General features: G+C 53.1%; 5 protein-coding genes across 7 annotated transcripts; 3 read left to right on the plus strand and 2 right to left on the minus strand.

Moving 5' to 3' along the window:
• Window positions 1-4,861: 4,861 nt before the first annotated feature.
• LOC147096922 (uncharacterized) lies at window positions 4,862-10,914 on the plus strand. The gene is made up of 3 exons (XM_085972574.1): window positions 4,862-5,017; window positions 5,111-5,198; window positions 7,980-10,914. Exon 3 carries the CDS (start codon window positions 8,651-8,653, stop codon window positions 9,956-9,958), a length of 1,308 nt encoding a protein of 435 aa, XP_085828700.1. The 5' UTR covers window positions 4,862-5,017; window positions 5,111-5,198; window positions 7,980-8,650; the 3' UTR covers window positions 9,959-10,914.
• Window positions 10,915-42,844: 31,930 nt separating this feature from the next.
• On the plus strand, window positions 42,845-48,789 carry LOC147096923 (uncharacterized). The gene is made up of 3 exons (XM_085972572.1): window positions 42,845-42,999; window positions 43,093-43,180; window positions 45,962-48,789. Exon 3 carries the CDS (start codon window positions 46,633-46,635, stop codon window positions 47,938-47,940), a length of 1,308 nt encoding a protein of 435 aa, XP_085828698.1. The 5' UTR covers window positions 42,845-42,999; window positions 43,093-43,180; window positions 45,962-46,632; the 3' UTR covers window positions 47,941-48,789.
• Window positions 48,790-55,786: 6,997 nt separating this feature from the next.
• Window positions 55,787-66,513, minus strand: LOC147096924 (uncharacterized). Its single transcript, XM_085972578.1, has 2 exons — window positions 63,931-66,513; window positions 55,787-57,533 (listed from the first exon to the last, which is right to left on the minus strand). Exons 1-2 carry the CDS (start codon window positions 65,052-65,054, stop codon window positions 56,594-56,596), a joined length of 2,064 nt encoding a protein of 687 aa, XP_085828704.1. The 5' UTR covers window positions 65,055-66,513; the 3' UTR covers window positions 55,787-56,593.
• Window positions 66,514-71,032: 4,519 nt separating this feature from the next.
• Window positions 71,033-102,089, plus strand: LOC147096925 (uncharacterized). 3 transcript variants are annotated; one of them, XM_085972576.1, is made up of 3 exons: window positions 71,033-71,295; window positions 95,624-95,758; window positions 100,950-102,089. In XM_085972576.1, the coding sequence occupies exon 3, from the start codon at window positions 101,058-101,060 to the stop codon at window positions 101,784-101,786; it is 729 nt and encodes a 242-aa protein (XP_085828702.1). In that variant the 5' UTR covers window positions 71,033-71,295; window positions 95,624-95,758; window positions 100,950-101,057; the 3' UTR covers window positions 101,787-102,089. The 3 variants fall into 3 exon arrangements, with proteins under 3 accessions (XP_085828702.1, XP_085828701.1, XP_085828703.1); XM_085972575.1 differs by lacking the exon at window positions 71,033-71,295 and adding an exon at window positions 94,779-94,883; XM_085972577.1 differs by lacking the exon at window positions 71,033-71,295 and adding an exon at window positions 95,325-95,407.
• On the minus strand, window positions 71,286-100,828 carry LOC147096926 (uncharacterized). The gene is made up of 3 exons (XM_085972512.1): window positions 100,820-100,828; window positions 91,678-92,520; window positions 71,286-72,035 (listed from the first exon to the last, which is right to left on the minus strand). Exons 1-3 carry the CDS (start codon window positions 100,826-100,828, stop codon window positions 71,457-71,459), a joined length of 1,431 nt encoding a protein of 476 aa, XP_085828638.1. The 3' UTR covers window positions 71,286-71,456.
• Window positions 102,090-141,861: the final 39,772 nt, after the last annotated feature.

The raw sequence follows: 141,861 nt of genomic DNA on the forward strand, positions 1-141,861 counted from the left end.
TTGAGAGAAGCGCCTGCCCGCGCTGTGATTGGTGCAGAGGAAGGGAGGGTGATTGACAGGTGACGATTGAGAGAAGCGCCTGCCCGCCCTGTGATTGGTGCAGGGGGAAGGGAGGGTGATTGACAGGTGGCGATTGAGAGAAGCGCCTGCCCGCGCTGTGATTGGTGCAGGGGAAGGGAGGGTGATTGACAGGTGACGATTGAGAGAAGTGCCTGCCCGCCCTGTGATTGGTGCAGGGGAAGGGAGGGTGATTGACAGGTGGCGATTGAGAGAAGCGCCTGCCCGCGCTGTGATTGGTGCAGGGGAAGGGAGGGTGATTGACAGGTGGTGATTGAGAGAAGCGCCTGCCCGCGCTGTGATTGGTGCAGGGGAAGGGAGGGTGATTGACAGGTGGGGATTGAGAGAGGCGCCTGCCCGCGCTGTGATTGGTGCAGGGGAAGGGAGGGTGATTGACAGGTGGCGATTGAGAGAAGCGCCTGCCCGCGCTGTGATTGGTGCAGGGGAAGGGAGGGTGATTGACAGGTGGTGATTGAGAGAAGCGCCTGCCCCGCGCTGTGATTGGTGCAGGGGAAGGGAGGGTGATTGACAGCTGGCGATTGAGAGAAGCGCCTGCCCGCCCTGTGATTGGTGCAGGGGAAGGGAGGGTGATTGACAGGTGGCGATTGAGAGAAGCGCCTGCCCGCGCTGTGATTGGTGCAGAGGAAGGGAGGGTGATTGACAGGTGGTGATTGTTGAAGCGCCTGCCCGCGCTGTGATTGGTGCAGGGTGAAGGGAGGGTGATTGACAGGTGGCGATTGTTGAAGCGCCTGCCCGCGCTGTGATTGGTGCAGGGGAAGGGAGGGTGATTGACAGGTGGTGATTGAGAGAAGCGCCTGCCCGCGCTGTGATTGGTGCAGGGGAAGGGAGGGTGATTGACAGGTGGTGATTGAGAGAAGCGCCTGCCCGCGCTGTGATTGGTGCAGGGGAAGGGAGGGTGATTGACAGGTGGTGATTGAGAGAAGCGCCTGCCCGCGCTGTGATTGGTGCAGGGGAAGGGAGGGTGATTGACAGGTGGTGATTGAGAGAAGCGCCTGCCCGCGCTGTGATTGGTGCAGGGGAAGGGAGGGTGATTGACAGGTGGTGATTGAGAGAAGCGCCTGCCCGCGCTGTGATTGGTGCAGGGGAAGGGAGGGTGATTGACAGGTGGTGATTGTTGAAGCGCCTGCCTGCGCTGTGATTGGTGCAGGGGAAGGGAGGGTGATTGACAGGTGGTGATTGAGAGAAGCGCCTGCCCGCGCTGTGATTGGTGCAGGGGAAGGGAGGGTGATTGACAGGTGGTGATTGGGAGAAGCGCCTGCCCGCGCTGTGATTGGTGCAGGGGAAGGGAGGGTGATTGACAGGTGGCGATTGAGAGATGCGCCTGCCCGCGCTGTGATTGGTGCAGGGGAAGGGAGGGTGATTGACAGGTGGGGATTGAGAGAAGCGCCTGCCCGCGCTGTGATTGGTGCAGGGGAAGGGAGGGTGATTGACAGGTGGCGATTGAGAGAAGCGACTGCCCGCGCTGTGATTGGTGCAGGGGAAGGGAGGGTGATTGACAGGTGGCGATTGAGAGAAGTGCCTGCCCGCGCTCTGATTGGTGCAGGGGAAGGGAGGGTGATTGACAGGTGGCGATTGAGAGAAGTGCCTGCCCGCGCTGTGATTGGTGCAGGGGAAGGGAGGGTGATTGACAGGTGGTGATTGAGAGAAGCGCCTGCCCGCGCTGTGATTGGTGCAGGGGAAGGGAGGGTGATTGACAGGTGGCGATTGAGAGAAGCGCCTGCCCGCGCTGTGATTGGTGCAGGGGAAGGGAGGGTGATTGACAGGTGGCGATTGAGAGAAGCGCCTGCCCGCGCTGTGATTGGTGCAGGGGAAGGGAGGGTGATTGACAGGTGGCGATTGAGAGAAGCGCCTGCCCCGCGCTGTGATTGGTGCAGGGGAAGGGAGGGTGATTGACAGGTGGTGATTGAGAGAAGCGCCTGCCCCGCGCTGTGATTGGTGCAGGGGAAGGGAGGGTGATTGACAGGTGGCGATTGAGAGAAGCGCCTGCCCGCGCTGTGATTGGTGCAGAGGAAGGGAGGGTGATTGACAGGTGGTGATTGTTGAAGCGCCTGCCCGTGCTGTGATTGGTGCAGAGGAAGGGAGGGTGATTGACAGGTGGTGATTGTTGAAGCGCCTGCCCGCGCTGTGATTGGTGCAGGGGAAGGGAGGGTGATTGACAGGTGGTGATTGTTGAAGCGCCTGCCCGCGCTGTGATTGGTGCAGGGGAAGGGAGGGTGATTGACAGGTGGTGATTGAGAGAAGCGCCTGCCCGCGCTGTGATTGGTGCAGGGGAAGGGAGGGTGATTGACAGGTGGTGATTGAGAGAAGCGCCTGCCCGCGCTGTGATTGGTGCAGGGGAAGGGAGGGTGATTGACAGGTGGCGATTGAGAGAAGCGCCTGCCCGCGCTGTGATTGGTGCAGGGGAAGGGAGGGTGATTGACAGGTGACGATTGAGAGAAGCGCCTGCCCGCGCTGCGATTGGTGCAGGGGAAGGGAGGGTGATTGACAGGTGGTGATTGAGAGAAGCGCCTGCCCGCGCTGTGATTGGTGCAGGGGAAGGGAGCGTGATTGACAGGTGGTGATTGAGAGAAGCGCCTGCCCGCGCTGTGATTGGTGCAGGGGAAGGGAGGGTGATTGACAGGTGGGGATTGAGAGAAGCGCCTGCCCGCGCTGTGATTGGTGCAGAGGAAGGGAGGGTGATTGACAGGTGACGATTGAGAGAAGCGCCTGCCCGCCCTGTGATTGGTGCAGGGGGAAGGGAGGGTGATTGACAGGTGGCGATTGAGAGAAGCGCCTGCCCGCGCTGTGATTGGTGCAGGGGAAGGGAGGGTGATTGACAGGTGACGATTGAGAGAAGTGCCTGCCCGCCCTGTGATTGGTGCAGGGGAAGGGAGGGTGATTGACAGGTGGTGATTGTTGAAGCGCCTGCCCGCCCTGTGATTGGTGCAGGGGAAGGGAGGGTGATTGACAGGTGGCGATTGAGAGAAGCGCCTGCCCGCGCTGTGATTGGTGCAGGGGAAGGGAGGGTGATTGACAGGTGGTGATTGAGAGAAGCGCCTGCCCGCGCTGTGATTGGTGCAGGGGAAGGGAGGGTGATTGACAGGTGGGGATTGAGAGAAGCGCCTGCCCGCGCTGTGATTGGTGCAGGGGAAGGGAGGGTGATTGACAGGTGGCGATTGAGAGAAGCGCCTGCCCGCGCTGTGATTGGTGCAGGGGAAGGGAGGGTGATTGACAGGTGGTGATTGAGAGAAGCGCCTGCCCCGCGCTGTGATTGGTGCAGGGGAAGGGAGGGTGATTGACAGCTGGCGATTGAGAGAAGCGCCTGCCCGCCCTGTGATTGGTGCAGGGGAAGGGAGGGTGATTGACAGGTGGCGATTGAGAGAAGCGCCTGCCCGCGCTGTGATTGGTGCAGAGGAAGGGAGGGTGATTGACAGGTGGTGATTGTTGAAGCGCCTGCCCGCGCTGTGATTGGTGCAGGGTGAAGGGAGGGTGATTGACAGGTGGCGATTGTTGAAGCGCCTGCCCGCGCTGTGATTGGTGCAGGGGAAGGGAGGGTGATTGACAGGTGGTGATTGAGAGAAGCGCCTGCCCGCGCTGTGATTGGTGCAGGGGAAGGGAGGGTGATTGACAGGTGGTGATTGAGAGAAGCGCCTGCCCGCGCTGTGATTGGTGCAGGGGAAGGGAGGGTGATTGACAGGTGGTGATTGAGAGAAGCGCCTGCCCGCGCTGTGATTGGTGCAGGGGAAGGGAGGGTGATTGACAGGTGGTGATTGAGAGAAGCGCCTGCCCGCGCTGTGATTGGTGCAGGGGAAGGGAGGGTGATTGACAGGTGGTGATTGAGAGAAGCGCCTGCCCGCGCTGTGATTGGTGCAGGGGAAGGGAGGGTGATTGACAGGTGGTGATTGTTGAAGCGCCTGCCTGCGCTGTGATTGGTGCAGGGGAAGGGAGGGTGATTGACAGGTGGTGATTGAGAGAAGCGCCTGCCCGCGCTGTGATTGGAGCAGGGGAAGGGAGGGTGATTGACAGGTGGTGATTGGGAGAAGCGCCTGCCCGCGCTGTGATTGGTGCAGGGGAAGGGAGGGTGATTGACAGGTGGGGATTGAGAGAAGCGCCTGCCCGCGCTGTGATTGGTGCAGGGGAAGGGAGGGTGATTGACAGGTGGCGATTGAGAGAAGCGACTGCCCGCGCTGTGATTGGTGCAGGGGAAGGGAGGGTGATTGACAGGTGGCGATTGAGAGAAGTGCCTGCCCGCGCTCTGATTGGTGCAGGGGAAGGGAGGGTGATTGACAGGTGGCGATTGAGAGAAGTGCCTGCCCGCGCTGTGATTGGTGCAGGGGAAGGGAGGGTGATTGACAGGTGGTGATTGAGAGAAGCGCCTGCCCGCGCTGTGATTGGTGCAGGGGAAGGGAGGGTGATTGACAGGTGGTGATTGAGAGAAGCGCCTGCCCGCGCTGTGATTGGTGCAGGGGAAGGTAAGTGGGCGTGTCCGGCCCCCCGGCCCACGTGGGGGAGTCAAAGGTTGACTGCAGCGCATGCGCAGCCAGCCTCGCACCGTTGGGAAGCTTTTCAAAAAAAAATTATTTCCGAAACAAATTGAAAACACTCATTAATTCCCTCAACCTCCTCCCCTCTAAAGTGCGATTATTATTATTATTGTTTTTCCTCATTTGTGTGGGGTGTCTTTTTTTACCTTGCGGTGGCGCGCGCCGATCCAACCGACCCCTGGGCGTTGCGTGCTGGCGTCAGCGCGTAATCGGAGGGGTGTGATTGACGCGAGGCGCCCGCCAATCAGGAGCGCGGAAAACGCTGGGAGGACCGGGCGGGCTGACGGTCCTCCAACCAATGGCGGCGCGGGAGGGGGGCGGGACCTCGGTGGGCTGCGTGCGCCGCTTTCCTGATTTCATTGTCTGCAGGAGCTGTTAAAGGGAAGGGGAGGAGGGGGTGGAAAAAAACCCAGCTTGTGAGTGTTTATTCCTTTGCATTATCTTTATTGCAAGGCTATTCATCAACTGCATTCATATAAAAATAAGTGCACCTTTTCTCTTTTATCCAGAACGAAGAGCCCTGGTGCTGTGAACATTTTGGTGGGCAGCCACTTTTAAAGGGACAAAGACCAGCATTCTTCCTCCACTCTCTCTCTCGTGAGTATTTGTGGTGGGTGAGGGGGGGAGGGTGAGTCAAAGGGGACTGCGGCCCCTTTTGAACAAAAACAATTGCTTGGCCATTTAAAGGGGAATGGTGCCCCCCAGGTATTTAAAGGGGCAGTGCCTCTTTCTTTCTGTATCATGTAAGAGCAGGGAGGTTCTGCTTGAACTGTACAAAACACCAGTTAGGTCACCGCGTGCAGTTCTGGTCGTCCCCATTGCAGGAAAGATGTGACTGTGCTCCAGACGGGAGATTTTCGAGGATGTTGCCAGGACTAGAGAATTTCAGCTGCAAGGAAAGATTGAATACATAGAAACATAGAAGATAGGAGCAGGAGTAGGCCATTCGGCCCCTCGAGCCTGCTCCGCCATTCAATGAGATCATGGCTGATCATCCAAATTCAGTACTCTGTCCCTGCCTTCTCCCCATATCCCTTTAGCCTTAAGAAATATATAAGTACAGGAGTAAAGAAGTCTTACTCCAATTATATAAGGCCTTGGTGAGACCACACCTGGAGTACTGTGTACAATTTTGGTCTCCTTACCTAAGGAAGGATATACTTGCCATAGAGGGAGTGCAATGAAGGTTCACGAGATTGATTCCTGGGATGGCGGGACTGTCGTATGAGAAGAGATTGAGTAAACTAGGCCTGTATTCTCTTGAATTCAGAAGAGGGGATCTCATTGAAACTTATAAAATTCTAACAGGACTAGACAGACTAGATGCAGGAAGGATGTTCCCGATGGTGGGGGAGTCCAGAACCAGGGGTCACAGTCTAAGGATAAGGGGTAAGCCATTTAGGACAGAAATCAGGAGGAATTTCTTCACCCAGAGAGTGGTGAACCTGTGGAATTCTCTACCACAGAAGGCAGTGGAGGCCAATTCATTAAATATATTCAAGAAGGAGTTAGATATATTTCTTAAGGCTAAAGGGATCAAGGGATATGGGGAGAAGGCAGGGACAGGGTACTGAGTTTGGATGATCAGCCATGATCTCATTGAATGGCGGAGCAGGCTCGAGGGGCTGAATCTCCTGCTCCTATCTTCTATGTTTCTATGTCTTAAAGGAGGATAGCGAGGCAGAGAGGTTCAGGGAGGGAATTCCAGTGCTTATGGCCGAGGCAACAGAAGACACGGCCACTGATGGTGCAGAGATTATAATCAGGGATGCTCAAGAGGGCAGAATTGGAGGAGCGCAGATGTCTCGCGGGGGGGTGGGGGGTTTGTTTTCTTTGGAACCGAGGAGGCTGAGGGGAGACCTGATTGAGGTGTATAAAATTCTTAGGGGCCGAGATAGGAAGGACCTATTTCCCTTGACAAGAGGGGTCCACAACCAGGGGCATAGATTTAAAGTAATTGGTCGGAGCTTTAGAGGGGATTTGAGGAGAAATGTTTTCACCCAGTGGGTGGTGGGGGTCTGGAACTCACTGCCTGACAGGGTGGTAGAGGCAGAAACTCTCATCACATTTTAGAAGTACTTGGATGTGCACTTGAATTGCCGTAACCTACAAGGCCACGGACCAAGTGCTGGAAAGTGGGATTAGTGTGGATAGCACTTAATCGGCTGGCACGGACAAGATGGGCCGAATGGCCTCCTTCTGTGCCGTAATTTTTCTGTGATTCTATCGCGGGGGGCGGGTGGTTGTGAGGCTGAAGGGAATAACTAAGATAGGGAGGGGCGAGGCCATGGAGGGATTTGAAAACAAGGATGAGAATTTTGAAATCGAAGCATTGCTTAACCGGGAGCCAATGTAGGTCAGCGAGCACAGGGGTGATGGGTGAACGGGACTTGGCGTTGAATTACGACACAGGTAGTTTTGGATGACCTCAAGTTTACGTGGGGTAGAATGTGGGAGGCCAGCCAGGAGTGCGTTGGAATAGTCGAGTCTAGAGGTAACAAAGGCCCGGGTGAGGGTTTCAGCAGCGGATGAGCTGAGGCAAGGGCGGAGACGGGCCATGTTACGGAGGTGGAAGTAGGCGGTCTTTGTTATGCTGCGGATATGTGTTCGGAAGCTCATTTCAGGGTCAGATATGACACCGAGGTTGTGAACAGTCTGGTTCAGCCTCAGACAGTTGCCAGGGAGAGGGATGGAGTCAGTGGCTAGGGAACAGAGTTTGTGGCAGGGACTGAAAACAATTGCTTCAGTCTTCCCAATATTTAATTGGAGAAAATTTCTGCTCACCCAGAACCAGATTAGAGATCATGGAGGGGTCGTGAGAAGTGGTGGTGAGGTAGAGCTGGGTGTCGTCAGCGTACATGTGGAAACTGACGCTGTGTTTTCAGATGATGTTACCAAGGGGCAGCATTTAGATGAGAAATAGGAGGGGCTCAAGGATAGATCCTTGGGGGACACCAGAGGTAACGATGCGGGAGCGGGAAGAGAAGCTGTTGCAGGTGATTCTGTGGCTACGATTGGATAGATAAGAATGGAACCAGGCGAGTGCAGTCCCACCCAGCTGCATGATGGTGGAGAGGTGTTGGAGAAGGATGGAGTGGTCAACCGTGTCAAAGGCTGCAGACAAGTCAGGAAGGACGAGGAGAGATAGTTTACCTTTGTCACAGTCACAAAGGATGTCATTTGATGAGACTTTGATGAGACTTGATTTTACTTCAGGGCCAAGTTAGTGAGGTGGATTGGGCTGTTTCTGGCCCGCTGGTTATTGTGGGCACAGCTGGACACCAGTGGGACCGGCTCTGCCCTGTTTGTTCTTTGAGGCAAAATAAGCCAAAAAAAATTCCTGCTTCCCCCCTTACCCTTTCTACACTCCTTTTACAGGGTATTAGAAGTGGAGCATTTACAGACAGGAAGCTCAGACCAAACATCATGTCAAGATCTGACAGAGTTACGCGATTCCTCAGGACCTGATTCAGTCGCTCCTCCAATCTGCTGGCGCCCCCGTGAGTTCACACTGGGGAGAGAACTTTTAAATGTTCTGAAAGAGCTTCAAAATCTACAAATACCTGAAGCGACACCAGTGGCCACACACTGGGGGGAAACCCAGGCCCAGTGTGTGGGAAGGGATTCACTCAGCCATCCGCTCCGATGATACACCAGCAAGTTCACACTAGGGAGGGACCTTTAACCCGCTCCGTGTCTGGGCAGGGATTAATTGCACCCTCCATGCTGCTGAGACACCAGCTTGTCCACACCGATGAGAGACCGTTGACCTGCTCCATGTTTTTGAAGCGATTCTCTCATTCTGCCACCCTACTGAGACACCAGCTTGTTCATAGTGATGAGAGACCGATTTAAATGTTCTGACTGTGGGAAGAGATTTAAAAGGTCCCAGGATCTGAAGAGACACCAGCTGGAGAGAGCAGGAGAGATTCTGTTCACCTGCTCCGTGTGTGGGAAGAGATTCACTCGGTCCTCGAGTCTGCTGGCACACCAGCAAGTTCACACTGGGGAGAGGCCAGTGAAACATTCCGACTGGGAAAAGCTTTCAAATGTCCCAGGAGCTGAAGGGACACCAGCTGGAGAGAGCAGGAAAGAGACCGTTCACCTGCTCCGTGTGTGGGAAGGGATTCACTCAGTCATCCAACCTGTTGAGACACCAGCAAGTTCACACTGATGAGAGACCATTTAAATGTTCTGACTGTGGGAAAGGCTTTAAAACCTCTGGGAGTCTGAAGGGACACCAGCGATTTCACACTGATGAGAGACCGTTTACATGCTCTGACTGTGGGACGAGCTTTAAATGCTCCAGGGATCTGAAGGAACACCAGCTTGTTCACACTGATAAGAGACCATTTACATGTTCTGTCTGTGGCAAGAGCTTTAAAAGCTCTGGGAATCTGAAGGGACACCAGCGATTTCACACTGGGGAGAGGCCGTTCACCTGCTCCGTGTGTGGGAAGGGATTCGCTCGGTCATCCCACCTACTGAGACACCAGCGAGTTCACACTGGGGAGAGGCCACTGAAACATTCCGACTGTGGGACAAGCTTTCAAAGGTCCCAGGAGCTGAAGGGACACCAGCTGGAGAGAGCAGGAAAGAGGCCATTCACCTGCTCCGTGTGTGGGAAGAGATTCAATTGGTCTTCGCATCTTCTGACACACCAGCGAGTTCACACCGGGGAGAGGCCGTTCACCTGCTCCGTGTGTGGGAGCGGATTCACTCGGTCATCAAGCCTGGTGAGACACCAGCGAGTTCACACCGAGGAGAGGCCGTTCACCTGCTCTGTGTGTGGGAGGGGATTCACTCGGTCATCAAGCCTGGTGAGTCACCAGCGAATTCACAGTGCGGAGAGGCCGTTCACCTGCTCCGTGTGTGGGAAGGGATTCACTCAGTCATCAAGCCTGGTGAGACACCAGGGATATCACACTGATGAGAGACCGTTTACATGCTCTGACTGTGGGAAGAGCTTTAAATGCTCCAGGGATCTGAAGGAACACCAGCTTGTTCACACTGATAAGAGACCGTTTACATGTTCTGTCTGTGGGAAGAGCTTTAAAAGCTCTGGGAATCTGAAGGGACACCAGCGATTTCACACTGGGGAGAGGCCGTTCACCTGCTCCGTGTGTGGGAAGGGATTCACTCAGTCTGCCCACCTGGTGACACACAAGCAATTTCACACAGATGAGAGACCATTTAAATGTTCTGACTGTGGGAAGAGCTTTAAAAGCGCTGGGAATCTGAAGGGACACCAGCGAGTTCACTCCGATCAGAGACCATTTACATGTTCTGACTGTAGTAAGAGCTTTAAAAGCTCCGGGAATCTGAAGGGACACCAGCGAGTTCACGCTGTTCTGTAGCGCAGGGCCCTGGGGTGACATGAACATGGAATGGATGAATGTTTTATAAATTCTTGTACTCCTGTTTAATCTTTAAGACTGTTGTGCTGATGATTCCCTTCGATTGACTGTTCATGGTGTTACATAGAATGTACAACACAGAAACAGGCCATTCGGCCCAACTGGTCCATGCCGGTGTTTATGCTCTACACCCACCCTACTTCAATTGACCCTATCAACATCTCCTCCCATTCCTTTCTCCCTCATGTGGCTTCCCCATAAATCCATCAATGCCGTTCACCTCAACAACTCTTTGTGGTAGCGAGTTCCCCATTCTACCACTCTCTGGGTAAAGATATTTCTCCTGAATTCACTACTGGATTTATTAGTGCCTTTTATATTTATGGCCCCGTAATTATGATGAGATTTTGTTAAGCTGACCAGTATGTTGTTGTACTTTGTCTTTTTCTGATGAATGAAACATTACTGAGCCCCTGTACCCATGTTATGGGATGAAGTGCCAGACAAGTGAAGGAACAACGTCTGGGTGTGAATCTAATAATAACCTCACGGACCGTATAGGTGTGATAACCAGACGGGCTTGTGGTTATAGTCTGGTCACAGATGGACTAAATTCCCTGAATTAGCAGGAGTTCAGGAGGCGGTCAACAGCCGGGTCCAAACAATTCCATTTCCTGAGCGGTAACCTGCTCCGTGTGTGGGAAGGGATTCGCTCTGTCCTCCAACCTGGTGAGACACCAGCGAGTTCACACTGGAGAGCGGCCATTCACCTGCTCCGTGTGTAGGAAGGAATTCACTTGGTTATCCAATCTTGTGTGAAGAAAAAGCCACTTAAGCCGTTGTCATTTGGAACAGACTCGAGAAGGTCGCGCGTGAATCCACTGTACTTCTATTCTCCAGATTGAGGGAATTATCACCCGATCTGTGTTATGCAGCGCTCTTAATAAAGTCTGGAGAGACAATTTGTGTTCTTGTGAGCTTGATTATCTGGTATCTGAAACCCTGGGACTCCCAATCATTAGAGTCAACCTCAGTGTGTGGAAAGGGATTCCCTGGTGTATCCCACCCGCTGACACACCAGAGTGTCCACAGTGTGACTGCGGTGGGTCGATTCCACTCATTTCCTGTAAACCTGTTGTTAAAAACCTGAGCCAGTGTGTTGTGAGCCAAAGAGCCTTCTGTCCAATGCGGGGAATAAAAGCCCACAGCCTCCCCTGGCCCCAGGCCCTGAACAAGGGACTGGAGAAACTCGCTGACCTGCGGATCAGACAAACACTACAAACAGCAAGGGACCCAACACCGAGCCCTGCAGTACACCACTGGACACAGGCTTCCAGACACAAAAACAACCTTCGACCATCACCCTCTGCCTCCTGCCACTAAGCCAATTTTGGATCCAATGTGCCAAATTGCCCTGGATCCCATGGGTTCTTACCTTTTTGACCAATCTCCCATGCGGGACTTTGTTAGAAGCCTCACTGAAGTCCATGTAGACCACATCAACTGCACTACCCTCATCCACACACCTAGTCACCCCCTCAGAAAATTCAATCAAATTGGTCAGACATGATCTCCCCCTGACAAAGCCATGCTGACTATCCCTGATTAATCCCTGCCTCTCCAAGTGTAGACTAATTCTGTCCCTCAGACTTTTTTTCAATAATTTCCCTACCACTGATGTTAGGCTCCCTGGCCTGTAATTCCCTGGTTTATCCCTACTACCCTTCTTGAACAATGGTACTTCGTTAGCTGTTCTCCAGTCCTCTGGCACATCCCCTGTGGCCAGAGAGGTTCTGAAAATTTGCGTCAGAGCCCCTTGCCTCACACAGCAGCCTGGGATACATCTCGTTAGGGCCTGGGGATTTATCCACTTTTAAGCCCACTAAAACCGCTAGTACCTCCTCCCTCTCAATACTAATTTGTTCAAGTATATCACCATCCCCCTGCCTGATTTCTATGCCTACATCGTCCTTCTCCATAGTGAACACAGATGCAAAATATTCATTTAAAACCTCACCTACATCTTCTGACTCTACACACAGATTGCCACTTTGGTCCCGAATGGGCCCTACTCTTTCCCTGGTTATCCTCTTGCCCTTAATATACTAATAAAACATCTTAGGATTTTCCTTTATTTTGCCCGCCATTGTTTTTTCATGCCCCCTCTTCGCTCTCATAGAAACATAGAAGATAGGAGCAGGAGTAGGCCATTCGGCCCCTCGAGCCTGTTCCGCCATTCAATGAGATCATGGCTGATCATCCAAACTCAGTACCTGTCCCTGCCTTCTCCCCATATCCCTTGATCCCTTTCGCCTTAAGAAATATATCTAACTCCTTCTTGAATATATTTAATGAATTGGCCTCAACCGCCTTCTGTGGTAGAGAATTCCACAGGTTCACCACTCTCTGGGTGAAGAAATTCCTCCCCATCTCAGTCCTAAATGGCTTACCCCTTATCCTTAGACTGTGAATCCTGGTTCTGGACTCCGCTGCCATCGGGAACATCCTTCCTGCATCTAGTCTGTCCAGTCCTGTTAGAATTTTATAAGTTTTAATGAGATCCCCTCTCATTCTTCTAAACTCTAGCGAATATAAGCCTAATCGACCCAATCTCTCCTCATACGTCATTCCTGCCATCCCAGGCATCAGTCTGGTGAATCTTCGCTGCACTCCCTCCATGGCAAGAACGTCCTTCCTCAGTTAAGGCGACCAAAACTGCACACAATACTCAAGGTGTGGTCTCACCAAGGCCCTGTACAACTGGAGCAAGACATCCTTGTTCCTGTACTCGAACCCTCTCGCTACGAAGGCCAACATACCATTTGCCTTCTTAACCGCCTGCTGCACCTGCATGCTTACCTTCAGCAACTGGTGCACAAGGACACCCAGGTCTCGTTGCACTTCCCCTTCTCCCAATCTATTGCCATTCAGATAATAATCTGCCTTCCTGTTTTTGCCACCAAAGTGGATAACCGCATTTATCCACATTATACAGCATCTGCCATGCTTCTGCCCAATCACCCAACCTGTCCAAATCATACTGGAGTTTCTCGGCATCCTCCTCACAGCATACATGCCAACCCAGCTTTGTGTCATCTGCAAACTTGGAGATATTACATCTAGTTCCCTCGTCTAGATCATTAATATATATTGTGAATAGCTGGGGTCCAAGGACCAATCCCTGCGGAACCCCACTAGTCACTGCCTGCCACTCGGAAAAAGTGCCGTTTATTCCAACTCTTTGCTTCCTGTCTGCCAACCAGTTCTCTATCCAAGTCAGTACCTTGCTCCCAATCCGATGTGCCTTAACTTTACACGCTAATCACTTATGCGGGACCTTATCGAAAGTCTTCTGAAAGTCCAAATACACCACATTCACTGGTTCTCCCTTATCTATTCTACCAGTTACATCCTCAAAAAATTCCAGTGGATTAGTCAAACACGATTTACCTTTTGTAAATCCATGTTGACTTTGTCAAAGCCAGCATTTATTGCCCAGCCCCTGCTTAAAAACCTGTTCCATCTCCAGCTTTTTCCAGTTGTGACGAAGGGTCATCGACCTGAAAGGTTGACTCTGTTTCTCGCTCCACAGATGCTGCCGGACCTGCTGAGTACATCCAGCGTTTTCTGTCTTCTGCAGGGAGCTGGACTGGGGCACGTGATCAACTCCACGGCGGTGACTGACGGGAGCTCCGACCAATAGGGAGAGAGCGGGCGAAGCTCGGACTGAGGTGAGTGCGGGTCCTCCAACCAATCGGGGTGTCCGAGGGGCGGGACTTCTGCCGCCTGCTTCTCCCGCTGCTGAGACAAGTAGAATGCAGCAGAGGGCGCTCTTCTGGTTGGGTGTTTAAACAAATGGACTATAACTTAATAAAACTTTAAAAGAAGCTTAACAAATTAAATTAAATTCACCCCGGCCAGGGTGACAATGCACTCCAGTCCCCGCGGTGCCCACCGGTCTCAGAAGGCCTCAAGTGTGCCGGCGGACACCTCGTGCTCCATCTCCAGGGCCACCCTGACGTGAACATAGCCACGGAAGAGAGGCAGACAATCGGGCCAAACGACCCCCTCGACTGCCCGCTGCCCGGACCTGCTAATGGCCACTTTGGCCAGGCCCAGGAGCAGTTACACGAGGAGGTCCTCCGATCTGCCCTCTCCTCTCCGCACCGGGTGACCGAAGATCAGGAGCGCGGGACTGAAGTGCATCCAAAAATCGAGGAGCAGCCCCTTTGAATACTGAAAGAGGGGCTGCAACCTCTCACATTCCATGTATACGTGGAACACGGACTCCTCCAGGCCGCAGAAAAGGCAGGCGGCCTGGGAGTCCGTGAAGCTCCTTAAAACCATATTGCATGGCACTGCTCCATGCAACATCCTCCAGGCCAATCCCTAATAGAACAAGGGAGGACTCCCGTGTAGAGAGCCCTCCATTGGGGACCTCCGCCACTGCCGGACAGCAAGATGGCACGCCAAGGCGTGTTTGGACGGCAGACGAAGATGGCAAAGTGGAAAGTGTGCAGGGGAAGGGAGGGTGATTGACAGGTGGCGATTGTTGAAGCGCCTGCCCGCGCTGTGATTGGTGCAGGGGAAGGGAGGGTGATTGACAGGTGGCGATTGTTGAAGCGCCTGCCCGCGCTGTGATTGGTGCAGGGGAAGGGAGGGTGATTGACAGGTGGCGATTGTTGAAGCGCCTGCCCGCGCTGTGATTGGTGCAGGGGAAGGGAGGGTGATTGACAGGTGGGGATTGAGAGAAGCGCCTGCCCGCGCTGTGATTGGTGCAGGGGAAGGGAGGGTGATTGATAGGTGGCGATTGTTGAAGCGCCTGCCCGCGCTGTGATTGGTGCAGGGGAAGGGAGGGTGATTGACAGGTGGGGATTGAGATAAGCGCCTGCCCGCGCTGTGATTGGTGCAGGGGAAGGGAGGGTGATTGACAGGTGGGGATTGAGAGAAGCGCCTGCCCGCGCTGTGATTGGTGCAGGGGAAGGGAGGGTGATTGACAGGTGGTGATTGCTGAAGCGCCTGCCCGCGCTGTGATTGGTGCAGGGGAAGGGAGGGTGATTGACAGGTGGCGATTGTTGAGGCGCCTGCCCGCGCTGTGATTGGTGCAGGGGGAGGGTGATTGACAGGTGGCGATTGAGAGAAGCGCCTGCCCGCGCTGTGATTGGTGCAGGGGAAGGGAGGGTGATTGACAGGTGGAGATTGTTGAAGCGCCTGCCCGCGCTGTGATTGGTGCAGGGGAAGGGAGGGTGATTGACAGGTGGGGATTGAGAGAAGCGCCTGCCTGCGCTGTGATTGGTGCAGGGGAAGGGAGGGTGATTGACAGGTGACGAGTGAGAGAAGCGCCTGCCCGCGCTGTGATTGGTGCAGGGGAAGGGAGGGTGATTGACAAGTGGCGATTGTTGAAGCGCCTGCCCGCGCTGTGATTGGTGCAGGGGAAGGGAGGGTGATTGACAAGTGGCGATTGTTGAAGCGCCTGCCCGCGCTGTGATTGGTGCAGGGGAAGGGAGGGTGATTGACAGGTGGTGATTGAGAGAAGCGCCTGCCCGCGCTGTGATTGGTGCAGGGGAAGGGAGGGTGATTGACAGGTGACGATTGAGAGAAGCGCCTGCCCGCGCTGTGATTGGTGCAGGGGAAGGGAGGGTGATTGACAGGTGGGGATTGAGAGAAGCGCCTGCCCGCGCTGTGATTGGTGCAGAGGAAGGGAGGGTGATTGACAGGTGACGATTGAGAGAAGCGCCTGCCCGCGCTGTGATTGGTGCAGGGGAAGGGAGGGTGATTGACAGGTGGCGATTGAGAGAAGCGCCTGCCCGCGCTGTGATTGGTGCAGGGGAAGGGAGGGTGATTGACAGGTGGCGATTGAGAGAAGCGCCTGCCCGCGCTGTGATTGGTGCAGGGGAAGGGAGGGTGATTGACAGGTGGTGATTGAGAGAAGCGCCTGCCCCGCGCTGTGATTGGTGCAGGGGAAGGGAGGGTGATTGACAGCTGGCGATTGAGAGAAGCGCCTGCCCGCCCTGTGATTGGTGCAGGGGAAGGGAGGGTGATTGACAGGTGGTGATTGAGAGTAGCGCCTGCCTGCGCTGTGATTGGTGCAGGGGAAGGGAGGGTGATTGACAGGTGGTGATTGTTGAGGCGCCTGCCCGCGCTGTGATTGGTGCAGGGGGAGGGTGATTGACAGGTGGCGATTGAGAGAAGCGCCTGCCCGCGCTGTGATTGGTGCAGGGGAAGGGAGGGTGATTGACAGGTGGTGATTGTTGAAGCGCCTGCCCGCGCTGTGATTGGTGCAGGGGAAGGGAGGGTGATTGACAGGTGGGGATTGAGCGAAGCGCCTGCCCGCGCTGTGATTGGTGCAGGGGAAGGGAGGGTGATTGACAGGTGGCGATTGTTGAAGCGCCTGCCCGCGCTGTGATTGGTGCAGGGGAAGGGAGGGTGATTGACAGGTGGTGATTGAGAGAAGCGCCTGCCCGCGCTGTGATTGGTGCAGGGGAAGGGAGGGTGATTGACAGGTGACGATTGAGAGAAGCGCCTGCCCGCGCTGTGATTGGTGCAGGGGAAGGGAGGGTGATTGACAGGTGACGATTGAGAGAAGTGCCTGCCCGCCCTGTGATTGGTGCAGGGGAAGGGAGGGTGATTGACAGGTGGTGATTGTTGAAGCGCCTGCCCGCGCTGTGATTGGTGCAGGGGAAGGGAGGGTGATTGACAGGTGGGGATTGAGAGAAGCGCCTGCCCGCGCTGTGATTGGTGCAGGGGAAGGGAGGGTGATTGACAGGTGACGAGTGAGAGAAGCGCCTGCCCGCGCTGTGATTGGTGCAGGGGAAGGGAGGGTGATTGACAAGTGGCGATTGTTGAAGCGCCTGCCCGCGCTGTGATTGGTGCAGGGGAAGGGAGGGTGATTGACAAGTGGCGATTGTTGAAGCGCCTGCCCGCGCTGTGATTGGTGCAGGGGAAGGGAGGGTGATTGACAGGTGGTGATTGAGAGAAGCGCCTTCCCGCGCTGTGATTGGTGCAGGGGAAGGGAGGGTGATTGACAGGTGGTGATTGAGAGAAGCACCTGCCCGCGCTGTGATTGGTGCAGGGGGAAGGGAGGGTGATTGACAGGTGGTGATTGAGAGAAGCGCCTGCCCACGCTGTGATTGGTGCAGGGGAAGGGAGGGTGATTGACAGGTGGCGATTGTTGAAGCGCCTGCCCGCGCTGTGATTGGTGCAGGGGAAGGGAGGGTGATTGACAGGTGGCGATTGTTGAAGCGCCTGCCCGCGCTGTGATTGGTGCAGGGGAAGGGAGGGTGATTGACAGGTGGCGATTGTTGAGGCGCCTGCCCGCGCTGTGATTGGTGCAGGGGAAGGGAGGGTGATTGACAGGTGGGGATTGAGAGAAGCGCCTGCCCGCGCTGTGATTGGTGCAGGGGAAGGGAGGGTGATTGATAGGTGGCGATTGTTGAAGCGCCTGCCCGCGCTGTGATTGGTGCAGGGGAAGGGAGGGTGATTGACAGGTGGGGATTGAGAGAAGCGCCTGCCCGCGCTGTGATTGGTGCAGGGGAATGGAGGGTGATTGACAGGTGGTGATTGTTGAAGCGCCTGCCCGCGCTGTGATTGGTGCAGGGGAAGGGAGGGTGATTGACAGGTGGGGATTGAGAGAAGCGCCTGCCCGCGCTGTGATTGGTGCAGGGGAAGGGAGGGTGATTGACAGGTGGCGATTGAGAGAAGCGCCTGCCCGCGCTGTGATTGGTGCAGGGGAAGGGAGGGTGATTGACAGGTGGCGATTGAGAGAAGCGCCTGCCCGCGCTGTGATTGGTGCAGGGGAAGGGAGGGTGATTGACAGGTGGTGATTGAGAGAAGCGCCTGCCCGCGCTGTGATTGGTGCAGGGGAAGGGAGGGTGATTGACAGGTGACGATTGAGAGAAGTGCCTGCCCGCGCTGTGATTGGTGCAGGGGAAGGGAGGGTGATTGACAGGTGACGATTGAGAGAAGCGCCTGCCCGCGCTGTGATTGGTGCAGGGGAAGGGAGGGTGATTGACAGGTGACGACTGAGAGAAGCGCCTGCCCGCGCTGTGATTGGTGCAGGGGAAGGGAGGGTGATTGACAGGTGACGACTGAGAGAAGCGCCTGCCCGCGCTGTGATTGGTGCAGGGGAAGGGAGGGTGATTGACAGGTGGCGATTGATAGAAGCGCCTGCCCGCGCTGTAATTGGTGCAGGGGGAAGGGAGGGTGATTGACAGGTGGCGATTGAGAGAAGCGACTGCCCGCGCTGTGATTGGTGCAGGGGAAGGGAGGGTGATTGACAGGTGGTGCTGGAGAGAAGCGCCTGCCCGCGCTGTGATTGGTGCAGGGGAAGGGAGGGTGATTGACAGGTGGCGATTGAGAGAAGTGCCTGCCCGCGCTGTGATTGGTGCAGGGGAAGGGAGGGTGATTGACAGGTGGTGATTGAGAGAAGCGCCTGCCCGCGCTGTGATTGGTGCAGGGGAAGGGAGGGTGATTGACAGGTGGGGATTGAGAGAAGCGCCTGCCCGCACTGTGATTGGTGCAGGGGAAGGGAGGGTGATTGACAGGTGGTGATTGAGAGAAGCGCCTGCCCGCGCTGTGATTGGTGCAGGGGAAGGGAGGGTGATTGACAGGTGGTGATTGTTGAAGCGCTTGCCCGCGCTGTGATTGGTGCAGGGTGAAGGGAGGGTGATTGACAGGTGGCGATTGTTGAAGCGCCTGCCCGCCCTGTGATTGGTGCAGGGGAAGGGAGGGTGATTGACAGGTGGTGATTGAGAGAAGCGCCTGCCCGTGCTGTGATTGGTGCAGAGGAAGGGAGCGTGATTGACAGGTGGTGATTGTTGAAGCGCTTGCCCGCGCTGTGATTGGTGCAGGGTGAAGGGAGGGTGATTGACAGGTGGCGATTGTTGAAGCGCCTGCCCACGCTGTGATTGGTGCAGGGGAAGGGAGGGTGATTGACAGGTGGTGATTGAGAGAAGCGCCTGCCCGCGCTGTGATTGGTGCAGGGGAAGGGAGGGTGATTGACAGGTGACGATTGAGAGAAGTGCCTGCCCGCGCTGTGATTGGTGCAGGGGAAGGGAGGGTGATTGACAGGTGGTGATTGAGAGAAGCGCCTGCCCACGCTGTGATTGGTGCAGGGGAAGGGAGGGTGATTGACAGGTGGCGATTGTTGAAGCGCCTACCCGCGCTGTGATTGGTGCAGGGGAAGGGAGGGTGATTGACAGGTGGTGATTGAGAGAAGCGCCTGCCCGCGCTGTGATTGGTGCAGGGGAAGGGAGGGTGATTGACAGGTGGTGATTGAGAGAAGCGCCTGCCCGCGCTGTGATTGGTGCAGGGGAAGGGAGGGTGATTGACAGGTGGTGATTGAGAGAAGCGCCTGCCCGCGCTGTGATTGGTGCAGGGGAAGGGAGGGTGATTGACAGGTGGTGATTGAGAGAAGCGCCTGCCCGCGCTGTGATTGGTGCAGGGGAAGGGAGGGTGATTGACAGGTGGTGATTGAGAGAAGCGCCTGCCCGCGCTGTGATTGGTGCAGGGGAAGGGAGGGTGATTGACAGGTGGTGATTGAGAGAAGCGCCTGCCCGCGCTGTGATTGGTGCAGGGGAAGGGAGGGTGATTGACAGGTGGTGATTGTTGAGGCGCCTGCCCGCGCTGTGATTGGTGCAGGGGAAGGGAGGGTGATTGACAGGTGGTGATTGTTGAAGCGCCTGCCCGCGCTGTGATTGGTGCAGGGGAAGGGAGGGTGATTGACAGGTGGTGATTGTTGAGGCGCCTGCCCGCGCTGTGATTGGTGCAGGGGGAGGGTGATTGACAGGTGGCGATTGAGAGAAGCGCCTGCCTGCGCTGTGATTGGTGCAGGGGAAGGGAGGGTGATTGACAGGTGGCGATTGTTGAAGCGCCTGCCCGCGCTGTGATTGGTGCAGGGGAAGGGAGGGTGATTGACAGGTGGTGATTGAGAGAAGTGCCTGCCCGCGCTGTGATTGGTGCAGGGGAAGGGAGGGTGATTGACAGGTGGGGATTGAGCGAAGCGCCTGCCCGCGCTGTGATTGGTGTAGGGGAAGGGAGGGTGATTGACAGGTGGTGATTGTTGAAGCGCCTGCCCGCGCTGTGATTGGTGCAGGGGAAGGGAGGGTGATTGACAGGTGGGGATTGAGAGAAGCGCCTGCCCGCGCTGTGATTGGTGCAGGGGAAGGGAGGGTGATTGACAGGTGGTGATTGAGAGAAGCGCCTGCCCGTGCTGTGATTGGTGCAGGGGAAGGGAGGGTGATTGACAGGTGGGGATTGAGAGAAGCGCCTGCCCGCGCTGTGATTGGTGCAGGGGAAGGGAGGGTGATTGACAGGTGGCGATTGAGAGAAGCGCCTGCCCGCGCTGTGATTGGTGCAGGGGAAGGGAGGGTGATTGACAGGTGGGGATTGAGAGAAGCGCCTGCCGGCGCTGTGATTGGTGCAGGGGAAGGGAGGGTGATTGACAGGTGGGGATTGAGAGAAGCGCCTGCCCGCGCTGTGATTGGTGCAGGGGAAGGGAGGGTGATTGACAGGTGGCGATTGAGAGAAGCGCCTGCCCGCGCTGTGATTGGTGCAGGGGAAGGGAGGGTGATTGACAGGTGGCGATTGAGAGAAGCGCCTGCCCGCGCTGTGATTGGTGCAGGGGAAGGGAGGGTGATTGACAGGTGGTGATTGTTGAAGCGCCTGCCCGCGCTGTGATTGGTGCAGGGGAAGGGAGGGTGATTGACAGGTGGTGATTGAGAGAAGCGCCTGCCCGCGCTGTGATTGGTGCAGGGGAAGGGAGGATGATTGACAGGTGGTGACTGAGAGAAGCGCCTGCCCGCGCTGTGATTGGTGCAGGGGAAGGGAGGGTGATTGACAGGTGACGATTGAGAGAAGTGCCTGCTCGCGCTGTGATTGGTGCAGGGGAAGGGAGGGTGATTGACAGGTGACGATTGAGAGAAGTGCCTGCCCGCGCTGTGATTGGTGCAGGGGAAGGGAGGGTGATTGACAGGTGGCGATTGAGAGAAGCGCCTGCCCGCGCTGTGATTGGTGCAGGGGAAGGGAGGGTGATTGACAGGTGGCGATTGAGAGAAGCGCCTGCCCGCGCTGTGATTGGTGCAGGGGAAGGGAGGGTGATTGACAGGTGGTGATTGTTGAAGCGCCTGCCCGCGCTGTGATTGGTGCAGGGGGAAGGGAGGGTGATTGACAGGTGGCGATTGTTGAAGCGCCTGCCCGCGCTGTGATTGGTGCAGGGGAAGGGAGGGTGATTGACAGGTGGGGATTGAGAGAAGCGCCTGCCCACGCTGTGATTGGTGCAGGGGAAGGGAGGGTGATTGACAGGTGGTGATTGAGAGAAGCGCCTGCCCGCGCTGTGATTGGTGCAGGGGAAGGGCGGGTGATTGACAGGTGGTGATTGTTGAAGTGCCTGCCCACGCTGTGATTGGTGCAGGGGAAGGGAGGGTGATTTACAGGTGGGGATTGAGGGAAGCGCCTGCCCGCGCTGTGATTGGTGCAGGGGAAGGGAGGGTGATTGACAGGTGGCGATTGAGAGAAGCGCCTGCCCGCGCTGTGATTGGTGCAGGGGAAGGGAGGGTGATTCACAGGTGACGATTGAGAGAAGCGCCTGCCCGCGCTGTGATTGGTGCAGGGGAAGGGAGGGTGATTGACAGGTGGCGATTGAGAGAAGCGCCTGCCCGCGCTGTGATTGGTGCAGGGGAAGGGAGGGTGATTGACAGGTGGGGATTGAGAGAAGCACCTGCCCGCGCTGTGATTGGTGCAGGGGGAAGGGAGGGTGATTGACAGGTGGTGATTGAGAGAAGCGCCTGCCCGCGCTGTGATTGGTGCAGGGGAAGGGAGGGTGATTGACAGGTGGCGATTGAGAGAAGTGCCTGCCCGCGCTGTGATTGGTGCAGGGGAAGGGAGGGTGATTGACAGCTGGTGATTGTTGAAGCGCCTGCCCGCGCTGTGATTGGTGCAGGGGAAGGGAGGGTGATTGACAGGTGGCGATTGTTGAAGCGCCTGCCCGCGCTGTGATTGGTGCAGGGGAAGGGAGGGTGATTGACAGGTGGCGATTGTTGAAGCGCCTGCCCGCGCTGTGATTGGTGCAGGGGAAGGGAGGGTGATTGACAGGTGGCGATTGTTGAAGCGCCTGCCCGCGCTGTGATTGGTGCAGGGGAAGGAAGGGTGATTGACAGCTGGCGATTGAGAGAAGCGCCTGCCCGCCCTGTGATTGGTGCAGGGGAAGGGAGGGTGATTGACAGGTGGCGATTGAGAGAAGCGCCTGCCCGCGCTGTGATTGGTGCAGAGGAAGGGAGGGTGATTGACAGGTGGTGATTGTTGAAGCGCCTGCCCGCGCTGTGATTGGTGCAGGGTGAAGGGAGGGTGATTGACAGGTGGCGATTGTTGAAGCGCCTGCCCGCGCTGTGATTGGTGCAGGGGAAGGGAGGGTGATTGACAGGTGGTGATTGAGAGAAGCGCCTGCCCGCGCTGTGATTGGTGCAGGGGAAGGGAGGGTGATTGACAGGTGGTGATTGAGAGAAGCGCCTGCCCGCGCTGTGATTGGTGCAGGGGAAGGGAGGGTGATTGACAGGTGGTGATTGAGAGAAGCGCCTGCCCGCGCTGTGATTGGTGCAGGGGAAGGGAGGGTGATTGACAGGTGGTGATTGAGAGAAGCGCCTGCCCGCGCTGTGATTGGTGCAGGGGAAGGGAGGGTGATTGACAGGTGGTGATTGAGAGAAGCGCCTGCCCGCGCTGTGATTGGTGCAGGGGAAGGGAGGGTGATTGACAGGTGGTGATTGTTGAAGCGCCTGCCTGCGCTGTGATTGGTGCAGGGGAAGGGAGGGTGATTGACAGGTGGTGATTGAGAGAAGCGCCTGCCCGCGCTGTGATTGGTGCAGGGGAAGGGAGGGTGATTGACAGGTGGTGATTGGGAGAAGCGCCTGCCCGCGCTGTGATTGGTGCAGGGGAAGGGAGGGTGATTGACAGGTGGCGATTGAGAGATGCGCCTGCCCGCGCTGTGATTGGTGCAGGGGAAGGGAGGGTGATTGACAGGTGGGGATTGAGAGAAGCGCCTGCCCGCGCTGTGATTGGTGCAGGGGAAGGGAGGGTGATTGACAGGTGGCGATTGAGAGAAGCGACTGCCCGCGCTGTGATTGGTGCAGGGGAAGGGAGGGTGATTGACAGGTGGCGATTGAGAGAAGTGCCTGCCCGCGCTCTGATTGGTGCAGGGGAAGGGAGGGTGATTGACAGGTGGCGATTGAGAGAAGTGCCTGCCCGCGCTGTGATTGGTGCAGGGGAAGGGAGGGTGATTGACAGGTGGTGATTGTTGAGGAGCCTGCCCGCGCTGTGATTGGTGCAGGGGGAGGGTGATTGACAGGTGGCGATTGAGAGAAGCGCCTGCCCGCGCTGTGATTGGTGCAGGGGAAGGGAGGGTGATTGACAGGTGGTGATTGTTGAAGCGCCTGCCCGCGCTGTGATTGGTGCAGGGGAAGGGAGGGTGATTGACAGGTGGCGATTGATAGACGCGCCTGCTCGCGCTGTGATTGGTGCAGGGGAAGGGAGGGTGATTGACAGGTGGTGATTGAGAGAAGCGCCTGCCCGCGCTGTGATTGGTGCAGGGTGAAGGGAGGGTGATTGACAGGTGGTGATTGAGAGAAGCGCCTGCCCGCGCTGTAATTGGTGCAGGGGGAAGGGAGGGTGATTGACAGGTGGCGATTGTTGAAGCGCCTGCCCGCGCTGTGATTGGTGCAGGGGAAGGGAGGGTGATTGACAGGTGGTGATGGAGAGAAGCGCCTGCCCGCGCTGTGATTGGTGCAGGGGAAGGGAGGGTGATTGACAAGTGGTGATTGAGAGAAGCGCCTGCCCGCGCTGTGATTGGTGCAGGGGAAGGGAGGGTGATTGACAGGTGACGATTGAGAGAAGCGCCTGCCCGCGCTGTGATTGGTGCAGGGGAAGGGAGGGTGATTGACAGGTGGCGATTGAGAGAAGCGCCTGCCCGCGCTGTGATTGGTGCAGGGGAAGGGAGGGTGATTGACAGGTGGAGATTGTTGAAGCGCCTGCCCGCGCTGTGATTGGTGCAGGGGGAGGGTGATTGACAGGTGGCGATTGAGAGAAGCGCCTGCCCGCGCTGTGATTGGTGCAGGGGAAGGGAGGGTGATTGACAGGTGGTGATTGTTGAAGCGCCTGCCCGCGCTGTGATTGGTGCAGGGGAAGGGAGGGTGATTGACAGGTGGGGATTGAGCGAAGCGCCTGCCCGCGCTGTGATTGGTGCAGGGGAAGGGAGGGTGATTGACAGGTGGCGATTGTTGAAGCGCCTGCCCGCGCTGTGATTGGTGCAGGGGAAGGGAGGGTGATTGACAGGTGGTGATTGAGAGAAGCGCCTGCCCGCGCTGTGATTGGTGCAGGGGAAGGGAGGGTGATTGACAGGTGACGATTGAGAGAAGCGCCTGCCCGCGCTGTGATTGGTGCAGGGGAAGGGAGGGTGATTGACAGGTGACGATTGAGAGAAGTGCCTGCCCGCCCTGTGATTGGTGCAGGGGAAGGGAGGGTGATTGACAGGTGGTGATTGTTGAAGCGCCTGCCCGCGCTGTGATTGGTGCAGGGGAAGGGAGGGTGATTGACAGGTGGGGATTGAGAGAAGCGCCTGCCCGCGCTGTGATTGGTGCAGGGGAAGGGAGGGTGATTGACAGGTGACGAGTGAGAGAAGCGCCTGCCCGCGCTGTGATTGGTGCAGGGGAAGGGAGGGTGATTGACAAGTGGCGATTGTTGAAGCGCCTGCCCGCGCTGTGATTGGTGCAGGGGAAGGGAGGGTGATTGACAAGTGGCGATTGTTGAAGCGCCTGCCCGCGCTGTGATTGGTGCAGGGGAAGGGAGGGTGATTGACAGGTGGTGATTGAGAGAAGCGCCTGCCCGCGCTGTGATTGGTGCAGGGGAAGGGAGGGTGATTGACAGGTGGTGATTGAGAGAAGCACCTGCCCGCGCTGTGATTGGTGCAGGGGGAAGGGAGGGTGATTGACAGGTGGTGATTGAGAGAAGCGCCTGCCCACGCTGTGATTGGTGCAGGGGAAGGGAGGGTGATTGACAGCTGGTGATTGTTGAAGCGCCTGCCCGCGCTGTGATTGGTGCAGGGGAAGGGAGGGTGATTGACAGGTGGTGATTGAGAGAAGCGCCTGCCCGTGCTGTGATTGGTGCAGGGGAAGGGAGGGTGATTGACAGGTGGGGATTGAGAGAAGCGCCTGCCCGCGCTGTGATTGGTGCAGGGGAAGGGAGGGTGATTGACAGGTGGCGATTGAGAGAAGCGCCTGCCCGCGCTGTGATTGGTGCAGGGGAAGGGAGGGTGATTGACAGGTGGGGATTGAGAGAAGCGCCTGCCGGCGCTGTGATTGGTGCAGGGGAAGGGAGGGTGATTGACAGGTGGGGATTGAGAGAAGCGCCTGCCCGCGCTGTGATTGGTGCAGGGGAAGGGAGGGTGATTGACAGGTGGCGATTGAGAGAAGCGCCTGCCCGCGCTGTGATTGGTGCAGGGGAAGGGAGGGTGATTGACAGGTGGCGATTGAGAGAAGCGCCTGCCCGCGCTGTGATTGGTGCAGGGGAAGGGAGGGTGATTGACAGGTGGTGATTGTTGAAGCGCCTGCCCGCGCTGTGATTGGTGCAGGGGAAGGGAGGGTGATTGACAGGTGGTGATTGAGAGAAGCGCCTGCCCGCGCTGTGATTGGTGCAGGGGAAGGGAGGATGATTGACAGGTGGTGACTGAGAGAAGCGCCTGCCCGCGCTGTGATTGGTGCAGGGGAAGGGAGGGTGATTGACAGGTGACGATTGAGAGAAGTGCCTGCTCGCGCTGTGATTGGTGCAGGGGAAGGGAGGGTGATTGACAGGTGACGATTGAGAGAAGTGCCTGCCCGCGCTGTGATTGGTGCAGGGGAAGGGAGGGTGATTGACAGGTGGCGATTGAGAGAAGCGCCTGCCCGCGCTGTGATTGGTGCAGGGGAAGGGAGGGTGATTGACAGGTGGCGATTGAGAGAAGCGCCTGCCCGCGCTGTGATTGGTGCAGGGGAAGGGAGGGTGATTGACAGGTGGTGATTGTTGAAGCGCCTGCCCGCGCTGTGATTGGTGCAGGGGGAAGGGAGGGTGATTGACAGGTGGCGATTGTTGAAGCGCCTGCCCGCGCTGTGATTGGTGCAGGGGAAGGGAGGGTGATTGACAGGTGGGGATTGAGAGAAGCGCCTGCCCACGCTGTGATTGGTGCAGGGGAAGGGAGGGTGATTGACAGGTGGTGATTGAGAGAAGCGCCTGCCCGCGCTGTGATTGGTGCAGGGGAAGGGCGGGTGATTGACAGGTGGTGATTGTTGAAGTGCCTGCCCACGCTGTGATTGGTGCAGGGGAAGGGAGGGTGATTTACAGGTGGGGATTGAGGGAAGCGCCTGCCCGCGCTGTGATTGGTGCAGGGGAAGGGAGGGTGATTGACAGGTGGCGATTGAGAGAAGCGCCTGCCCGCGCTGTGATTGGTGCAGGGGAAGGGAGGGTGATTGACAGGTGGCGATTGAGAGAAGCGCCTGCCCGCGCTGTGATTGGTGCAGGGGAAGGGAGGGTGATTGACAGGTGGGGATTGAGAGAAGCACCTGCCCGCGCTGTGATTGGTGCAGGGGGAAGGGAGGGTGATTGACAGGTGGTGATTGAGAGAAGCGCCTGCCCGCGCTGTGATTGGTGCAGGGGAAGGGAGGGTGATTGACAGGTGGCGATTGAGAGAAGTGCCTGCCCGCGCTGTGATTGGTGCAGGGGAAGGGAGGGTGATTGACAGCTGGTGATTGTTGAAGCGCCTGCCCGCGCTGTGATTGGTGCAGGGGAAGGGAGGGTGATTGACAGGTGGCGATTGTTGAAGCGCCTGCCCGCGCTGTGATTGGTGCAGGGGAAGGGAGGGTGATTGACAGGTGGCGATTGTTGAAGCGCCTGCCCGCGCTGTGATTGGTGCAGGGGAAGGGAGGGTGATTGACAGGTGGCGATTGTTGAAGCGCCTGCCCGCGCTGTGATTGGTGCAGGGGAAGGGAGGGTGATTGACAGCTGGCGATTGAGAGAAGCGCCTGCCCGCCCTGTGATTGGTGCAGGGGAAGGGAGGGTGATTGACAGGTGGCGATTGAGAGAAGCGCCTGCCCGCGCTGTGATTGGTGCAGAGGAAGGGAGGGTGATTGACAGGTGGTGATTGTTGAAGCGCCTGCCCGCGCTGTGATTGGTGCAGGGTGAAGGGAGGGTGATTGACAGGTGGCGATTGTTGAAGCGCCTGCCCGCGCTGTGATTGGTGCAGGGGAAGGGAGGGTGATTGACAGGTGGTGATTGAGAGAAGCGCCTGCCCGCGCTGTGATTGGTGCAGGGGAAGGGAGGGTGATTGACAGGTGGTGATTGAGAGAAGCGCCTGCCCGCGCTGTGATTGGTGCAGGGGAAGGGAGGGTGATTGACAGGTGGTGATTGAGAGAAGCGCCTGCCCGCGCTGTGATTGGTGCAGGGGAAGGGAGGGTGATTGACAGGTGGTGATTGAGAGAAGCGCCTGCCCGCGCTGTGATTGGTGCAGGGGAAGGGAGGGTGATTGACAGGTGGTGATTGAGAGAAGCGCCTGCCCGCGCTGTGATTGGTGCAGGGGAAGGGAGGGTGATTGACAGGTGGTGATTGTTGAAGCGCCTGCCTGCGCTGTGATTGGTGCAGGGGAAGGGAGGGTGATTGACAGGTGGTGATTGAGAGAAGCGCCTGCCCGCGCTGTGATTGGTGCAGGGGAAGGGAGGGTGATTGACAGGTGGTGATTGGGAGAAGCGCCTGCCCGCGCTGTGATTGGTGCAGGGGAAGGGAGGGTGATTGACAGGTGGCGATTGAGAGATGCGCCTGCCCGCGCTGTGATTGGTGCAGGGGAAGGGAGGGTGATTGACAGGTGGGGATTGAGAGAAGCGCCTGCCCGCGCTGTGATTGGTGCAGGGGAAGGGAGGGTGATTGACAGGTGGCGATTGAGAGAAGCGACTGCCCGCGCTGTGATTGGTGCAGGGGAAGGGAGGGTGATTGACAGGTGGCGATTGAGAGAAGTGCCTGCCCGCGCTCTGATTGGTGCAGGGGAAGGGAGGGTGATTGACAGGTGGCGATTGAGAGAAGTGCCTGCCCGCGCTGTGATTGGTGCAGGGGAAGGGAGGGTGATTGACAGGTGGTGATTGTTGAGGCGCCTGCCCGCGCTGTGATTGGTGCAGGGGGAGGGTGATTGACAGGTGGCGATTGAGAGAAGCGCCTGCCCGCGCTGTGATTGGTGCAGGGGAAGGGAGGGTGATTGACAGGTGGTGATTGTTGAAGCGCCTGCCCGCGCTGTGATTGGTGCAGGGGAAGGGAGGGTGATTGACAGGTGGCGATTGATAGACGCGCCTGCTCGCGCTGTGATTGGTGCAGGGGAAGGGAGGGTGATTGACAGGTGGTGATTGAGAGAAGCGCCTGCCCGCGCTGTGATTGGTGCAGGGTGAAGGGAGGGTGATTGACAGGTGGTGATTGAGAGAAGCGCCTGCCCGCGCTGTAATTGGTGCAGGGGGAAGGGAGGGTGATTGACAGGTGGCGATTGTTGAAGCGCCTGCCCGCGCTGTGATTGGTGCAGGGGAAGGGAGGGTGATTGACAGGTGGTGATGGAGAGAAGCGCCTGCCCGCGCTGTGATTGGTGCAGGGGAAGGGAGGGTGATTGACAAGTGGTGATTGAGAGAAGCGCCTGCCCGCGCTGTGATTGGTGCAGGGGAAGGGAGGGTGATTGACAGGTGACGATTGAGAGAAGCGCCTGCCCGCGCTGTGATTGGTGCAGGGGAAGGGAGGGTGATTGACAGGTGGCGATTGAGAGAAGCGCCTGCCCGCGCTGTGATTGGTGCAGGGGAAGGGAGGGTGATTGACAGGTGGAGATTGTTGAAGCGCCTGCCCGCGCTGTGATTGGTGCAGGGGGAGGGTGATTGACAGGTGGCGATTGAGAGAAGCGCCTGCCCGCGCTGTGATTGGTGCAGGGGAAGGGAGGGTGATTGACAGGTGGTGATTGTTGAAGCGCCTGCCCGCGCTGTGATTGGTGCAGGGGAAGGGAGGGTGATTGACAGGTGGGGATTGAGCGAAGCGCCTGCCCGCGCTGTGATTGGTGCAGGGGAAGGGAGGGTGATTGACAGGTGGCGATTGTTGAAGCGCCTGCCCGCGCTGTGATTGGTGCAGGGGAAGGGAGGGTGATTGACAGGTGGTGATTGAGAGAAGCGCCTGCCCGCGCTGTGATTGGTGCAGGGGAAGGGAGGGTGATTGACAGGTGACGATTGAGAGAAGCGCCTGCCCGCGCTGTGATTGGTGCAGGGGAAGGGAGGGTGATTGACAGGTGACGATTGAGAGAAGTGCCTGCCCGCCCTGTGATTGGTGCAGGGGAAGGGAGGGTGATTGACAGGTGGTGATTGTTGAAGCGCCTGCCCGCGCTGTGATTGGTGCAGGGGAAGGGAGGGTGATTGACAGGTGGGGATTGAGAGAAGCGCCTGCCCGCGCTGTGATTGGTGCAGGGGAAGGGAGGGTGATTGACAGGTGACGAGTGAGAGAAGCGCCTGCCCGCGCTGTGATTGGTGCAGGGGAAGGGAGGGTGATTGACAAGTGGCGATTGTTGAAGCGCCTGCCCGCGCTGTGATTGGTGCAGGGGAAGGGAGGGTGATTGACAAGTGGCGATTGTTGAAGCGCCTGCCCGCGCTGTGATTGGTGCAGGGGAAGGGAGGGTGATTGACAGGTGGTGATTGAGAGAAGCGCCTGCCCGCGCTGTGATTGGTGCAGGGGAAGGGAGGGTGATTGACAGGTGGTGATTGAGAGAAGCACCTGCCCGCGCTGTGATTGGTGCAGGGGGAAGGGAGGGTGATTGACAGGTGGTGATTGAGAGAAGCGCCTGCCCACGCTGTGATTGGTGCAGGGGAAGGGAGGGTGATTGACAGCTGGTGATTGTTGAAGCGCCTGCCCGCGCTGTGATTGGTGCAGGGGAAGGGAGGGTGATTGACAGGTGGCGATTGTTGAAGCGCCTGCCCGCGCTGTGATTGGTGCAGGGGAAGGGAGGGTGATTGACAGGTGGCGATTGTTGAAGCGCCTGCCCGCGCTGTGATTGGTGCAGGGGAAGGGAGGGTGATTGACAGGTGGCGATTGTTGAAGCGCCTGCCCGCGCTGTGATTGGTGCAGGGGAAGGGAGGGTGATTGACAGGTGGGGATTGAGAGAAGCGCCTGCCCGCGCTGTGATTGGTGCAGGGGAAGGGAGGGTGATTGATAGGTGGCGATTGTTGAAGCGCCTGCCCGCGCTGTGATTGGTGCAGGGGAAGGGAGGGTGATTGACAGGTGGGGATTGAGAGAAGCGCCTGCCCGCGCTGTGATTGGTGCAGGGGAATGGAGGGTGATTGACAGGTGGTGATTGTTGAAGCGCCTGCCCGCGCTGTGATTGGTGCAGGGGAAGGGAGGGTGATTGACAGGTGGGGATTGAGAGAAGCGCCTGCCCGCGCTGTGATTGGTGCAGGGGAAGGGAGGGTGATTGACAGGTGGCGATTGAGAGAAGCGCCTGCCCGCGCTGTGATTGTGTGGTAAACCACGTTCACTATCGTTAGCACTGTTCACCACTGTTCGTTATAACTGTATCACTGACCACTATTGTATCACGGTACGAGGTCGCCTCTTGCCACACTGCTATACCTGGGATGACCACTGCCGACTCCGCCTTGGCTCCACCCACCAGGCCAGGTATAAAGGTGAGCGACTGGCTGGTATTCCTCCTGCTTGGATCGGATCACCCACGAGAGTGGGCTGTTATTTAGTCAATAAAAACCTTTAGTCACCTTCGTAACTCTTCGCCTTTTATTGGAGGAATTGATAGGTATATCAATTTTATTGACTAAATTTAATGATGTCTGACAACGAGTCACAACCGGCGGAGGAGCCACCAGCGCAGCTCCCAGGAGCACAGCCACACCAGCCAGCTTGGCTGCGAGCCCTCAGACCGCCGTACCTGGACCTGAACCCACGAGCAGCAAACTCAGCCGCAGACTTTAAACACTGGCTGGTCTGCTTCGAATCATACCTGAGAGAATCCAGCGTCCCTCAGGCATCCAAACTAAGTGTCCTGCAGGCACAACTGAGCCCGAGAGTATACACTCTCATCGAGGACATGACTACCTACGAGACCGCCATCAACCTGCTGAAACAGAAGTACCGGACCCCGGTAAACTACATGTACGCTAGGCACCTCCTAAGATCACGGCCGCAACAGCCAGGAGAATCAGTAGCCGAATTCTCACAGGCGCTATATGCACTCGCCAGGAACTGTGACTTTAAATCGGTGTCGGCAGCCGAAAATACTGAAGATAATATCCGCGACGCATTCCTGAAAGGCCTACGGTCCGAGTACTCACGGCAAAGACTGCTGGAAGCTAAAGACCTCAGCATGGAAAAAGCTGAAGCCCTCGCTATCTCCCTGGAAGTGGCCCACCAAGATCAGGAAGCATTCACCAGGTACTGCTCGCGACCCTGGGACTCGGGCCCGACCCCTACCACAGCACCCTTCCCAGCGCCGCCCCCGGGACCTACCTCTGCGTCGGCGTCCCGGACCCGACCGGCCCTGCCACCCCCGGCACCGGCCCCGACATCGGGCATCCGCGATCGGGCCGCCGGCTGTTTTTTTTGTGGCCAGGAGAAGCACCCGAGGTCGCGCTGCCCAGCCAAGAACTCCATATGTAGAACCTGCCTGAAGAAAGGCCACTTCTCCAAGGCCTGCAGGAGCGGATCCTCAGAGGCCAGCAGTGCCGCATGCGAACTATGGGGGCGGCCATCTTCGTTTAGGGCAACTGAGGCCAGCATCCCCACACATGAGTCATGGGGGCGGCCATCTTTGTTTAGGGCAACTGAGGCCAGCATCCCCACACATGAGTCATGGGGGCGGCCATCTTTGATTAAGGCAACCGACCCCAATAGTGCCTCATGGGGCCCTACCTCGTGGGAGACGCCATTTTACTCACCACGCCCGACCGCCTCGCCCGCAGATGACAACGACTCGCTCAGCTACACACTAGCTTCCGTCACCCTGGACCAAGCCCGCCCGCACCATCTGTCCAAGTCAATGATGGACATCAAAGTGAACGGCCACGCCACGACCTGCCTGTTCGACAGCGGAAGCACGGAGAGCTTCATCCACCCAGACACGGTGAGCCACTACTCCCTCTCTGTCCTACCAACGCGCAGCCGAATCTCGATGGCATCGAGGTCCCACGCCACGGACATCAGCGGCTACTGTGTCGTGACCCTGTCGGTTAAGGGCACGGAGTATAAAAACTTTAAACTCCTCGTCCTCCCCCATCTCTGCGCTGCCGTCCTACTAGGGCTGGACTTCCAATCCCACCTCCAAAGCGTAACCCTAGCATACGGTGGACCCCTCCCCCCACTCACAGTCAACAACCAGCAAACGTTAAACCGCCCACCGCGTAACACCTGCAGCCTCTCCACCCTCAAGGTCCCGCCACCCTCTCTGTTTGCTAACCTTACCCCTGACTGCAAACCCGTCGCTACCAAAAGCAGGCGGTATAGCGCCGGGGACAGAGCCTTCATTAGCTCTGAGGTGCGGCGCCTCCTGAAAGAGGGCATTATCGAGGGGAGCAGCAGCCCCTGGCGTGCCCAGGTCGTAGTCGTAAAGACCGGCGATAAAAACCGCCTGGTCATCGACTACAGCCAGACCATAAACAGATATACCCAGCTGGACGCATACCCCCTCCCCCGCATATCTGACATGGTCAATCAGATTGCACAGTATAAAGTATTCTCGACCATCGACCTGAAGTCGGCCTACCACCAACTCCCTATCCACCCTGAGGACCGCCAGTATACCGCCTTCGAGGCGAATGGGCGCCTATACCACTTCCTTAGGGTCCCCTTCGGTGTCACTAATGGGGTCTCGGTCTTCCAAAGGGAGATGGACCAGATGGTTGACCAGAACGAACTGCAGGCTACATTCCCCTACCTAGATAACGTCACTATCTGCGGCCGCGACCAGCAGGAACATGACGCGAATCTGGAGAAATTCCTCCGTACGGCCCAACGGCTGAACCTCACCTACAATAAGGAGAAATGCGTGTTTAACACCACGCGCCTTGCCATCCTCGGCTGCGTAGTGGAGAACGGAATCATCGGCCCCGACCCAGAAAGAATGCGCCCCCTCATGGAGCTACCCCTCCCCCACTGCCCTAAAGCACTTAGGAGAACCCTGGGGCTTTTCGCCTACTATGCCCAATGGGTACCCAATTACGCGGACAAAGCCAGACCCCTCCTGAAAGCCACTTCCTTCCCCCTCACGGAGGAGGCGTGCGCGGCCTTCTCCCTCATTAAGGGAGACATAGCCAAGGCCACGATGCACGCAGTGGACGAGTCCATCCCCTTTCAGGTGGAGAGCGACGCCTCCGACTTCGCCTTAGCCGCCACCCTAAACCAGGAGGGGAGGCCAGTGGCCTTCTTCTCAAGGACCCTACAGGGCCCCGAGATCCGACATTCGTCGGTCGAGAAAGAGGCCCAGGCGATCGTGGAGGCAGTACGGCGCTGGAGGCACTACCTGGCAGGCAAACGATTTACCCTCCTCACCGACCAGCGTTCGGTGGCTTTCATGTTTAATAACAAGCTGAAGGGCAAAATCAAGAATGACAAGATTTTGAGATGGAGAATCGAGCTCTCCACCTACGATTATGAGATCTTGTACCGGCCAGGCAAGCTGAACGAATCCCCTGATGCCCTTTCACGAATGACATGCGCCAGCGCGCATATCGATAGGCTTCAGACCCTCCACGACCAGCTCTGCCACCCCGGAGTCACCAGACTCTACCATTTCATTAAGGCCCGCAACCTGACCTACTCCATCGAGGAGGTCAGGACCATGACCAGGAACTGCCAGACCTGTGCGGAGTGCAAACCGCACTTCTATAGGCCGGACCGAGCAAGCCTGATCAAGGCCACCCGCCCCTTCGAGCGCCTGAGCATCGACTTTAAGGGGCCCCTCCCGTCCTCTGACCGTAATGTGTACTTCCTCAACATCGTTGATGAGTACTCCCGTTTCCCCTTTGCCTTCCCCTGCCCCGACATGACCAGTAGCACGGTCATTAAGTGCCTGAATGCCCTCTTCGCCTTGTTCGGGTTCCCGAACTATATACACAGCGACCGGGGCTCCTCCTTCATGAGCGAGGAACTCCGGCAATTCCTCCTAGAGAGAGGTATTGCAGCAAGCAGGACCACCAGCTACAACCCCAGAGGTAACGGTCAGGTGGAAAGAGAGAACGCGACGGTATGGAAGGCCGTCCTCTTAGCCTTAAAGTCTAAGGGCCTCCCAACCTCCCGCTGGCAAGAAGTCCTCCCGACAGCGCTGCACTCCATCCGGTCATTACTTTGCACGGCCACTAACACCACCCCCCATGAACGAATGTTCGTTTTCCCCAGGAAGTCGACTACGGGAACCACTCTACCAACCTGGCTGACCGCCCCGGGGCCGGTCTGGCTGCGGAAACACGTGAGGACCCATAAAACGGACCCCCTGGTCGAGAGGGTGAACCTCCTGCACGCCAACCCCCAGTACGCCTACGTGGCGTACCCAGACGGGCGGGAGGACACTGTCTCCCTACGAGACCTCGCACCCTCAGCCGATCCGGAAACACCGCCACCACCCCCCCCAACCTCAGTCCAGGTAGACGGCATGCCGGAACCCCACGAGCCCTCGCCGACCACGCAAACACCAGCATCAACACCGGATAAGGCACCAGCACCGGATAAGGCAACACCACCGCTGCGGCGATCGGAGAGGCTTACGAAGCCTCCGGACAGACTGACCTACCAGAATTGGTAGTACACTTCACCCCGCCGGACTTAATTCTAAACAAGGGGTGAATGTGGTAAACCACGTTCACTATCGTTAGCACTGTTCACCACTGTTCGTTATAACTGTATCACTGACCACTATTGTATCACGGTACGAGGTCGCCTCTTGCCACACTGCTATACCTGGGATGACCACTGCCGACTCCGCCTTGGCTCCACCCACCAGGCCAGGTATAAAGGTGAGCGACTGGCTGGTATTCCTCCTGCTTGGATCGGATCACCCACGAGAGTGGGCTGTTATTTAGTCAATAAAAACCTTTAGTCACCTTCGTAACTCTTCGCCTTTTATTGGAGGAATTGATAGGTATATCAGATTGGTGCAGGGGAAGGGAGGGTGATTGACAGGTGGGGACTGAGAGAAGCGCCTGCCCGCGCTGTGATTGGTGCAGGGGAAGGGAGGGTGATTGACAGGTGACGATTGAGAGAAGTGCCTGCCCGCGCTGTGATTGGTGCAGGGGAAGGGAGGGTGATTGACAGGTGACGATTGAGAGAAGTGCCTGCCCGCGCTGTGATTGGTGCAGGGGAAGGGAGGGTGATTGACAGGTGACGACTGAGAGAAGCGCCTGCCCGCGCTGTGATTGGTGCAGGGGAAGGGAGGGTGATTGACAGGTGGCGATTGATAGAAGCGCCTGCCCGCGCTGTAATTGGTGCAGGGGAAGGGAGGGTGATTGACAGGTGGCGATTGAGAGAAGCGACTGCCCGCGCTGTGATTGGTGCAGGGGAAGGGAGGGTGATTGACAGGTGGTGCTGGAGAGAAGCGCCTGCCCGCGCTGTGATTGGTGCAGGGGAAGGGAGGGTGATTGACAGGTGACGATTGAGAGAAGCGCCTGCCCGCGCTGTAATTGGTGCAGGGGGAAGGGAGGGTGATTGACAGGTGGCGATTGAGAGAAGCGACTGCCCGCGCTGTGATTGGTGCAGGGGAAGGGAGGGTGATTGACAGGTGGTGCTGGAGAGAAGCGCCTGCCCGCGCTGTGATTGGTGCAGGGGAAGGGAGGGTGATTGACAGGTGACGATTGAGAGAAGCGCCTGCCCGCACTGTGATTGGTGCAGGGGAAGGGAGGGTGATTGACAGGTGGTGATTGAGAGAAGCGCCTGCCCGCGCTGTGATTGGTGCAGGGGAAGGGAGGGTGATTGACAGGTGGTGATTGTTGAAGCGCTTGCCCGCGCTGTGATTGGTGCAGGGTGAAGGGAGGGTGATTGACAGGTGGCGATTGTTGAAGCGCCTGCCCGCCCTGTGATTGGTGCAGGGGAAGGGAGGGTGATTGACAGGTGGTGATTGAGAGAAGCGCCTGCCCGTGCTGTGATTGGTGCAGAGGAAGGGAGCGTGATTGACAGGTGGTGATTGTTGAAGCGCTTGCCCGCGCTGTGATTGGTGCAGGGTGAAGGGAGGGTGATTGACAGGTGGCGATTGTTGAAGCGCCTGCCCACGCTGTGATTGGTGCAGGGGAAGGGAGGGTGATTGACAGGTGGTGATTGAGAGAAGCGCCTGCCCGCGCTGTGATTGGTGCAGGGGAAGGGAGGGTGATTGACAGGTGACGATTGAGAGAAGTGCCTGCCCGCGCTGTGATTGGTGCAGGGGAAGGGAGGGTGATTGACAGGTGGTGATTGAGAGAAGCGCCTGCCCACGCTGTGATTGGTGCAGGGGAAGGGAGGGTGATTGACAGGTGGCGATTGTTGAAGCGCCTACCCGCGCTGTGATTGGTGCATGGGAAGGGAGGGTGATTGACAGGTGGTGATTGAGAGAAGCGCCTGCCCGCGCTGTGATTGGTGCAGGGGAAGGGAGGGTGATTGACAGGTGGTGATTGAGAGAAGCGCCTGCCCGCGCTGTGATTGGTGCAGGGGAAGGGAGGGTGATTGACAGGTGGTGATTGAGAGAAGCGCCTGCCCGCGCTGTGATTGGTGCAGGGGAAGGGAGGGTGATTGACAGGTGGTGATTGAGAGAAGCGCCTGCCCGCGCTGTGATTGGTGCAGGGGAAGGGAGGGTGATTGACAGGTGGTGATTGAGAGAAGCGCCTGCCCGCGCTGTGATTGGTGCAGGGGAAGGGAGGGTGATTGACAGGTGGTGATTGAGAGAAGCGCCTGCCCGCGCTGTGATTGGTGCAGGGGAAGGGAGGGTGATTGACAGGTGGTGATTGTTGAAGCGCCTGCCCGCGCTGTGATTGGTGCAGGGGAAGGGAGGGTGATTGACAGGTGGTGATTGTTGAGGCGCCTGCCCGCGCTGTGATTGGTGCAGGGGGAGGGTGATTGACAGGTGGCGATTGAGAGAAGCGCCTGCCTGCGCTGTGATTGGTGCAGGGGAAGGGAGGGTGATTGACAGGTGGCGATTGTTGAAGCGCCTGCCCGCGCTGTGATTGGTGCAGGGGAAGGGAGGGTGATTGACAGGTGGTGATTGAGAGAGGTGCCTGCCCGCGCTGTGATTGGTGCAGGGGAAGGGAGGGTGATTGACAGGTGGGGATTGAGCGAAGCGCCTGCCCGCGCTGTGATTGGTGTAGGGGAAGGGAGGGTGATTGACAGGTGGTGATTGTTGAAGCGCCTGCCCGCGCTGTGATTGGTGCAGGGGAAGGGAGGGTGATTGACAGGTGGGGATTGAGAGAAGCGCCTGCCCGCGCTGTGATTGGTGCAGGGGAAGGGAGGGTGATTGACAGGTGGTGATTGAGAGAAGCGCCTGCCCGTGCTGTGATTGGTGCAGGGGAAGGGAGGGTGATTGACAGGTGGGGATTGAGAGAAGCGCCTGCCCGCGCTGTGATTGGTGCAGGGGAAGGGAGGGTGATTGACAGGTGGCGATTGAGAGAAGCGCCTGCCCGCGCTGTGATTGGTGCAGGGGAAGGGAGGGTGATTGACAGGTGGGGATTGAGAGAAGCGCCTGCCGGCGCTGTGATTGGTGCAGGGGAAGGGAGGGTGATTGACAGGTGGGGATTGAGAGAAGCGCCTGCCCGCGCTGTGATTGGTGCAGGGGAAGGGAGGGTGATTGACAGGTGGCGATTGAGAGAAGCGCCTGCCCGCGCTGTGATTGGTGCAGGGGAAGGGAGGGTGATTGACAGGTGGCGATTGAGAGAAGCGCCTGCCCGCGCTGTGATTGGTGCAGGGGAAGGGAGGGTGATTGACAGGTGGTGATTGTTGAAGCGCCTGCCCGCGCTGTGATTGGTGCAGGGGAAGGGAGGGTGATTGACAGGTGGTGATTGAGAGAAGCGCCTGCCCGCGCTGTGATTGGTGCAGGGGAAGGGAGGATGATTGACAGGTGGTGACTGAGAGAAGCGCCTGCCCGCGCTGTGATTGGTGCAGGGGAAGGGAGGGTGATTGACAGGTGACGATTGAGAGAAGTGCCTGCTCGCGCTGTGATTGGTGCAGGGGAAGGGAGGGTGATTGACAGGTGACGATTGAGAGAAGTGCCTGCCCGCGCTGTGATTGGTGCAGGGGAAGGGAGGGTGATTGACAGGTGGCGATTGAGAGAAGCGCCTGCCCGCGCTGTGATTGGTGCAGGGGAAGGGAGGGTGATTGACAGGTGGCGATTGAGAGAAGCGCCTGCCCGCGCTGTGATTGGTGCAGGGGAAGGGAGGGTGATTGACAGGTGGTGATTGTTGAAGCGCCTGCCCGCGCTGTGATTGGTGCAGGGGGAAGGGAGGGTGATTGACAGGTGGCGATTGTTGAAGCGCCTGCCCGCGCTGTGATTGGTGCAGGGGAAGGGAGGGTGATTGACAGGTGGGGATTGAGAGAAGCGCCTGCCCACGCTGTGATTGGTGCAGGGGAAGGGAGGGTGATTGACAGGTGGTGATTGAGAGAAGCGCCTGCCCGCGCTGTGATTGGTGCAGGGGAAGGGCGGGTGATTGACAGGTGGTGATTGAGGGAAGCGCCTGCCCGCGCTGTGATTGGTGCAGGGGAAGGGAGGGTGATTGACAGGTGGCGATTGAGAGAAGCGCCTGCCCGCGCTGTGATTGGTGCAGGGGAAGGGAGGGTGATTCACAGGTGACGATTGAGAGAAGCGCCTGCCCGCGCTGTGATTGGTGCAGGGGAAGGGAGGGTGATTGACAGGTGGCGATTGAGAGAAGCGCCTGCCCGCGCTGTGATTGGTGCAGGGGAAGGGAGGGTGATTGACAGGTGGGGATTGAGAGAAGCACCTGCCCGCGCTGTGATTGGTGCAGGGGGAAGGGAGGGTGATTGACAGGTGGTGATTGAGAGAAGCGCCTGCCCGCGCTGTGATTGGTGCAGGGGAAGGGAGGGTGATTGACAGGTGGCGATTGAGAGAAGTGCCTGCCCGCGCTGTGATTGGTGCAGGGGAAGGGAGGGTGATTGACAGCTGGTGATTGTTGAAGCGCCTGCCCGCGCTGTGATTGGTGCAGGGGAAGGGAGGGTGATTGACAGGTGGCGATTGTTGAAGCGCCTGCCCGCGCTGTGATTGGTGCAGGGGAAGGGAGGGTGATTGACAGGTGGGGATTGAGAGAAGCGCCTGCCCGCGCTGTGATTGGTGCAGGGGAAGGGAGGGTGATTGATAGGTGGCGATTGTTGAAGCGCCTGCCCGCGCTGTGATTGGTGCAGGGGAAGGGAGGGTGATTGACAGGTGGGGATTGAGATAAGCGGCTGCCCGCGCTGTGATTGGTGCAGGGGAAGGGAGGGTGATTGACAGGTGGGGATTGAGAGAAGCGCCTGCCGGCGCTGTGATTGGTGCAGGGGAAGGGAGGGTGATTGACAGGTGGCGATTGAGAGAAGCGCCTGCCCGCGCTGTGATTGGTGCAGGGGAAGGGAGGGTGATTGACAGGTGGCGATTGAGAGAAGCGCCTGCCCGCGCTGTGATTGGTGCAGGGGAAGGGAGGGTGATTGACAGGTGGCGATTGAGAGAAGCGCCTGCCCGCGCTGTGATTAGTGCAGGGGAAGGGAGGGTGATTTAGAGGTGGCGATTGTTGAGGCACCTGCCCGCGCTGTGATTGGTGCAGGGGGAGGGTGATTGACAGGTGGCGATTGAGAGAAGCGCCTGCCCGCGCTGTGATTGGTGCAGGGGAAGGGAGGGTGATTGACAGGTGGTGATTGTTGAAGCGCCTGCCCGCGCTGTGATTGGTGCAGGGGAAGGGAGGGTGATTGACAGGTGGCGATTGATAGAAGCGCCTGCCCGCGCTGTAATTGGTGCAGGGGGAAGGGAGGGTGATTGACAGGTGGCGATTGTTGAAGCGCCTGCCCGCGCTGTGATTGGTGCAGGGGAAGGGAGGGTGATTGACAGGTGACGATTGAGAGAAGCGCCTGCCCGCGTTGTGATTGGTGCAGGGGAAGGGAGGATGATTGACAGGTGGGGATTGAGAGAAGCGCCTGCCCGCGCTGTGATTGGTGCAGAGGAAGGGAGGGTGATTGACAGGTGACGATTGAGAGAAGCGCCTGCCCGCGCTGTGATTGGTGCAGGGGAAGGGAGGGTGATTGACAGGTGGCGATTGAGAGAAGCGCCTGCCCTCGCTGTGATTGGTGCAGGGGAAGGGAGGGTGATTGACAGGTGGTGCTGGAGAGAAGCGCCTGCCCGCGCTGTGATTGGTGCAGGGGAAGGGAGGGTGATTGACAGGTGACGATTGAGAGAAGCGCCTGCCCGCGCTGTGATTGGTGCAGGGGAAGGGAGGGTGATTGACAGGTGGTGATGGAGAGAAGCGCCTGCCCGCGCTGTGATTGGTGCAGGGGAAGGGAGGGTGATTGACAGGTGGGGACTGAGAGAAGCGCCTGCCCGCGCTGTGATTGGTGCAGGGGAAGGGAGGGTGATTGACAGGTGACGATTGAGAGAAGTGCCTGCCCGCGCTGTGATTGGTGCAGGGGAAGGGAGGGTGATTGACAGGTGACGACTGAGAGAAGCGCCTGCCCGCGCTGTGATTGGAGCAGGGGAAGGGAGGGTGATTGACAGGTGGCGATTGATAGAAGCGCCTGCCCGCGCTGTAATTGGTGCAGGGGGAAGGGAGGGTGATTGACAGGTGGCGATTGAGAGAAGCGCCTGCCCGCGCTCTGATTGGTGCAGGGGAAGGGAGGGTGATTGACAGGTGGTGCTGGAGAGAAGCGCCTGCCCGCGCTGTGATTGGTGCAGGGGAAGGGAGGGTGATTGACAGGTGACGATTGAGAGAAGCGCCTGCCCGCGCTGTGATTGGTGCAGGGGAAGGGAGGGTGATTGACAGGTGGTGATTGAGAGAAGCGCCTGCCCGCGCTGTGATTGGTGCAGGGGAAGGGAGGGTGATTGACAGGTGGCGATTGAGAGAAGCGCCTGCCCGCGCTGTGATTGGTGCAGGGGAAGGGAGGGTGATTGACAGTTGGGGACTGAGAGAAGCGCCTGCCCGCGCTGTGATTGGTGCAGGGGAAGGGAGGGTGATTGACAGGTGACGATTGAGAGAAGTGGCTGCCCGCGCTGTGATTGGTGCAGGGGAAGGGAGGGTGATTGACAGGTGACGATTGAGAGAAGTGCCTGCCCGCGCTGTGATTGGTGCAGGGGAAGGGAGGGTGATTGACAGGTGGCGATTGAGAGAAGCGCCTGCCCGCGCTGTGATTGGTGCAGGGGAAGGGAGGGTGATTGACAGGTGGCGATTGATAGAAGCGCCTGCCCGCGCTGTAATTGGTGCAGGGGGAAGGGAGGGTGATTGACAGGTGGCGATTGAGAGAAGCGCCTGCCCGCGCTGTGATTGGTGCAGGGGAAGGGAGGGTGATTGACAGGTGACGATTGAGAGAAGCGCCTGCCCGCGCTGTGATTGGTGCAGGGGAAGGGAGGGTGATTGACAGGTGGGGATTGAGAGAAGCGCCTGCCCGCGCTGTGATTGGTGCAGAGGAAGGGAGGGTGATTGACAGGTGGTGATTGAGAGAAGCGCCTGCCCGCGCTGTAATTGGTGCAGGGGGAAGGGAGGGTGATTGACAGGTGGCGATTGTTGAAGCGCCTGCCCGCGCTGTGATTGGTGCAGGGGAAGGGAGTGTGATTGACAGGTGGGGATTGAGAGAAGCGCCTGCCCGCGCTGTGATTGGTGCAGGGGAAGGGAGGGTGATTGACAGGTGGGGACTGAGAGAAGCGCCTGCCCGCGCTGTGATTGGTGCAGGGGAAGGGAGGGTGATTGACAAGTGACGATTGAGAGAAGTGCCTGCCGCGCTGTGATTGGTGCAGGGGAAGGGAGGGTGATTGACAGGTGGGGACTGAGAGAAGCGCCTGCCGCGCTGTGATTGGTGCAGGGGAAGGGAGGGTGATTGACAGGTGACGATTGAGAGAAGTGCCTGCCCACGCTGTGATTGGTGCAGGGGAAGGGAGGGTGATTGACAGGTGGTGATTGAGAGAAGCGCCTGCCCACGCTGTGATTGGTGCAGGGGAAGGGAGGGTGATTGACAGGTGGTGATTGAGAGAAGCGCCTGCCCGCGCTGTGATTGGTGCAGGGGAAGGGAGGGTGATTGACAGGTGACGATTGAGAGAAGCGCCTGCCCACGCTGTGATTGGTGCAGGGGAAGGGAGGGTGATTGACAGGTGACGATTGAGAGAAGCGCCTGCCCGCGCTGTGATTGGTGCAGGGGAAGGGAGGGTGATTGACAGGTGGGGACTGAGAGAAGCGCCTGCCCGCGCTGTGATTGGTGCAGGGGAAGGGAGGGTGATTGACAGGTGGCGATTGAGAGAAGCGCCTGCCCGCGCTGTGATTGGTGCAGGGGAAGGGAGGGTGATTGACAGGTGGTGATTGAGAGAAGCGCCTGCCCGCGCTGTGATTGGTGCAGGGGAAGGTAAGTGGGCGTGTCCGGCCCCCCGGCCCACGTGGGGGAGTCAAAGGTTGACTGCAGCGCATGCGCAGCCAGCCTCGCACCGTTGGGAAGCTTTTCAAAAAAAAATTATTTCCGAAACAAATTGAAAACACTCATTAATTCCCTCAACCTCCTCCCCTCTAAAGTGCGATTATTATTATTATTGTTTTTCCTCATTTGTGTGGGGTGTCTTTTTTTACCTTGCGGTGGCGCGCGCCGATCCAACCGACCCCTGGGCGTTGCGTGCTGGCGTCAGCGCGTAATCGGAGGGGTGTGATTGACGCGAGGCGCCCGCCAATCAGGAGCGCGGAAAACGCTGGGAGGACCGGGCGGGCTGACGGTCCTCCAACCAATGGCGGCGCGGGAGGGGGGCGGGACCTCGGTGGGCTGCGTGCGCCGCTTTCCTGATTTCATTGTCTGCAGGAGCTGTTAAAGGGAAGGGGAGGAGGGGGTGGAAAAAAACCCAGCTTGTGAGTGTTTATTCCTTTGCATTATCTTTATTGCAAGGCTATTCATCAACTGCATTCATATAAAAATAAGTGCACCTTTTCTCTTTTATCCAGAACGAAGAGCCCTGGTGCTGTGAACATTTTGGTGGGCAGCCACTTTTAAAGGGACAAAGACCAGCATTCTTCCTCCACTCTCTCTCTCGTGAGTATTTGTGGTGGGTGAGGGGGGGAGGGTGAGTCAAAGGGGACTGCGGCCCCTTTTGAACAAAAACAATTGCTTGGCCATTTAAAGGGGAATGGTGCCCCCCAGGTATTTAAAGGGGCAGTGCCTCTTTCTTTCTGTATCATGTAAGAGCAGGGAGGTTCTGCTTGAACTGTACAAAACACCAGTTAGGTCACCGCGTGCAGTTCTGGTCGTCCCCATTGCAGGAAAGATGTGACTGTGCTCCAGACGGGAGATTTTCGAGGATGTTGCCAGGACTAGAGAATTTCAGCTGCAAGGAAAGATTGAATACATAGAAACATAGAAGATAGGAGCAGGAGTAGGCCATTCGGCCCCTCGAGCCTGCTCCGCCATTCAATGAGATCATGGCTGATCATCCAAATTCAGTACTCTGTCCCTGCCTTCTCCCCATATCCCTTTAGCCTTAAGAAATATATAAGTACAGGAGTAAAGAAGTCTTACTCCAATTATATAAGGCCTTGGTGAGACCACACCTGGAGTACTGTGTACAATTTTGGTCTCCTTACCTAAGGAAGGATATACTTGCCATAGAGGGAGTGCAATGAAGGTTCACGAGATTGATTCCTGGGATGGCGGGACTGTCGTATGAGAAGAGATTGAGTAAACTAGGCCTGTATTCTCTTGAATTCAGAAGAGGGGATCTCATTGAAACTTATAAAATTCTAACAGGACTAGACAGACTAGATGCAGGAAGGATGTTCCCGATGGTGGGGGAGTCCAGAACCAGGGGTCACAGTCTAAGGATAAGGGGTAAGCCATTTAGGACAGAAATCAGGAGGAATTTCTTCACCCAGAGAGTGGTGAACCTGTGGAATTCTCTACCACAGAAGGCAGTGGAGGCCAATTCATTAAATATATTCAAGAAGGAGTTAGATATATTTCTTAAGGCTAAAGGGATCAAGGGATATGGGGAGAAGGCAGGGACAGGGTACTGAGTTTGGATGATCAGCCATGATCTCATTGAATGGCGGAGCAGGCTCGAGGGGCTGAATCTCCTGCTCCTATCTTCTATGTTTCTATGTCTTAAAGGAGGATAGCGAGGCAGAGAGGTTCAGGGAGGGAATTCCAGTGCTTATGGCCGAGGCAACAGAAGACACGGCCACTGATGGTGCAGAGATTATAATCAGGGATGCTCAAGAGGGCAGAATTGGAGGAGCGCAGATGTCTCGCGGGGGGGTGGGGGGTTTGTTTTCTTTGGAACCGAGGAGGCTGAGGGGAGACCTGATTGAGGTGTATAAAATTCTTAGGGGCCGAGATAGGAAGGACCTATTTCCCTTGACAAGAGGGGTCCACAACCAGGGGCATAGATTTAAAGTAATTGGTCGGAGCTTTAGAGGGGATTTGAGGAGAAATGTTTTCACCCAGTGGGTGGTGGGGGTCTGGAACTCACTGCCTGACAGGGTGGTAGAGGCAGAAACTCTCATCACATTTTAGAAGTACTTGGATGTGCACTTGAATTGCCGTAACCTACAAGGCCACGGACCAAGTGCTGGAAAGTGGGATTAGTGTGGATAGCACTTAATCGGCTGGCACGGACAAGATGGGCCGAATGGCCTCCTTCTGTGCCGTAATTTTTCTGTGATTCTATCGCGGGGGGCGGGTGGTTGTGAGGCTGAAGGGAATAACTAAGATAGGGAGGGGCGAGGCCATGGAGGGATTTGAAAACAAGGATGAGAATTTTGAAATCGAAGCATTGCTTAACCGGGAGCCAATGTAGGTCAGCGAGCACAGGGGTGATGGGTGAACGGGACTTGGCGTTGAATTACGACACAGGTAGTTTTGGATGACCTCAAGTTTACGTGGGGTAGAATGTGGGAGGCCAGCCAGGAGTGCGTTGGAATAGTCGAGTCTAGAGGTAACAAAGGCCCGGGTGAGGGTTTCAGCAGCGGATGAGCTGAGGCAAGGGCGGAGACGGGCCATGTTACGGAGGTGGAAGTAGGCGGTCTTTGTTATGCTGCGGATATGTGTTCGGAAGCTCATTTCAGGGTCAGATATGACACCGAGGTTGTGAACAGTCTGGTTCAGCCTCAGACAGTTGCCAGGGAGAGGGATGGAGTCAGTGGCTAGGGAACAGAGTTTGTGGCAGGGACTGAAAACAATTGCTTCAGTCTTCCCAATATTTAATTGGAGAAAATTTCTGCTCACCCAGAACCAGATTAGAGATCATGGAGGGGTCGTGAGAAGTGGTGGTGAGGTAGAGCTGGGTGTCGTCAGCGTACATGTGGAAACTGACGCTGTGTTTTCAGATGATGTTACCAAGGGGCAGCATTTAGATGAGAAATAGGAGGGGCTCAAGGATAGATCCTTGGGGGACACCAGAGGTAACGATGCGGGAGCGGGAAGAGAAGCTGTTGCAGGTGATTCTGTGGCTACGATTGGATAGATAAGAATGGAACCAGGCGAGTGCAGTCCCACCCAGCTGCATGATGGTGGAGAGGTGTTGGAGAAGGATGGAGTGGTCAACCGTGTCAAAGGCTGCAGACAAGTCAGGAAGGACGAGGAGAGATAGTTTACCTTTGTCACAGTCACAAAGGATGTCATTTGATGAGACTTTGATGAGACTTGATTTTACTTCAGGGCCAAGTTAGTGAGGTGGATTGGGCTGTTTCTGGCCCGCTGGTTATTGTGGGCACAGCTGGACACCAGTGGGACCGGCTCTGCCCTGTTTGTTCTTTGAGGCAAAATAAGCCAAAAAAAATTCCTGCTTCCCCCCTTACCCTTTCTACACTCCTTTTACAGGGTATTAGAAGTGGAGCATTTACAGACAGGAAGCTCAGACCAAACATCATGTCAAGATCTGACAGAGTTACGCGATTCCTCAGGACCTGATTCAGTCGCTCCTCCAATCTGCTGGCGCCCCCGTGAGTTCACACTGGGGAGAGAACTTTTAAATGTTCTGAAAGAGCTTCAAAATCTACAAATACCTGAAGCGACACCAGTGGCCACACACTGGGGGGAAACCCAGGCCCAGTGTGTGGGAAGGGATTCACTCAGCCATCCGCTCCGATGATACACCAGCAAGTTCACACTAGGGAGGGACCTTTAACCCGCTCCGTGTCTGGGCAGGGATTAATTGCACCCTCCATGCTGCTGAGACACCAGCTTGTCCACACCGATGAGAGACCGTTGACCTGCTCCATGTTTTTGAAGCGATTCTCTCATTCTGCCACCCTACTGAGACACCAGCTTGTTCATAGTGATGAGAGACCGATTTAAATGTTCTGACTGTGGGAAGAGATTTAAAAGGTCCCAGGATCTGAAGAGACACCAGCTGGAGAGAGCAGGAGAGATTCTGTTCACCTGCTCCGTGTGTGGGAAGAGATTCACTCGGTCCTCGAGTCTGCTGGCACACCAGCAAGTTCACACTGGGGAGAGGCCAGTGAAACATTCCGACTGGGAAAAGCTTTCAAATGTCCCAGGAGCTGAAGGGACACCAGCTGGAGAGAGCAGGAAAGAGACCGTTCACCTGCTCCGTGTGTGGGAAGGGATTCACTCAGTCATCCAACCTGTTGAGACACCAGCAAGTTCACACTGATGAGAGACCATTTAAATGTTCTGACTGTGGGAAAGGCTTTAAAACCTCTGGGAGTCTGAAGGGACACCAGCGATTTCACACTGATGAGAGACCGTTTACATGCTCTGACTGTGGGACGAGCTTTAAATGCTCCAGGGATCTGAAGGAACACCAGCTTGTTCACACTGATAAGAGACCATTTACATGTTCTGTCTGTGGCAAGAGCTTTAAAAGCTCTGGGAATCTGAAGGGACACCAGCGATTTCACACTGGGGAGAGGCCGTTCACCTGCTCCGTGTGTGGGAAGGGATTCGCTCGGTCATCCCACCTACTGAGACACCAGCGAGTTCACACTGGGGAGAGGCCACTGAAACATTCCGACTGTGGGACAAGCTTTCAAAGGTCCCAGGAGCTGAAGGGACACCAGCTGGAGAGAGCAGGAAAGAGGCCATTCACCTGCTCCGTGTGTGGGAAGAGATTCAATTGGTCTTCGCATCTTCTGACACACCAGCGAGTTCACACCGGGGAGAGGCCGTTCACCTGCTCCGTGTGTGGGAGCGGATTCACTCGGTCATCAAGCCTGGTGAGACACCAGCGAGTTCACACCGAGGAGAGGCCGTTCACCTGCTCTGTGTGTGGGAGGGGATTCACTCGGTCATCAAGCCTGGTGAGTCACCAGCGAATTCACAGTGCGGAGAGGCCGTTCACCTGCTCCGTGTGTGGGAAGGGATTCACTCAGTCATCAAGCCTGGTGAGACACCAGGGATATCACACTGATGAGAGACCGTTTACATGCTCTGACTGTGGGAAGAGCTTTAAATGCTCCAGGGATCTGAAGGAACACCAGCTTGTTCACACTGATAAGAGACCGTTTACATGTTCTGTCTGTGGGAAGAGCTTTAAAAGCTCTGGGAATCTGAAGGGACACCAGCGATTTCACACTGGGGAGAGGCCGTTCACCTGCTCCGTGTGTGGGAAGGGATTCACTCAGTCTGCCCACCTGGTGACACACAAGCAATTTCACACAGATGAGAGACCATTTAAATGTTCTGACTGTGGGAAGAGCTTTAAAAGCGCTGGGAATCTGAAGGGACACCAGCGAGTTCACTCCGATCAGAGACCATTTACATGTTCTGACTGTAGTAAGAGCTTTAAAAGCTCCGGGAATCTGAAGGGACACCAGCGAGTTCACGCTGTTCTGTAGCGCAGGGCCCTGGGGTGACATGAACATGGAATGGATGAATGTTTTATAAATTCTTGTACTCCTGTTTAATCTTTAAGACTGTTGTGCTGATGATTCCCTTCGATTGACTGTTCATGGTGTTACATAGAATGTACAACACAGAAACAGGCCATTCGGCCCAACTGGTCCATGCCGGTGTTTATGCTCTACACCCACCCTACTTCAATTGACCCTATCAACATCTCCTCCCATTCCTTTCTCCCTCATGTGGCTTCCCCATAAATCCATCAATGCCGTTCACCTCAACAACTCTTTGTGGTAGCGAGTTCCCCATTCTACCACTCTCTGGGTAAAGATATTTCTCCTGAATTCACTACTGGATTTATTAGTGCCTTTTATATTTATGGCCCCGTAATTATGATGAGATTTTGTTAAGCTGACCAGTATGTTGTTGTACTTTGTCTTTTTCTGATGAATGAAACATTACTGAGCCCCTGTACCCATGTTATGGGATGAAGTGCCAGACAAGTGAAGGAACAACGTCTGGGTGTGAATCTAATAATAACCTCACGGACCGTATAGGTGTGATAACCAGACGGGCTTGTGGTTATAGTCTGGTCACAGATGGACTAAATTCCCTGAATTAGCAGGAGTTCAGGAGGCGGTCAACAGCCGGGTCCAAACAATTCCATTTCCTGAGCGGTAACCTGCTCCGTGTGTGGGAAGGGATTCGCTCTGTCCTCCAACCTGGTGAGACACCAGCGAGTTCACACTGGAGAGCGGCCATTCACCTGCTCCGTGTGTAGGAAGGAATTCACTTGGTTATCCAATCTTGTGTGAAGAAAAAGCCACTTAAGCCGTTGTCATTTGGAACAGACTTGAGAAGGTCGCGCGTGAATCCACTGTACTTCTATTCTCCAGATTGAGGGAATTATCACCCGATCTGTGTTATGCAGCGCTCTTAATAAAGTCTGGAGAGACAATTTGTGTTCTTGTGAGCTTGATTATCTGGTATCTGAAACCCTGGGACTCCCAATCATTAGAGTCAACCTCAGTGTGTGGAAAGGGATTCCCTGGTGTATCCCACCCGCTGACACACCAGAGTGTCCACAGTGTGACTGCGGTGGGTCGATTCCACTCATTTCCTGTAAACCTGTTGTTAAAAACCTGAGCCAGTGTGTTGTGAGCCAAAGAGCCTTCTGTCCAATGCGGGGAATAAAAGCCCACAGCCTCCCCTGGCCCCAGGCCCTGAACAAGGGACTGGAGAAACTCGCTGACCTGCGGATCAGACAAACACTACAAACAGCAAGGGACCCAACACCGAGCCCTGCAGTACACCACTGGACACAGGCTTCCAGACACAAAAACAACCTTCGACCATCACCCTCTGCCTCCTGCCACTAAGCCAATTTTGGATCCAATGTGCCAAATTGCCCTGGATCCCATGGGTTCTTACCTTTTTGACCAATCTCCCATGCGGGACTTTGTTAGAAGCCTCACTGAAGTCCATGTAGACCACATCAACTGCACTACCCTCATCCACACACCTAGTCACCCCCTCAGAAAATTCAATCAAATTGGTCAGACATGATCTCCCCCTGACAAAGCCATGCTGACTATCCCTGATTAATCCCTGCCTCTCCAAGTGTAGACTAATTCTGTCCCTCAGACTTTTTTTCAATAATTTCCCTACCACTGATGTTAGGCTCCCTGGCCTGTAATTCCCTGGTTTATCCCTACTACCCTTCTTGAACAATGGTACTTCGTTAGCTGTTCTCCAGTCCTCTGGCACATCCCCTGTGGCCAGAGAGGTTCTGAAAATTTGCGTCAGAGCCCCTTGCCTCACACAGCAGCCTGGGATACATCTCGTTAGGGCCTGGGGATTTATCCACTTTTAAGCCCACTAAAACCGCTAGTACCTCCTCCCTCTCAATACTAATTTGTTCAAGTATATCACCATCCCCCTGCCTGATTTCTATGCCTACATCGTCCTTCTCCATAGTGAACACAGATGCAAAATATTCATTTAAAACCTCACCTACATCTTCTGACTCTACACACAGATTGCCACTTTGGTCCCGAATGGGCCCTACTCTTTCCCTGGTTATCCTCTTGCCCTTAATATACTAATAAAACATCTTAGGATTTTCCTTTATTTTGCCCGCCATTGTTTTTTCATGCCCCCTCTTCGCTCTCATAGAAACATAGAAGATAGGAGCAGGAGTAGGCCATTCGGCCCCTCGAGCCTGTTCCGCCATTCAATGAGATCATGGCTGATCATCCAAACTCAGTACCTGTCCCTGCCTTCTCCCCATATCCCTTGATCCCTTTCGCCTTAAGAAATATATCTAACTCCTTCTTGAATATATTTAATGAATTGGCCTCAACCGCCTTCTGTGGTAGAGAATTCCACAGGTTCACCACTCTCTGGGTGAAGAAATTCCTCCCCATCTCAGTCCTAAATGGCTTACCCCTTATCCTTAGACTGTGAATCCTGGTTCTGGACTCCGCTGCCATCGGGAACATCCTTCCTGCATCTAGTCTGTCCAGTCCTGTTAGAATTTTATAAGTTTTAATGAGATCCCCTCTCATTCTTCTAAACTCTAGCGAATATAAGCCTAATCGACCCAATCTCTCCTCATACGTCATTCCTGCCATCCCAGGCATCAGTCTGGTGAATCTTCGCTGCACTCCCTCCATGGCAAGAACGTCCTTCCTCAGTTAAGGCGACCAAAACTGCACACAATACTCAAGGTGTGGTCTCACCAAGGCCCTGTACAACTGGAGCAAGACATCCTTGTTCCTGTACTCGAACCCTCTCGCTACGAAGGCCAACATACCATTTGCCTTCTTAACCGCCTGCTGCACCTGCATGCTTACCTTCAGCAACTGGTGCACAAGGACACCCAGGTCTCGTTGCACTTCCCCTTCTCCCAATCTATTGCCATTCAGATAATAATCTGCCTTCCTGTTTTTGCCACCAAAGTGGATAACCGCATTTATCCACATTATACAGCATCTGCCATGCTTCTGCCCAATCACCCAACCTGTCCAAATCATACTGGAGTTTCTCGGCATCCTCCTCACAGCATACATGCCAACCCAGCTTTGTGTCATCTGCAAACTTGGAGATATTACATCTAGTTCCCTCGTCTAGATCATTAATATATATTGTGAATAGCTGGGGTCCAAGGACCAATCCCTGCGGAACCCCACTAGTCACTGCCTGCCACTCGGAAAAAGTGCCGTTTATTCCAACTCTTTGCTTCCTGTCTGCCAACCAGTTCTCTATCCAAGTCAGTACCTTGCTCCCAATCCGATGTGCCTTAACTTTACACGCTAATCACTTATGCGGGACCTTATCGAAAGTCTTCTGAAAGTCCAAATACACCACATTCACTGGTTCTCCCTTATCTATTCTACCAGTTACATCCTCAAAAAATTCCAGTGGATTAGTCAAACACGATTTACCTTTTGTAAATCCATGTTGACTTTGTCAAAGCCAGCATTTATTGCCCAGCCCCTGCTTAAAAACCTGTTCCATCTCCAGCTTTTTCCAGTTGTGACGAAGGGTCATCGACCTGAAAGGTTGACTCTGTTTCTCGCTCCACAGATGCTGCCGGACCTGCTGAGTACATCCAGCGTTTTCTGTCTTCTGCAGGGAGCTGGACTGGGGCACGTGATCAACTCCACGGCGGTGACTGACGGGAGCTCCGACCAATAGGGAGAGAGCGGGCGAAGCTCGGACTGAGGTGAGTGCGGGTCCTCCAACCAATCGGGGTGTCCGAGGGGCGGGACTTCTGCCGCCTGCTTCTCCCGCTGCTGAGACAAGTAGAATGCAGCAGAGGGCGCTCTTCTGGTTGGGTGTTTAAACAAATGGACTATAACTTAATAAAACTTTAAAAGAAGCTTAACAAATTAAATTAAATTCACCCCGGCCAGGGTGACAATGCACTCCAGTCCCCGCGGTGCCCACCGGTCTCAGAAGGCCTCAAGTGTGCCGGCGGACACCTCGTGCTCCATCTCCAGGGCCACCCTGACGTGAACATAGCCACGGAAGAGAGGCAGACAATCGGGCCAAACGACCCCCTCGACTGCCCGCTGCCCGGACCTGCTAATGGCCACTTTGGCCAGGCCCAGGAGCAGTTACACGAGGAGGTCCTCCGATCTGCCCTCTCCTCTCCGCACCGGGTGACCGAAGATCAGGAGCGCGGGACTGAAGTGCATCCAAAAATCGAGGAGCAGCCCCTTTGAATACTGAAAGAGGGGCTGCAACCTCTCACATTCCATGTATACGTGGAACACGGACTCCTCCAGGCCGCAGAAAAGGCAGGCGGCCTGGGAGTCCGTGAACCTCCTTAAAACCATATTGCATGGCACTGCTCCATGCAACATCCTCCAGGCCAATCCCTAATAGAACAAGGGAGGACTCCCGTGTAGAGAGCCCTCCATTGGGGACCTCCGCCACTGCCGGACAGCAAGATGGCACGCCAAGGCGTGTTTGGACGGCAGACGAAGATGGCAAAGTGGAAAGTGTGCAGGAGCAACCCGTACAGGAAACCCCTCCATGCAGAACTTAACGTCACGGAGGGCATTTCCCCGAGATGGCTCAAGTTGTGAGGTGCCGGTTCCCAAGAGGGGTTTCAGGGCCACACGCCGATGAGGAATTCCATCCAAACGGGGGTCAGTTCAGACAGGATCGCCCCATGTGCTTGAGCCTCCTCGATACACCTAGTGGAGTCAGGGCCCAGTGCCACTTTCAGCGTCTCGATGGCTTTGGCAGCGAGCTGGACGTTGGCCCAGGACAGGCGCTGTGCCAGCTCCTCCTGCACCATCCAGCCCGCTCCTCCACCATCGAGCAGGTCCCCAACCCTGGTCACCTTACCAGGCACAGCCCTGCCCTCCGCCAGTCGCCCGATCCAGTGGTCACGGAGGTGCAGATTCCTGAGCAGCGGCTTCTGAAGGAGAGCCGCCACTCCTGATGGGGGAGAACTCTGCCTGGAGGCGATGCTGTTCCAGACCCATAGCAGCTCCTGGTAAAAGACAGGCAGCTCCTGCAGGTAGGCACGCGTATGGCCCAATTCCACAAACAGGAGCTGCGTGTCGAAATTGAGGCCGTGCAGCTGGCGGAAGAAATACGTCGCCAGCGCACACCATCTCGGAGGATTCTCGACGTACAGGTATCTCTGCAGCACCTGAAGACGGAAAGTCGCAGCCTGGGTGCGAAGGCACACCAGCGCCTGACCGCCCTCCCTAAGCGGGAGACTCAGAACCGCGGCAGAGACCCAGTGCATCCTTTTGCCCCAGAAGAAGTCGATGAGCTTCTTCTGCATCTTGGCCACAAACGCAGGGGGTGGGATCAAAGTGACCAACCAGTACTACAACATGGCGGCCACCAGCTGGTTTATGGCCAGCGCTCGACCCCTGTAGGACAACACTCAGAGCAGTCCTGTCCAGCGTCCTAGGCGAGCGGTGACTTTGGCCTGCACCTCTTGCCAGTTCGCTGGCCAGGCATCCTCGGCGGGGCTGAGGTAGACTCCCAAGTAGAGGAGGTGCGTGGTGCTCCAGGCGAAGGGCCTGAACTCCTCCGGCAGGGAATCCACCCGCCACTGGCCCACCAGGAGCCCGGAGCATTTCTCCCAGTTGATCCTGGCGGAGGATGCATCCGAGTAAATCTGCTGACATTCTCGCATCCTCCGCAAGTTAGCGGGATCCGTGACCATGAGGAGCATGTCATCAGCGTCAGCCGAGAGGATGACCTCCACGCCCGGCCCTTGCAGAGCCAGTCCCGTCAACCTCTTCCGCAAGAGGCGCAGGAAAGGCTCCACGCAGACGGCGTATAACTGACCGGACATAGGGCATCCCTGATGCAACCCCCTCCCGAAGCGAAGGGGCACCGCCAAAGACCCGTTAACTTTAATCAGACACTCCGCGGCGGCATACAGAAGTTGGATCTGGGCGGCAAAATGCGTCCCGAACCCAAATGCACGCAGAGTCCCGTAGAAATACTCATGATTCACCCTGTTGGACGCCTTCTCCTGATCCAGGGAAAGGAAGGCGACCGACAGACCAGCCCTCTGGGAATGGTGGACCAGGTCCTGGACCAGATGCTGAGACAAGTGGAATGCAGCAGAGGGCGCTCTTCTGAGTTAGGGGCTCAGGCCTGTTAGTGGAGCAGTGCAGAGGGAACTTTACTCTGCACTGGGCTTTACTCCCTCAGCACTGCACTGGAGGGGCAGCACAGAGTTTTAGACTCGAGCCTCTGGAGTGGGACTTCAACCCACAACCTTCTGACTCAGAGAGTGCTGCCACCTGAGCCACGGCTGACACTCTGCATCTAACCCATGCTGTACCTGCCCTGGGAGTGTTTGATGGGACAGTGTGGAGGGAGCTTTACTCTGTATCTAACCCGTGCTGTACCTGCCCTGGGAATGTTTGATGGGACAGTGTAGAGGGAGCTTTACTCTGTATCTAACCCGTGCTGTACCTGCCCTGGGAGTGTTTGATGGGACAGTGTAGACGGAGCTTTACTCTGTATCTAACCAGTGCTGTACCTGCCCTGGGAGTGTTTGATGGGACAGTGTAGAGGGAGCTTTACTCTGTATCTAACCCGAGCTGTACCTGCCCTGGGAGTGTTTGATGGGACAGTGTAGAGGGAGCTTTACTCTGTATCTAACCCCGTGCTGTACCTACCCTGGGAATGTTTGATGGGACAGTGTAGAGGGAGCTTTACTCTGTACCTAACCCCGTGCTGTACCTACCCTGGGAGTGTTTGATGGGACAGTGTAGAGGGAGCTTTACTCTGTATCTAACCCGTGCTGTACCTGCCCTGGGAGTGTTTGATGGGACAGTGTAGAGGGAGCTTTACTCTGTATCTAACCGGTGCTGTACCTGCCCTGGGAGAGTTTGATGGGACAGTGTAGATGGAGCTTTACTTTGTATCTAACCCGTGCTGTACCTGCCCTGGGAGTGTTTGATGGGACAGTGTAGAGGGAGCTTTACTCTGTATCTAACCCATGCTGTACCTGCCCTGGGAGTGTTTGATGGGACAGTGTGGAGGGAGCTTTACTCTGTATCTAACCCGTGCTGTACCTGCCCTGGGAGTGTTTGATGGGACAGTGTAGAGGGAGCTTTACTCTGTATCTAACCCGTGCTGTACCTGCCCTGGGAGTATTTGATGGGACAGTGTAGAGGGAGCTTTACTCTGTATCTAACCCATGCTGTACCTGCCCTGGGAGTGTTTGATGGGACAGTGTAGAGGGAGCTTTACTCTGCATCTAACCCATGCTGTACCTGCCCTGGGAGTGTTTGATGGGACAGTGTAGAGGGAGCTTTACTCTGTATCTAACCTGTGCTGTACCTGCCCTGGGAGCGTTTGATGGGACAGTGCAGAGGGAGCTTTACTCTGTATCTAACCCGTGCTGTACCTGCCCTGGGAGTGTTTGATGGGACAGTGTAGAGGGAGCTTTACTCTGTATCTAACCCGTGCTGTACCTGCCCTGGGAGTGTTTGATGGGACAGTGTAGAGGGAGCTTTACTCTGTATCTAACCCGTGCTGTACCTGCCCTGTGAGTGTATGATGGGACAGTGTAGAGGGAGCTTCACTCTGTATCTAACCCGTGCTGTACCTGCCCTGGGAGTGTTTGATGGGACAGTGTAGAGGGAGCTTCACTCTGTATCTAACCCGTGCTGTACCTGCCCTGGGAGTGTTTGATGGGAGCGTGTAGAGGGAGCTTTACTCTGTATCTAACCCGTGCTGTACCTGCCCTGGGAGTGTGTGATGGGACAGTGTAGAGGGAGCTTTACTCTGTATCTAACCCGTGCTGTACCTGCCCTGGGAGTGTGTGATGGGGACAGTGTAGAGGGAGCTTTACTCTGTATCTAACCCATGCTGTACCTGCCCTTGCAGAATCACACGAGACTTTAGAATTGTTCGTAGTGGAAATCTGGATCACACTCCCACAAAAAGCTGTTGAGGCTGGGGGTCAACTGAAAATATCAAAATGGAGATTGACAGAATTTGTTGGTTATGGGTGGTGAGGATTATGGAACCAAGGTGGGTAGATGGAGTGAGATACGGATTAGCCGTGATCTGATTGAATGGCGGAATAGGCTCAAGGGGCTGAAACGCCCCGTCCTGTTCCGAGGTTCCTTCCCCACCCTGTGCAGATTGTGAATCTCCATCACCTGTTGTAGAGGTGAGTAAAGGGGATTTAGTCCATCTGTGACCAGACCATAACCACAAGCCCGTCTGGGTATCACACCTATACGGTCCGTGAGGTTATTATTAGATTCACACCCAGACATTGTGCCTTTACTTGTCGACCTATTCTATGTGATAACATGAACAGTCCACCGGCGCGCTCGAGGCCTTCCACGACCGGTGGGTACCGGGGGGACTGGCGTGCATCATCACCACCAAAAATAGAACTTTAATTTCATTTGTTAAGTTCCCTTTAAACTTTTTTTTGTTATGTTACAGGTTTTATTGGTTGTGCCCCTTTAAAAAGGGGGCACATGGTTGACTTTTAACAGGCAATTGCCTGTGATAAGGGGAAAAAATAACATGAACAGTCAAATCAAGGGAATCATCAGCACAACAGTTTGAAAGATTAAACAGCAGTACAAGAATTCATAAAACATTCATCCGTTCCACGTTCTACAGGGCCCTGCGCTACAGAACAGTGTGAACTCGCTGGTGTGTCAGCAGGTAATTGGAGTTTTTAAAGCTCTTCCCACAGTCAGAACATGTAAATGGTCTCTCATCAGTGTGAACAAGCTGGTGTTGCTTCAGCTCCCCAGAGCTTTTAAAGCTCTTCTGACAGACAGAACATTTAAAGTGTCTCTCATCAGTGTGAACAAGCTGGTGTCTCAGCAGTTTATTGGAGTATTTAAAGCTCTTCCCACAGTCAGAACATGTAAACGCTCTCTCATCGGTGTGAACAAGCTGGTGTTGCTTCAGGCTCCTGGTGCATTTAAAGCATTTCTGACAGACAGGACATTTAAACGCTCTCTCATCAGTGTGAACAAGCTGGTGTATGGTCAGAGTCCCGGGTCTTTTAAAGCTCTTCCCACAGTCGGAACATTTAAAGGGTCTCTCATCAGTGTGAACAAGCTGGTGTCTCAGCAAGGTAGATGAATCAGTGAATCCCTTTCCACACACGGAGCAGGTGAACGGCCTCTCCCCAGTGTTAACAAGCTGGTGTCTGGTCAGACCCCTGGGGCTTTTAAAGCTCTTCCCACAGTCAGAACATTTAAACGGCCTCTCATCAGTGTGAACTTTGTGGTGTGCCTGCAGGTTGGATAACTGTGTGAATCGCTTCCCACACACGGAGCAGGTGAATGGCCTTGCCCCAGTGTGAACTCGCTGGTGTGTCTGCAGTTTGGATGACACAGTGAAACTTTTCCCACATACAGAGTAGGTGAACGGTCTCCCTCCATTGTGAGACCGCTGGTGTTTTGTCAGATTCATGGAGCTTTTAAACCTCTTCACACAGTCGGAACATTGAAACGGTTTCTCATCAGTGTGGACAAGCTGGTGTCTCAGCAGGTGGGATGTGCAAGTGAATCCCTTCCCACACACGGAGCAGGTGAACGGACTGTCCCCAGGGTGACTGTGCGGATGAACTTCTGACGTAGACGGGGAACTGAATCTCTTCCCGCCGTCCCCACCTTTACCCGGTTTCTCCCCGGTGTGACGGTGCACGTGTCTTGCCAGGTCAGGCGATCGGCTGAATCCGAGTCCACACACGGAACACGTGTGCGGTTTGTCCGCGCTGTGATCGCTGCTCTCTCCTTCCATGTGCAAAGGCCGATGATATTCAGGTCCAGATGAATCGAGCGACTCTGTCAGACCCTGACGTGATGTTTGGTCTGAGCTTCCTGTCTGTAAATGCTCCACTTTTAAAACCCTGTAAAAGGAGTTTAGAAAGGGGGTAAGAGGGAGAATGTTGTCTCATGTCGCCCTTTCTCAGCCCAGGGGCAGTGAAGCTGATTTTCAGGCCCCAGCTGCTGCACAGGTTGGTTGAAAGGATCAGCATGGATCGGTCCTTGGACCCCAGCTATTCACAATATATATTAATGATCTGGATGAGGGAACTAGATGTAATATCTCCAAGTTTGCAGACGACACAAAGCTGGGTGGGCGTGTGTGCTGTGAGGAGGATGCCGAGAAACTCCAGTATGATTTGGACAGGTTGGGTGATTGGGCAGAAGCATAGCAGATGCAATATAACGTGGATAAATGCGAGGTGACAGATCAGCCATGATCTTATTGAATGGCGGAGCAGGCTCGAGGGGCCGATTGGCCTACTCCTGCTCCTAATTCTTATGTTCTTATGTTATCCACTTTGGTTTCAAAAACAAGAAGGCAGATTATTATCTGAATGGCAATAGATTGGGAGAAGGGGAAGTGCAACGAGACCTGGGCGTCCTTGTGCACCAGTCGCTGAAGGTAAGCATGCAGGTGCAGCAGGCGGTTAAGAAGGCAAATGGTATGTTGGCCTTCGTAGCAAGAGGGTTTGAGTACAGGAACAAGGATGTCTTGCTGCAGTTGTACAGGGCCTTGGTGAGACCACATCTTGAGTATTGTGTGCAGTTTTGGTCGCCTTATCTGAGGAAGGATGTTCCTGCCACGGAGGGAGTGCAGCGAAGATTCACCAGACTGATACTTGGGATGGCAGGAATGATGTATGGGGAGAGATTGGGTCGATTGGGCTTGTACTCGCTGGAGTTTAGAAGAATGAGAGGGGATCTCATTGAAACCTATAAAATTCTAACAGGACTGGACAGACTAGATGCAGGAAGGATGTTCCCGATGGTCGGGGAGTCCAGAACCAGGGGTCACAGTCTAAAGATAAGGGGTAAGACATTTAGGACAGAGATGAGGAGGAATTACTTCACCCAGAGAGTGATGAGCCTGTGGAATTCTCTACCACAGAAGGCAGTGGAGGCCAATTCATTAAATATATTCAAGAAGGAGTTGGATATATTTCTTAAGGCTAAAGGGATCAAGGGATATGGGGAGAAGGCAGGGACAGGGTACTGAATTTGGATGATCAGCCATGATCTCATTGAATGGCGGAGCAGGTTCGAGGGGCCGAATGGCCGACTCCTGCTCCTATCTTCTATGTTTCTCTCCCTAACATCTCTGAGGCTAAACCACACCATTTGCAACCTTGGTGTCATATTTGACCCTGAAATGAGCTTCCGAACACATATCCGCAGCATAACAAAGACCGCCTACTTCCACCTCCGTAACATGGCCCGTCTCCGCCCCTGCCTCAGCTCATCCGCTGCTGAAACCCTCACCCGGGCCTTTGTTACCTCTAGACTCGACTATTCCAACGCACTCCTGGCTGGCCTCCCACATTCCACCCCACGTAAACTTGAGGTCATCCAAAACTACCCGTGTCGTAATTCAACGCCAAGTCCTGTTCACCCATCACCCCTGTGCTCGCTGACCTACATTGGCTCCCGGTTAAGCAATGCTTCGATTTCAAAATTCTCATCCTTGTTTTCAAATCCCTCCATGGCCTCGCCCCTCCCTCTCTTAGTTATTCCCTTCAGCCTCACAACCACCCGCCCCCCGCGATAGAATCACAGAAAAATTACGGCACAGAAGGAGGCCATTCGGCCCATCTTGTCCGTGCCAGCCGATTAAGTGCTATCCACACTAATCCCACTTTCCAGCACTTGGTCCGTAGCCTTGTAGGTTACGGCACTTCAAGTGCACATCCAAGTACTTCTAAAATGTGATGAGAGTTTCTGCCTCTACCACCCTGTCAGGCAGTGAGTTCCAGACCCCCACCACCCACTGGGTGAAAACAGTTCTCCTCAACTCCCCTCTAAAGCTCCGACCAATTACTTTAAATCTATGCCCCTGGTTGTGGACCCCTCTTGTCAAGGGAAATAGGTCCTTCCTATCTCGGCCCCTCAGAATTTTATACACCTCAATCAGGTCTCCCCTCAGCCTCCTCGGTTCCAAAGAAAACAAACCCCCCCCACCCCGAGACATCTGCGCTCCTCCAATTCTGCCCGCTTGAGCATCCCTGATTATAATCTCTGCACCATCAGTGGCCGTGTCTTCTGTTGCCTCGGCCATAAGCTCTGGAATTCCCTCCCTGAACCTCTCCACCTCTTTCATAGAAAATAGGAGCAGGAGTCGGCCCCTCGAGCCTGCTCCGCCATTCAATGAGATCATGGCTGATCAAAGCCCACCTCTGTGACCAAGCTGCTGGCCATCTGCCCTAATTTCTCCTTATGTGGCTCGGGGTCACATTTTTCAATGTCTTACAATACTCCTGTGCAGCGCCGTGGGACGTTTTCCTACGTTAAAGGCGCTATAGAAATACAAGTTGTTGTTGTTCTCATTGTTGGAGGTGAGCTCTGAACAGGCCCCGCCCCCTCCCCCTACTCCGCGTGCGCCGCTCCAAGATGAGCGCGGGTTCTGAACAGGCCCCGCCCCCTCCCCTACTCCGCATGCGCCGCTCCAAGGTGAGCGCGGGTTCTGAACAGGCCCCGCCCCCTCCCCCTACACCGCATGCGCCGCTCCAAGGTGAGCGCGGGCTCTGAACAGGCCCCGCCCCCTCCCCTACTCCGCATGCGCCGCTCCAAGGTGAGCGCGGGTTCTGAACAGGCCCCGCCCCCTCCCCCTACACCGCATGCGCCGCTCCAAGGTGAGCGCGGGTTCTGAACAGGCCCCGCCCCCTCCCCCAACACCGCATGCGCCGCTCCAAGGTGAGCGTGGGCTCTGAACAGGCCCCGCCCCCTCCCCTACTCCGCATGCGCCGCTCCAAGGTGAGCGCGGGCTCTGAACAGGCCCCGCCCCCTCCCCTACTCCGCATGCGCCGCTCCAAGGTGAGCGCGGGTTCTGAACAGGCCCCGCCCCCTCCCCTACTCCGCATGCACCGCTCCTAGGTGAGCACGGGCTCTGAACAGGCCCCACCCCCTCCCCCTACACCGCATGCACCGCTGCAAGGTGAGCACGGGCTCTGAACAGGCCCCGCCCCCTCCCCCTACTCCGCATGCGCCGCTCCAAGGTGAGCGCGGGCTCTGAACAGGCCCCGCCCCCTCCCCCTACTCCGCATGCGCCGCTCCAAGGTGAGCGCGGGCTCTGAACAGGCCCCGCCCCCTCCCCTACTCTGCATGCGCCGCTCCAAGGTGAGCGCGGGTTCTGAACTGGCCCCACCCCCTCCCCCTACACCGCATGCACCGCTCCAAGGTGAGCACGGGCTCTGAGCAGGCCCCGCCCCCTCCCCCTACACCGCATGCGCCGCTCCAAGGTGAGCGCGGGCTCTGAACAGGCCCCACCCCCTCCCCCTACACCGCATGCACCGCTCCAAGGTGAGCGCAGGCTCTGAACAGGCTCCGCCCCCTCCCCCTACTCCGCATGCGCCGCTCCAAGGTGAGCGCGGGCTCTGAACAGCCTCCTCCCCCTACTCCGCATGCGCCACTCCAAGGTGAGCGCAGGCTCTGAACAGGCCCCGCCCCCTACCCCTACCGCGCATGCACCGCTCCAAGGTGAGCGCGGGCTCTGAACAGGCCCCGCCCCCTCCTCCGCATGCGCCGCTCCAAGGTGAGCGCGGGCTCTGAACAGGCACCGCCCCCTCCCCCTCCGCCGCTCCAAGGTGAGCGCGGGCTCTGAACAGGCCCCGCCCCCCTCCGCCACTCCAAGGTGACCGCGTGCTCTGAACAGGCCCCGCCCCATCCTCTGTATGCGCCGCTCCAAGGTGAGCGCGGGCTCTGAACAGGCCCCGCCCCCTCCCGCTCCTCCGCATGCGCCGCTCCAAGGTGAGCGCGGTCTCTGAACAGGCCCCGCCCCCTCGCCCTACTCCGCATGCGCCGCTCCAAGGTGAGCGCGGGCTCTGAACAGGCCCCGCCCCCTCCCCTACTCCGCATGCGCCGCTGCAAGGGGAGCGCGGGCTCTGAACAGGCACCGCCCCCTCCCCCTACTCCGCATGCGCCGCCGGGCCCCGCTCCCGAGGATGAGCCGCTACTGCACCTGCGCAGCGCCTCGCATTCTGGGTCGGCCCGGGCAACCGCGAGAGTCCGGATCACCGGCGGAAAGTGAGTTTAATCAGGGTTTTTTTATATATAGCGGAGAGAAGCGCGGGCAGGGAGATAAATAAAAAGAAAATACAAACCGCACCGTCCCAGCGCCCTCCCGGCACCGAGCGGAGCGGATTGAGCGGCCACAGCCCCTTGTCTTCTGCAGGGAGCCGGACTGGGCCACGTCATCAACTCCACGGCGGTGACTGACGGCAGTTCCGACCAATAGGGAGAGAGCGGGCGGAGCTTGGAGGACTGAGTTGGCGGCGGGTCCTCCAACCAATCGGGGTGTCCGAGGGGCAGGACTTCTGCCGCCTGCTTCTCCCGCTGCTGAGGCAAGTGGAATGCAGCAGAGGGCGCTCTTGTGAGTTTGGGGCTCAGGCCTGTTAGTGGAGCAGTGCAGAGGGAACTTTACTCTGCACTGGGCTTTACTCCCTCAGCACTGCACTGGAGGGGCAGCACAGAGTTTTAGACTCCAGTCTCTGGAGTGGGACTTCAACCCACAACCTTCTGACTCAGAGGAGAGAGTGCTGCCGCCTGAGCCACGGCTGACACTCTGCATCTAACCCATGCTGTACCTGCCCTGGGAGTGTTTGATGGGACAGTGTAGAGGGAGCTTTACTCTGTATCTAACCCGTGCTGTACCTGCCCTGGGAGTGTTTGATGGGACAGTGTAGAGGAGCTTTACTCTGTATCTAACCCGTGCTGTACGTGCCCTGGGAGTGTTTGATGAGACAGTGTACAGGAAGCTTTACTCTGTATCTAACCCGTGCTGTACCTGCCCTGGGAGTGTTTGATGGGACAGTGTAGAGGGAGCTTTACTCTGTATCTAACCCGTGCTGTACCTGCCCTGTGAGTGTATGATGGGACAGTGTAGAGGGAGCTTCACTCTGTATCTAACCCGTGCTGTACCTGCCCTGGGAGTGTTTGATGGGACAGTGTAGAGGGAGCTTCACTCTGTATCTAACCCGTGCTGTACCTGCCCTGGGAGTGTTTGATGGGAGCGTGTAGAGGGAGCTTTACTCTGTATCTAACCCGTGCTGTACCTGCCCTGGGAGTGTGTGATGGGACAGTGTAGAGGGAGCTTTACTCTGTATCTAACCCGTGCTGTACCTGCCCTGGGAGTGTGTGATGGGGACAGTGTAGAGGGAGCTTTACTCTGTATCTAACCCATGCTGTACCTGCCCTTGCAGAATCACACGAGACTCTAGAATTGTTCGTAGTGGAAATCTGGATCACACTCCCACAAAAAGCTGTTGAGGCTGGGGGTCAACTGAAAATATCAAAATGGAGATTGACAGAATTTGTTGGTTATGGGTGGTGAGGATTATGGAACCAAGGTGGGTAGATGGAGTGAGATACGGATTAGCCGTGATCTGATTGAATGGCGGAATAGGCTCAAGGGGCTGAAACGCCCCGTCCTGTTCCGAGGTTCCTTCCCCACCCTGTGCAGATTGTGAATCTCCATCACCTGTTGTAGAGGTGAGTAAAGGGGATTTAGTCCATCTGTGACCAGACCATAACCACAAGCCCGTCTGGGTATCACACCTATACGGTCCGTGAGGTTATTATTAGATTCACACCCAGACATTGTGCCTTTACTTGTCGACCTATTCTATGTGATAACATGAACAGTCCACCGGCGCGCTCGAGGCCTTCCACGACCGGTGGGTACCGGGGGGACTGGCGTGCATCATCACCACCAAAAATAGAACTTTAATTTCATTTGTTAAGTTCCCTTTAAACTTTTTTTTGTTATGTTACAGGTTTTATTGGTTGTGCCCCTTTAAAAAGGGGGCACATGGTTGACTTTTAACAGGCAATTGCCTGTGATAAGGGGAAAAAATAACATGAACAGTCAAATCAAGGGAATCATCAGCACAACAGTTTGAAAGATTAAACAGCAGTACAAGAATTCATAAAACATTCATCCGTTCCACGTTCTACAGGGCCCTGCGCTACAGAACAGTGTGAACTCGCTGGTGTGTCAGCAGGTAATTGGAGTTTTTAAAGCTCTTCCCACAGTCAGAACATGTAAATGGTCTCTCATCAGTGTGAACAAGCTGGTGTTGCTTCAGCTCCCCAGAGCTTTTAAAGCTCTTCTGACAGACAGAACATTTAAAGTGTCTCTCATCAGTGTGAACAAGCTGGTGTCTCAGCAGTTTATTGGAGTATTTAAAGCTCTTCCCACAGTCAGAACATGTAAACGCTCTCTCATCGGTGTGAACAAGCTGGTGTTGCTTCAGGCTCCTGGTGCATTTAAAGCATTTCTGACAGACAGGACATTTAAACGCTCTCTCATCAGTGTGAACAAGCTGGTGTATGGTCAGAGTCCCGGGTCTTTTAAAGCTCTTCCCACAGTCGGAACATTTAAAGGGTCTCTCATCAGTGTGAACAAGCTGGTGTCTCAGCAAGGTAGATGAATCAGTGAATCCCTTTCCACACACGGAGCAGGTGAACGGCCTCTCCCCAGTGTTAACAAGCTGGTGTCTGGTCAGACCCCTGGGGCTTTTAAAGCTCTTCCCACAGTCAGAACATTTAAACGGCCTCTCATCAGTGTGAACTTTGTGGTGTGCCTGCAGGTTGGATAACTGTGTGAATCGCTTCCCACACACGGAGCAGGTGAATGGCCTTGCCCCAGTGTGAACTCGCTGGTGTGTCTGCAGTTTGGATGACACAGTGAAACTTTTCCCACATACAGAGTAGGTGAACGGTCTCCCTCCATTGTGAGACCGCTGGTGTTTTGTCAGATTCATGGAGCTTTTAAACCTCTTCACACAGTCGGAACATTGAAACGGTTTCTCATCAGTGTGGACAAGCTGGTGTCTCAGCAGGTGGGATGTGCAAGTGAATCCCTTCCCACACACGGAGCAGGTGAACGGACTGTCCCCAGGGTGACTGTGCGGATGAACTTCTGACGTAGACGGGGAACTGAATCTCTTCCCGCCGTCCCCACCTTTACCCGGTTTCTCCCCGGTGTGACGGTGCACGTGTCTTGCCAGGTCAGGCGATCGGCTGAATCCGAGTCCACACACGGAACACGTGTGCGGTTTGTCCGCGCTGTGATCGCTGCTCTCTCCTTCCATGTGCAAAGGCCGATGATATTCAGGTCCGGATGAATCGAGCGACTCTGTCAGACCCTGACGTGATGTTTGGTCTGAGCTTCCTGTCTGTAAATGCTCCACTTTTAAAACCCTGTAAAAGGAGTTTAGAAAGGGGGTAAGAGGGAGAATGTTGTCTCATGTCGCCCTTTCTCAGCCCAGGGGCAGTGAAGCTGATTTTCAGGCCCCAGCTGCTGCACAGGTTGGTTGAAAGGATCAGCATGGATCGGTCCTTGGACCCCAGCTATTCACAATATATATTAATGATCTGGATGAGGGAACTAGATGTAATATCTCCAAGTTTGCAGACGACACAAAGCTGGGTGGGCGTGTGTGCTGTGAGGAGGATGCCGAGAAACTCCAGTATGATTTGGACAGGTTGGGTGATTGGGCAGAAGCATAGCAGATGCAATATAACGTGGATAAATGCGAGGTGACAGATCAGCCATGATCTTATTGAATGGCGGAGCAGGCTCGAGGGGCCGATTGGCCTACTCCTGCTCCTAATTCTTATGTTCTTATGTTATCCACTTTGGTTTCAAAAACAAGAAGGCAGATTATTATCTGAATGGCAATAGATTGGGAGAAGGGGAAGTGCAACGAGACCTGGGCGTCCTTGTGCACCAGTCGCTGAAGGTAAGCATGCAGGTGCAGCAGGCGGTTAAGAAGGCAAATGGTATGTTGGCCTTCGTAGCAAGAGGGTTTGAGTACAGGAACAAGGATGTCTTGCTGCAGTTGTACAGGGCCTTGGTGAGACCACATCTTGAGTATTGTGTGCAGTTTTGGTCGCCTTATCTGAGGAAGGATGTTCCTGCCACGGAGGGAGTGCAGCGAAGATTCACCAGACTGATACTTGGGATGGCAGGAATGATGTATGGGGAGAGATTGGGTCGATTGGGCTTGTACTCGCTGGAGTTTAGAAGAATGAGAGGGGATCTCATTGAAACCTATAAAATTCTAACAGGACTGGACAGACTAGATGCAGGAAGGATGTTCCCGATGGTCGGGGAGTCCAGAACCAGGGGTCACAGTCTAAAGATAAGGGGTAAGACATTTAGGACAGAGATGAGGAGGAATTACTTCACCCAGAGAGTGATGAGCCTGTGGAATTCTCTACCACAGAAGGCAGTGGAGGCCAATTCATTAAATATATTCAAGAAGGAGTTGGATATATTTCTTAAGGCTAAAGGGATCAAGGGATATGGGGAGAAGGCAGGGACAGGGTACTGAATTTGGATGATCAGCCATGATCTCATTGAATGGCGGAGCAGGTTCGAGGGGCCGAATGGCCGACTCCTGCTCCTATCTTCTATGTTTCTCTCCCTAACATCTCTGAGGCTAAACCACACCATTTGCAACCTTGGTGTCATATTTGACCCTGAAATGAGCTTCCGAACACATATCCGCAGCATAACAAAGACCGCCTACTTCCACCTCCGTAACATGGCCCGTCTCCGCCCCTGCCTCAGCTCATCCGCTGCTGAAACCCTCACCCGGGCCTTTGTTACCTCTAGACTCGACTATTCCAACGCACTCCTGGCTGGCCTCCCACATTCCACCCCACGTAAACTTGAGGTCATCCAAAACTACCCGTGTCGTAATTCAACGCCAAGTCCTGTTCACCCATCACCCCTGTGCTCGCTGACCTACATTGGCTCCCGGTTAAGCAATGCTTCGATTTCAAAATTCTCATCCTTGTTTTCAAATCCCTCCATGGCCTCGCCCCTCCCTCTCTTAGTTATTCCCTTCAGCCTCACAACCACCCGCCCCCCGCGATAGAATCACAGAAAAATTACGGCACAGAAGGAGGCCATTCGGCCCATCTTGTCCGTGCCAGCCGATTAAGTGCTATCCACACTAATCCCACTTTCCAGCACTTGGTCCGTAGCCTTGTAGGTTACGGCACTTCAAGTGCACATCCAAGTACTTCTAAAATGTGATGAGAGTTTCTGCCTCTACCACCCTGTCAGGCAGTGAGTTCCAGACCCCCACCACCCACTGGGTGAAAACAGTTCTCCTCAACTCCCCTCTAAAGCTCCGACCAATTACTTTAAATCTATGCCCCTGGTTGTGGACCCCTCTTGTCAAGGGAAATAGGTCCTTCCTATCTCGGCCCCTCAGAATTTTATACACCTCAATCAGGTCTCCCCTCAGCCTCCTCGGTTCCAAAGAAAACAAACCCCCCCCACCCCGAGACATCTGCGCTCCTCCAATTCTGCCCGCTTGAGCATCCCTGATTATAATCTCTGCACCATCAGTGGCCGTGTCTTCTGTTGCCTCGGCCATAAGCTCTGGAATTCCCTCCCTGAACCTCTCCACCTCTTTCATAGAAAATAGGAGCAGGAGTCGGCCCCTCGAGCCTGCTCCGCCATTCAATGAGATCATGGCTGATCAAAGCCCACCTCTGTGACCAAGCTGCTGGCCATCTGCCCTAATTTCTCCTTATGTGGCTCGGGGTCACATTTTTCAATGTCTTACAATACTCCTGTGCAGCGCCGTGGGACGTTTTCCTACGTTAAAGGCGCTATAGAAATACAAGTTGTTGTTGTTCTCATTGTTGGAGGTGAGCTCTGAACAGGCCCCGCCCCCTCCCCCTACTCCGCGTGCGCCGCTCCAAGATGAGCGCGGGTTCTGAACAGGCCCCGCCCCCTCCCCTACTCCGCATGCGCCGCTCCAAGGTGAGCGCGGGTTCTGAACAGGCCCCGCCCCCTCCCCCTACACCGCATGCGCCGCTCCAAGGTGAGCGCGGGCTCTGAACAGGCCCCGCCCCCTCCCCTACTCCGCATGCGCCGCTCCAAGGTGAGCGCGGGTTCTGAACAGGCCCCGCCCCCTCCCCCTACACCGCATGCGCCGCTCCAAGGTGAGCGCGGGTTCTGAACAGGCCCCGCCCCCTCCCCCAACACCGCATGCGCCGCTCCAAGGTGAGCGTGGGCTCTGAACAGGCCCCGCCCCCTCCCCTACTCCGCATGCGCCGCTCCAAGGTGAGCGCGGGCTCTGAACAGGCCCCGCCCCCTCCCCTACTCCGCATGCGCCGCTCCAAGGTGAGCGCGGGTTCTGAACAGGCCCCGCCCCCTCCCCTACTCCGCATGCACCGCTCCTAGGTGAGCACGGGCTCTGAACAGGCCCCACCCCCTCCCCCTACACCGCATGCACCGCTGCAAGGTGAGCACGGGCTCTGAACAGGCCCCGCCCCCTCCCCCTACTCCGCATGCGCCGCTCCAAGGTGAGCGCGGGCTCTGAACAGGCCCCGCCCCCTCCCCCTACTCCGCATGCGCCGCTCCAAGGTGAGCGCGGGCTCTGAACAGGCCCCGCCCCCTCCCCTACTCTGCATGCGCCGCTCCAAGGTGAGCGCGGGTTCTGAACTGGCCCCACCCCCTCCCCCTACACCGCATGCACCGCTCCAAGGTGAGCACGGGCTCTGAGCAGGCCCCGCCCCCTCCCCCTACACCGCATGCGCCGCTCCAAGGTGAGCGCGGGCTCTGAACAGGCCCCACCCCCTCCCCCTACACCGCATGCACCGCTCCAAGGTGAGCGCAGGCTCTGAACAGGCTCCGCCCCCTCCCCCTACTCCGCATGCGCCGCTCCAAGGTGAGCGCGGGCTCTGAACAGCCTCCTCCCCCTACTCCGCATGCGCCACTCCAAGGTGAGCGCAGGCTCTGAACAGGCCCCGCCCCCTACCCCTACCGCGCATGCACCGCTCCAAGGTGAGCGCGGGCTCTGAACAGGCCCCGCCCCCTCCTCCGCATGCGCCGCTCCAAGGTGAGCGCGGGCTCTGAACAGGCACCGCCCCCTCCCCCTCCGCCGCTCCAAGGTGAGCGCGGGCTCTGAACAGGCCCCGCCCCCCTCCGCCACTCCAAGGTGACCGCGTGCTCTGAACAGGCCCCGCCCCATCCTCTGTATGCGCCGCTCCAAGGTGAGCGCGGGCTCTGAACAGGCCCCGCCCCCTCCCACTCCTCCGCATGCGCCGCTCCAAGGTGAGCGCGGTCTCTGAACAGGCCCCGCCCCCTCGCCCTACTCCGCATGCGCCGCTCCAAGGTGAGCGCGGGCTCTGAACAGGCCCCGCCCCCTCCCCTACTCCGCATGCGCCGCTGCAAGGGGAGCGCGGGCTCTGAACAGGCACCGCCCCCTCCCCCTACTCCGCATGCGCCGCCGGGCCCCGCTCCCGAGGATGAGCCGCTACTGCACCTGCGCAGCGCCTCGCATTCTGGGTCGGCCCGGGCAACCGCGAGAGTCCGGATCACCGGCGGAAAGTGAGTTTAATCAGGGTTTTTTTATATATAGCGGAGAGAAGCGCGGGCAGGGAGATAAATAAAAAGAAAATACAAACCGCACCGTCCCAGCGCCCTCCCGGCACCGAGCGGAGCGGATTGAGCGGCCACAGCCCCTTGTCTTCTGCAGGGAGCCGGACTGGGCCACGTCATCAACTCCACGGCGGTGACTGACGGCAGTTCCGACCAATAGGGAGAGAGCGGGCGGAGCTTGGAGGACTGAGTTGGCGGCGGGTCCTCCAACCAATCGGGGTGTCCGAGGGGCAGGACTTCTGCCGCCTGCTTCTCCCGCTGCTGAGGCAAGTGGAATGCAGCAGAGGGCGCTCTTGTGAGTTTGGGGCTCAGGCCTGTTAGTGGAGCAGTGCAGAGGGAACTTTACTCTGCACTGGGCTTTACTCCCTCAGCACTGCACTGGAGGGGCAGCACAGAGTTTTAGACTCCAGTCTCTGGAGTGGGACTTCAACCCACAACCTTCTGACTCAGAGGAGAGAGTGCTGCCGCCTGAGCCACGGCTGACACTCTGCATCTAACCCATGCTGTACCTGCCCTGGGAGTGTTTGATGGGACAGTGTAGAGGGAGCTTTACTCTGTATCTAACCCGTGCTGTACCTGCCCTGGGAGTGTTTGATGGGACAGTGTAGAGGAGCTTTACTCTGTATCTAACCCGTGCTGTACGTGCCCTGGGAGTGTTTGATGAGACAGTGTACAGGAAGCTTTACTCTGTATCTAACCCGTGCTGTACCTGCCCTGGGAGTGTTTGATGGGACAGTGTAGAGGGAGCTTTACTCTGTATCTAACCCGTGCTGTACCTGCCCTGTGAGTGTATGATGGGACAGTGTAGAGGGAGCTTCACTCTGTATCTAACCCGTGCTGTACCTGCCCTGGGAGTGTTTGATGGGACAGTGTAGAGGGAGCTTCACTCTGTATCTAACCCGTGCTGTACCTGCCCTGGGAGTGTTTGATGGGAGCGTGTAGAGGGAGCTTTACTCTGTATCTAACCCGTGCTGTACCTGCCCTGGGAGTGTGTGATGGGACAGTGTAGAGGGAGCTTTACTCTGTATCTAACCCGTGCTGTACCTGCCCTGGGAGTGTGTGATGGGGACAGTGTAGAGGGAGCTTTACTCTGTATCTAACCCATGCTGTACCTGCCCTTGCAGAATCACACGAGACTCTAGAATTGTTCGTAGTGGAAATCTGGATCACACTCCCACAAAAAGCTGTTGAGGCTGGGGGTCAACTGAAAATATCAAAATGGAGATTGACAGAATTTGTTGGTTATGGGTGGTGAGGATTATGGAACCAAGGTGGGTAGATGGAGTGAGATACGGATTAGCCGTGATCTGATTGAATGGCGGAATAGGCTCAAGGGGCTGAAACGCCCCGTCCTGTTCCGAGGTTCCTTCCCCACCCTGTGCAGATTGTGAATCTCCATCACCTGTTGTAGAGGTGAGTAAAGGGGATTTAGTCCATCTGTGACCAGACCATAACCACAAGCCCGTCTGGGTATCACACCTATACGGTCCGTGAGGTTATTATTAGATTCACACCCAGACATTGTGCCTTTACTTGTCGACCTATTCTATGTGATAACATGAACAGTCCACCGGCGCGCTCGAGGCCTTCCACGACCGGTGGGTACCGGGGGGACTGGCGTGCATCATCACCACCAAAAATAGAACTTTAATTTCATTTGTTAAGTTCCCTTTAAACTTTTTTTTGTTATGTTACAGGTTTTATTGGTTGTGCCCCTTTAAAAAGGGGGCACATGGTTGACTTTTAACAGGCAATTGCCTGTGATAAGGGGAAAAAATAACATGAACAGTCAAATCAAGGGAATCATCAGCACAACAGTTTGAAAGATTAAACAGCAGTACAAGAATTCATAAAACATTCATCCGTTCCACGTTCTACAGGGCCCTGCGCTACAGAACAGTGTGAACTCGCTGGTGTGTCAGCAGGTAATTGGAGTTTTTAAAGCTCTTCCCACAGTCAGAACATGTAAATGGTCTCTCATCAGTGTGAACAAGCTGGTGTTGCTTCAGCTCCCCAGAGCTTTTAAAGCTCTTCTGACAGACAGAACATTTAAAGTGTCTCTCATCAGTGTGAACAAGCTGGTGTCTCAGCAGTTTATTGGAGTATTTAAAGCTCTTCCCACAGTCAGAACATGTAACGCTCTCTCATCGGTGTGAACAAGCTGGTGTTGCTTCAGGCTCCTGGTGCATTTAAAGCATTTCTGACAGACAGGACATTTAAACGCTCTCTCATCAGTGTGAACAAGCTGGTGTATGGTCAGAGTCCCGGGTCTTTTAAAGCTCTTCCCACAGTCGGAACATTTAAAGGGTCTCTCATCAGTGTGAACAAGCTGGTGTCTCAGCAAGGTAGATGAATCAGTGAATCCCTTTCCACACACGGAGCAGGTGAACGGCCTCTCCCCAGTGTTAACAAGCTGGTGTCTGGTCAGACCCCTGGGGCTTTTAAAGCTCTTCCCACAGTCAGAACATTTAAACGGCCTCTCATCAGTGTGAACTTTGTGGTGTGCCTGCAGGTTGGATAACTGTGTGAATCGCTTCCCACACACGGAGCAGGTGAATGGCCTTGCCCCAGTGTGAACTCGCTGGTGTGTCTGCAGTTTGGTATGACACAGTGAAACTTTTCCCACATACAGAGTAGGTGAACGGTCTCCTCCATTGTGAGACCGCTGGTGTTTTGTCAGATTCATGGAGCTTTTAAACCCTCTTCACACAGTCGGAACATTGAAACGGTTTCTCATCAGTGTGGACAAGCTGGTGTCTCAGCAGGTGGGATGTGCAAGTGAATCCCTTCCCACACACGGAGCAGGTGAACGGACTGTCCCCAGGGTGACTGTGCGGATGAACTTCTGACGTAGACGGGGAACTGAATCTCTTCCCGCCGTCCCCACCTTTACCCGGTTTCTCCCCGGTGTGACGGTGCACGTGTCTTGCCAGGTCAGGCGATCGGCTGAATCCGAGTCCACACACGGAACACGTGTGCGGTTTGTCCGCGCTGTGATCGCTGCTCTCTCCTTCCATGTGCAAAGGCCGATGATATTCAGGTCCGGATGAATCGAGCGACTCTGTCAGACCCTGACGTGATGTTTGGTCTGAGCTTCCTGTCTGTAAATGCTCCACTTTTAAAACCCTGTAAAAGGAGTTTAGAAAGGGGGTAAGAGGGAGAATGTTGTCTCATGTCGCCCTTTCTCAGCCCAGGGGCAGTGAAGCTGATTTTCAGGCCCCAGCTGCTGCACAGGTTGGTTGAAAGGATCAGCATGGATCGGTCCTTGGACCCCAGCTATTCACAATATATATTAATGATCTGGATGAGGGAACTAGATGTAATATCTCCAAGTTTGCAGACGACACAAAGCTGGGTGGGCGTGTGTGCTGTGAGGAGGATGCCGAGAAACTCCAGTATGATTTGGACAGGTTGGGTGATTGGGCAGAAGCATAGCAGATGCAATATAACGTGGATAAATGCGAGGTGACAGATCAGCCATGATCTTATTGAATGGCGGAGCAGGCTCGAGGGGCCGATTGGCCTACTCCTGCTCCTAATTCTTATGTTCTTATGTTATCCACTTTGGTTTCAAAAACAAGAAGGCAGATTATTATCTGAATGGCAATAGATTGGGAGAAGGGGAAGTGCAACGAGACCTGGGCGTCCTTGTGCACCAGTCGCTGAAGGTAAGCATGCAGGTGCAGCAGGCGGTTAAGAAGGCAAATGGTATGTTGGCCTTCGTAGCAAGAGGGTTTGAGTACAGGAACAAGGATGTCTTGCTGCAGTTGTACAGGGCCTTGGTGAGACCACATCTTGAGTATTGTGTGCAGTTTTGGTCGCCTTATCTGAGGAAGGATGTTCCTGCCACGGAGGGAGTGCAGCGAAGATTCACCAGACTGATACTTGGGATGGCAGGAATGATGTATGGGGAGAGATTGGGTCGATTGGGCTTGTACTCGCTGGAGTTTAGAAGAATGAGAGGGGATCTCATTGAAACCTATAAAATTCTAACAGGACTGGACAGACTAGATGCAGGAAGGATGTTCCCGATGGTCGGGGAGTCCAGAACCAGGGGTCACAGTCTAAAGATAAGGGGTAAGACATTTAGGACAGAGATGAGGAGGAATTACTTCACCCAGAGAGTGATGAGCCTGTGGAATTCTCTACCACAGAAGGCAGTGGAGGCCAATTCATTAAATATATTCAAGAAGGAGTTGGATATATTTCTTAAGGCTAAAGGGATCAAGGGATATGGGGAGAAGGCAGGGACAGGGTACTGAATTTGGATGATCAGCCATGATCTCATTGAATGGCGGAGCAGGTTCGAGGGGCCGAATGGCCGACTCCTGCTCCTATCTTCTATGTTTCTCTCCCTAACATCTCTGAGGCTAAACCACACCATTTGCAACCTTGGTGTCATATTTGACCCTGAAATGAGCTTCCGAACACATATCCGCAGCATAACAAAGACCGCCTACTTCCACCTCCGTAACATGGCCCGTCTCCGCCCCTGCCTCAGCTCATCCGCTGCTGAAACCCTCACCCGGGCCTTTGTTACCTCTAGACTCGACTATTCCAACGCACTCCTGGCTGGCCTCCCACATTCCACCCCACGTAAACTTGAGGTCATCCAAAACTACCCGTGTCGTAATTCAACGCCAAGTCCTGTTCACCCATCACCCCTGTGCTCGCTGACCTACATTGGCTCCCGGTTAAGCAATGCTTCGATTTCAAAATTCTCATCCTTGTTTTCAAATCCCTCCATGGCCTCGCCCCTCCCTCTCTTAGTTATTCCCTTCAGCCTCACAACCACCCGCCCCCCGCGATAGAATCACAGAAAAATTACGGCACAGAAGGAGGCCATTCGGCCCATCTTGTCCGTGCCAGCCGATTAAGTGCTATCCACACTAATCCCACTTTCCAGCACTTGGTCCGTAGCCTTGTAGGTTACGGCACTTCAAGTGCACATCCAAGTACTTCTAAAATGTGATGAGAGTTTCTGCCTCTACCACCCTGTCAGGCAGTGAGTTCCAGACCCCCACCACCCACTGGGTGAAAACAGTTCTCCTCAACTCCCCTCTAAAGCTCCGACCAATTACTTTAAATCTATGCCCCTGGTTGTGGACCCCTCTTGTCAAGGGAAATAGGTCCTTCCTATCTCGGCCCCTCAGAATTTTATACACCTCAATCAGGTCTCCCCTCAGCCTCCTCGGTTCCAAAGAAAACAAACCCCCCCCACCCCGAGACATCTGCGCTCCTCCAATTCTGCCCGCTTGAGCATCCCTGATTATAATCTCTGCACCATCAGTGGCCGTGTCTTCTGTTGCCTCGGCCATAAGCTCTGGAATTCCCTCCCTGAACCTCTCCACCTCTTTCATAGAAAATAGGAGCAGGAGTCGGCCCCTCGAGCCTGCTCCGCCATTCAATGAGATCATGGCTGATCAAAGCCCACCTCTGTGACCAAGCTGCTGGCCATCTGCCCTAATTTCTCCTTATGTGGCTCGGGGTCACATTTTTCAATGTCTTACAATACTCCTGTGCAGCGCCGTGGGACGTTTTCCTACGTTAAAGGCGCTATAGAAATACAAGTTGTTGTTGTTCTCATTGTTGGAGGTGAGCTCTGAACAGGCCCCGCCCCCTCCCCCTACTCCGCGTGCGCCGCTCCAAGATGAGCGCGGGTTCTGAACAGGCCCCGCCCCCTCCCCTACTCCGCATGCGCCGCTCCAAGGTGAGCGCGGGTTCTGAACAGGCCCCGCCCCCTCCCCCTACACCGCATGCGCCGCTCCAAGGTGAGCGCGGGCTCTGAACAGGCCCCGCCCCCTCCCCTACTCCGCATGCGCCGCTCCAAGGTGAGCGCGGGTTCTGAACAGGCCCCGCCCCCTCCCCCTACACCGCATGCGCCGCTCCAAGGTGAGCGCGGGTTCTGAACAGGCCCCGCCCCCTCCCCCAACACCGCATGCGCCGCTCCAAGGTGAGCGTGGGCTCTGAACAGGCCCCGCCCCCTCCCCTACTCCGCATGCGCCGCTCCAAGGTGAGCGCGGGCTCTGAACAGGCCCCGCCCCCTCCCCTACTCCGCATGCGCCGCTCCAAGGTGAGCGCGGGTTCTGAACAGGCCCCGCCCCCTCCCCTACTCCGCATGCACCGCTCCTAGGTGAGCACGGGCTCTGAACAGGCCCCACCCCCTCCCCCTACACCGCATGCACCGCTGCAAGGTGAGCACGGGCTCTGAACAGGCCCCGCCCCCTCCCCCTACTCCGCATGCGCCGCTCCAAGGTGAGCGCGGGCTCTGAACAGGCCCCGCCCCCTCCCCCTACTCCGCATGCGCCGCTCCAAGGTGAGCGCGGGCTCTGAACAGGCCCCGCCCCCTCCCCTACTCTGCATGCGCCGCTCCAAGGTGAGCGCGGGTTCTGAACTGGCCCCACCCCCTCCCCCTACACCGCATGCACCGCTCCAAGGTGAGCACGGGCTCTGAGCAGGCCCCGCCCCCTCCCCCTACACCGCATGCGCCGCTCCAAGGTGAGCGCGGGCTCTGAACAGGCCCCACCCCCTCCCCCTACACCGCATGCACCGCTCCAAGGTGAGCGCAGGCTCTGAACAGGCTCCGCCCCCTCCCCCTACTCCGCATGCGCCGCTCCAAGGTGAGCGCGGGCTCTGAACAGCCTCCTCCCCCTACTCCGCATGCGCCACTCCAAGGTGAGCGCAGGCTCTGAACAGGCCCCGCCCCCTACCCCTACCGCGCATGCACCGCTCCAAGGTGAGCGCGGGCTCTGAACAGGCCCCGCCCCCTCCTCCGCATGCGCCGCTCCAAGGTGAGCGCGGGCTCTGAACAGGCACCGCCCCCTCCCCCTCCGCCGCTCCAAGGTGAGCGCGGGCTCTGAACAGGCCCCGCCCCCCTCCGCCACTCCAAGGTGACCGCGTGCTCTGAACAGGCCCCGCCCCATCCTCTGTATGCGCCGCTCCAAGGTGAGCGCGGGCTCTGAACAGGCCCCGCCCCCTCCCACTCCTCCGCATGCGCCGCTCCAAGGTGAGCGCGGTCTCTGAACAGGCCCCGCCCCCTCGCCCTACTCCGCATGCGCCGCTCCAAGGTGAGCGCGGGCTCTGAACAGGCCCCGCCCCCTCCCCTACTCCGCATGCGCCGCTGCAAGGGGAGCGCGGGCTCTGAACAGGCACCGCCCCCTCCCCCTACTCCGCATGCGCCGCCGGGCCCCGCTCCCGAGGATGAGCCGCTACTGCACCTGCGCAGCGCCTCGCATTCTGGGTCGGCCCGGGCAACCGCGAGAGTCCGGATCACCGGCGGAAAGTGAGTTTAATCAGGGTTTTTTTATATATAGCGGAGAGAAGCGCGGGCAGGGAGATAAATAAAAAGAAAATACAAACCGCACCGTCCCAGCGCCCTCCCGGCACCGAGCGGAGCGGATTGAGCGGCCACAGCCCCTTGTCTTCTGCAGGGAGCCGGACTGGGCCACGTCATCAACTCCACGGCGGTGACTGACGGCAGTTCCGACCAATAGGGAGAGAGCGGGCGGAGCTTGGAGGACTGAGTTGGCGGCGGGTCCTCCAACCAATCGGGGTGTCCGAGGGGCAGGACTTCTGCCGCCTGCTTCTCCCGCTGCTGAGGCAAGTGGAATGCAGCAGAGGGCGCTCTTGTGAGTTTGGGGCTCAGGCCTGTTAGTGGAGCAGTGCAGAGGGAACTTTACTCTGCACTGGGCTTTACTCCCTCAGCACTGCACTGGAGGGGCAGCACAGAGTTTTAGACTCCAGTCTCTGGAGTGGGACTTCAACCCACAACCTTCTGACTCAGAGGAGAGAGTGCTGCCGCCTGAGCCACGGCTGACACTCTGCATCTAACCCATGCTGTACCTGCCCTGGGAGTGTTTGATGGGACAGTGTAGAGGGAGCTTTACTCTGTATCTAACCCGTGCTGTACCTGCCCTGGGAGTGTTTGATGGGACAGTGTAGAGGAGCTTTACTCTGTATCTAACCCGTGCTGTACGTGCCCTGGGAGTGTTTGATGAGACAGTGTACAGGAAGCTTTACTCTGTATCTAACCCGTGCTGTACCTGCCCTGGGAGTGTTTGATGGGACAGTGTAGAGGGAGCTTTACTCTGTATCTAACCCGTGCTGTACCTGCCCTGGGAGTGTTTGATGGGACAGTGTAGAGGAGCTTTACTCTGTATCTAACCCGTGCTGTACCTGCCCTGGGAGTGTTTGATGGGACAGTGTACAGGAAGCTTTACTCTGTATCTAACCCGTGCTGTACCTGCCCTGGGAGTGTTTGATGGGACAGTGTAGAGGGAGCTTTACTCTGTATCTAACCCGTGCTGTACCTGCCCTGGGAGTGTTTGATGGGACAGTGTACAGGAAGCTTTACTCTGTATCTAACCCGTGCTGTACCTGCCCTGGGAGTCATAGAGTCATAGAGTCATAGAGTTATACAGCACGGATAGAGGCCCTTCGGCCCATCGTGTCCGCGCCGGCCATCAAGCCCTGTCTAATCTAATCCCATATTCCAGCATTTGGTCCGTAGCCTTGTATGCTATGGCATTTCAAGTGCTCATCCAAATGCTTCTTAAATGTTGTGAGGGTTCCTGCCTCCACAACCCTTTCAGGCTGTGAGTTCCAGACTCCAACCACCCTCTGGGTGAAAAAGTTCTTTCTCAAATCCCCTCTAAACCTCCCGCCCTTTACCTTGAATCTATGCCCCCTAGTTATTGACCCCTCTACTAAGGGAAAAAGCTCCTCAGCATCCATCCTATCTGTGCCCCTCATAATTTTTTACACCTCAATCATGTCCCCCCTCAGCCTCCTCTGCTCCAAGGAAAACAAACCCAATCTGCCCAGTCTCTCTTCATAGCTGAAGCGCTCCAGCCCTGGTAACATCCTGGTGAACCTCCTCTGCACCCTCTCCAACGCGATCACATCCTTCCTGTAGTGTGGCGACCAGAACTGCACACAATATTCCAGCTGTGGCCTAACCAGTGTTTTATACAGCTCCATCATAACCTCCTTGCTCTTATATTCAATGCCTCGGCTAATGAAGGCAAGTATCCCATATGCCTTTTTTACCACCTTATCCACCTGTTCCGCCGCCTTCAGGGATCTGTGTACTTGCACACCCAGATCCCTCTGACCCTCCGTCTTGCCTAGGGTCTTACCATTCATTGTTTATTCCCTTGCCTTGTTAGTCCCCCCAAAGTGCATCACCTCGCACTTTTCCGGGTTAAATTCCATTTGCCACTGTTCCGCCCATCTGACCAACCCATCTATATCGTCCTGCAGACTGAGGCTACCCTCCTCGCTATTTACCACCCTACCAATTTTTGTATCATCCGCGAACTTACTGATCATACCTTTTACATTCATATCCAAGTCATTAATGTAGACCACAAACAGCAAGGGACCCAGCACTGATCCCTGCGGTACCCCACTGGCCACAGGCTTCCAGTCACAAAAACAACCTTCGACCATCACCCTCTGCCTTCTGCCACTAAGCCAGTTTTGTATCCAATGTGCCAAGGCACCCTGGATTCCATGGGCTCTTACCTTCTTGACCAGTCTCCTGTGCGGGACTTTATCGAAGGCCTTACTGAAATCCATGTATACCACATCCACTGCGTTACCCTCATCCACACACCTAGTCACCCCCTCAAAAAATTCAATCAAATTAGTCAGACATGATCTTCCCTTGACAAAGTCATGTTGACTATCCCTGATTAATCCTTGCCTCTCCAAGTGGAGACAAATTTTGTCCCTCAGAATTTTTTCCAATAATTTTCCGACCACTGATGTTCGGCTCACTGGCCTGTAGTTCCCCGGTTTTTCCCTACTTCCCTTCTTGAATAATGGTACTACATTAGCGGTTCTCCAGTCCTCTGGCACATCCCCTGTGGCCAGAGAGGTCCTGAATATATGTGTTAGAGCCCCCGCAATCTCTTCCTTTGCCTCACACAGCAGCCTGGGATACATTTCATCCGGGCCTGGGGATTTATCCATTTTTAGGCCAGCTAAAACCGCCAATACCTCCTCCCTCTCGATGTTAATATGTTCGAGCATATCACAGTCCCCCCGCCCTATTTCTATGTCTACATCGTCCTTCTCCATAGTGAAAACAGATGCAAAAAATTCATTTAGAACCCCTCCTACATCTTCCGGCTCCACACACAGATTGCCACTTTTGTCCCTAATGGGCCCTATTTTTTCCCTAGTTATCCTCTTACCCTTAATATACTTATAAAACATCTTAGGATTTTCCTTTATTTTGCTCGCCAGTGTTATTTCATGGCCCCTCCTTGATCTCCTAATTTCTTTTTTAAGTATCCCCCTGCACTTTTTGTACTCATCTAGGGCTTCCTCCGTCTTTAGCCTTTTGTATCTGCCAAAAGCCCTCCTTTTTTTCCTAATCCATTCTCGTATATCCCCTGACATCCAAGGTTCCCTGTGGTTTTTGGAACCACCCTTGACCTTTACGGGAACATGTTGCCATTGCATGGTCTCAATCTCCCTTCTGAAAGCCTCCCATTGCTCCGATGCGGATTTTCCTACAAGTAGCTGATCCCAGTCCATTTTGGCCAGATCCTGCCTTATCCTATTAAAATCGGCCTTCCCCCAATTTAGAACCTTTATTTCCGGCCCATCCCTGTCCTTTTCCATGACCACCTTAAATCTCACCATATTATGGTCACTGTCACCAAAGTGCTCACCTACTAGCACTTTTTCCACTTGGCCGGCCACATTCCCTAGAATTAGGTCCAGTACCGCCCCCTCTCTTGTAGGACTTTCTACATGCTGGCTCAAAAAGCTCTCCTGGATGCACTTTAAGAATTCTACACCCTCTGAGCCTTTCACACTCTGACTATCCCAGTTAATATTGGGGAAGTTGAAATCCCCCATTATTATTACCCTATTATTTGCACATTTCTCTGAGATTTGCCTACATATCTGTTCCTCTATCTCCCCCTGACTGTTTGGAGGCCTATAGTACACTCCCAGCAAAGTGCTTGCCCCCTTTTTGTTTTTAAGCTCCACCCATATGGCCTCATTAGAGGAACCTGCTAATATATCATCCCTCCTTACTGCAGTAATTGACTCCTTAATTAATATTGCGACACCCCCTCCTCTTATACCTCCCCCTCTGTCTCGCCTGAAGATTCTGTACCCCGCAATATTGAGCTGCCAGTCTTGCCCCTCCCTCAACCATGTCTCCGTGATAGCAACAATATCATACTCCCATGTGTTTATCAACACCTTCAGTTCATCCACCTTATTTGCAAGACTCCTTGCATTAAAATAGATGCCATCCAGCCTTGCCCTTATATGTTTGCCCTGTCTACCAAGCTGACTTGTTTTTTTCTCTATAATTGGCAGCACATCACCCCCTATTTCAGCTCCCCTCTGTATCCCATCCCCCTGCCAAGTTAGTTTAAACCCCCCCCAACCGTGCTAGCAAACCTCCCCGCAAGGATATTTGTCCCGCTCTGGTTCAGGTGCAACCCATCCGACTTGTACAAGTCCCACCTTCCCCAGAAGCAGGCCCAGTGATCCAGGAAAGTAAAACCCTCCCCCCTACACCAACTCTTTAGCCACTGTTTGATGGGACAGTGTAGAGGGAGCTTTACTCTGTATCTAACCCGTGCTGTACCTGCCCTCACGAGCAAATTTGGCTAGGGTAAATAATATCAGAGAGTTAAATGCGTGGCTCAAAGACTGGTGTGGGAGAAATGGGTTTTGCTTCTTGGGACACTGGCATCAGTACTGGGACAGGAGAGAGCTGTTCCGTTGGGACGGACTTCACTTGACCAGTGCTGGGACTAGAATCCTGGCGAATCGAATAACTAGGGCTGTAGAGAGGGCTTTAAACTAATTAGTGGGGGGGAGGTTTCAAGAGAGCGAAAAATAAAAATGTCAGCGGAGAAGGCAATAGAGCAAGGTAGCAGTGGGGGAATTAAAAACCAGATCGTGTCAGGAAGGGACAGAATATATAAAGATAAAGGTAAAGTAGTAAAGGGGGTAAAAGCAGGAATAAATTGTCACAAAACATATTTAAAAGTTCTTTATCTGAATGCACGCAGCATTCGTAACAAAATAGACGAGTTGACGGTACAAATAACTACACATGGGTATGATCTGGTGGCCATTACGGAGACATGGTTGCGGGGTGACCATGACTGGGAACTAAACATCCAGGGGTATTTGACTATTAGGAAGGACAGACAGGAAGGAAAAGGAGGTGGGGTGGTTGTGTTAATAAAGGATGGAATCACTGCAATAGTGAGAAATGATATTGGGTCAAAGGATCAGGATAGTGAAACGGTTTGGGTGGAAATAAGGAATAATAAGGGGAAAAAGTCACTAGTGGGCGTAGTCTATAGGCCTCCTAACAGTTGCAACTCTATTGGTCGGAGTATAAATCAGGAAATAGTTGGGGCTTGTAATAATGGAACAGCTATAATCATTGGAGATTTTAACTTTCATATTTACTGGACAAATCAAATTGGGCAGGGCAGCCTTGAGGAAGAGTTCATAGAGTGCATTAGGGACGGGTTCCTTGAGCAGTATGTTACAGAACCAACCAGGGGACAGGCAATCTTAGATCTGGTCCTGTGTAATGAGACAGGATTAATAAAAAATGTCCTAGTAAAGGATCCCCTTGGAATGAGTGACCATAACATGGTTGAATTCCAAATTCAGTTGGAGGGTGAGAGAGCTGGATCTGAAACCGGCGTACTAAGCTTAAATAAAGGAGACTATGAAGGTATGAGAGCAGAGTTGATTAAGTGGACTGCGAAAATAGATTAAGGTGTAAGACGGTACATGAGCAGTGGTGTACATTCAAGGAGATATTTCACAACTTTCAAGAAAAATATATTCCACTGAGGAAAAAGGGGCGTAAAAGAAAAGACAGCCATCCGTGGCTAAGTAATAATGGATAGTATCCGACTGAAAACAAGGGCATATAAAGTAGCCAAATCTAGTGGGAGGATAGAAGATTGGGAAGCATTTAAAAGCCAGCAAAGAATAACTAAAAGATTAATTAAGAAAGGGAAGATAGATTATGAAAGTAAACTAGCAAAAAATAGAAAAACAGATAGCAAGAGTTTCTACAGTTATATAAAAAGAAAAAGGGTGGCTAAAGTGAACGTTGGTCCCTTAGAGGACGAGACCGGGAAATTAGTAGTGGGGAACATGGAGATGGCAAAAACACTGAACAAATATTTTGTATCGGTCTTTACAGTAGAGGACACTAAAAATATCCCAACACTGGACAAACAGGGGGCTATAGGGGGGGAGAAGCTAAACACGATTAAAATCACTAAGGAGATGGTACTCAGTAAGATAATGGGACTTAAGGCGGATAAATCCCCTGGAACCTGATGGCTTACATCCTAGGGTCTTGAGAGAGGTAGCGGTGGGGATTGCGGATGCATTGGCGGTAATTTTCAAAAACTCCCTGGATTCAGGCAAGGTCCCAGCAGGTTGGAAAACTGCTAATGTTACGCCCTTATTTAAAAAGGGACGTAGACAAAAGGCTGGAAACTATTGACCAGTTAGCCTAACATCTGTGGTTGGTAAAATGTTGGAGTCCATTATTAAGGAAGCAGTAACAGGACATTTGGATAAGCATAATTTAATAGGACAGAGTCAGCATGGTTTTATAAAGGGGAAGTCATGTTTGACAAATTTTCTCGAATTCTTTGAGGATGTAACATACAGGGTGGATAAAGGGGAACCAGTGGATGTGGTGTATTTGGACTTCCAAAAGGCATGTGACAAGGTGCCACACAAAAGATTACTGCACAAGATAAAAAATCACAGGATTGGGGGTAATATCCTGGCATGAGTGGAAGATTGGCTATCTAACAGAAAACAGAGAGTTGGGATAAATAGTTCATTCTCGGGTTGGCAATCAGTAACTAGTGGTGTTCCGCAGGGGTCAGTGCTGGGACCCCAACGCTTTACAATCTATATTAACGATTTGGAGGAGGGGACCGAGTGCAACATATCCAAGTTTGCCGACGATACAAAGATGGGAGGGAAAGCAGTGAGTGAGGAGGACATAAAAAACCTGCAAAAGGACATAGACAGGCTAAGTGAGTGGGCAGAAATCTGGCAGATGGAATATAATGTTGGAAAGTGTGAGGTTATGCACTTTGGCAGAAAAAATCAAAGAGCAAGTTATTATCTAAATGGAGAGAAACTGCAAAGTGCTACAGTACAAAGGGATCTGGGGGTCCTGGTGCATGAAACACAGAAGGTTAGTATGCAGGTGCAGCAGGTGATCAGGAAGGCCAATGGCATCTTGGCTTTTATTGCGAGGGGGATGGAGTATAAAAACAGGGAAGTCTTGCTTCAGTTATACAGGGTACTGGTGAGGCCACACCTGGAATATTGTGTACAGTTTTGGTTTCCATATTTAAGAAAAGATATACTTGCTCTCGAGGCAGTTCAGAGAAGGTTCACTCGGTTGATTCCGGAGATGAGGGGGTTGACTTATGGGGAAAGGTTGAATAGGTTGGGCCTATACTCATTGGAATTCAGAAGAATGAGAGGCGATCTTATCGAAACATATAAGATTATGAGGGGGCTTGATCGGGTGGATGCGGGGAGAATGTTTCCACTGATGGGTGAGACTAGAACTAGGGGGCATAATCTTAGAATAAGGGGCTGCCCTTTCAAAACTGAGATGAGGAGAAACTTCTTCACTCAGAGGGTGGTAAATCTATGGAATTTGCTACCTCAGAGAGCTGTGGAAGCTGCGACATTAAATAAATTTAAAACGGAGATAGACAGTTTCCTAACTGATAAGGGATTTAGGGGTTACGGGGAGCGGGCAGGGAAGTGGACGTGAGTCTAGGTTCGGATCAGCCATGATCCTATTGAATGGCAGAGCAGGCCCGAGGGGCCATATGGCCTACTCCTGCTCCTACTTCTTATGTTCTTATGTTCTTTTTCTCTTCACATATCTATAAAAGCTTTTACAGTCAGTTTTTATGTTCCCTGCAAGCTTACTCTCATATTCTATTTTCCTCCTCTTAATGAATCCCTTTGTCCTCCTTTGTTGACTCCTAAACTGCTCCCAATCCTCAGGTTTATTGCTTTTTCTGGCCAATTTATATGTCCTCTCCTTGGATCTTATGCTATCCCTAATTTCCCTTGTTAGCCACGGTTGAGACACCTTTTTTGTTTTATTTTTATGCCAAACTGGGATGAACAAATTCTGTAGTTCATCCATGCGGTCTTTGAATGTTTGCCATTGCCTAGCCACCGTCAACCCTTTGAGTGACATTCCCCAATCAATCCTACCCAACTCACTCCTCAGACCATCGTAGTTTCCTTTATTTAAATTGAGGACCCTAGTCTCTGAGTCAACAACTTCATTCTCCATCTTAATGAAGAATTCGATCATATTATGATCACTCCAACCCAAGGGGCCTCGTACAACAAGATTGCTAATTAATCCTTTCTCGTTACATAATACCTAGTCTAAGATGGCCTGATCTCTGGTTGGTTCCTCGACATATTGGTCCAGGAAACCATCCCGTAAACACTCCAGGAATTCCTCCTCCACAGTAGAGGACATGAGAGGGGGGGAGGGAGTGGGTGTCCCTTTAAATGTGCAGGGGGTGGGTATCCCTTTAAATGTGCAGGGGGTGGGTGTCCCTTTAAATGTGGAGGGAATGGGTGTCCCTTTAAATGTGGAGGCGGTGGGTGTCCCTTTAAATGTGGAGAGGGTGGGTGTGCCTTTAAATGTGCAGGGGGTGGGTGTCCCTTTAAATGTGGAGGGGGTGGGTGTCCCTTTAAATGTGGAGGCGTTGGGTGTCCCTTTAAATGTGGAGGGGGTGGGTGTCCCTTTAAATGTGGAGGGGCTGGGTGTCCCTTTAAATGTGGAGGGGCGGGGCCGCGCATGCTCATTCGGCCCCACCACAAAACGAGGCTTCCAGTGCGCCTGCGCGGGGCCTCTGGGCAGCAGACGGAAGGCCGGGCCCGGGGAAGAGGTGATATCAGCGGCCGGGGTAAAGTAAAGTGTTGGGGAATCGATTTAAATCGAGGTGAGGGGGGAGCGGAGAGCGAGATTATAAAGTAAAATACGAGAAAAAACAAACCTGAGAGTCGGACGGGCGGGACCTCCGTGGACGCCGGACGGGGCGGAATGAGCCGCGCGGGGGGGCGGAGTGAGCCGGAGCAATGTGATTCTGACTGACGGGAGCGCAGACCAATAGGAAGAGGGCTGAGCTGGGAGGACTGAACTGGGCGGCCTGGTCCTCCAACCAATGGCGGCGCGGCAAGGGGGCGGGGCCTCCTCTCCAGCTCAGGTGCGCTAGGGCCGATTGTGACGCGCTGTCCCCAGGTGAGAGCAGCTCAGTCAGCACAGAGCTGGGGCTGGAATCTGAGAGAGGGGCCGCAGGCAGCACAGAGCTGGGGCTGGAATCTGGGAGAGGGGCCGCAGGCAGCACAGAGCTGGGGCTGGAATCTGGGAGAGGGGCCGCAGGCAGCACAGAGCTGGGGCTGGAATCTGGGAGAGGGGCCTCAGGCAGCACAGAGCTGGGGCTGGAATCTGGGAGAGGGGCCTCAGGCAGCACAGAGCTGGGGCTGGAATCTGGGAGAGGGGCCGCAGGCAGCACAGAGCTGGGGCTGGAATCTGGGAGAGGGGCCGCAGGCAGCGGGCCTGGCAAAGGGCCAGAGCCACAGCAGCTTCACAAAAAAAAATTTAAAAGATAATTTAAAAAAAGCTTATTTAAAGACAAATTTCCTGCAGTTTCAGAGACAGCCTTTGTCACTGCAATAATTTCTTAAATGTTTAAAAATTAAAACAAAAGCATCAAAAAGGAAGAGAGTAGCATAAGTAAAGAAAGACTTGCATTTATATAGCGCCATTCACAACCACCGGACGTCTCAAAGCGCTTTACAGTCAATGAAGTACTTTTTGAAGTGGAGTCACTGTTGTAATGTGGGAAATGCGGCCACAAACAGCAATGTGATAATGACCAGATAATCTGTTTTTGTTATGTTGGTTGAGGGATAAATATTGGCCAGGACTCCGGGGTAACTCCCCTACTCTTCTGCGAAATAGTGCCATGGGATCTTTTACATCCACCTGAGAGCAGACGAGGCCTCGGTTTAACGTCTCATCAGAAAGACGGCCCCTCTGACAGTGCAGCACTCCCTCAGCACTGCACTGGAGTGTCAGCCTAGCTTTATGTGCTCGAGTCCCTGGAGCGGGACTTGAACCCACAACCCTTTGACCCAGAGGCGAGTGAGCTGCCCACTGAGCCACAGATGACAACGTTGGTCCCTTAGAGGTAGAGACAGGAGAAATTATTATGGGGAATAAGGAAATGGCAGAAACGTTAAAACAAATATTTTGTATCTGTCTTCACAGTAGAAGACACAAAAGCATACCAAAGATGGTGGGGAACCGAGGGTTTAATGAGGGTGAGGAACTTAATGTAAAGTACTAGAGAAACTAATGGGACTAAAAGCTGACAAATCCCCTGGACCTGACGGCCTACATCCTAGGGTTCTAAAAGAATTGCCTGAAGAGATCGTGGATGCATTGGTTTTGATCTTCCAAAATTCCCGAGATTCTAGAACGGTCCCAGCGGATTGGAAGGTTGCAAATATAACACCGCTATTCAAGAAAGGAGGGAGAGAAAACACAGGGAACGACAGGCCAGTTAGCCTGACATCAGTCGTTGGGAAAATGCTGGAATCCATTGTTACGGAAGTTGTATCAGGGCACTTAGAAAATCATAACATGGGTAGGCAGAGTCAACATGGTTTTATGAAGGGGAAATGGTGTTTGACAAATTTATTAGAGTTACTGCTTCAGTTGTACAAGGTATTGGTGAGACCGCACTTGGAATACTGCATACAGTTTTGGTGTCCATACTTAAGAAAGGACATACTTGCTCTCGAGTCAGTACAAAGAAGGTTCACTCGGTTAATCCCGGGGATGAGGGGATGGACATATGAGGAGAGGTTGAGTAGATTGGGACTCTACTCTTTGGAGTTCAGAAGAATGAGAGGCGATCTTATTGAAACATATAAGATTGTGAAGGGGTTGGATCGGGTGGATGCGGGGAGGATGTTCCCGATGATGGGTGAAACTAGAACTAGGGGGCATAGTCTTAGAATAAGGGGCTGCTCTTTCAAAACTGAGATGAGGAGGAACTACTTCACTCAGAGGGTGGTAGGTCCATGGAATATGCTGCCCCAAAAAGCTGTAGAAGCTACATCATTACATAAATTTAAAACAGAAATAGACAGTTTCCCAGTAGAAAAGGGAATTAAGGGTTACGGGGAGCGGGCAGGAATTTGGACATGAGTCTAGGTTCGGATAGGTCATGGCCCTGTGGGTAGCGGAGCGGGCCCAGGGGCCGTGTAGCCTGATCCTGCTCCTGTTTTCATGTGTCTAATTCTGTTAGATTCAGGAGATGGTTCTGTCATAGTGGATTGGCGGTTAGGATCAGATCAGCCATGATCTTATTGAATGGCGGAGCAGGCTCGAGGGGCCGATTGGCCTACTCCTGCTCCTATTTCTTATGTTCTTATGTTCTTATTTGAGGATGTAACTAGCAGGGTATATAAGGGGGAATCAGTGGATGTAGTATATTTGGATTTCCAAAAGGCATTCGACAAGGTGCCACATAAAATATTATTACACAAGATTAGGGCTCACGGGGTTGGGGGTAATATAGTAGCATGGATAGAGGATTGGTTAACAGACAGAAAACAGAGAGCAGGGATAAACCTTTTTCAGGTTGGCAGGCTGTAACTAGTGGGGTGCCGCAAGGATCAGTGTTGGGGCCTCAGCTATTTACAATCTATATTAATGACCCAGATGAAGGGACTGAGTGTAATGTATCCACGTTTACTGATGATACAAAGTTGATGGGACAGTAAACTGTGAGGAGAACACAGAGTCTGCAAAGGGATATAAATAGACTGAGTGAGTGGGCAGTAAGGTGGCAGATGGAGTATAATGTAGGGAAATGTGAGGTTATTCACTTTGGTAGGAAGAATAGAAAAACAGAATATTGTTTAAATGGTGAGAAACTTTTAAATGTTGGTGTTCAGAGAGATTTGGATGTCCTCGTGCAAGAAACACAGAAAGCTAGCCTGCGGGTACAGCAAGCAATAAGGAAGGCAAATGGCCTGTTGGCCTTTATTACAAGGGGGTTGGATATAAGAGTAAGGAAGTCTTGCTCCAATTGTACGGGGCCTTGGTGAGACCACACCTGGAGTACTGTGCAGAGTTTTGGTCTCCTTATCTAAGGAAGGATATACTTGCCTTGGAGGCGGTGCAACAAAGGTTCACTAGATTGATTCCTGGGATGAGAGGGTTGTCCTATGATGAGAGATTGTGTAGAATGGGCCGATACTGTCTGGAGTTTAGAAGAATGAGAGGTGATCTCATTGAAACATACAAGATTCTGAGGGGGATTGACAGGGTAGATGCTGAGAGGTTGTTTCCCCTGGCTGGAGAGTCTAGAACTAGGGGGCATAGTCTCAGGATAAGGGGTCGGCCATTTAAGACCGAGATGAGGAGACATTTCTTCACTCAGAGGGTTGTGAATCTTTGTAATTCTCTGCCCCAGAGGGCTGTGAATGCTGAGTCTTTGAGTATATTCAAGGCTGAGATCGAGAGATTTTTGGACTCTGGGGGGAATCAAGGGATGTGGAGATCAATGATCAGCCATGATCTTATTGAATGGTGGAGCAGGCTCGAGGGGCCGAATGGCCCACTCCTGCTAATTGGCTAAGGGAGAGGAGGCAGTGAGCAGTGCTGAGGGATGTTATTCTGACTGGAGGGAAGTATGCAGTGGGTCCCCCAGGGGTCGGGATTAGGACCATTGCTTTTCTTGTTATATATAACTGACCTGGACTTGTGTATAGGTGTACAATTTCAAAGTTTGCAGATGATACAAAACTTGGCAATGCAGTAAATAGTGAGCATAGTAGTAGCAGACTTCAGAAGGACAGAGACAGACTGTGAAATGAGCAGACACAAGGCAGATGAAATTAAATGAGGATAAGTGTGAAGTGATGCACTTTGGGAGAAACAACAGGGAGAGGCCGTATAATCTAAATGGGACTACTTTGAGGGGGTGCAAGAGCAGAGGGACCTGGGGGTCCATATTCACAAGTCTTTGAAAGTGCCACGGCAAGTTGGTGAGGCGGTTCAGAAAGCGTATGGGATACTTGGCTTTGTAAATAGGGCCATTGAATACAAAAACAAGGAAGTTACACTAAACCTTTACAAATCACTAGTTAGGAACATAGGACAGAAGGAGGCCATTCAGCCCATTGAGCCTGTTCCGCCATTCAATAAGATCATGGCTGATCTTGGGCTCAGAGCCACTTCCCTGCCCGCTCCCCATAACCCTTCACTCCCTTATCTTGCAAAAATCTGTCTATCTCCACCTTAAATGTATTTAATGACCCAGCCTCCACGGCTCTCTGGGGCAGAGAATTCCACAGATTTACGACCCTCTGAGAGAAGAAATTCCTCCTCATCTCAGTTCTAAAAGGTCGATCCTTTATTCTTAGACTGTGCCCCCAAGTTCTAGATTTCCCCACGAGGGGAAACATCCCCTCTGCATCTACCTTGTCGAGCCCCCTCAGTATCTTATATGTTTCAATAAAATCACCTCTCATTCTTCTAAATTCCAATGAGTATAGGTCCAGCCTGCTCAACCTTTCCTCATAAGTCAACCCCCTCATCTCAGGAATTAACCTCGTGTATCGTCTCTGAACTGCCTCCAATGCAAGTATATCCTTCCTTAAATAAGGAGACCAAAACTGTACACAGTACTCCAGGTGTGGTCTCACCAATACCCTGTACAGTTGTAGCAGGACTTCCCTGCTTTTATACTCCAACCCCCTTGAAATAAAGGCCAACATCCCATTTGCCTTTTTGATTACTTGCTGTACCTGCATGCTAACTTTTTGTGTTTCATGCACAAGGACCCCCAGGTCCCTCTGAACTGTAGCATTTTGTAATCTCTCTCCATTTAAATAATAGTTTGCTTTTTTATTTTTCCTGCCAAAGTGGATAATGTCGCACTTTCCCACATTATACTCCATCTGCCAAATGGTTGCCCACTCACTCAGCCTGTCTATATCCCTTTGCAGGTTCTTTGAGTCCTCTGCACAACTTGCTTTCCCACCCATCTTTGTATTAGGACAGGAGGAGGCCATTCAGCCCCTCGAGCCTGTTCCGCCATTCAATGAGATCATGGCTGATCTGCGACCTAACTCCATACACCCGCCTTTGGCCCATATCCCTTAATATCTTTGGGTAACAGAAACCTATCAATCTCAGATTGAAAATTAACAATTGATCGAGCATCAATTGCTGTTTGCGGAAGAGAGTTCCAAACCTCTACCACCCTTTGTGTGTAGAAGTGTTTCCTAATTTCACTCCTGAAAGGTCTGGCTCTAATTTTTAGACTATGCCCCCAGTCCTAGAATCCCCAACCAGCGGAAATAGTTTCTCTCTATCTACCCTATCTGTTCCCCTTAATATCCTGAAAACTTCGATCAGATCACCCCTTAACTTTCTAAATTCCAGGGAATACAACCCTAATTTGTGTAATCCCTCCTCGTAACTTAACCCTTGAAGTCCGGGTATCATTCTGGTAAACCTACGCTGCACTCCCTCCAAGGCCAATATATCCTTCCTAAGGTGTGATGCCCAGAACTGCTCACAGTGCTCCAGGTGTGGTCTAACCAGGGTTTTGTACAGCTGCAGGGTTTTGGCCTCAGCTGGAGTCTTGTGTACAGTTCTGGGCACCACACTTCAGGAAGGATGTCAAGGCCTTGGAGAGGGTGCAGAGGAGGTTGACCAGGATGGTACCAGGGATGAGGGACTTCAGTTATGTGGAGAGATTGGAGAAGCTGGGATTGTTCCCCTTAGAGCAGAGAAGGTTAAGAGGAGACCTAATAGAGGTGTTCAAAATGATGAGGGGTTTTGATCGAGAAAGTAGGGAGAAACTGTTCACTCTGGCAAGTGGGTCGGTAACCAAAGGTCACAGATTTAAAATAGTTACTAAAAGAACTATAGGTGAAATGAGGAGAATTGTTTTCACACAGAGGGTTGTTAAGATCTGGAACGCACCATCTGAAAGGATGCTGGAATCAGGTTCCACAGGAACTTTCAAACAGTAATTGGATGAGTCCTTGAAGAGGACTAGTTTGCAGAGTTCTGGGGATAAAGCTGGGGTTTGGGACTAAATTGGACAGCTCTTCCAAAGACACGATGGGCACAGACACGATGGGCCGAATCACCTCCTTCTGTGCTGTTAGATTCTATGATCAGTGTGAAGTCGCTGGTGTGTCAGCAGGTTGGATGACTGAGTGAATCCCTTCCCACACACGGAGCAGGTGAACGGTCTCTCCCCAGTGTGAACTTGCTGATGTACCAGCAGGTAGGATGACTGATTGAATCCCTTACCACACACGGAGCAGGTGAACGGCCACTCCCCAGTGTGTAGGTGTTGGTGTCTCTTGAGCTCCCAGGAGCTTTTAAAACTCTTCCCACAGTCAGAACATTTAAAGGGCCTCTCGTCAGTGTGAACTCGCTGGTGTACCAGCAGGTAGGAGGGCCGAGCGAATCCCTTCCCACACACGGAGCAGGTGAACAGCCTCTCCCCAGTGTGTAGGTATTGGTGTTTCTTCAGATCCCCCGAGCTTATAAAGCTCTTCCCACAGTCAGAACATTTAAAGGGCCTCTCGTCAGTGTGAACTCGCTGATGTCTCAGCAGCTGGGATGACTGAGTGAATCCCTTCCCACACACAGAGCAGGTGAACGGCCTCTCCCCAGTGTGAACTCGCTGGTGGCTCTTCAGCTCCCTTGAGCTTTTAAAGCTCTTCCCACAGTCAGAACATTTAAAGGGCCTCGCGTCAGTGTGAACTCGCTGATGTGTCAGCAGGTGGCATAACTGAGTGAATCCCTTCCCACACACAGAGCAGGTGAATGGCCTCTCCCCAGTGTGTAGGTGTTGGTGTTTCTTGAGCGCCCCGGAGCTTTTAAAACTATTCCCACACTCAGAACATTGCAAGAGTCTCTCCCCAGTGTGAACTCGTTGGTGTCCCTTCAGCTCCCCAGAGCTTTTAAAGCTCTTCCCACAGTCAGAACATTTAAAGGGTCTCTCCCCAGTGTGAACTCGCTGATGTGTCAGCAGGTTGGATAAATGAGTGAATCCCTTCCCACACACAGAGCAGGTGAACAGCCTCTCCCCAGTGTGTAGGAGCCAGTGTCCCTTCAGCTCCCGGGGGCTTTTAAAGCTCTTCCCACAGTCAGAACATTGAAATGGTCTCTCATCAGTGTGAACAAGCTGGTGTCTCTTCAGATACCGAGCGCTTTTAAAGCTCTTCCCACAGTCAGAACATTTAACGAGTCTCTCGTCAGTGTGGAGAAGTTGGTGTTGCTTTAGTTCCCCGGGGCTTTTAAAGCTCTTCCCACAGTCAGAACATTGAAATGGTCTCTCATCAGTGTGAACAAGCTGGTGTCCCTTCAGATACTTAGCGCTTTTAAAGCTCTTCCCACAGTCAGAACATTGAAATGGTCTCTCATCAGTGTGGACAAGTTGGTGTTGCTTTAGTTCCCTGGGGCCTTTAAAGCTCATCCCACAGTCAGAACATTGAAATGGTCTCTCATCAGTGTGGACAAGTTGGTGTCCCTTCAGATACTGAGCGCTTTTAAAGCTCTTCCCACAGTCAGGACACTGAAATGGTCTCTCCTCAGTGTGAATTCCCTGGTGTGTTTGCAGGTGGGATGAACAAACAAATCCCTTTCCACACACGGAGCAGGTGAACAGACTGTCCCTGGTGTGACTGCGCCGTTGAACTTCCAATGCAGACAGGGAACTGAATCCATTCCCCCCGTCCCCACCTTTACCCGGTTTCTCCCCGGTGTGACGGTGCACGTGTCTCACCAGGTCAGGCGATCGGCTGAATCCGCGTCCACACACTGAACACGTGTGCGGTTTGTCTGTGTTGCGATCCCTGCTCTCTCCTTCCATGTGCAAAGGCCGATGATATTCAGGTCCTGATGAATCCAGCGACTCTGTCAGATCTTGACGTGATGTTTGGTCTGAGCTTCCCGCCTGTAACTGCTCCACTTCTATAACCCTGTAAATTGAGATCAGAAAAGGATCAGAGGCAAACTGTTGTTTAATTTTCCCCTTTCCGAACCTAGGGGCAGTGAAGCTGATTTTCAGGCCCCAGCTGCTGCACAGGTTGGTTGAAAGGATCAGCAGTAATGGCGGCTGTAATACCCACAAGGCCCCGGCTCTGCAGAAAGTGCTCTGTTGACACTGAGTCCCGCGCATCTGCTCATGGCCCCCACGCTCTCCCTCCTGCTCTACAATCGCCCGTCCCGATCAGTCCGCAACACGCATGCTCAGCGCACAAAACCCCGCGGTTGGAACATCGGGCGTGCATGCGGAGCCGCAACATCTGGTACGCGTGAGCGGCTCAGGTGGGGGCAAGTCGGTGTTTCGCCTCAGCCGCCAGGGAGGTGCGCATGCGCAGGACGACCCAACATTCTTCCCGTCAGCAATCACTCCCTCGTTCCTTTAATAAAAACAGAAAATACTGGAAATGCTCAGCAGGTCAGGCAGCATCTGTGGAGAGAGAAACAGAGTTAACGTTTCAGGTCGATGACCATTCGTCAGAACTGCTTGCTCTTTAGTGTCAGCCAGTGGCTCAGTGGGCAGCACTCGCGCCTCTGAGTCAGAAAGTTGTGGGTTCATAGTCCCACTCCAGAGACTTGAGCACAAAAATCCAGGCTGACACTCCAGTGCTGTGCTGAGGGACTGCGTCGCTGTCGGAGGTGCCGTCTTTCGGATGAGATGTTAAATTGAGGCCCTGTTTGCTCTCTCAGGTGGATGTAAATATCCCATGGCATTATTTCAGGAAAGAAAGACTTGCATTTATATAGTGCCACCAGATATCCTAAAGTGCTTTACAGCCAATGAAGTACTACAATGAAGTAGTCAGTGTTGTAATGTGGGAAAGAGCAGGGGAATTATCCCCAGTGTCCGAGCCAATGTTTATCCCTCAATCAACATAAAAAATGATAGATTATCTGGTCATTATCACAGTGCTGTTTGTGGGAGCTTGCTGTGCGCTAATTGACTGCCGCATTTCCTACATTACAACAGTGACTACACTGCAAAAGTACTTCATTGGCTGTAAAGCACTTTGGGACGTCCGGTGGTGGTGAAAGGCGCTATATAAATGCAAGTCTTCCTTCACTGGTCTCACCAGCGACCTCTTCTGGCGGTTGGTTGATTGACAGACGAGAGCCCGCGCATGCGCACGCGGGACGGCGGTTTGGGCCGAGTCCGGCACAGCGACCCCTGCCGGTCACCAAGGGTAACGACCGCGCATGCCCAGAGGAGACCAACCCCCCTCACCCACTCGGAGCTGCGCCTGCGCACTCGGATCCTGCCGGACGGAGTCGGCGCGGGGCCATTCCGGGGAAAGGCCTTGGTGTCGGTTCCAAAGTCACGATCGGTGACGCGAAGTGAGTTTTCTCCGCTCCGATTGGGTGGAGAATGGCGCGGGGTGGATCGGGAGAGAAATAGAAAAACCTCAGAGTCCGCGAAGCCCCAGACCGAGCGGCGGCACTTGGACGGTGCACGTGATCTCCTCGGCGACACGTCACCCGGGCCCGCGGCCTGATTGACGGCAGCTTCCCACCAATAGGGAGCGAGCGGGGCTGGGCTGGAGGAGCGAGCCGGCGGCGGGTCCTCCAACCAATCGGGGAGCCCGAGGGGCGGAACTAGCGGCACCCAGTGGGCGGGGCTGGAGGAGCGAGCGGGCGGCGGGTCCTCCAACCAATCGGGGAGCCCGAGGGGCGGGACTAGCGGCACCCAGTGGGCGGGGCTGGAGGAGCGAGCCGGCGGTGGGTCCTCCAACCAATCGGGGAGCCCGAGGGGCGGGACTAGCGCCGGCTGATTGTCTGATCCGCGGGGCAGCGAGTTTCTCCAGTCCCTTGTTCAGGGCCCGGGGAGGCTGTGGGCCTTTATTCCCCGCATTGGACACAAGGTTTTACTACAGACTTTTTAAATTCATCAATAAAAGCAGATAAACCTCGTGCTTCTGTAGAACAAACTTTCTAATATTTTATAGAATCATAGAATAGTTACAGCACAGAAGGAGGCCATTCGGCCCGTCAAGCCCGTGCCGGCTCTCTGCAAGACCACTTCAGCGAGTCCCACTCCCCGCCCTTTCCCCGTAACCCTGCACATTTCTTTCCTTCAGGTACTTGAGAGGCCGAATGGTCAACTCCTGCTCCTATCGTCTATGTATCTATTATCCGAGGCACAGGTAGGCCCCACGGCGGCGGCGGAGCTGTGAGGAGCGGCGGTGGTGATATAAAGCGAGGTGGTGGAGCAGGTAAGCCCCAAAGCAGCGGACCTGTGAGGAGTGGTGGCGGTGATATAAAGAGCGAGGCGGCGGAGTTTATAGGGTGTCTGTAATTCTTGTGACACTTCCTGTGTCCTGATAACCATGTGTGCGGGAAGTGTATCCAGCTGCAGCTACTGACAGACCGCATTGCGGCGCTGGAGCTGCGAGTGGATACATACTGGAGCATTCGCGATGCTGAGGACATCGTGGATAGCACGTTTAGGGAGTTGGTCACACCGCAGGTAAAGGCTACACAGGCAGGAAGAGAATGGGTGACCACCAGGCAGAGCAGTAGACGCAGGCTGGTAGTGCAGGGTTCCCCTGTGACCATCTCCCTCTCAAACAGACATACTGCTTTGGATATTGTTGGGGAGGATGGCTTATCAGGGGAAGGCAGCAGCAGCCAACTTCCTGGCAACGTGGGTGGTTCTGCTGCACAGGACGGGAGGAAAAAGAGTGGGAGAGCTATAGTAATAAGGGATTTTATTGTAAGGGGAATAAATAAGCGTTTCTGCGGCCGCAAATGTGACTCCAGGATGGTATGTTGCCTTCCTGGTGCAAGGGTCAAGAATGCCTCAGAGCGGCTGCAGAACATTTTGGAAGGGGAGGGTGAACAACCAATTGTTGTGGTGCATATAGGCACCAACGATATAGGTAAAAAAACGGGATGAGGTCCTAAAAGCTGAATATAGGGGTTTAGGAGGTAAATTAAAAAATAGGATCTCCAAGGTAGTAATCTCAGGATTGCGACCAGTGCCACGTGCTAGTCAGAGTAGAAATAGAAGGATATTTCAGATGACTACGTGGCTAGAGGAATGGTGCATGGGGGAGGGATTCAAATTCCTGGGACATTGGAACTGGTTCTGGGGGAGGTGGGGCTAGTACAAACTGGACGGTTTGCACCTGGGCAGGACCGGGACCGCTGTCCTAGGGGGAGTGTTTGCTCGTGCTGTGGGGGAGGGTTTAAACTAAAATGGCAGGGGGTTGGGAACCTGAGCAGGGAGACAGAGGAAAGGGATACCAGGATAGAAGCAAAAGACAGGAAGGAGAAAAACAAAGGTGGTGATCAGAGAAATCAAGGGTTTAAATCAAACATGGCCACAGTAAATAATAATTCTGAAAGGTGTAAGAGTGTTAAAAAAAACAAGCCTGAAGGCCTTGTGTCTTAACGCGAGGAGCATTCGTAATAAGGTGGATGAATTATCTGCGCAAATAGAGGTAAACGGATATGATATGATTGGGATTCCGGAAACATGGCTCCAGGGTGACCAAGGCTGGGAACTCAACATCCAGGGCTTTTCAATATTCAGGAAAGATCGGCAAAAAGGAAAAGGAGGTGGGGTAGCATTGCTTTTTAAAACACAATTGAAAGGAAGGATATTAGCTCTGATGATGTGGAATCTGTATGGGTAGAGCTGAGAAATACCAAGGGGCAGAAAACGTTAGTGGGAGTGTTATACAGACCTCCAAACAGTAATGCGGAGGTTGGGGATGGCATTAAACGGGAAATTAGAAATGCGTGCAATAAGGGCACAGCAGTTATCATGGGTGACTTTAATCTACATATAAATTGGACTAACCAAATTAGTAACCATACTGTGGAGGAGGGATCCTGGAGTGTATACGGGATGGTTCCCTGGACCCAATATGTCGAGGAACCAACTAGAGATCAGGCCATCTTAGACTGGGTATTATGTAATGAGAAAGGATTAATTAGCAATCTTGTTGTGCGAGGCCCCTTGGGTCAGAGCGATCATAATATGATAGAATTCTTCATTAAGATGGAGAGTGAAGCAGTTGACTCAGAGACTAAGGTCCTGAATTTAAATAAAGGAAACTACGATGGTATGAGGCGCGAGTTGGGTAGGATTGATTGGGGAATGTTACTCAAAGGGTTGACAGTGGATAGGCAATGGCAAACATTCAAAGATCGCATGGATGAACTACAGAATTTGTTCATCCTTGTTTGGCATAAAAGTAAAACAAAAAGTGTGACTCAACTGTGGCTAACAAGGGAAATTAGGGATAGCGTAAGACCCAAGGAGAAGACATATAAATTGGCCAGAAAACGTAGTAAACCTGAGGATTGGAAGCAGTTTAGGATTCAGCAAAGGAGGACAAAGGGATTAATTAAATGGGGGAAAATAGAGTATGAGAGTAAGCTTTCAGGGAACATAAAAACTAACTGTAGATATGTGAAGAGAAAAAGATTGGTGAAGTCAAGTATAGGTCCCTTGCAGTCAGAATCAGGGGAATTTATAACGGGGATCAAAGAAACGACAGGCCAATTAAATACACACTTTGGTTCTGTCTTCACAAAGGAGGACACAAATAACCTCCTAGAGATGTCGAGGAACATAGGGTCTAATGAGAGGGAGGAACTGAAAGAAATCAGTATTTGTAGGGAAATGGTGTTAGGGAAATTGACGGGATTGAAGGCCGATAAATCCCCAGGGCCTGATAATCGACATCCTAGGGTATTAAGGAAGTAGCCCTAGAAATAGTAGATGCATTGCTGGTCATCTTCCAAAATTCGATAGACTCTGGAACAGTTCCCATGGGTTGGAGGGTAGCTAATGTTACCCCACTATTCAAAAAAGGTGGTAGAGAGAAAACAGGGAATTATATCGGTAGTGGGGAAAATGCTGGAGTCCATTATAAAAGATGTAATAGCAGAGCACTTGGAAAACAGTGACAGGATCAGACAAAGTCAACATGGATTTACAAAAGGTAAATCATGCTTGACTAATCTACTGGAATTTTTTGAGGATGTATCTGGTAGAATAGATAAGGGAGAACCAGTGAATGTGGTGTATTTGGACTTTCAGAAGGCTTTCGATAAGGTACCGTATAAGAGATTAGCGTGTAAAGTTAAGGCACATGGGATTGGGGGCAAGGTACTGACTTGGATAGAGAACTGGTTGGCAGACAGGAAGCAAAGAGTTGGAATAAACGGGTCTTTTTCCGAGTGGCAGGCAGTGACTAGTGGGGTACCGCAGGGATCGGTCCTAGGACCCCCAGCTATTCACAATATATATTAATGATCTAGACGAGGGAACTAGATGTAATATCTCCAAGTTTGCAGACGACACAAAGCAGGGTGGGCGTGTGTGAGGAGGATGCCGAAAAACTCCAGTATGATTTGGACAGGTTGGGTGATTGGGCAGAAGCATGGCCGATGCTGTATAATGTGGATAAATGCGAGGTTATCCACTTTGGTGGCAAAAACAGGAAGGCAGATTATTATCGGAATGGCAATAGTTTGGGAGAAGGGGAAGTGCAAAGAGACCTGGGTGTCCTTGTGCACCAGTCGCTGAAGGTAAGCATGCAGGTGCAGCAGGCGGTTAAGAAGGCAAATGATATGTTGGCCTTCGTAGTGAGAGGGTTCGAGTACAGGAACAAGGATGTCTTGCTGCAGTTGTACAGGGCCTTGGTGAGACCACATTGTGAGTATTGTGTGCAGTTTTGGTCGCCTTATCTGAGGAAGGATGTTCTTGCCGTGGAAGGAGTTCAACGAAGATTTACCCGGCTGATACCTGGGATGGCAGGAATTACGTATGAGGAGAGATTGGGACGATTGGGCTTGTACTCACTGGAGTTTAGAAGAATGAGAAGAATGAGAGGGGATCTCATTGAAACTTATAAAATTCTGACAGGACTGGACAGACTAGATGCAGGAAGGATGTTCCCGCTGGTCATGGAGTCCAGAACCAGTGGTCACAGTCTAAGGATACGGGGTAAGCCATTTAGGACAGTAATGAGGAGGAATTTCTTCGCCCAGAGAGTGGTGAACCTATGGAATTCTCTACCACAGAAGGCAGTAGAGGCCAATATATTAAATATATTCAAGAAGGAGTTGGATATATTTCTTGAAGCTAAAGGGATCAAGGGGTATGGGGAGAAAGCAGGGACTAGGTCGCATTGAATGGCGGAGCAGGCTTGAGGGGCTGAATGGCCTACTCCTGCTCCTATCTTCTATGTTCCTATGTTTGTATGTTGCTATATTTCAGTTTGAGCTGGAGTGGAGATGGAGGAGAAGCTGCTGGGTTTAACCCCCAGTACTTCTGAGCCCAGGAGGACCCAACAATTTCCAATGTGAGACTGTCAAGGGAGGTGGATTCTAGGGGAGATTAGGTTGTTACACAGACACTGTCCGTACAATGTAAAAGAGTATTGTTTCAGGAACAAGTATTTCTGTACAGGCTTTTAATCCAGTTTACATCTACAGATTTGTTTTAATTCATTTTTGGGATGTGGGCGTAGCTCGCAATAGCAGCAAATACAGGAAACTTTCTGGTATCCGGCACTGACGGGACCGAGCTGGTGCCGGTCGATCAACACTGCCGGAGAAACGAGCGCTATAGTTAAAAGATACGGAGCTTCTGAGCTCCGTCTGAAGCAACAAACCCTGTTGCTTAGCAACAGCTTCAAAACAGTCGGCGCAGCTTGCAAGCGTCTCTGCAGCTAAGCAACAGCTTCAGCTAGACGCTTGCAGAGCCACAAATGGAGAAAAAATAGCAGCTAAAAGAAAGAAAAGTTATCTGAACCCACTCCTGAATTTTGCCGGTGGATAGAGCATTCCGGATATTTAACCTCCGTTTAAATGAAAGTTTCCTGTATTGCCAATCCCCAGTTTCCCGTTGAGAAGGGGGTGGTGAGTCGCCTTCTTGAACTACTGCAGTCCGTGTGGTGAAGGTATTCGCACAATGTTGTTCGTTAAGGAGTTCCAGGATTATGACCCAGCAACGATGAATATATCTGAGTCAGGATGGTGTGTGACTTGGAGGGGAACTTGGAGGTGATGGTGCTCCCATACAACAGCTGCCCTTGTCCTTCTAGGTGGTGGAGGTTGCGGGTTTTGGAGGTTCTATCAAAGTTCTGGTCGAGTTGCAGATGTATAAAGTTCCTTTCCTTCGCCCCCTCCCACTCCCACCTCTCTCTCTCTCTCCTCCCATTGAGGTCAGAGTCTTGTGTAGGCCCAGACCAGGTGGCGGATTCCCTTCCCTGAAGGACATCAGTGAACCAGTTGGGTTTTTATGACAATCCGGCAGCTTTCATGGTCACTTTTCTCTAGTGCCGGTCCCACAATTGACCAGATTCGTTGAGCTCAATTTCACAACCTGCCTTTGTTTTCTTGTGGGTTGTCTCTCACGCTCCCTGTTTTAAATTAATTTTACAGGGCACTGGAAGGGGAGGATTTACAGACGGTAAGCTCAAACCAAACATCACTTCAAGATCTGACAGAGTCACTCGACTCATCGGATCTGAATATCATCGGCCTCTGAACATGGAAGCAAAAAGCACCGTTCACAGTGGGGAGAAACCGTACATGTGTTCTGTGTGTGGACGAGGCTTCAGCCAACCCTCTGGCCTATCGCGACACAAGCGCATTCACACCGGGGAGAGGCCGTTCACCTGCTCTGAGTGTGGGAAGGGATTCACTCAGTCATCCAGCCTGCTGCTACACAAGCGCATTCACACCGGGGAGAGGCCGTTCACCTGCTCTGAGTGTGGGAAGGGATTCACTCAGTCATCCAGCCTGCTGCTACACCAGCGTGTTCACACCGGGGAGAGGTCGTTCACCTGCTCTGAGTGTGGGAAGGGATTCAGTCAGTCATCCACCCTACTGAGACACCAGCGAGTTCACACTGGGGAGAGGCCGTTCACCTGCTCTGAGTGTGGGAAGCGATTCATTGAGTTATCTAACCTGCTGAATCACCAGCGAGTTCATACTGATGAGAGACCTTTTAACTGCTCAGACTGTGGGAAGTGCTATAAAGGTTCCGGGGCACTGATACGCCATCAACATGTTCACACTGACGAGAGACCGTTCAGGCGCTCTCACTGCGGGACTGGATTCAGGCGATCATCTGAGCTCACTGTACACCAGCGCACTCACACTGGGGAGAGGCCGTTCACCTGCTCCGTTTGTGGGAAAGGATTCACTCGCTCATCCCACCTCACTGATCATCAACTTGTTCACACTGATGAGAGACCTTTTAAATGTTCTGACTGAGAACAGTTTTAAAAGCAAAAGGAAGCTGATACAACACGAATGCACTCACACTGGGGCGAGGCCATTCACCTGCTCCGTGTGTGGGAAGGGATTCACTCAGCCATCCACCCTGCTGACACACCAGCGAGTTCACAAGTGACTGCAGGGGGTGGATTCTGTTGTTGCTGCTGTTAATCACATCCAGGACTGAACCATGTTCATTCTGACAGTTGGGGATTGTTTCTGCTGATGTTAATAACTCCGGGAACTGGGCTGGAGTTTAATATTCTGGATATATGTCAAATAAATCAACTTTGTTTTAAACACATTGTTGTAGATTTTTGCCTTTCCCACCTGAGTGTTTAGCATCACCTGGCTGGAGCTCAGAAAGGACAATCTGGGGGAGGATCATACGGTGGGAACAGAACTCCAGCCTGGACACAGTCCTTCAGGGCCACACTGAGAGGGGCAAACGGCACTTTGGTCTTTCTCATCTCTCTTCACTGACAGCAAAGTTGCCGTGCGGGTTAATCTCGAGGCGTGTGAGAAATGTGCCCCAGCCGCTCTCTGCCATGGTTCAGAGCTCCTAGGCACGGAACAGAAGGCTCCTTTAGGAATGTACCCCAGTACTTTTTTTTTAATGGCCTTATTAACGTGTGTCACTACTTTTAGTGATTTGTGTATCTGTATCCCAGGATCCCTCTGCTCCTCCAGCCCATTTAGACTCTTAGGGGGAAATTCAGTGGTGCCCCCTTTGGGTCGCTAACGTCACTGGGGCTAATTTTAGCACCCCGTAAAAGTTAGCGCCCCTGCGCATTAAATTCAGTGGTAGCGCCCCAGGCAGGGTGCTACTGGAAGCGCTCCCCTCCCTCTTGAGGCGCTACCAGTGAATTTCATGGCGCTTCATGTAACAGTGCCACGCCCGTCGGCACATAGCACCGTGTCATAGCAGACCTCCCTCCCTGATTAAAGGGGAGTGTCCTAGCACTGCGCACACCAGGGCCCTGCTGGACCACCAGGGAGTGGGGTGTCGGATCAAGAGGAGCGCCTTGCTGTGCGATCGTGGCCGACACCCCGAAGAAGAAAGGGGAAGGGGGCAGGAGCTGGCAGTCGGCCAAAATAAAAGGTTGCCGCCCGACACCTGCCATTTAAGTGGCGTTGCCGCGGCTGCAGAAACAACCCCTGACCCTGTCGGACATATCATCCGGCGATAGGTCAGGGGTCGCAACCCAAGGTTGGTGCCGGGGTGCTGCGCATGGCGATGACGTCATTGCCAGCGGTGCAGTGCCGCGGGGAGCTACCGACTAACTCCATCGCTAACCTCCTGCTGAATATCGCCGGAGGCACAAAGCAACCCAATTTCACCCCCTTGTCCAAGTAGTGAGTGGCTTCCTTATTCTTCCCACCAAAACACACCGCCTCACACTGACCTATAGTGAAATTCATTAACACACCACCTCACACTGATCTATACTGAAATTCATTAACACACCACCTCACACTGATCTGTAGTGACATTCATTAACACACCACCTCACACTGATCTATAGTGAAACTCATTAACACACTACCTCACACTGATCTATAGTGAAATTCATTAACACACCACCTCACACTGACCTATAGTGAAATTCATTAACACACCACCTCACACTGATGTATAGTGAAATTCATTAACACACCACCTCACACTGATCTACAGTGAAATTCATTAACACACCACCTCACACTGATCTATAGTGAAATTCATTAACACACCACCTCACACTGATCTATAGTGAAATTCATTAACACACCACCTCACACCGATGTATAGTGAAATTCATTAACACACCACCTCACACTGATCTACAGTGAAATTCATTAACACACCCCCTCACACTGATCTACAGTGAAATTCATTAACACACCACCTCACACTGATCTATAGTGAAATTCATTAACACACCACCTCACACTGATCTACAGTGAAATTCATTAACACACCACCTCACACTGACTTAGAGTGAAATTCATTAACACACCACCTCACACTGATCTTTCGTGAAATTCATTAACACACCACCTCACACTGATCTACAGTGAAATTCATTTGCCAATTACACCGCCATGCTGGAATTCATTAATGGCTTCTTGCATTTTGTCTTCCTCAGTATTAACTCTACCTTTTTTAGTGTTATCGACAAACTTTGAAATTGTTCTTCTGATTCCCGAGTCCAAATCGTTTATGAACAACAGTGATCCCAGCACCGATCCCTGTGGAACACCACTGTACCTGAACTCTTAAATCACTCTGCTCCTCTACTCCTTTTAAAGTTTTACATAAGAACATAAGAATTAGGAGCAGGAGTGGCTGATCATCGACCTCAACTCCACTTTCCCACCCGATCCCCATATCCCTTGATTCCCCTAGGGTCCAAATATCTATCGATCTCAGCCTTGAATATACGGAAAGACTCAGCATTCACAGCCCTCTGGGGCAGAGAATTCCAAAGATTCACAACCCTCTGAGTGAAGAAATTCCTCCTTATCTCAGTCTTTAATGGCCGACCCCTTATCCTGAGATTATGCCCATTAGTTCTACACACTCCAGCCAGGGGAAACAACCTCTCAGCATCTACCCTGTCAATACCCCTCAAAATCTTGTATGTTTCAACTTAAAATGTACATTTGCCCTCATTTTTCCTCCAAAAATGTATCACTTTACATTTCTCTACATTAAATTTCATCTGACCTCTACCTGTTCAATCTACTAACCCATGTATATCACATTGAAATCACTCTTCACAGTTTCCTACACTCCCTATTGTAGTCTCAGCTAGATATTTTGATCTTGTGCTCCATAAACCCAAGCCCAGATCATTTGTCTATATTGAGAAGAGCAATGGTCCCAACGCTGACCCTGGGGGACACCACTGTTTACATCCCTCCAGTCTGAACATCCATTAACCACGACTCTCTGTCCTTTACAAAACTTCCTATCCACGCTGCCCCACTCCCTTTAATACCGTGAGCCTTAACTTGTCCTCCCACTTTTAAAGGTTTGTGTATCTGAGCCGCTTGTTTCCTACAATACAACACTGTCTGTAACTACACTTCCAAAGTACTTCATTGGCTGTGACATCCTGAGGTGGTGAAAGGTGCTATATAAATGCAAGTCTTTCTTTCTTGTAGGTTTTAGAGATATTAACATAACAAGGCTAAAATTCATTGACTTCAAATGTCGTATGTAATTGCATTATGGGAAAGAGAGGTTTAGTCTCGGTTAGAAACTCAAACAGTTGTTTCACTGCAGACAGGTCGCTATGGCAACACTGATAAGACATTCCATTCACTGAATCGACTGGTTGGAATCTGTAATCAGATCAGGGGAACGAACAGAGTTTGTCTGTTATTAAACACAATATAAGCTCAAAGCAGAGTGAGTAGTAGAATAGATTAAATTATAATGTGTGCTGTTCATACGTATAATTGTGAAACTATAAGAAATAACATAATCAACAGCAGGCATGGTCCCACCCGACCTTCCCCCGACCCCAGCCCCACCCAACAGCCCCACCGACCCCGACCCAACCCGGCCCTCCACCGACCCCAACCCCACCCGACCCCGACACCACCCGACCGTCCACCGAACCCGCCCGACCCTCCATCGACCCGGCCCACCCAACCCTCCACTGACCCCACCCGACCCTCCACCGAGCCCGGCCCCACCTGACCCTCCACTGACCCCGGCCCCACCCGACACACCACTGACCCCATCCCCACCCGACCCTCCACTGACACCACCCAACCTTCCACCGACCCCAACCCCACCCGACCCACCACCTACCCCGGCCCCACCCGACCCTCCACCGACCCTGGCCCCACCCGACCCTCTACCGGCCCCACCCGACCCTCCACATACCCCGACCCCACCCAACCCTCCACTGACCCCGGCTCCACCGACCCCACCCAACCCTCCACCGACCCCACCCGACCCTCCACCGACCCAGGCCCCATCCGACCCTCCACCGACCACATCCGAGCCTCCACTGACCCCACCCGACCCTCCACCTACCCCGACCCCACCCAACCCTCCACCGACCGTGGCACCACCCAACCCTCCACCTACCCCGACCCCACCCGACCCTCCACCGACCCCACCCGACAGTCCACCGACCCCATCCCCACCCGATCCTCCACCGCCCCCGGCCCCAACCGACCCTCCCCCGACTCCACCCGACCCTCCACCGACCCCGGCCCGACCCGACACTCCACCGACCCCACCCTCCACCGACCCTGGGCCCACCTGACCCTCCACCGACCCCAGCCCCACCCGACCCTCCACCGACCCCACCCGACCCTCCACTGACCCCACCCGACTCTCCACCGACCCCGACCACACCCGACCCTCCACCGACCCCACCCGACCCTCCACCGACCACGGCCCCACCCGACCCTCCACCGACCTCACCCGACACTCCAGCTACCTCGACCCCACCCGACCCTCCACCGACCCCACCCGACCCTCCACCGACCCCGGCCCCAAGCGACCTTCCACCGACCCAACCTGACCCTCCACTGACCCCACCCGACTCTCCACCGACCCCGACCACACCCGACCCTCCACCGACCCCACCCGACCCTCCACCGACCACGGCCCCACCCGACCCTCCACCGACCTCACCCGACACTCCAGCTACCTCGACCCCACCCGACCCTCCACCGACCCCACCCGACCCGCCACCGACCCCGGCCCCACCCAACCCTCCACCTACCCTGACCCCACCCGACCCTCCACCGACCGCACCCGACCCTCCAATGACCCCATCCCCACCTGACCCTCCACCGACCCCACCCGACCCTCCACCGACCCCGGCCCCACCCGAACCTCCACCGACCCCGGCCCCACCCGACCCTCCACCGCCCCCGGCCCCAACCGACCCTCCCCCGACCCCGGCCCCATCCGACCCTCCACTTACCCCGGCCCCACCCGACCCTCCACTGACCCCGGCCCGACCCGACCCTCCACTGACCCCGGCCCCACCCAACCCTCCACCGACCACAGCCCCACCCGACGCTCCACCGACCCTGACCCCACCCGACCCTACACTGACCCTGGCCCCACCCGACCCCACCTGACCCTCCACCGATCCCACCCAACCCTCCACTGACCCCGACCCCACCCGACCCTCTGCTGACCCCGGCCCCACCCGGCCCTCCACCGACCCTGGCCCCACCCGACCCTCCACCGACCCCGGCCCCACCCGACCCTCCACCGACCCCGACCACACCCGACCCTCCACCGACCCAGGCCCCACCCGACCCTCCACCGACCCCAGCCCCACCCGACCCTCCACCGACCTCACCCGACCCTCCACCTACCCCGACCCCACCCGACCCTCCACCGACCCCGGCCCCACCCGACCCTCCACCGACCCCACCCGACCCGCCACCGACCCCACCCGATGCTCCACTGACCCCACCCGACCCTCCACCGACCCCGGCCCCACCTGCCCCTCCACCTACCCCGACCCCGCCCGACCCTCCACCGATCCCACCCGACCCTCCACCGACCTCGGCCCCACCCGAACCTCCACCGACCCCGGCCCCACCCGACCCTCCACCGACCTCACCCTACCCTCCACCGACCCCACCCGACTCTCCACCTATCCCGACCCCACCCGACCCTCCACCGACTCCACCCGACCCTCCACGATCCCCGGCCCCACCCGACCCTCCACCTACCCCGACCCCATCGACCCTCCACCGACCCCACCCGACCCTCCACCGACCCCGACCCCACCCGACCCTCCACCGACCCCGGCCCCACCCAACGTTCCACCGACCCCGGCCCCACCCGACGCTCCACCGACCCCACCCGACCCTACACCGACCCTGGCCCCACCCGACCCCACCTGACCCTCCACTGACCCCACCCGACCCTCCACCGACCCCGACCCCACCCGACCCTCTGCTGGCCCCGGCCCCACCCGGCCCTCCACCGACCCTGGCCCCACCCGACCCAACCTCGCCCCCCAGCCCCACCCAACCCGGCCCGCCACTGACGGAGAAAACCGAGTTATTAATTTCCTGAAATACTTTGTGATTGCTGTAATATTCAAGAGAGAAAATTCTATCAGCTCCGGACTTTGATTCAGTTTGTTTCTCTCTCTCTCTGTTTGTGTTTAGACTGAGCGACAATAATCTGGGAGATTCAGGAGTGAAACTACTGTCTGCGGCTCTGAGGAACCCGGACTGTAAAATACAGACACTGGGGTAAGTACCAGACTGTGTGAGATAGTGTTTATAATAACTGGATGTCTGACACTGTACATTATTATTAGTATCAGTAATAGTGTTATTAATAAACTCTGGGGATTTACTCTGATTCCTGTTATTTCTCTCTCTGATCCCCAGGCTGGGTGGTGTCGGTCTCACAGATTCTTGTGCCGAGGATCTCACCTCCGCTCTCAGTACAAACCGCTCACTGACGGATCTGAACCTGGGTAATAATAAACTGGGAGATTCAGGAGTGAAACTACTGTCTGTGGCTCTGAGGAACCCGGACTGTAAAATACAGAAACTGGAGTAAGTACCAGAATGTGTGAGATTGTGTTTATAATAACTGGATGTCTGACACTTAACATTATTATTAGTATCAGTAATAGTGTTATTAATAAACTCTGGGGATTGACTCTGATTCCTGTTATTTCTCTCTCTGATCCCCAGTCTATGGTCTGTCGGTCTCACAGATTCTTGTGCTGAGGGTCTCGCCTCCGCTCTGAGTACAAACCGCTCACTGACGGATCTGAACCTGGGTAATAATAAACTGGGAGATTCAGGAGTGAAACTAGTGTCTGTGGCTCTGAGGAACCGGACTGTAATATACAGACACTGCGGGAAGTACCAGACTGTGTGAGATTGAGTTTATAATAACTGGATGTCTGACACTGCACATTATTAGTATCAGTAACAGTGTTATTAATAAACTCTGGGGATTGACTCTGATTCCTGTTATTTCTCTCTCTGATCCCCAGTCTATGATCTGTCGGTCTCACAGGTTCTTGTGCCGAGGATCTCGCCTCCGCTCTCAGTACAAACCGCTCACTGACGGATCTGAACCTGGGTAATAATAAACTGGGAGATTCAGGAGTGAAACTACTGTCTGTGGCTCTGAGGAACCCGGACTGTAAAATACAGAAACTGCAGTAAGTACCAGACTGTGTGAGATTGTGTTTATAATAACTGGATGTCTGACACTGCACATTATTATTAGTATCAGTAATAGTGTTATTAATAAACACTGGGGATTTACTCTGATTCCTGTTATTTCTCTCTCTGATCCCCAGGCTGGGTGGTAACAGTCTCACAGATTCTTATACCGAGGATCTCTCCTCCGCTCTCAGTACAAACCGCTCACTGACGGATCTGGACCTGGGTAATAATAAACTGGGAGATTCAGGAGTGAAGCTAGTGTCTGCAGCTCTGAGGAACCCGGACTGTAAAATACAGAAACTGCTGTAAGTACCAGACTGTGTGAGATAGTGTTTATAATAACTGGATGTCTGACACTGTACATTATTATTAGTATCAGTAATAGTGTTATTAATAAACTCTGGGGCTTTACTCTGATTCCTGTTATTTCTCTCTCTGATCCACAGGCTGGGTAGTGTCGGTCTCACAGGTTCTTGTGCCGAGGATCTCGCCTCTACTCTCAGTACAAACCGCTCACTGACGGATCTGAACCTGGGTAATAATAATCTGGGAGATTCAGAAGTGAAACTAGTGTCTGTGGCTCTGAGGAACCCGGACTGTAAAATACAGAAACTGGAGTAAGTACCAGACTGTGTGAGATTGTGTTTATAATAACTGGATGTCTGACACTGCACATTATTATTAGTATCAGTAATAGTGTTATTAATAAACACTGGGGATTTACCCTGATTCCTGTTATTTCTCTCTCTGATCCCCAGGCTGGGTGGTAACAGTCTCACAGATTCTTATACCGAGGATCTCTCCTCCGCTCTCAGTACAAACCGCTCACTGACGGATCTGGACCTGGGTAATAATAAACTGGGAGATTCAGGAGTGAAACTAGTGTCTGTGGCTCTGAGGAACCCGGACTGTAAAATACAGAAACTGGAGTAAGTACCAGACTGTGTGAGATTGAGTTTATAATAACTGGATGTCTGACACTGCACATTATTAGTATCAGTAACAGTGTTATTAATAAACTCTGGGGATTGACTCTGATTCCTGTTATTTCTCTCTCTGATCCCCAGTCTATGACCTGTCGGTCTCACAGGTTCTTGTGCCGAGGATCTCGCCTCCGCTCTCAGTACAAACTGCTCACTGACGGATCTGATCCTGAGTAATAATAAACTGGGAGATTCAGGAGTGAAACTAGTGTCTGCAGCTCTGAGGAACCCGGACTGTAAAATACAGACACTGGAGTAAGTACCAGACTGTGTGAGATTGTGTTTATAATAACTGGATGTCTGACACTGTACATTATTATTAGTATCAGTAATAGTGTTATTAATAAACACTGGGGATTGACTCTGATTCCTGTTATTTCTCTCTCTGATCCCCAGTCTATGACCTGTCGGTCTCACAGATTCTTGTGCCGAGGATCTCGCCTCTGCTCTCAGTACAAACCGCTCACTGAGGATTCTGACCCTGGGATCAAACTCCTTCACAGACCGATCTGTCCTCGCTCTCCACCACCTCATACTGACCTGCAGGAGTCTGGAGTGGATCGGGTGAGTGTTTGTGTTAATGTTTAATATAATAAATAAAATATCAATGGGATTCAGTCACTTTTCTGGGTAATATTTGTCTGTAATTATTATTGAAATATTAACCCCTGTCTCGCGGTTGTTCACACTGATGTTCAATCTGTTTATTTCCTGTTTAATCTTTAATCAGTTTCAGGCCGTGGAGGAATCAGTTCAGTTCATCTGGAGAGAGACTCCTGAGGGTGCTGCAGGAAACAAGACCTGGACTGAGTGTGTCTGTGTGAACATTCCAATTGATGATATCACTGCTCCCATTGTGTGACCATTCCAAGTGATGATGTCACTGCTCCCATTGTGTGACCATTCCAAGTGATGACGTCACTGCCCCCATTCTGTGACCATTCCAAGTGATGACGTCACTGCTCCCATTGTGTGACCATTCCAAGTGATGACGTCACTGCTCCCATTGTGTGACCATTCCAAGTGATGATGTCACTGCTCCCATTGTGTGACCATTCCAAGTGATGATGTCACTGCTCCCATTGTGTGACCATTCCAAGTGATGACGTCACTGCTCCCATTGTGTGACCATTTCTGGCCGTTGATTTGATTTTAATTTAATTTAAGGGTTTCCAGCTCGAGCTGATCACATCATCTCCCATCGTGAGGTCAGAGGCCCAGCCACAGGGTCACGTGACTCAACCGCTCCCAGGCTGCACCCCTTTCAAAATGGGTGTGTGAGTGTGAGTGTCTGCAAATTGCAGAGTCTGTCTGAGTGTGTCTGTATGTGAGTGAGTGTCTGTGTGTCTGCAAATTGTAGAGTCTGTGTGCGTGTGTCTGTATGTGAGTGGGTGTCTGTCATCGACGACAAAGTCCAACACCACCTTCAGTGTGCCAGTGCAGCCTTCGGTCGCCTGAGGAGGAGAGTGTTTGAAGACCAGGACCTCAAACCCGGCACTAAGCTCATGGTCTACAGAGCAGCAGTGATACCCACCCTGCTGTATGACTCATAGACATGGACCATGTACAGCATGCACCTCAAAGCACTGGAGAGGTACCACCAATGCTGCCTCCGCAAGATCCTGCAAATCCATTGGCAGGATAGGCGCACCAACGTCAGTGTTCTTGCTCAGTCCAACATCCCCAGCAGCGAAGCTTTGACCACGCTCGATCAGCTCCGATGGACGGGTCACATTGTCTGCATGCCCGAAACGAGACTCCCAAAACAAGCGCTCTACTCGGAGCTCCGGCACAGCAAGAGAACCCCAGGTGGGCAGTGGAAACGCTTCAAGGACACCCTCTAAACCTCCTTGAAAAAGTGTAACATCCCCACTGACACCTGTGAATCCCTGGCCCAAGACCGCACAAAGTGGAGGAGAAGCATCCGGGAATGTGCCAAACACCTCGTGTCTCTTCACCGGGAGCAAGCAGAAGCCAAGCGCAGGCAGCGCAAGGAGCACACATCAACCCAAGCACCCCACCCACCCGCCCCTTCAACCACCGTCGGCCCCATTCAGCCCCTTGACCCTGCTCCGCCATTCAATGAGATCATGGCTGATCATACAAATTCAGTACCCTGTTCCTGCCTTCTCTCCATATCCCTTGATCCCTTTAGCCTTAAGAAATATATCCAACTCCTTCTTGAATACATTTAATGAATTGGCCTCAACTGCCTTCTGTGGTAGAGAATTCCACAGGTTCACCACTCTCTGGGTGAAAAAATTCCTCCTAATTTCTGTCCTAAATGGCTTACCCCTTACCCTTAGACTGTGACCCCTGGTTCTGGACTCCCCGACCATCGGGAACATCCTTCCAGCATCTAGTCTGTCTAGTCCTGTTAGAATTTTATAAGTTTCAATGAGATCCCCTCTCATTCTTCTAAACTCCAGTGAGTACAAGCCCAATCGACCCAATCTCTCCTCATACATCATTCCTGCCATCCCAGGTATCAGCCTGGTGAATCTTCGCTGCACTCCTTCCATGGCACGAACATCCTTCCTCAGATAAGGCGACCAAACCTGCACACAATACTCAAGATGTGGTCTCACCAAGGCCCTGTACAACTGCAGCAAGATATCCTTGTTCCTGAACTCGAACCCTCTCGCTATGAAGGCCAACATACCATTTGCCTTCTTTACCGCCTGCTGCACCTGCATGCTTACCTTCAGTGACTGGTGCACAAGGACGCCCAGGTCTCATTGCACTTCCCCTTCTCCCAATCTATTGCCATTCAGATAATAATCTGCCTTCCTGTTTTTGCCACCAAAGTGGATAACCTCGCATTAATCCACGTTATATTGCATCTGCCATGCTTCTGCTCAATCACCCAACCTGTCCAAATCATACTGGAGTTTCTCAGCATCCTCCTCACAGCACACACACCCACCCAGCTTTGTGTTGTCTGCAAACTTGGAGATATTACATCTAATTCCCTCGTCTAGATCACTTATATATATTGTGAATAGCTGGGGTCCTATGACCGATCCTTACGGTACCCCACTAGTCACTGCCTGCCACTCGGAAAAAGAGCCTTTTATTCTAACTCTTTGCTTCCTGTCTGCCAACCAGTTCTCTATCCAAGTCAGTACATTGCCCCCAATCCCATGTGCCTTAACTTTACAGGCTAATCTCTTATGCGGGACTTTATCGAAAGCCTTCTGATTACCACATCTACTGGTTCTCCATTATCTATTCTACCAGTTACATCCTCAAAGTTCCAGTAGATTAGTCAAGCACGATTTACCTTTCGTAAATCCATGTTGACTTTGTCCGATCCTGTCACTGTTTTCCAAGTGCTCTGCTATTACATCTTTTCTAATGGACTTTAGCATTTTCCCCACTACCGATGTCAGGCTTACCGGTCTATAATTCCCCGTTTTCTCTCTACCACCTTTTTTGAATAGTGGGGTAACATTAGCTACCCTCCAATCCATGGGAGCTGTTCCAGGGTCTATAGAATTTTGGAAGATGACCAGCAATACATACGTCCAGAACCAGGGGTCACAGTCTAAGGATAAGGGGTAAGCCATTTAGGACAGAAATTAGGAGAATTTATTCACCCAGAGAGTGGTGAACCTGTGGAATTCTCTACCACAGAAGGCAGTAGAGGCCAATTCATTAAATATATTCAAGAAGGAGTTGGATATATTTCTTAAGGCTAAAGGGATCAAGGGGTATGGGGAGAAAGCAGGGACCAGGTAGTGAATTTGGATGATCAGCCATGATCGCATTGAATGGTGGAGCAGGCTCGAGGGGCCAAATGGCCTACTCCTGCTCCTATCTTCTATGTTTCTATGTATGTTTACTATTTCTAGGGCCACTTCCTTAAGTACCTTAGGATGTAGATTATTATGTCCTGGGGATTTATCGGCCTTCAATCCCGTCAATTTCCCTAACACCATTTCCCTACAAATACTGATTTCATTCAGTTCCTCCCTTTCATCAGACCCTATGTTCCCCGACATCTCTGGGAGGTTATTTGTGTCCTCCTTTGTGAAGACAGAACCAAAATATATATTTAATTGGTCTGCCATTTCTTTATTCCCCATTATAAATTTCCCTGATTCTGACCACAAGGGACCAACCCTTGACTTCACCAATCTTTTTCTCTTCACATATCTATAAAAGCTTTTACAGTCAGTTTTTATGTTGCCTGCATGCTTACTCTCATATTCTATTTTCCCCCTCTTAATTAATCCCTTTGTCCTCCTTTGCTGAATCCTAAACTGCTCCCAATCCTCAGGTTTACTGCTTTTTCTGGCCAATTTATATGTCCTCTCCTTGGATCTTATGCTATCCCTAATTTCCCTTGTTAGCCATGGTTGAGTCACATTTTTTGTTTTATTTTTATGCCAAACAGGGATGAACAAATTCTGTAGTTCATCCATGCGATCTTTGAATGTTTGCCATTGCCTATCCACCGTCAACCCTTTGAGTAACATTCCCCAATCAATCCTACCCAACTAGTGCCTCATACCATCGTAGTGTCCTTTATATAAATTCAGGACCCTAGACTCTGAGTCAACTACTTCACTCTCCATCTTAATGAAGAATTCTATCATATTATGATCGCTCTGACCCAAGGGGCCTCGCACAACAAGATTGCTAATTAATCCTTTCTCATTACATAATACCCAGTCTAAGATGGCCTGCTCTCTAGTTGGTTCCTCGACATATTGGTCCAGGAAACCATCCCGTATACACTGCAGGAATTCCTCCTCCACAGTATTGTTACTAATTTGGTTAGCCCAATCTATATGTAGATTAAAGTCACCCATGATAACTGCTGTGCCCTTATTGCACGTGTCTCTAATTTCCTGTTTAATGCCATCCCCAACCTCCGCCTTACTGTTTGGAGGTCTGTATAACACTCCCACTAACGTTTTCTGCCCCTTGGTATTTCTCAGCTCTTCCCATACAGATTCCACATCATCAGAGCTAATATCCTTCCTTTCAATTGTGTTAATCCCCTCTTTAACCAGTAATGCTACCCCACCTCCTTTTCCTTTTTGCCTATCTTTCCTGAATATTGAATACCTCTGGATGTTGAGTTCCCAGTCTTGGTCACCCTGGAGCCATGTTTCCGTAATCCCAATCATATCATAGCCATTTACCTCTATTTGTGGAGTTAATTCATCCACTTTATTATGAATGCTCCTCGCATTAAGACACAAGGCCTTCAGGCTTGTTTTTTTAACTCTCTTAGACCTTTTTGAATTATTATTTACTGTGGCCATGTTTGATTTAAACCTTTGATTTCTCTGTCTGCCACCTTTGTTTTTCTCCTTCCTGTCTTTTGCTTCTATCCTGGTATCCCTTTCCTCTGTCTCCCTGCTCAGGTTCCCAACCCCCTGCCATTTTAGTTTAAACCCTCCCCCAGAGCACTAGCAATAACTCCCCCCTAGGACATCGGTCCTGGTCCTGCCCAGGTGCAAACCGTCCAGTTTGTACTGGTCCCACCTCCCCCAGAACCGATTCCAATGTCCCAGGAATTTGAATCCCTCCCCCTTGCACCATTCCTCTAGCCACATGTTCATCTGAAATATCCTTCTATTTCTACTCTGACTAGCACGTGGCACTGGTAGCTATCCTGAGATTACTACCTTTGAGGTCCTATTTTTTAATTTACCTCCTAACTCCCTATATTCAGCTTTTAGGACCTCATCCCGTTTTTTTACCTATATCGTTGGTACCTATATGCACCTCGACAACTGGCTGTTCACCCTCCCCTTCCAAAATATTCTGCAGCCGCTCTGAGACATCCTTGACCCTTGCACCTGGAGTCTCGTTTGTGGCCGCAGAAACGCCTATCAATTTCCCTTACAATAGAATTCCCTATTACTATAGCTCTCCCACACTTTTTCCTCCCGTCCTGTGCAGCAGAACCACCCACGGTGCCAGGAAGTTGGCTGCTGCTGCCTTCCCCCGATAAGCCATCTCTCTCACCAATATCCAAACAGATCAGGACTACAGGAGGTCAAACAAGACAAGTGCATTCCTGACCAGAATGGCTGGTGGCTCAGTCTCAGGCTCATTCTGGCTTTGTGTCCTTTCTGTTAGGACTCGTCCTTCTCATATTCAACACATATTCCAGGGCCATGTGATAGAAATGTTTAAAATGATGAAAGATGGGGTGGGGTAGATAGAAGCAGGCTGTTTCCAATGATTGAGGGATCAAGACAAGGAGCCATAGATACAAGGTTAAATGTAGGAGATTTAGAACAATGATCGAGAGAACCTTCTTCACACCGAGAGTTGTGAGGCTGTGGAATTCACTTCCAGGGTCAGTGGTTGGGTAACAAGGTTCTGTGCTGACAAGTGGTCCTCATGTTTTTATCCAGGACAGGCCTCAGCCCAGTCACTTGCTCCAAATGTTGATGCAATGGTTCAAGCTGAGAGGTGCCAGGGATCGGGAGCAGCAGCAGCTGTGAATAAAATCTAACTGTAAATAATCACCGATATAATTTATCTTCATTTATTCCTATTTTAATAACTTTTGCTGAATGTGGCCAATGCCAAGTGCCAGGATATCAGATCAGACCCATCATAGAAAATGAGTTTGACACCCCTGAGGTCGACAACATCAACTGGATTCCCCTCATCCACCAACCTAGCAACATCTTCACAAAACTCCAGCTAGTTTGTAGACGTGACCTTGTTTTCTGAAGCCATGTTGAGTCTCTCTAACGGCCCCTTCCCTTTCCCCAGTGATCATAAACAGCATCTCTCAGGACCCCTTCAAGCATCTTCCCTGTGATCGAGGTCACACTGATGGGCCTGTAGTTCCCCGGCTCTGACCTCTCCCTGATTTGGAAAATGGGAACTACGTGAGCTGCCTTCCAATCTCAGGGAACAATCCCTGACTTTATGGAGCTGTTGATGATATGGGCAAGAGGCTCACAGAGCACCGTCCCATCTCTTTAAACACCCATGGGTGGATATCATCTGGACCTGGATTTTATCCAAGATGACAATCCCTTTCTATTTTAATATTGATGTTATTTTGTCGGCAGCACATCCCAAAGCTGGAATCTGAGCATCAGCCACAGGAGTGTTTGTTTTCCTTGGAGCAGAGGAGGCTGAGGGGGGACATGATTGAGGTGTACAAAATTATGAGGGGCATAGATAGGATGGATGCTGAGGAGCTTTTTCCCTTAGTAGAGGGGTCAATAACTAGGGGGCATAGATTCAAGGTAAAGGGCGGGAGGTTTAGAGGGGATTTGAGAAAGAACTTTTTCACCCAGAGGGTGGTTGGAGCCTGGAACTCACTGCCTGAAAGGGTTGTGGAGGCAGGAACCCTCACAACATTTAAGAAGCATTTGGATGAGCACTTGAAATGCCACAGCATACAAGGCTACGGACCAAATGCTGGAATATGGGATTAGATTAGACAGGGCTTGATGGCCGGCGCGGACACGATGGGCCGAAGGGCCTCTATCCGTGCTGTATAACTCTATGACTGAGGAGTGTAGACTGATGTGAAATAGTCATTTAACAGCTGTCACAGCCTGGGAATCTGTTTCACTCTGTCCTGAACTGTCTTTCAGTGGCCTTAAACCATCTTTAATGGTCTTCTCACTCCTGACGTAGCTGGAAAAGCTTTTGCAATTATTACCACAATTGGGCAGCTTCTTTTCCAAAGATCTCTGAGCTTCTCCAATGGCTGCTTTTGTCTCCCTCAATTCTGGGTGATATTTGTCCCCATTCTCCTGTAAACTGAATTCATCTTGATCCAAACTGGATTCAATGTAAGACTGTTCAGGGAGTCAGACATCATTCTCCCCTAGACCTACGCTGACAGGTAAAACCCCAGACGGTTCCTCAGTAAGGAGTCCTCTGGTTCCTCAGCATATATTTGTCAGGATACTGAAGCCCAGCTTCCTTACACTTCACTCCTGGAGGCCCCACTCCCTGAGCCTACAACCTTCAGCAGGGTCAGTGCTGGAGTTCCACAGCGTGAGTGATCCCAGACTAACTGTCAGGATCACACCCCCGTGGATGTTCTGGGTCGTGTATTTTTAGTTATCCTGGTGTCTAACACACACACACATCAATAAAACAGGGAATTCCTGGAAACACGCTGCAGGTCCTTCTTTATCTGGAGATCAAATGTCTGTTGTATAATTGTACCAGCAGTTAACAGGCTCCTGTGAACTCCTCCCTCTGCTATTTTAATGCCGACTTTAACCAATTTATTTTAAATGTTTTTTTTTTAAATGAGTTAATGCCTGCCTTAAAATGGTAGACTCAGGACTGTCACACAAACATGTTAAATCTACATAGAATAATTACCACAGTCATTCTTAGACTGGAAACTTAAACCTGCCGTTTCACTTTCAGTCAGGAATAGGTCGCAGTTTTACACCAAACTCTGATTTGACAGCATGTTTCCAGCATTCACTGTTGTTCTTCCTGACTCTAAACACAGTTGTAAAGGAGTCTTCTGTTCCGTGCCTAGGAGCTCTGAACCATGGAAGGGAGTGGCTGGGACACATTTCTTACACGCCTCAAGATTAACCCACACGACGACTTTGCTGTCAGTGAAGAGAGATGAGGAATCCACACCAAGGTGTTTAAACCAAAGCTGATTTATTTGACAAATATCCAGAATATTAAACTCCAGCCCAGTTACAGGGGTTATTAACATCAGCAGAAACAAACCCCAACTGTCAGAATGCATACGGTTCAGTCCTGGATGTGATTAACAGCAGCAAAAACAACAGAATCCAACCCCTGCTGTGACTTGTGAACTCGCTGGCGCCTCAGCAGATCATTTCTGCTTTTAAAGCTCTTCTCACAGACAGAACATTGAAAAGGTCTCTTATTGGTGTGAACATACTGGTGTGAAGTGATGTGGGATGAGCGAGTGAATCCCTTCCCACACACGAAGCAGGTGAACGGTCTCTCCCCAGTGTGGGTGCACTGGTGTACAGTGAGGTCAGATGATTGCTTGAACCCAGTCCCGCAGCGAGAGCACCTGAATGGTCTCTTGTCAGTGTGAACACGTTGATGGTGTGATGAAATATGCCATTCATCACTCATCGGTATTCTCTGCCTGTGACTGTGGTTTGGTTTCAGTTTCATTTCCCTTACCTCAGTTCCGTTTCCTCACCATTGTATTGTATTGTGTGTAGGGCTCCGCCCATACCTGGCCCCTATGTAAGCAGGCCCAGCCTGCCTCACATCCAGTACAGCAGACCTCTGGATGGAAGATACCTCTCCACTGTGTGTTACCTTCTAAGTTAATAAAAGCCTTGTTTTGTTCCGCTAACATTGAGTCTCGGATTTATTGAGGCACATCAGATGGCATGTCAATTCCCCAGAACTTTGAAAGCACTTCCCACAGTCTGGGCATTTAAAAGGTCTCTCATCAGAGTGAACTTGCTGGTGTCTCAGCAAGTTGTATGACTGAGTGAATCCCTTCCCACACTCAGAGCAGGTGAACGGCCTCTCCCCAGTGTGAACACGTTGATGGCATGCCAATTTCCCAGAACTTTTAAAGCACTTCCCACAGCCCGAGCATTTAAAAAGTCTCTCATCAGAGTGAACTTGCTGGTGTCTCAGCAAGTTGGATGACTGAGTGAATCCCTTTCCACACTCGGAGCAGGTGAATGGCCTCTCCCTGGTGTGATTGTGTTGGTGTCTCAGCAGACCACTTACGCTTTTAAAGCTCAGCTCACACTTCGAACATTTAAACGGTCTTTTATCAGAGTGAACAAGTTTGTGTTTCCGCAGGGTGGAAGAATGAGTGAATCTCTTCCCACACATGGTGCAGGTGAACGGTCTCTCCCCAGTGTGAACACGTTGATGGCATGTCAATTTCCCAGAACTTTTAAAGCACTTCCCACAGTCCGGGCATTTAAAAGGTCTCTCATCAGAGTGAACTCGCTGGTGAGATGACTGAGTGAATCCCCTCCCACACATGGAGCAGGTGAACAGCCTCTCCCCAGTGTGACTGCATTGATGAGTTTCCAGCTCAGTCAGGTAATTGAATCCCTTTCCACAGTCCCCACATTTACAGTCCTCATGTTCCTCCATGGTGTGGGTGTCCTTGTGCCTCTCCAGGTTGGATGATCAGTTGAAGCCTCGTCTGCACACAGAACACGTGTACAGTTTCTCCCCGCTGTGAATGGGGTGATGTTTATTCAGGCTGTGTAACTGGTTAAAGCTCTTTCCACAGTCAGTGCACTGGAACACTCTCACTCGGGTGTGTGTGTCAATGGTTGTCTCTCCTGGCCACTGGGACCTTGAAGCTCTGCCCACTCATTGTTCCGGCACAAGTTAGCCACGCATGCGCTGTGATCCCGCCCTGTCCAAGATGGCGGCCAGTGACCCCTTGACCCAGGCGGCCGGGCCTGTCACTGCGGGGCAAACACGAGGCCTGTGGGCTCTTATTCGGGGCCTGAGGCCTACCCTGGGCGTTTATGAGGCTTCCCAGCCCACCGGCGGGTCCAATTCCTCCCCGAGCCCACAATCTCCTACCGCCTGCCAGAAGGGCATGCTCAGAGCAAGCCCTGTCCTGCGCCTGCACACTGGGCTCCTGTAGTCATTGATAGGGCACATTCTGCCGCGCGATGGATTCTGGGTAAACGCCCCGCCATTGAAAATCCCCATTGGTGACAGAAATAATATTTTTGTCATCCCATCGAGCTTGTGGGTGAAGAGGCAATAAACTAAGTCAATCAAGAAATTATACAGAAACCTGACTGGGTGCCACTTTTCTGTCACCAACATCTTTCTCTGGCCCGCTTCTCGCAGCCTGATTTAGTCACTAAATGTTTTCTAACTGTTTTCAAATCGAATTCAGGCCTGTTGTTCAAAGGAAAACTCTAGAGGCTTCATTCTTTGTGTGCCCTATCTGAGAGACTGTTAACGGGTTAAATAAGCTGGCAACAAGAGTTTATAAAAGATGGAAAGGGTTTAAAAATACCACTGGCAATGCCTCTAAACACACGGGACAGAAAAATCCACTTCGGCAGCGCCCCTACCATATGTCTCAATATCCAACTCCTCCACCACTGGTGCCATATGTCTGCAGTATATACGGTTTACAAGATGAGCAAGGTGGAGTCAAGGGCCGGGTAGCAGAATGGATGGAAAGATGGCTACAAAACAGAAATCAGAGGTTGAAGTTTAAGAACATTTCTCGGTGTGGCAGAAAGTGAGAAGTGGTGTCCCGCAGCGATCTGTGCTGCTGGGACTAGTGTTGTTTACCATGACACAGAAGCAAAATACTGCGGATGCTGGAAATCTGAAATAAAAACAAAATGCTGGAAATACTCAGCGGGTCAGGCAGCATCTGTGGAGAGAAAAAGGGCTAACGTTCCAGGTCGGTGACCCTTCATCAGAACTGGGAAAAGCTGGAGATGGAACAGGTTTTTAAGCAAGTGTAGTGGCTGGGAGAGGGGGGAGGGGAGGAAAGAACAAAGGGAAGGTGTGTGAGAGGATGGAAGGCAGGAGAGATTGAGAGACAAAAGGGATGATGGTGCAAAGCAAAAGGAGATGGTAATGGGACAAGTTAAGCAACAAAAGATGACTCTAGGTGAAGTGTAAATGGCAATGGCAGGATGGTCAAAAACTGCCTTGTGAGAGAGGGGGGAAAATGAAAAAAAAGATAGGGACAGAGGTTATAGTCTGAAATTGTTGAACACGATGTTGAGTCCGGAAGGCTGTAAAGTGCCTAATTGAAAGATGAGGTGCTGTTCCTCGAGCTTACATTGAGCTTCATTGGAACAATGTAAGAGGCCGAGGACGGTGAGGTCAGAGTGGGAGTGAAGCAGAGAATTAAAGTGACAAGTGACCGGAAGCTCGGGGTCACGCTTACGGACTGAGCGGAGGTGTTCCGCAAAGCGGTCACCCAATCTGCGTTTGGTCTCCCCAATGTAGAGGAGACCACATCATGAGCAGCGAATACAGTATATTAAATTGCAAGACGTACAAGTAAATCGCTGTTTCACCAGGAAGGAGTGTTTGGGGCCCTGGACGGTTGGAAGGTGTAATGATATCAGCAAATAGAGATGGTATTTGCCTGTTTGATTATGATGCCTTACCAGCATGTATTGATTGCTTGTGCCTGACCAGCAGAGGGCATGTGACAGAGACAAGCAAGGCAGTTTAGTTTGGTTTCAGTTTCGTTCTAGATGCATCACTAGCATAATGTCTCCTGTAAATGCTGTATAAAGAGTTGAACAGACTTTAGATTAAAAGACATTGGCCTAGAAATTCAGTTGGCGCCGCGCCAGGGCTTTAGCGCCGGAAAGTTAGCGCCGGCGCTAAGTCCCCCTGCGTGTGCCAAAAACTCAGTAGCGCCACGCCCAAACGGCTGCCGGCGCTACTGAAGGGTGTTTGCGCCTGAAAATGGGCGCTACCTGCCGCATTGCGGCGCTATTCCGGCGCTGCGGCGCCCGATGCGGTGCGGCAGGCTCGGGAAGTGCAGGCCTCCTCCTTCAGTTAAGGAGGAGCTGCCTGCACCCGCCCGCTGGCCGGTAAAATCTTCACAAAAATAAGCCCGGCACCTCGGGGAAGTGCCGGGCTCACAGCCCAGAAGCATCTGTTCCGCGGGGGGGGGGGGTGGAGGAGTCCGGGGAGGGAGGTGCGGGCAGGTGGCCGGCGGGAAAGCGGCCGGCCGCCGCGCGACCTTAATGCGCCGGCGCAAACTCCTGTAAGACTCGGTTGCCAGAGTCTTAGTTGCGGCTGCCACGGGCGAGGCGGCCGCAACTCAATTTCGGCGCTGGGGCCCGTCACCACGGCAACCGGGACGCTGCGCACACCGATGACGTCATCGGTGCCGGCGCAGCGCAACCGGTCTACCGCCGATGGTAGGGCCCCAGGGAATTTCTGAACCGGCTGTAAGTCCAGCGCAATGACCTCTAGCGCCGCAAAATGGGCGCAAAGCCCACTCAATTTCTAGGCCATTCTCTTTCATAAATGTCTCGTCATTGAACCCACAAAGAAATCAATACAGAAGGGAGGAGGTAAAAGGGTAGGTGTTGCAACTCCTGTGCTTGAATGTGAAGGTGCCGTGCGAAGAGATGTTGGGGGTGATAGAGGAGTGGACCAGAGTGTTGCGGAGGGAGCGGTCCCTTCAGAATGCTGAAAGGGGAGGTGAGGGGGAGATGTGTTTGGTGCTGGGATCACGCTGGAGGTGGTGGAAATGGCAGAGGATATTCCGTTGAATGTGAAGGCTGGTGGGGTGAAAGGTGAGGACAAGGGAAACCCTAGCATGGTTCTGAGAGGGAGGGGATGGGGTGAGAGCAGAAGTGCAGGAAATGGAATGGACACAGTCAAGGGCCATGTCAACCACAGTAGAGGGAAACCCTCGGTTGAGGAAAAAGGAAGGCATGTCGGAAGCACTGTAATGGAAGGTGACATCATCAGAGCAGATGCAGCAGAGATGGAGAAACTGGGAGAATGGAATAGAGTCCTTACAGGAGGCGGGGTGGGAGGAAGTGTAGTCCAGGTAGCTGTGGGAGTCAGTGGGCTTATAGTGAATGTTTACCATGATTTGGACGCAGAACTTGGAGTATGGTGTCAGAGTTTGCAGATGGCAGCAAATTGGGTGGTGTAACTAATAATGTTGGGGATTGCACCAAAATACAGGAAAACATAAACAGGCTTGCAGACTTGGCAGATAAATGGGGAATGAAACTCAATATTGCAAAATGTGAGCTGGTTCATTTTGGTAGGAGGAATAAGGAGGCCACTTATTCCCTGTGCTCGCTGACCTACATTGGCTCCCGGTTAAGCAGCACCTCGATTTCAAAATTCTCATCCTTGTTTTCAAATCCCCACATGGCCTCGCCCCTCCCCATCTCTGTAATCTCCTCCAGCCCCACAACCCCTCGAGATATCTGCGCTTCTCTAATTCTGCCCTCTTGAGCAACCCTGATTATAATCGCTCAACCTTTGGTGGTCATGCCTTCTGTTGCCTGGGCCCTAAGCTCTGGAATTCCCTGCCTAAACCTCTCCGCTTCGCTATCTCTCTCTCCTCCTTTAAGACGCTCCTTAAAACCTACCTCTTTGACCAAGCTTTTGGTCACCTGCCCTAATTTATTCTTATGTGGCTCAGTGTCAATTTTTTTTGTCTTGAAATACTCCTGTGCAGCGCCATGGGACGTTTTACTACGTTAAAGGCGCTATATAAATACAAGTTGTTGTTGTTGTTGTTAGAAGGGAATGCATTAAATGGAATAAAAGTGCAAAGAGATCTGTGATTACAGACACATATAAGTAGCAACACAAGTTGAAGAGGCCACAAAGAGTGCAAAGAAAGGACTGGGGCCCATTCCTAGAATAGAATACAAAAGCAAGGAGGTAATGTTGAATTAATATTGAACCTTGGTGAGACCACAGTTGGCGCACTGTGAGCGGTTCTGGTCTCCACTCTACAAAAGGATATTGAAGCACTGGAGAAAATGCTGAAAAGAATGACAAGAACGTTACCTGAATTGAGAGGATGCGACTCTCGGGCACGATTGAGCAGGTTTGGGCTCTTTTCTCTGGAAGAGAGACTAAGAGGAGTCCTGATTGATATGAAGGGTTTATAGGGTAGATGTGGAGAAACTGTTTCCACTGATGGGTGAGTCAGACAAGGGGGCAGAAATATAAGATCGTCACTAACAGATCAAATAAAGAAGTTCGGAGGAAGTTCTTCACACACAGTGTGGTGAGAATGTGGAACTCGCCGCCACACTGAGTGGCTGAAGCAGATAGCAATGGTGCATTTAAGAGCAGGGTTGATGTATCTATGAGAGAAGGGAATAAAGGAATATGAGGGCAGGGTAGGAAGAGGTCATTAGAGTGGGCGGAGGCTCATGTAGAGTATAAACACTGGCACAGACCAGTTGGGCCAAATGGCCTGTTTCTAGGCTGTCAATTCTATGTACATACAGCAGGGGTGGATTAATATTCGGGCCCTCGGGACCCGGGGATGGATTAATGCTCAGAGCTATGTGGCCCTTGCCCATGGGGTGGATTAATATTCAGGCCCTCGGGGCCCTGGGGTGGATTAATGCTCAGAGCTATGTGGCCCTTGCCCATGGGGTGGATTAATATTCAGGCCCTCGGGGCCCTGAGGTGGATTAATGCTCAGAGCTATGTGGCCCTTGCCCATGGGGTGGATTAATATTCAGGCCCTCGGGGCCCTGAGGTGGATTAATGCTCAGAGCTATGTGGCCCTTGCCCATGGGGTGGATTAATATTCGGGCCCTCGGGGCCCTGGGGTGGATTAATGCTCAGAGCTATGTGGCCCTTGCCCATGGGGTGGATTAATATTCAGGCCCTCGGGGCCCTGAGGTGGATTAATGCTCAGAGCTATGTGGCCCTTGCCCATGGGGTGGATTAATATTCAGGCCCTCGGGGCCCTGGGGTGGATTAATGCTCAGAGCTATGTGGCCCTTGCCCATGGGGTGCTTTAGGAACATACATAAGAACATAAGAATTAGGAGCAGGAGTGGGCCATTTGGCCCTTCGAGCCTGCTCTGCCATTCAATAAGATCATGGATGATCTTCGACCTCAACTCCACTTTCTCACCCGATCCCTATCTTCCTTGATTCCCCTAGAGTCCAAAAATCTATCTATTTTAGCCTTGAATATACTCAAAGACTCAGCATCCACAGCCATTTGGTGTAGAGAATTCCAAAGATTCAGAACCCTCTGAGTGAAGAAATTTCAACTCATCCTTAAATGGCTGACGCCTTATCCTGAGACTATGACCCCTAGTTCTAGACTCTCCAGCCAGGGGAAACAACCTCTCAGCATCTACCCTGTCAATCCCCCCTCAGAATCTTACATGTTTCAATGAGATCACCTCTCATTCTTCTAAACTCCAGAGAGTATCGGCCCATTCTACACAATCTCTCCTCATAGGACAGCCCTCTCATCCCAGGGATCAATCTAGTGAACCTTCGTTGCACCGTCTCCAAGGCAAGTATATCCTTCCTTAGATAAGACCAAAACTGTGCCCAGTACTCCAGGTGTGGTCTCACCAAGGCCCTGTACAATTGTAGTAAGACGTCCTTACTCTTGTACAACATCTCCCTTGCAGTAAAAGCCAACATGCCATTTGCCTTCCTTATTGTTTACTGTACCTGCATGCTAACATTCTGTGTTTCCTGCATGAGGACACCTAAATCTCTCTGAACACCAACATTTAATAGTTCCTCAATATTTAGAAAAATTCTGTTTTCCTATTTTTCCTATCAAAGTGAATAACCTCACAATTCTCCACATTACACTCCATCTTTTTTTTAAATTCATTGATGGGATGTGGGCATCGCTGGCTGGCTAGGCCGGCATTTAGTGCCCATCCCTAATTGCCCTTAAGATGGTGGTGAGCTGCCTTCTTGAACCGCTGCAGTCCATATGGTGTAGGTACACCCACAATGTTGTTAGGAAGGGAGCTCCAGGATTTTGGCCCAGCGACAGTGAAGGAACGGCGATACAGGTCCAAGTCAGGATGGTGTGTGGCTTGGAGGGGAACTTGTAGGTGGTGATGTTCCCATGCGTCTGCTGCCCTTGTCCTTCTAAGTGGTAGAGGTCGCGGGTTTGGAAGGTGCTGTTGAAGGAGCTTTGGCGAGTTGCTGCAGTGCATCTTGTAGATGGTACACACTGCAGCCACAGTGCGCCGGTGGTGGAGGGAGTGAATGTTGAAGGTGGTGGATAGAGTGCCAATCAAGCGGGCTGCTTTATCCTGAATGGTGTCGAGCTTCTTGAGTGTTGTTGGAGCTGCACTCATCCAGGCAAGTGGAGAGTATTCCATCACACTCCTGACTTGTGCCTTGTAGATGGTGGAAAGGCTTTGGGGAGTCAGGAGGTGAGACACTCACCGCAGAATTCCCAGCCTCTGGCCTGCTCTTGTAGCCACAGTATTTATATGGCTGGTCCAGTTCAGTTTCTGATCAATGGTAACCCCCAGGATGTTGATAGTGGGGGATTCAGCGATGGTAATGCCATTGAATGTCAAGGGAAGATGGTTAGAGTCTCGCTTGTTGGAGATGGTCATTGCCTGGCACTTGTGTGGTGCGAATGTTACTTGCCACTTGTCAGCCCAAGTCTGAATGTTGTCCAGGTCTTGCTGCATATGGACACGGACTGCGTCAGTATCTGACAAGTCTCAAATGGTGCTGAACAGTGTGCAATCATCAGCGAACATCCCCACTTCTGACCTTATGATGGAGGGAAGGTCATTGATGAAACAGTTGAAGATGGTTGGGTCTAGGCCACTGCCCTGAGGAACTCCTGCAGTGATGTCATGTGATTGAGATGTTCTCAGCATGCTCTCCTGCACTCTTCGTTAAACCAGGGTTGATCTCCCAGCTTGATGGTAATGGTAGAGTGAGGGATATGCCGGGCCATGAGGTTACAGATTGTGGTTGAATACAATTCTGCTGCTGCTGATGGCCCACAGCGCCTCATGGATGCCCAGTTTTGACTTGCCAGATCTGTTCGAAATCTGTCCCATTTAGCACGGTGGTAGTGCCACACAACACGGTGGAGGGTATCCTCAACATGAAGACGGGACTTCATCTCCACAAGGACTGTGCGGTGGTCACTTCCACTAATGCTGTCATGGACAGATGCATCTGCAACAGGTAGATTGGTGAGGACAAGATCAAGTAGGTTTTTCCCTTTTGTTGGTTCCCTCACCACCTGTCGCAGACCCAGTCTGGCAGCTATGTCCTTTAGGACTTGGCCAGCTCGGTCAGTTGTGGTGCTACCGAGCCACTCTTGGTGATGGGCATTGAAGTCCCCCACCCAGAGGACATTTTGTGCCCTTGCTACTCTCAGTGCTTCTTCCAATTGGTGTTCAACATGAAGGAGCACTGATTCATCAGCTGAGGGAGGGCGGTAGGTGGTAATCAGCAGGAGGTTTCCTTGCCCATGTTTGACTTGATGCCATGAGACCTCATGGGGTCCTGAGTCAATGTTGAGGACTCCCAGGGCTACTCCCTCCCGACTGTATACCATGGTGCCTCCACCTCTGGTGGGTCTGTCCTGCCGGTGGGACAGGACATACCCAGGGATGGTGATGGTGGTGTCTGGGACATTGGTTGTAAGGTATGATTCGGTAATTATGACTTAGTCAGTCTGTTGCTTTACTAGTGTGTGGGACAGCTCTCCCAATTTTGGCACAAGCCCCCAGATGTTGGTAAGGAGGACTTTGCAGGGTCGACAGGGCTGGGTTTGCCGTTGTCATTTCCGGTGCCGAGATCGATGCCGGGTGGTCCGTCCGGTTTTATTCTTATTGTTTTTCGTAGCGGTTGTTTACAACTGAATGGCTTGCTAGGCCATTTCAGAGGGCATTAAGAGTCAACCACATTGCTGTGGGTCTGGAGTCACATGTAGGCCAGACCAGGTAAGGACAGTAGATTTCCTTCCCTAAAGGACATTAGTGAACCAGATGGGTTTTTGCAACAATCGACAATGGTATCATGGTTGCCATTACTACGGCTAACATTTAATTCCAGAATTAAACTGAATTGAATTTAAATTCCACCAGCTGCCGTGGTGGGATTTGAACCCATATCTTCAGAGCATTTGACTGAGCCTCTGGCTTACTAGTCTAGTGACATAACTACTACGCCACTGATGTCTTATTGCCCCCTCACCTAACCTGTCTACATCCCTTTGCAGGCTGCTTGTGTCCTCCTCTCAGTTTACTTTCCCACCTAGCTTTGTATTGTCAGCAAACCTGAATACATTGCACTCGGTCCCTTCATCTAATCATTGATATAGATTGTAAATAGCTGAGGCCCAAGCATCCTTGTGGCACCCCACGAGTTACAGCCTGCCAATCAGAAATTGACCTGTTTATTCCTACTCTGTGTTTTCTGTCAGTCAACCAATCCTCTCTCCAAGCTAATACATTGCCCTCAATCCCACGAGCCCTTATCTTGCTTAGCAAACTTTTATGTGGCACATTATCGAATGCCTTTTGCAAATCCAAATATACTACATCCACTGGTTCGCCTTTATCTACCCTGCCAGTTACATCCTTAAAAAACCTAATACATTTGTTAAACACGATTTCCCTTTCATAAAACCATGTTCACTCTGCCTAAGTGCCCTGTTACCACTTCCTCAGTAATGGATTGCAGCATTTTCCCCATGACTGATGTCAGGCTAACTGGACTGTAGTTCCCTGTTTTTGCTCTCCCTCCTTTCTTGAATAGAATACTTGGGCCGATGGGCCCTCCCCAGAGGAGGATTAATGCTTGTGCCTATGGGGCCCTCCCCTATGGATGGATGAATGCTGCTGATGGCCCACAGCGCCTTATGGGTACCCAGTTTTGAGCTGCTAGGTCTGTTCAAATTCTATCGCACTTAGCACAATGGATCGTTTGCACAGTGTGAAGACACTTGGTGTAATCTGTAAATTCCAACAACATGCCTCCAGTTTCAGAGTCCAAATGATAGTGAACACCAATGGTCCCAGCACGGATCCGTGTGGGACACCATTTCTCACTTTCTGCCAGTCCGAGAAACTCCCCTTAACTTCCACCCTCTGATTTCTGTTTTGGAGCCATCTTTCTACCCATTCTGCTACCTGGACCTTGACTCCACACGGCCTGACCTTGGTCAGCCTGTAGATCATACTTACTGTGGACACAGTACATCAATGGTGGAGGGGGTGGATATTGAGTCCTGTGCCAAGTCATCAGTCATAGAGTTTTACAGCACAGAAAGAGGCCCTTCGGCCCATCGTGTCTGCGCCGTCTATCAATCCCTGTCCAGTCTAATCCCATTTTCCAGCATTTGGTCCATAGCCTTGTATGCAATGGCATTTCAAGTGCTCATCCAAATGCTTCTTGAATGTTGTGAGGGTTCAGGCAGTGAGTTCCAGATTCCAACCACCCTCTGAAAAAAAAGTTCCTCCTCAAATCCCCTCTAAATCCCGAAATGCTACTTCTGCGGCCAGGCCAAGCACCCCAGACAACGATGACCAGCGAAGGACGCTACATGCTTCAAATGTAAGAAAAAGGGGCATTTTAGCAAAGTCTGCAGGGGGAATCCAGTTTCCAACTCCGTCACCGCCTCGTGCGTGCCGTGCGGGCCGCCATCTTGGGATCCGCCATCTTTTCCTGACTCAACGGCCGCCCAGGGCCCAACAGTGGCTTCGATCACGGTGGATCAATCCAGGCCACACCCGTTGACAAAATCTATGATGGACATACAGGTAAACGGGAATTTAACGAAATGTTTAATTGACTGTGGGAGTACCGAGAGTTTTATCCACCCTAGCCTAGTACGGTGGCACTCATTAATGGTAACCCCTACACGGAGCAGAATTGCTATGGCTGCTAAGCCCCACACTTCGGACACTTTGGGCTACTGTGTGGTAACACTGACTGTAAAAGGCATGGACTACAAGGATTTTAAACTCCTCGTGATGCCAGAACTCTGTGTTAATGTAATCTTGGGCCTGGACTTCCAGTGCCACCACGAAAGTGTCACGCTAGCATATGGCGGGTCCCAGCCGCCACTCACAGTCTGTGGCCTATCAACCTTAAAAATCAGCCCGCCCTCTTTATTCGCTAATCTCGCTCCGAACTGTAGGCCCATAGCGACCAAAAGTAGACGGTACAGTCTGGAAGACAGACACTTTATCAAGGCGGAAGTGGACAGACTCCTGCGGGAAGGCATTATTGAATGCAGTACCAGTCCGTGGCATGCCCAAGTAGTCATAGTTAAAAATAGCGAAAAGAAACGGATGGTAATTGACTACAGCCAGACTGTTAATATTTATACCCAGCTGGACGCCTACCCTTTGCCCCGCATATCAGGAATGGTCAACCAGATTGCGCAATACCGAGTCTTCTCGACTATCGACCTCAAATCCGCGTATCACCAGCTCCCCATTAGAACGGAGGACTGCCCATACACCGCCTTTGAGGTGAACGGACGCCTCTACCATTTTCTCAGAGTGCCCTTCGGGGTAACAAATGGGGTCTCGGTCTTCCAATGTGAGATGGACCGCATGGTTGACGAGAATAAACTACAAGCTACCTACCCCTATCTGGACAATGTCACTATCTGCGGGCACAACCAGCAAGACCACGATCTAAATCTTGCGAGATTTTTAAAAACTGCCCTAAAGCTGAATCTAACCTACAACGAAGACAAATGTGTCTTCAACACAACCCGTCTCTGTATCCTCGGCTGTGTGGTGGAAGATGGGGTAATTGGACCGGACCCTGACCGATTACGCCCCCTAAAGGAACTGCCCCTGCCACACAATCCCAAAGCTTTAAAAAGGTGCCTGGGATTCTTTTCGTATTATGCCCAATGGGTGCCCAATTACTCTGATAAGGCCCGACCCCTCATTAAATCGACGTCCTTCCCACTATCAGCTGAAGCTCGGGAGGCTTTCACCAGTATCAAACAGGACATTGAAAGGGCTGCACTGTGTGCAGTGGATGAAAGCATTCCCTTTCAAGTCAAAAGCGATGCGTCAGACTTTGCCTTAGCTGCGACCCTCAATCAGGCTGGGAGACCTGTGGCCTTCTTCTCCCGAACCCTTCAGGGACCTGAAATCAGGCACTCTTCTGTCGAGAAGGAGGCACAGGCTATAGTGGAGGCAGTGCGGCACTGGAGACACTACCTAGCCAGCAAACGTTTCACCCTGCTCACCGACCAGCGGTCGGTGGCTTTCATGTTTAATAACAAAGGGGGAAAATCAAGAATGACAAAATACTCAGGTGGAGGATCGAACTATCCACGTTTGACTATGATATTATGTACAGGCCAGGAGCCCTTAATGAACCCCCAGATGCCCTATCGCGGGGAATGTGTGCCAGCATTCATACGGACAAATTACAGGGTCTCCACAACGACCTCTGTCACCCAGGGGCCACCCGACTATACCATTTTATAAAGTCCCGCAATCTGCCCCACTCCATCGAGGAGGTCAGGGCAATGGCCAGAGCCTGCCGCACCTGTGCGGAATGCAAGCCTCGTTTCTACAGGCCTGACCGTGCACACCTTATCAAAGCCACACGGCCATTCGAGCGCCTAAGTCTGGACTTCAAGGGACCCCTTCCCTCTGCCGACCGTAATGTATACTTCCTCAATATCATTGATGAATATTCCCGCTTCCCCTTCGCCATTCCCTGCCCAGACATGACCAGTGCCACGGTCATCAAGTGTCTCTGTAATCTATTCTGCATGTTTGGCATGCCGAACTACATACACAGCGATAGGGGGACGTCATTTATGAGTGACAAACTGCGCCAGTTCTTGCTCTCAAAGGGGATAGCCACTAGCAGAACCACTAGCCACAACCCCCGGGGTAATGGGCAAGTGGAAAGGGAGAATGCTACTGTTTGGAAGGCTGTCACGTTAGCCTTAAAGTCAAAAGGCCTTCCGACCTCCCGCTGGCAGGAAGTCCTCCCAGACATGCTCCACTCCATAAGGTCTCTGTTATGTACAGCCACTAATGCTACCCCTCACGAAAAGATGTTCGTTTTCTCCCGGAAATCCACCTCGGGCATATCTCTACCCGCGTGGCTGACGTCTCCGGGGACAGTACAATTGCAGAAGCACGTGAGAGGCCATAAAACGGACCCCCTTGTGGAAAAGGTACAGCTCCTCCATGCAAGCCCTCAGTACGCCTATATCGAATACTCTGACGGGCGAGAGGACACTGTTTCCATAAAAGACCTCACTCCCTCGGGGAGTGGAGAGAACGATGAGAGACTACCCGAGGAAGACCTACACCAAAAAGAGACAGGACGCCCAGAGGTATCAATACCCAACTTTAACCTGGAGGACACTGCAGATAACCTGGAAGACACTGCGGAGGCCCGGACAGCGGAGGAACCAGAATCCGCTCCCCTAGAGGCACCCCAACCAGCTTTGCGCCGATCACTGAGAACTGCAAAACCTCCTGACAGACTCACTTATACCAACTTTTAAGAACCATCACCCCGATGGACTAAATCTAAAGAAGGGGTGAATGTAATGAAACCTGTTTGTCTTGCCTGTATTCGTTTTGCACTCATGTATATTATCCTCCCCCACACGGTGTATAGTTTCACTTCCTCTTCCCTGACTAACCTGGAAGGTTCCAGGTCTTGGCTCTTGGCTCCGCCCCTGACTTCTCTTACTTAAAGATCCCAGGATCTGTATGACTCATTCCTGTGAGCCAGTCAGTGTGTTGAGATGTTAGCTCTGATCTTAGTGATTAAAAGCCAACTTGTTAAAGTCTATAGCTTCTAGTTTTGTGGTTATTGAAGGCACATCAGTATTTAAGTGGGGGGGGGGAGGAAAGAAGAAGGAGAAGAAAACATCTAGGGGGTGTGTGTGAGTGTGTGTGGCTCTTGTAAAAACTAGGCCACACACACCACGAGCAAACACCCCTCCCTATTGCTTGACCTGGGACAGCTGGAGCTGCCCAGGCAAAGTCATCATTTAATTATCACATCGTTAAGACCTGGTGGTGGACTGAGCCTGGGCATCTCCAGCTTTATTTTCCCAGGTGAAGACATCTTCTCCCCCCACAAGAAGACCATCAATAGAGACTTATTTTTTGGAGAGTGCACCCCTGCGAGCACCCACCCACCATCTTGAGTGAAGATCCAACCCCTGCGGCCTCCCTCCTTCCCACCCCCCTTTGTCTCTCTCTTTGTCTCTCTCTTTGCCTCTCTCTAAAGAGGCACCTCATATCCATTAATTGCCCGTTGAGCAGAGGAGAGAAGGCCCCTCTCCCAATTTAATCAACAAGGGGAGAGGTGTGCCTTCACTTTTAAAGCTCCCTCTGCTCAGGGAAAACAACCACTGAGGCCATTAACATCACCAGGCCTGTGACTTGGGTGGGTGTAGCCCTTTATAATAAGCACACCACGATGGCGACCACATCATCACTGGTGACGGGGCCAGCAAGGTCATATGCAATTGTGGCAGCCACAGCTGCTCCCGCTGCTTCTGCTGCCCCATTACCATTCCGCCTCATCACTAAAAAACACGGGGTGAAGAGCTACACTCACCCCAACATGACTATCGAGGCGTGTGTGAAGGCCATGGCTGGGGTTGTCGGCCGTTCAGCCATCGTCGCCGCCTCGAAGATTTATGGCAAGTCTGTGTTCTTCCTGGCATCGGAGCGGGCGGTGTCCCTGGCTGTAACCAAGGGGCTCACCGTGGGTGGGACCTTCCTGCTGGTGGATCCTCTCGAGGCCACCGCACAAAGGATCCTCTTGTCAAATGTCACGCCCTTTGTTTTGGCTGAGCTCCTCCTCCCCCCACCTACGTCAACTGGGGGAGGTGAGGTCGGGGATCACACCCATCCCACTCGGATGCAGGGAGGCCAGCCTCCGGCACGTCTTCTCCTTCCAGCACCAGCTTGTTGTTCAGCTGGCCCGGGAGGAGGACACCAAGGGCGCTTTTATCGTGTGCCATGAGGGGGCTGCCCACCACGTCTTTTGGACGTCAGACGGTGTGCGGTGCCATGCCTGTAATGAGGTGGGGCACGTACAAATGTACTGCCCTGCCTCCAAGGCCCTAGACAGATGGTTGGATCTGGTTCTGCTCATCGGCTCCGTACGTGCCGCTGTCAAATCCATGGGCGGGCAGAGGGCGTGGGGCCACGGGAGCAGCGTCGGATCAACAAGTTCCTCGCTGGGCTGCTGAGGGAGTGGCGGTCGAATAACGGCCATTCTCCCTCCTCCCGCTAGGTTAAGTAGAGGTTCCACTATGCTCGTCATGAAGATAACCATAGCCAGCCTCAACATCAATGGCAGCAGAGATGCGCGCCGTAGATTTAATAACTTCTTGGTCCTCCGGGACGGGAGGTATGCGGTGTGCTTCCTGCAAGAAACCCACACCGTTCCGGAGGACGAGGCCACGTGGCTCCTGGAGTGGCAAGGAGGGGTCAGCATGAGTCACCTCTCCAACTATTCCAGCGGGGCGGCTATCTTGCTGGCCCTGCATTTTAGGCCGGTTATCTTGTGGGTCAAGGAGCACATGCCGGGCCACTTGCTTCAGGTCACTGCAGCCGGTGCGCAGCAAGTGTGCTTCTTTGAAGAAGTGTCCGCTCTTCTGGGCTCCATCGACGTCGGCGAGTGCGTCATCCTCGGGGGAGATTTTAATTGCACCCTCGAGGCGAGGGACCATTCGGGTCCCCCGCGCAGCCTGGCGTTGATGGAGAAGTTGAGGGACCTGGCCGGGTCCTTCGACTTGGTGGACATCTGGCGAAATCTCCATCCCGACTCCAGCGCCTTCACTTACGTGAGGTCTGGAGGAGGAAGGTCCAGAATCGACCGCCTTTACATTTCCCGGGCATACGTCTCCTGCGTCCCGGCGGCTTCCATGCGACCGGTGCCGTTCATGGACCACCACCTGGTTTGGGCAGAGCTTGCTCCGTTGCAGACGCCGGGGTGGTCCACGTCCTGGCATTTTAACAACCTGCTGCTGGAGGGCGAGCGGTTCCAGGATTCGTTTCGTCGGTTCTGGGCTGACTGGAGAAGGAAGCGGGGGTGCTTCCCCTCCTTGAGGCTATAGTGGGACGTGGACAAGGTTCACGTCCATCTCTTCTGTCAGGAGTACACAAGGGGGTCGACCAAGAGGCGGGAGGCCTGGGTCAGGTGGTTGGAGAGGGAGGTGCTTGACCTGGAGTCCCGTCTCGGTCAAGTCGACAATGACCCGGCCCTGCGGAAGGTGTACGAAGAGAAGAAGGGCACACTGAAGGACCTGCAGCTCGTCAGGTCCCAAGGCGCGTATGTGAGGTCACAGATCCAGATCCTCCGGGACCTGGACCACGGCTCCCCCTTCTTCTACTCGCTGGAAAAAATGGGGGGTCCGTAAGCAGCTCTTGGGGCTGCTGGCCGACAACGGATCTCTGGTCTCGGATCCGGAGGGGATCAGCGCGGAGACCCGGGCCTATTACGGGGCTCTGTTCTCTCCGGATCCATCCAGCGAGGATGCGCACAGAGTTTTGTGGGAGGACTTATTGAAAGTCGGCCCGGAGGGCGCCGAAAAATTGGACGCTCCGCTAAGCTTGGCGGAGCTGACCGGCGCCCTCGGCCAGCTCTTGAAGGGACAGTCCCCGGGGCTGGACGGGCTGACCGTGGAGTTCCACAGGGTGTTCTGGGATGTCCTGGGGGGCGACTACGTGCGGGTCCTGGGGGAAAACTTGGCGACCGGGGAGATGCCCCTCTTTTGGCGCAGGGCGGTCATTGTCCTGCTGTCTAAGAGGGGCGATCTCCGCCTATTAAAGAACTGGCGCCCGGTCTCCCACCTCAGTATGGATTATAAAAGTTTTGCCAGGGCCATGTCTGCCCGCCTTGGCACTGTGCTGGCCCACATGATCCACCCGACCAGTCCTACACGGTCCTGGGCCGGACTATCGATGATAACATCCATCTGGTCCGGGACCTGGTCCACCATTCCCAGAGATCTGGTCTGTTGGTCGCCTTCCTTTCCCTGGATCAGGAGAAGGCATTCGACAGGGTGGATCACGAGTATCTCTTCGGAACTCTACGCACATTCGGGTTCGGGACGCATTTTGTCGCCCGGATCCGACTTCTGTATGCTGCCGCGGAGTGTCTGATTAAAGTTAATGGGTCTTTGATGGCGCTGCTTCGCTTCGGGAGGAGGCTGCGTCAGGGATGCCCCATGTCCGGCCAGTTATATGCTGTCTGCGTGGAGCCTTTCCTGCGCCTCTTGCGGAAGAGGCTGACGGGACTGGCTCTGCAAGGGCCGGGTGTGGAAGTCCTCCTCTCGGCTTACATCGATGACGTGCTCCTCATGGTCACGGATCCCGCTGACATGCGGAGGATGCGAGAATGCCAGCAGATTTACTCAGACGCAACCTCCGCCAGGATCAACTGGGAGAAATGTTCTGGACTCCTGGTGGGCCAGTGGTGGGTGGACTCCCTGCCGGAGGAGTTGAGGCCCTTCGCCTGGAGCACCACGCACCTCCTCTACTTGGGAGTCTACCTCAGCCCCGCCGAGGATGCCTAGCCGGCGAACTGGCAAGAGCTGGAGGCCAAAGTCATGCTCGCCTAGGACGCTGGACAGGACTGCTCTGATTGTTGTCCTACAGGGGTCGAGCGCTGGTCATAAACCAGCTGGTGGCCATCATGTTGTGGTACCGGTTGGTCACTTTGATCCCGCCCCCTGCGTTTGTAGCCAAGATTGAGAAGAAGCTCATCGACTTCTTCTGGGACAAAGGGAAGCACTGGGTCTCTGCCATAGTTCTGAGTCTCCCACTTAGGGAGGGCGGTCAGGCGCTGATGTGCCTTCACACCCGGGCAGCGACTTTCCATCTTCAGACCCTGCAAAGATACCAGTCCGTCGAGAATCCGCCTCGATGGTGTGCGCTGGTGACGTATTTCTTCCGCCAGCTGCACGGCCTCAACTATGACATGCAGCTCCTGTTTGTGGAATTGGGCTGTACGCGTGCCTACCTGCGGGAGTTGCCTGTCTTCTACCAGGAACTGCTATGGGTATGGAACAGCATCACCTCCAGGTGGAGTTCTCCCCCATCAGGAGTGGTGGCTCTCCTTCAGGAGCCGCTGCTCAGGAATCCACACCTCCGTGGATTGGGCAGCTGGCGGAGGGCAGGGCTGTGTTTGGTAAGGTGACCAGGGTCGGGGACCTGCTCGATGGCGGAGGAGCGGGCTGGATGGTGCCAGTGGAGCTGATGCAGTGCCTGTACTGGGCCAATGTCCGGCTCACGGCCAAAGCCATCGAGACGCTGAAAGCGGCACTGGGCCCCGACTCCACTAGGTGTATCGAGGAGGCTCAGGCACGTGGGGCGATCCCGTCCGAACTGACCCCCATTCAAAAGGAATTCCTCATCGGCGCACGGCCCCGAAACCCCTCTCGGGAACTGGCACCTCACAGCTTGAGCCGTCTCGGGGAAATGCCCTCCACGCCTTTTAGTTCCGCGTGGAGGGGTTTCCTGTACGGGCTGCTCCTGCACACTCTCCACTTTGTCATCTTCACCTGCCGTCCGGACATGCCTTGGCGTGCCATCTTGCCATCCGGCGGAGGTCCCCAATGGGGGGCTCTCTATGCGGGAGTCCTCCCTTTATCTATTGGGGACTTGGCCTGGAGGGTGTTGCATGGAGCAGTCACGTGCAATAAGATTTTAGATAAGTTCACAGACTCCCAGGCTGCTTGCCATTTTTGTGGCCTAGAGGAGTCCGTGTTCCATGTTTATGTGAAATGTGAGAGGTTGCAGCCCCTGTTCCATCATTTGAAGGGGCTGCTCCTCGATTTTTGGCTGCACTTCAGTCCCACGCTCCTGATTTTGGTCACCCGGTATGGAGGGGAGCGGGCAGGTCGGAGGACCACCTTGTAGGACTGCTCCTGGGCCTGGCCAAAGTGGCCATTAATAGGTCCAGGCTGCGGGTGGTTGTTCGGCCCGATTGCCTGCCTCTCTTCCGCGGCTATGCTCGTGCCCGGGTGGCACTGGAGATGGAGCACGTGGTGTCTGCCGGCACACTCAAGGCCTTCCGAGACCAGTGGGCACCACGGGGACTGGAGTGCATCCTCACCCCGGCCGGGGTGATTTAAGTTTAATTTGATTACGGAAACATGGCTCCAGGGTGGCCAAGGCTGGGACTCAACATCCAGGGGTATTCAATATTCAGGAAAGATAGGCAAAAAGGAAAGGGAGGTGGGGTAGCATTGCTGGTTAAAGAAGGGATTAACACAATTGTAAGGAAGGATATTAGCTCTGATGATGTGGAATCTGTATGGGTAGAACTGAGAAATACCAAGGGGCAGAAAACGTTAGTGGGAGTGGTATATAGACCTCCAAACAGTAATGCGGAGGTTGGGGATGCATTAAAAGGGAAATTAGAGAAGCATGCAATAAGGGCACAGCAGTCATCATGGGTAACTTTAATCTACATATAAATTGGGCTAACCAAATTAGTAACAATATTGTGGAGGAGGAATTCCTGGAGTGTTTACGGGATGGTTTCCTGGACCAATATGTCGAGGAACCAACCAGAGATCAGGCCATCTTAGACTGGGTATTATGTAATGAGAAAGGATTAATTAACAATCTTGTTGTACGAGGCCCTTTGGGTCAGAGCGATCATATGATAGAATTCTTCATTAAGATGGAGAATGAAGTTGTTGACTCAGAGACTAGGGTCCTGAATTTAAACAAAGGAAACTATGATGGTCTGAGGCGCGAGTTGGGTGGGATTGATTGGGGAATGTCACTAAAAGGGTTGATGGTGGATAGGGAATGGCAAACATTCAAAGATCGCATGGATGAACTACAGAATTTGTTCATCCCAGTTTGGCAAAAAAATAAAACAAAAAAGGTGACTCAACCGTGGCTAACAAGGGAAATTAGGGATAGCATAAGATCCAAGGAGAGGACATATAAATTGGCCAGAAAAAGCAGTAAACCTGAGGATTGGGAGCAGTTTAGGATTCAACAAAGGAGGACAAATGGATTAATTAAGAAGGGGAAAATAGAATGAGAGTAAGCTTGGAGGGAACATAAAAACTGACTGTAAAAGCTTTTATAGATATGTGAAGAGAAAAAGATTGGTGAAGTCAAGCGTAGGTCCCTTGCAGTCAGAATCAGGGGAATTTATAATGGGGAACAAAGAAATGGCGGACCAATTAAATACATACTTTGGTTCTGTCTTCACAAAGGAGGACACAAATAACCTCCCAGAGATGTCAGGGAACATAGGGTCTGATGAAAGGGAGGAACTGAAAGAAATCAGTATTTGTAGGGAAATGGTGTTAGGGAAATTGATGGGATTGAAGGCCGATAAATCCCCAAGGTCTGATAATCTACATCCTAGGGTACTTAAGGAAGTGGCCCTAGAAATAGTGGATGCATTGCTGGTCATCTTCCAACATTCGAAGTAATCTGGAAGAGTACCCATGGATTGGAGGGTAGCTAATGTTACCCCACTATTCAAAAAAGGTGGTAGAGTGAAAATGGGGAATTACAGACCGGTAAGCCTGACATCGGTAGTGGGGAAAATGCCACAGTCCATCATAAAAGATGTAATAGCAGAGCACTTGGAAAACAGTGACAGGATCGGACAAAGTCAACATGGACTTACAAAGGGTAAATCGTGCTTGACTAATCTACTGGAATTTTTTGAGGATGTAACTGGTAAAATAGATAAGGGAGAACCAGTGGATGTGGTGTATTTGGACTTTCAGAAGGCTTTCAATAAGGTCCCGCATAAGAGGTTAGCGTGTAAAGTTAAGGCACATGGGATTGGGGGCAAGGTACTGACTTGGATAGAGAACTGGTTGGCAGACAGAAAGCAAAGAGTTGGAATAAATGGGTCTTTTTCCGAGTGGCAGGCAGTGACTAGTGGGGTACCGCAGGGATCGGTCCTTGGACCCCAACTATTCACAATATATATTAATGATCTAGACAAGGGAACTAGATGTAATATCTCCAAATTTGCAGACGACACAAAGCTGGGTGGGCGTGTGTGCTGTGAGGAGGATGCTGAGAAACTCCAGGATGATTTGGACAGGTTGGGTGACTGGGTAGAAGCATGGCAGATGCAATATAATGTGGATAAATGTGAGGTTATCCACTTTGGTAGCAAAAACATCAAGGCAGATTATTATCTGAATGGCAATAGATTGGGAGAAGGGGAAGTGCAACGAGACCTGGGCATCCTTGTGCACCAGTCACTGAATGTAAGCATGCAGTTAAGAAGGCAAATGGTATGTTGTCCTTTGTAGTGAGAGGGTTTGAGTACAGGAACCAAGGATGTCTTACTACAGTTGTACAGGGCCTTGGTGAGACCATATCTTGAGTATTGTGTGCAGTTTTGGTCGCCTTATCTGAGGAAGGATGTTCTTGCCATGGAAGGGGTTCAGCTAACATTCACCAGACTGATACCTGGGATGGCAGGAATGACGTATGAGGAGAGATTGGGTCGATTGGGCTTATACTCACTGGAGTTTAGAAGAATGAGAGGGGATCTCATTGAAACTTATAAAATTCTGACAGGACTAGACAGACTAGATGCAGGAAGAATGTTCCCGATGGTCGGAGAGTCCAGAACCAGGGGTCACAGTCTAAGGATAAGGGGTAGGCCATTTAGGACAGAAATTAGGAGGAATTTCTTCACCCAGAGAGTGGTGAACCTGTGGAATTCTCTACCACAGAAGGCAGTAGAGGCCAATTCATTAAATATATTCAAGAAGGAGTTAGATATATTTCTTAAGGCTAAAGGGATCAAGGGATATGGGGAGAAGGCAGGGACAGGGTACTGAATTTGGATGATCAGCCATGATCTCATTAAATGGCGGAGCAGGCTCGAGGGGCCGAAGGGCCTACTCCTGCTCCTCTCTTCTATGTTTCTATGTTTCTATGATATGTCTTAAAATTAATTTCAGTATTTTAAGTTTCTTTACAATCCACGTGTTCGGCTGGGAGAGCGGGAGGCTCCGCTCAGCGATGCAGAGAGCCCTGCAGATGGCCCGGGACCATGTAGGACTGGTCGGGGTGGATCATGTGGGCCAGCACGGTGCCAAGGCAGGCAGACATGGCCCTGGCAAAAATTTTATAATCCGTGCTGAGGAGGGAGACCGGACGCCAGTTTTTTAAAAGGCGGCGATCGCCCCTCTTAGGCAGCAGGACAATGACCGCCCTGTGCCACGAGAGGGGCATCTCCCCGGTCGCCAGACTTTCCCCCAGGATCCACACGTAGTCGCCCCCCAGGACATCCCAGAATGCCCTGTGGGACTCCACGGTCAGCCCGTCTAGCCCCGGGGACTTTCCCCTCGAGAGCTGTCTGAGGGCGCCGGTCAGCTCCGCCAGGCTTAGCGGAGCATCCAATTTATTGGCGCCCTCCGGGCCGACCTTCGGCAACTCCTCCCACAAAACTCTGCGCGCATCCTTGCTGGACGGATCCGGAGAGAACAGAGC

The sequence above is a fragment of the Somniosus microcephalus genome, chromosome 33 (assembly GCF_052327205.1).
Source record: "Somniosus microcephalus isolate GS21.2 chromosome 33, FLI_Smic_1.0, whole genome shotgun sequence".
NCBI lineage: Eukaryota > Metazoa > Chordata > Chondrichthyes > Squaliformes > Somniosidae > Somniosus > Somniosus microcephalus.

Coding starts and splice junctions, on each gene's coding strand:
- LOC147096924 (XM_085972578.1), bottom strand. CDS start 65,054: ATGGAAGGAGAGAGCAGCGATCACAGCGCGGACAAACCGCACACGTGT. Junction 57,534..63,930: donor CAGCGAGTTCACACTGTTCT/GTAGCGCAGGGC, acceptor TCATCCGCACAG/TCACCCTGGGGACAGTCCGT.
- LOC147096925 (XM_085972576.1), top strand. CDS start 101,058: ATGGAAGCAAAAAGCACCGTTCACAGTGGGGAGAAACCGTACATGTGT.
- LOC147096922 (XM_085972574.1), top strand. CDS start 8,651: ATGTCCCAGGAGCTGAAGGGACACCAGCTGGAGAGAGCAGGAAAGAGA.
- LOC147096926 (XM_085972512.1), bottom strand. Junction 72,036..91,677: donor ACCTGCTGACACACCAGCGA/CTTCACACTGAT, acceptor ACAAAACACCAG/CGGTCTCACAATGGAGGAGA.
- LOC147096923 (XM_085972572.1), top strand. CDS start 46,633: ATGTCCCAGGAGCTGAAGGGACACCAGCTGGAGAGAGCAGGAAAGAGA.